The sequence below is a fragment of the Capricornis sumatraensis genome, chromosome 8 (assembly GCF_032405125.1).
Source record: "Capricornis sumatraensis isolate serow.1 chromosome 8, serow.2, whole genome shotgun sequence".
NCBI lineage: Eukaryota > Metazoa > Chordata > Mammalia > Artiodactyla > Bovidae > Capricornis > Capricornis sumatraensis.
This window is the reverse complement of record NC_091076.1, coordinates 8,082,708-8,223,894: the sequence shown is the minus strand read 5'-3', so window position 1 is coordinate 8,223,894 and position 141,187 is coordinate 8,082,708. Positions and strand designations below refer to the sequence as shown.

At 55.7% G+C, this 141,187-nt stretch overlaps 2 protein-coding genes across 18 annotated transcripts; one reads left to right on the top strand and one right to left on the bottom strand.

The window, feature by feature from the left end:
• Window positions 1–25,347: 25,347 nt before the first annotated feature.
• On the top strand, window positions 25,348–32,231 carry SLC22A12 (solute carrier family 22 member 12). Its single transcript, XM_068976503.1, is given in 12 exon segments — window positions 25,348–25,749; window positions 26,326–26,429; window positions 26,902–27,059; window positions 27,133–27,225; window positions 27,228–27,291; window positions 29,439–29,562; window positions 29,733–29,842; window positions 30,832–30,968; window positions 30,971–31,024; window positions 31,517–31,625; window positions 31,864–31,927; window positions 31,929–32,231. Coding segments are annotated over 12 exon segments (1,722 nt in total).
• A 6,432-nt stretch (window positions 32,232–38,663) lies between these two features.
• NRXN2 (neurexin 2) lies at window positions 38,664–137,781 on the bottom strand. Of its 17 annotated transcripts, none has more exons than XM_068977601.1 (22): window positions 137,055–137,781; window positions 124,594–124,611; window positions 119,649–119,678; window positions 117,421–117,492; window positions 112,816–113,117; window positions 104,867–104,911; window positions 97,494–97,655; window positions 96,381–96,819; window positions 91,398–91,784; window positions 91,037–91,240; window positions 85,181–85,207; window positions 83,469–83,588; window positions 82,754–83,135; window positions 81,932–82,122; window positions 79,878–80,051; window positions 79,414–79,533; window positions 66,485–66,666; window positions 61,793–61,964; window positions 57,628–57,717; window positions 53,938–54,263; window positions 51,501–51,579; window positions 38,664–39,550 (listed from the first exon to the last, which is right to left on the bottom strand). In XM_068977601.1, exons 1-22 carry the CDS (start codon window positions 137,779–137,781, stop codon window positions 38,664–38,666), a joined length of 5,136 nt encoding a protein of 1,711 aa, XP_068833702.1. The 17 variants fall into 17 exon arrangements, with proteins under 17 accessions (XP_068833702.1, XP_068833705.1, XP_068833706.1 ...); XM_068977604.1 differs by having other exon boundaries at window positions 38,664–38,968; XM_068977605.1 differs by having other exon boundaries at window positions 38,664–38,968; window positions 104,888–104,911.
• Window positions 137,782–141,187: the final 3,406 nt, after the last annotated feature.

Here is a 141,187-nt window from a genome sequence, read left to right as displayed (position 1 = left end):
GACCTCGCTACCTGCCCACACGCCGCCCTCCCCGCCTGGCGTTTCTAAGGAAAATGGAGAATGAAAAGCAGGCTCTCTGGGCAGGAGCAGCAAGAACTGACATCCTGAGCGATGGCAGCCCCCGTGTGGAGGAGACAGGCCTGCAGCAAGAGTGAAGCCGAGAGAGAGGGACAGAGGAGGGCACCCCTCCCACCGATCTCATGCAAGCTGGGGAAAGTGTCCGTCTCCACTCAAGGCCTGGTGATGCTGCACTGGGGTCCTGGGCCTGGCACAGAGGGCGGGAGCAGGGCACGCACAGGAGCCACGTGCGAGCCTTCAGGCTCAGCGGGTGGCAGGGGGCCTGGTGAGGCTTCCTGTCTGCCTGGGTCCCTGAGGAGCTGCTAGCGGAGCACAGTCCTCACCGCTGAGAACTGACTTGGGGCACGACTGTCTTGGCTTAGGAAACTCCCTTGGCGAGGTCACCTGGGCCAAAATGAGACCTGAACACACCACCAGTCTTTGCAAGAGAAACAGCAGCAAGGGAGAGGCCGGAATGATCCTGGGACAGGAGAAAGTCGAGGAGGGAGGGTAGGGCGGAGGCTGCCCGGTGAACCAGAGGCCAGAGGCATCCAGCAAGCAAGAATGTTCCATCTGGGCAGGATGTTCTCACGGCTGCCTTGTCTCCTTAAGCCTCTAGGACTTAGGCAAATGATGTATGTGTGTGTGTGTGTGTGTGTGTGTGCACGTGTGTGTGTGTTTGTGTGAATAAAGGCTAGGGGCTGACGTTCAGTTTCTAGGTGCAGATTCAGCCAGGACAGAACCACAGGAAATCACAAGTCTGTAGCTGAGATTCCAGCAGGATGGGAAGTAACCAGGAGCCTGGAAGCCACCCCCCTTTACCTTCCCCGCGAAACACTCCTATGCTTTGCTCAGATCACATGCATGGGGAGACAGCCCAAAGGCCCAATCCCCCTCATATCTGTATTACAGGTGCTCTTCCTCAAAAAATAAGAGTTCATCGTTAAAACTGCCAAGCACCATCAATCACCTGTGAAAAGATGAATCGCACTTTGGACCAGCCTCACTGAAGGCAATGGCACCCCACTCCAGTACTTTTGCCTGGAAAATCCCATGGACGGAGGAGCCTGGTAGGCTGCAGTCCATGGGGTTGCTAAGAGTCAGACGCGACTGAGCACCTTCGTTTTCACTTTTCACTTCATGCATTGGAGAAGGAAATGGCAACCCACTCCAGTGTTCTTGCCTGGAGAATCCCAGGGACAGGGGAGCCTGGTGGGCTGCTGTATATGGGGTCGCACAGAGTCGGGCACGACTGGGGCAACCTAGCAGCTTAGCAGCACTCTGGGGTGTACAGTTGGGTGCTTGTCCTTCAGACAACATCTATTCTTGCCTGACCTGACCCTGGACTTTCTCAAGTAGGTCTGGGGGCTCCTCTGTGTCTCCCACAATCAGTATGGTTAAAAAAAAATGATGATGATGATGGTATTAATGAAATTATTTAGTCCTCACAAGGGGCTTCCCAGGTGGTGCAGTGGTAAAGAATCTGCCTACCAATGCAGGAGACGCAGGTTCAATAACTGGGTCAAGAAGATCCCCTGGAGAAGGAAATGGCAACCCACTCCAGTGTTCTTACTTGGGAAATCCCATGGACAGGAGAGCCTGGAGGGCTACAGTCCATGGGGTTGCAAACAGTCAGACACGATTGAGCACACACACATACACAGTCCTCAGAAAAGCTTTATGAGATTAGAACTATTATTGTCCCCATTTTGCAGAGGAGGAAACTGAGGCTTAACGTCCTTCCTAAGGCCACATGGATAGGGCAGTGCAGGGATTCAAATCCAGACAGTCTCTCCTGAGTCTGTGAAGTAACCATCGAGCCACAGGGCCTCTCATTTGAGAAGAGTTTGTGGGTTTGTTAAACTGTGGCTGGCACTGGGTACTGTGAACCCAGGCCATGCGTGTCTCAACCACAGAAGCGGAAAGGAAAGCTTCTGATCACAGAGGCTGTTTGCACACTGCCGGCCAAATCCTGCTGCTGCGTTTTCCGGTGAAATGAGAGGGATTCTGCCAAAATCCACGTCATGCTTTCTCTTTACACTTCCCCCCAGCTTTTCCATGCATCCACCTAAAATTACTCCTCTTAACAATAGGCTGCAACTCACAAAAAGAGAGCAGCGCTCTGCCAGAGGACCAGGCAGCTAAACCAGCATGCAACTTAGTAAAGATGCTGAAATCCTAAAGGCTGAGAATCAGGGGGGCCAGCCACAGGGTCCAGGCCCCCAGAACAGGGGCTCCGTGGCATGGGTTCCAGGGAAAGGGAGCAGGGGCTGGGGGAAGGGGCAGCATTTGCATCCAGCCTTATTAAAATGTGCCAGGTGGTCGCTGCCAGCTGTGGGTGAGACCCTCTGCAGAGCGGGGCAAAGTTCAGCCTGTTTGAGCAGCTCGCATTCTGACGAGCCTTATTCTGACGGCTGGTTAACATCTCTCCGTTGAATTTTAACATGAAATATCTTTTTGACGCAGCAAGGAGAGTGCAGTCCCTTTGGTGCAGGCAGGCCAGGCTTGCAGGAGCCGCCAGGCACATGAAAGGGAAGGAACCGGAGCCGTGGCTGCCCAGCGCTCTCCTTGACCTACTTAGAGCCGATTTGTTCAATGGGCCAGAGGAACCTGGGCACGGGGGCCCCTGGGAGGCCGAAACAAAGGGGACTGTGGCCAGGGCTTTGGCAGCCTGCACGAGGAGGCCAATTAAAGCCACGATACGCTCACCCTCAAACCTCGGCCACCTGCCCGAGATGCCACTGAGCCCGCCACTCGTGACCACCCTCCTCGCCACTGCTCAGCCTCTGTGTGGGCGGTGGGTATACACAGGTGGCCTGGCCTTGCCTGCTCCCAGGGGTCAGCATCCTTGAAGTTAGAGGAAAATGTAACCAATGCCTGTGACTTCTCTGGAGGGGTGCCAGGGGCAGGAAGCAGGGGTTCTGTGGATGAGGGCCCACTGGGTACCAGGCAGGTGCCACACGCGGTGCCCCAGAGGTGGGAACAGGTGACTCCGGAAGTTAGCCTGGCAGGTAGGCTGCTTTTCTGTCTGATGAAACCTTTTATGGAGCCTTTTGGCTGCACACAGGAAAAGCTAGAATCTGGTCCAGAAGGAGAGAGGGTGAGCTGGCAGCATCAGGAAGTAAATGGATCTCTTTCCTGGGCGCTGAAGGGCTGTGAGAACGATTGACATGGGGCTCCTTCTACAGAGGTTCTGAGCTAGGGGAAGGGGTCCTTGGGCTCCATAAGAGGATGTGAGGGAAGGAGCTTCTGACCTGATGGAGCAGGAGCCCAGGGAGAGAGGCAAGGGTGTTGAGGCAGGGACGCTCCCTGGAGTCCTCCTTTGCAATCTGAAAGCCTTCAGCCTATTCCAGGAGTTGATAAACGTAAACACTGGAGCTGGGCCGACGTGGACTGGAGTCCTGCTTCTGCCACAGAGTAGCTGCATGACCTGGACTCACCTCCCTGAGCTTCAGTTTCCACATCTGCAAAAATAGGTATAAGAAGCGTGTATCTAATTAGAAGGGTTGTCAAAAGGATTAAAGGAATTATTACAGGAAGAGGACTCAAGATTTGGTCAGCATATATCAAGACTCAATAGAGGACTTCCCTGGCGGCCTAGTGATAAAGAATATGCCTGCCAATGCAGAAGAAAAGTGTTCGATCCCTGGTCCCGGAAGACCCCACACGCCACAGAGCAGCTAAGCCCAGGCACCACAGCTATTGAGACTATGCTTTTTTTAGAGCCTGGGAACTACAGCTCAGAGCTCCTGCACCACAGCTACTGAAACCCAAGCACCCTAGAGCCCACGCTCCGCAACAGGAGAAGCCGCCACGCTCAAAAACTCTCACACCGCAACTACAGAGGAGTCGCCGCTCACCACAACTCCAGGAAAGTCTGCACGGGGACCCAGCACAGGCGAAATAATAAATACAATTTTTTTTAAAAAAAAGACTCAGACTATCACTTACATGTGGTATCTAAAAAAGACAAACTTGGAGAAGCAGGGTAGAATGGTGGTTACCAGGGGCTGGGGGCATAGGAGAAATGGGAGAGGTTGGTTAAATGTGTACAGACTTCCAGTTATAAGATTAACAAGTTTGCAGATCTAAGGTACAGCATGGTGATATAGCTAAAAATACTGTATCATATACGCAAATATTGGTAAAAGAGTAGGTCTTAAACTTTCTCAACACAAAAAAGAAATGGTAATTATGTGATGGGATGGAGGTGGTAGCTAATATACTGTGGTCATCATTTTGCAGTTTACAGATGTATCAAATCAAACTGTACACCTTAAACTTATACAATGTAATTTGTCAGATACACTTGCATAAAGCTGGTGGGAGGGGAAGCATCAATGACCACTAGGTATCATCTTCATCACCATCATCCTCCTCACCATAACCAACAGCAACACCAGCCTCACCACCATCACCCTCATCATCTTCATTAAGCCTTGAGGCATCCCTCAGCTGTTCTCGGAGAATTCTGAGTTGAGCCTGTGGCCACATTTGGGGCACATTTGGCAGCAATGAAGAGTGTGTTTTTCCAGGAAGATGGTAGCTGAGACTTTCAGAACTACCTGGAAGAGCAATTTGGAAAAAGTAACACCCAGGAGACCAGCTCTTCAGAGGTTCTGGAGAAGGGGTTGGAACTCAGGCATCACGTGTGTTGGGAACAAGTAAGGAATTATCCTTACTTGGACTCTCTGGGTGACTGGGGAAGGTGAGAACCATGACTTCTTGTCCTGAAAAAAGAAAAAAAAAAACTTGCAAAGCAGGGGTTATGATGCTCTATTTACAGATGAGGGAAAAAAGCCCTGAGATCTCCAATTCAGACTGAGACCATGAAGACCACATGGCACTCCCATGTCCTGCCTGGGCCCTGGTCTGCATGCCGGGTGCAGCTCTGGGCACCGTGGGGAACATGAAGACACAGGCTCAGCCCTTGGGACGCCTGCAGCCCATCACCCACGGGGCTCCTCCCGCGGGCGGGGCTGTGGTGGAGATGGGCAGGGACAGGAGGCAGACGCGTAGCGGGAGGGGTGGGTTTGGACTGGTGGGATGGTGGCAATGGTTCTCAGAAGAAATGGCCCCCAAGGAAAGACGGGCCACGTGAAGTGTTAGGTAGTTAGAATAGGAAACAGGAGTCCAGAATGGCGGTGGCTAAAAGACAAGGAAGGGAAAAGCCCAGGAAAATAGAAGAAAGGAAGGTCCGAGGACCAGCAGGAGGACCTCAGGTGGGACAATCAGCACTCCTGCTGGCCCAGCGTCCAGGGCAGGCCCGGGGCACGAAAGCCACAGAAAGAGAAGCCGAAGGGCCGGGCTCTCTCTCCTCTTCACGTCTTTGGGTCAGCATGCCCTCACACCTCGAGGATGTATTTTCCTGCTATTTTCTAAATAAAATTGAGCTATAACACAGAGCTGTAACACTGATCTGTCTAAGAGCTATAACACAGTCTGTCCGAGACCCAAAAGCTATAACACGGTCTGAGAGCTGTGACACGCTGAAGGCTTTAACATCCGTCGCTTCAAATTTTTGTTGAGATGAGACAGAACAGAGGAGATTACACTCCCCTGAGAGAGGGAAGTAGCAAAGGGAAGGCCCCGAAGACGGGCTGGGACAGGAGGGCTCTGGCTGGCTTGGCCTTGTTCCTGAAGCTCTCGGAAGTCATCAGTGGCTTTGAGTAAGGGCGATGAGCCGGAGGCTGGCAGATACCTTCAGAGGGACCAACCCAGACTGCTCTCTCGGTCATCTCGTCTCAAAGCAGATGAGGGGGGAGGGAAGCACAGGGGAGCTCAGGTGCTACCTCATACTATGTTCCGAGTTCGGGGAACCCCAGAGGCACGAGCAAACCCGGCTGGCTGTGGCTGCCGCTGCCTCCGCCTCCAGCCACCTGCCTGGACGCAGCCAGCCCTGTGGGCCACCGGAGACTTTGCTGAGTCACTGACAGTAAGCGTTCCTACCGGCCTTTCTCCTGCCTGGCCTGGGACCAAAGGCAGCTGCTGTCGCCACAGGACATGGAGGGGCTGGGAAGAATCACAAAAGCCCTGCTGTGCCATCCGGCCAGAAAGGTCCACAGTGCCTCCCCAGGTCCACAAAACAGAACGTGTTGATGAACAGCTTGTCTGTGCCCATTTTTGGAAAGTACACAATCTCACTGGTCCTTTCCCCTGATATTCACCAGGACTTGGCTCTGGAGAGAAGACCCCAAGCCTTTCGGTAACAGGACCTTCCCTTGCCCCTTCACCCCAATTGCCTGACCTCTCTTCTCCTTGACCTTCTCTCCAGCTGCTGCTTAGCCCCACGGTCATGATCTAGACTCCCTTTCACGGGAGCCTCATCTTCCTGGCCTCTAAAAACTGGAGACCAAGGGCTCAGCCTCAGACCTCTTCTCCCTGCTGTGAAAGGTTGCTCCCTAGGTGAGCTCAGCCTGTCCTGGACTTGCAATGCCTTTCAGCCCTACTGATCCCCAAAGACCAACTCACTCCACATGCCTCCGCCAATAGACAGCTCAGTCTCACCACACCCAAAGCCAAAGGATTGACCGCCCCTCACATTTGTTGAAGCTCTAAGACTTCAGCCACCTGATGCAAAGAGCTGACTCACTGGGAAAGACGCTGATGCTGGGAAAGACTGAAGGCAAAAGGAGAAGTGGGTGGCAGAGGATGAGATGGTTAGATAGCATCACCAACTCAATGGACATGAGTTTCAGCAAACTCCGGGAGATAGTGGAGGACAGAGGATTTTGGTGTGCTGCAGTCCATGGGATCTCAAAGAGTCGGACATGACTTAGCAACTCAACAACAACAAACTCGCTCACCTCAGTGTTCTCCATCTCGGTAGATTGCCCCTCGTTCACCCACCAGACCACAGGGTCATCCTTGCCTCCCCTCTCAGCAACCACACCCAACCCCAACCAAACCTATATATTCCAAGGCTTCCCTGACTGCCGTGTCTAAAAGAGCCCCCTCAGTCTCACCCATTATGCCACCTTGTTTCTCACCGTGGCGTGATCACTACTCATCACTGGATTAACTCATCTATTTCTTGGTTTGCTTCCCCTCCCCCACCATCAGGGCCTCCATAGACCACAAGGGCAGGGACTTAGATTGCTTGTTCCCTGCTTTGTCTCCACGGCACTGCCAAAAGCAGTGGTTGGTACACAATTAGCAACTGGTAAAACCTGCCCAGTGAATGAATGAATCTCCACAATAGTAAGACTAAGGCACACATGCTCCAAGACAACAAGGAAATGATGCCACCCATGAAACAAGAAGAGGAAGTTAGGAAACAAGAACAGGCCATTGCAGGAAGGACCAACTAGTAATTTTGAAATGAGAGGTATAAATTCTGAAATGTAAATTCCCATGATTTGGAAAATCGGAGTCTCTGCTGAAGGGCTGAAGAGCAGAATGCATTCAATAAAAGAGAAAGTTAGTGAGATGGATGCTGGAGGGGAATACCTCCCACCAGGAGGAGGCTGATTCTGATGAATTCTGGAGTGTGCTTGTAGTGTGCACTCTAAGTATTTTCTGATTCATTCATTCAGTCAATCCATACTTAACGAATACCTCCCAAGTGCCAGGCACTGCTCTGGGTGATGTGAATAAGCAGTGAATGAAACTGACCAGGTCCCCACTGAACTTACATTCTAGTGGTGGGAAGACAGATAACAAGGAAATCTATGAGCGGAAGACGAAAGGGGTTGGATGATAGGGAGTGCAATGGAGAGAAGAGGAAGCAGGGACTTCTCTCTTTTCAGGAAAAGGAACTGGGGAGTGTAAAGGTGAAGGCAGTTAACATTGAAATAGCGGGGCCAGGGAGGGCCTCCGGGAGAATAAGACTTTGCTTGTTTTTGGTTGTGCTGGGTCTGCATTGCTGTGCACAGGTTTTCTCTAGTTGTGTCGAGCGGAGGCTACTCTTCATTGCAGTGCCTGCGCTTCTCATTGCAGGGGCTTCAGGAGCTGCACCATGTGAGCTCAGTAGTTGCAGCGTTGAGGGCCCTAGAGCGCTTGGGTTTCAGTAGTTGTCATGTAAGGGCTTAGTTGCTCTGCAGCATGTGGAATCTTCCCGGACCAGGGATCGAACTCAGGTCCCCTGCATTGGCAAGTGGCCTGTCATCCACCGTACCACCAGGGAAGTCGAAAGAGAATGAGGCTTCTTCACGAAGATTTGGATTAAGTGAGCCATGTGGGTCTCTGGGAGAAGAGGGCTCCTAGCAGAAGGAACAGCAAATGCAAAGGCCCTGAGCCAGAGCCGTGGAGCAACAAGGGGAGGCCGATGGTGCTGGTGCGGAAGCGGCAAGGATGGGAGAGGAGCCTACGGAGGCGGCAGAGGCCAGAAGGGACTTTGGCTTTCACTCTGTGAGCGCTGAGGAAGCACAGAAGTGACACAGTCTAATGGAAGTCGACAAAATAAAAATTGACATCTTAAGGCAAGACAGGAAAAATATCAATATAAAAGTTTGTCTCTGCCCTTTGGCTTCCTCCCTCCCCTCTGGTGTGCATCGTGCATCCACGTTACATGTTAACCAGACCTCCCCAACAGCAGACATAACTGCCCAACCATAGAGATCCATTTTTCTCCTCTGGCACCAGCCATGTAACTCTGCAGAAGACAACGTTCCCTTCTCAACTCTGTAAGAAGTCACGATGGCCCACCACTCACCTTGTATGGCCCAGAACAGACTGGTCAGATGTCCTGGGGAGGTCCACTGGGCTGCACCTAGGGAAAGTTCTTGGCTTAAATACTTACTTACAACCTTATTAAGGTTACTGGCTGTATTACTCATATTCTGCCTATATTATAAGATTACTTGCTATACCAAATGTATAACTGAGACTCTGATAAAATTAGTACTGATGGGCTCCCCACGTGGCGCTAATGGTAAAGAATTCTTCTGCCAGTGCAGCAGATGTGGGTTCGATTCCTGGCTCGGGAAGATCCCGTGGAGAAGGAAATGGCAACCGACTCCAGTATTCTTGTCGGGGTGCAGGGTCTAACAGTCAGCCGCCTGTTGCTCTGGCTAAGCCGTGAGAAAATCATCATGGGAAGAATAAAAGCAAACTATAGCAATACAGCATAACCCAAATGAAAGTACATCGAGTTGATTAGTTGGGGTGGTCATACGCTAAGTCAAGAAAAAAACGTAGTGTGGACCTTGGAACACTGGGTCAGTGCAAGTTCAGAACGCTGCTTGTGCACACATTAAGATGTTTTCCCAAGGCATATGCGGGTCTATGACCTCCAGCCAGGTGATAGCCCTTGTACAAGAAAATAACAAAGATAGTTTAAAGTAACCAATAAAATGGGAGACGTGACCAGGACACAGGAGGCTGACTTCATCGTAGCCCAGCAGATACTTTCTGCTTGCCAAGAAACTAAATTAAAGTGATGTGGCTCCGAGGAACAGGGCTCTTGATCCAAGAGGTCATGAATCCCCCAGTCCCATCTTTAAAACTTTCATTCTGTCTCTAGTTTCTTTTTCCCAAACTGTGCATCGACCACTTTCCATCCCTACCTGCTGTGCCAGCTGCAACATGTGGTGCCCAACGTGGGGCTCAAAAGAGAAGGATCACCGAGAGCAAAGCTGCAGCTGAAATAACAGCACACGGTCCTGGAGAAGAGTGGGGTGAGGCCTCTGAAAATCCCCCTTTGCGGTAAGTAATACTCTCAGGCGTTGAAACCGGGGTTAAATATGGGAAATTCAGAAAGCTCCGAACAATACCGGCCATATATATGCCTCTTAAGGCAGCTTTTGAAAGCAGGGGGAAAAAAAACAAATGAGGGCCGGCTATTGGAGCTTTTAAAACCGTTGAGAAACGTTGCTCATGGTTCCCTTCTCTAGGTACTTTAGATTCAGGAACATGGAAGAAGGTAGGTAGTGAATTAGAGAAACCTCTTTGCAAGGGAGTGCCCTTGCCTATATCTCTCTGGTCAGTTTAGACACTGATAAAGTCCATTTTGGAACCCCTTCAGACCCTGGAAAGCTCAGAAGGGAGTGAAGATGAATATGAAATGAGGACTCTCTGATGCAGAGCCCAAAGGGGTAAAACAAAAAAAACGCATGAGGCTCTTAAAGCTGCAGATCCTTCTGTACCTTTTTTTTCGGGAAAATGAATTTCCTTTACCTCCTCTTCCTCCCCCTTCTGTCTTTTTCTTTTTTTAATTAATTTACTTACTTTAATTGGAGGCTAATTACATATGGTTGTGGTTTTTGCCATACAGTGACATGAATCGCCATGGGTGTACGTGTCCCCCATCCTGAACCGCCGTCCCACATCCCTCCCGATCCCACCCCTCAGGGTCACCCCAGTGCACTGGCCCTGAGCGCCCTGTCTCATGCATCAAACCTGGACTGGTGATCTGTTTCACATATAATATACATGTTTCAATGCTATTCTCTCAAATCATCCCACATTCGTCTTCTCCCACAGAGTCCAAAAGTCTGTTCTTTACATCTGTGTCTCTTTTGCTATCTCATATATAGGGTCATCATTCCCCTCCTGTCTTAACTGCTGGAGAGGCTCAAGCTTTTCCTTCCTTACAACAGACAGCAGTTCTGTTGCCCCTCCAGAACGTTATTTGTCGGACTTGACAGGAGGGTGACTTGGAGGCTATGACTATGGCATTTCCAGTGACAATACATGAACGGAAAGCTCCTGGGATAGATCCTAATAATCCTAAAGGGGTGTATTGAGGCTGTACACAAACAGATTCCCTTCAAAATACTAAAAGAACTTAAGCAAGCTGTTCAGAATTATTGAGTAAGCTTCCCTAGTGTCTCAGACAGCAAAGATTCTGCCTGTAATGCAGAAAACCTGGGTTCAATCCCTGGGTTGGGAAATTCCCTTGGAGAAGGAAATGGTAATTCACTCCAGTATTCTTGCCTCGAAAATCCCACGGACAGAGGAGCCTGATGAGCTGCAGTCCATAGGGTTGCAAAGAGTCGGACACGACTGAGCAACTAACACTTTCTCCTTTTACCTTGGAAATAGTTCAGGGACTAGCTGAGGGTTCCCATTTGACTGCGGTGGCTCATGACCAAGCCAGGCAGATTCCCATCTCTTTACATCAATTGATAGGCAGTGGAGATTGGGGGATAACTCAAGATAAACAAGTGCTTATGGAAGACCAGGCGATAGAACAGGTGAGGCGATACTGCATAAGAGCCTGGGAGAAAACAGAGGTTAAAGGACAGGCTTTCTTTACTTTAAAAGAAGACCTCACCTCCCTAGAGAGACAATCCCTGCTGGGACAACATCTTATCAGTCAGGCTACCCTTGTCATCAGAACCAATTTGAACATTCCCTGCTTTAATTTTTAGCTGCAAAACTATGACTACAAAAAACAGAGATGACATTTTTGACATTTAATGGCCATGATATTCTTTAGGCTCCAGAGAAAACTGGTTAAAATAAAATCTTTTTTGGAGTTGCAAAACCAGTTCTTCTTGCATGTACAATTAAGAAAAAGTTGGCTTGTTACAATACTTTTTTGGAGCTCCAATTCTGCCTGAAAACCAAAAACATGCCAGGGAAAAAAACCTGAAGTTAACTCTTATCATGTCCTTGGGATACACAGCCCACTCTATCTGGGACTCCAGCCCTGAACAAATTGGTAGAACTCAAACCAAGAAAAAAAAAAGAAGGGGCAAAGAGACATTTTAAATTTCAAGCAGAAAACTATGAGATCTCTGTCTGTCTAAATTTATCTGTATCTCAGTGTGTGTCTTTGTTTATGGGTAATATGAGGTTAATTTATAAATGAGCTTTATTTAAATTCAGGTTCATGTGAACTGAAAAATATTTAATATTAAATATCTAACATTAATGGTTGTTTGCTAATCTAATTAAGACATGTCTTAAGTCATCAACTTTGTGTAATACTTTTATTGTGCCTAGGTTTAAGGTAAACTAAATTTGCCAACAAAGAAAGTAACTCTTTATATATATAAATATATATAAGTGAGATGAAAACTTTTAGATAAACTCTATTAAAAATAATTACATTTTAGAAATGTCTATTTAAAATAATCTCTGAGAATTGGGGTAACTTAAATTTCTAGAGTTGTACTAAACTAAATGGTAAAAGTTTATTAAATAGCTAGGTCATTTCCAAATAAAATAAGGTTTTGAAACATTAATTACTAAACACTAACTTCCTCTTGAATGAATGAATGTGAAGTCGCTCAGTCGTGTCTGACTCTTTCCGACCCCGTGGACTGTAGCCCACCAGGCTCCTCTGTCCATGGGATTCTCCAGGCAAGAATACTGGAGTGGGTTGCCATTTCCTTCTCCAGGGGATCTTCCCAACCCAGGGATTGAACCCAGGTCTCCTGCATTGCAGGCAGATGCTTTAACCTCTGAGCCACCAGGGTACAGAGAAACTAAAGAGATTTTAGACTATTAATAAATATGTTTGGTGCCATCCTGAGATATTCTCTATTAAAAAAGAAGAAGAAAAGCAAATGTTTTTTAAAAATTAAAACTGGTATTTACGTTCACAAACCTAAAAAATGCTAATAGACAAGACAGTTCATGATTTACGTTTTTAATAATAATAAAAAGATACGAAAAATAAAGTTACAGTCTATTAAAAAAGGAAAATAAATCTATACTTATAGGCAGCTATTCTCTAAATAGATAAATGAAGTGATGACTACAGAAAATGTAAGAAAGGGTTTATGACAAGTGAAAAGAGTTTTGTGCATGGTACAAGTTTCTTAAGACATTAAACTGCCTTTGAAGTCTTATTTTTACTTTGAATAAGTAAATAATTATTGTTTCACATTGAGTATAAGCTGGTATCAATCCGAAATTTGGTTTTCTCTTTCTATTAAAAAAAAGTTTTCTTGGAATACAGCTTTTGATAACAGACTATGTAAATTTCTTTGTCTTTAATGATTCATAGTTGCTTTTAAAATCTTTTGTTTGATAAAATAAATGAGTGTTATTTCACAATGATCTATGGAAACTATGGCACACATAGACAAAGCTCATTCTGCTTCTACAAAATTAACCCCTCATCAGGAAATTTAAAATGGATAAACAATGGCTATAAACCAAAGAGTCAAGGCTATGGGAAGTCCAAGATGGCCACTTGACTTTTCCTGGCTCCCTGACAAACCTCACTTTTATTTGATAGGATAAAGCCTTTCCTAGCTGCAGGGTTAATATCTCACAATGGAAAAAAATGGTTAAAATGCACTTTCTTCAATCTCCAGTGATCAGGGCACCCACTTTGCTGAACAGGTCATACAGACACTGGCAAAAACTTTATGAGCTTCTTGAAAACTCACATTCACTGATGTCCTTTGCTGTCAGACAAGGGCCACAAAACAAAGGGATTGGTTACATGAGATTGAACAGACTGCTAAATATGATTACAATTTTCATGACTTTTTGCCTGACATGTTACTGGCTTCTAATCTTTGTTTTCAGATATAAAAAAGATCTTCTCCTCAAGTCACTGATGGCTTAAAACAATTTAGTGATTTATGCCTGTGGGTAAAATTAACACATTTTTCTTTTCTCTCTGCCTCATCTCCCCTAAAATTGGAGACATTTGAGTTCTAAACAGCCTCACCAAGGTAAAAAAGAACTGTCTCCAGACATATACAAAAATCTCAGAGTATACTGGTAGCTCTAAAAAAAAAATACACCCAAATGATGTCAGGCCTATGATATCTAATATATTTCACTAAATATTAAGTTCTAGGTTTGTTAATTAAGGTCTGTATCTACTAAGACTCACTTAGATAGCTCCTTGTGGTTATGTTACATTGCTAAAAGGACATTCATGAAGTTAAGTTAAAAAGGTCCTTCATTAAAAAAGACACTCTAAGATTGTTTCTAAAGCTTTTATCAGTAACCGGTCGAAATAAAGATTAGATGCTCCAGGATCTACAGCCAGAAAATTAACAGCAAGCTATAGTCATTTAACAAACTAAGTCAGTGACTTAAAAATGTCACTGGGCTATACCTAATGAAAGTTCTTGACCTCAGTTCTTGCTTATAATTTTACTATTACTGTTAACTATACTGTTTTCTATATTGCCTATTTCAAAAAGTGTTGTCCCTTACATCATCAAGTGTGTGCCTGAGCCACTGATATAATGATGGTAATATAGTTCCACATGAAAGCCGTACTTATAATGGATGTAACTCATATATCTTCCTTCGGTAAACTCTCTTATGTACATGTGACTATTGATACATTCTCTCAATATATATAGACCACAACTCAATCCGGTGAGAATACAAAACACATACAAAGACATCTATATGCTTGTTTGTTGCTGGTATAAAACTACCAAAAACTATAAAAACTGGTAACAGCCCTGCTTATACCAGTAGAGCATTCCAACAATTTCTTAAAATTTGGTCTATAAAACATTCTACTGACATTCCCTATAATCCACAAGGACAGGCCCTAGTGGAGGGGGCTAATCAATCACTTAAACATATGATACAAAAACAAAAAGGGGGAGATGCCGTAGACAACAAACAATATTGAATAAAGCTTTATTTACTCTCAATGTTTTTTAATATTTCAGCACAAACTGTGGAAACTGCAGCTGGGCGGCATTTTCAGGCCACATCCACAAATACACCTAAGCCTGTGACCCGGTGGCAAGATCCACTAACTAATGCTTGGTCACCAGGGAAGTTAATTACATGGGGAAGAGGGTCTGCTTGTATCTCCCCAGAAGAAGGTCTAGAACCTGTGTGGATTCCAGCTTGTAGAGTAAAACCAAGCAGAAAAAACAAGTGACTCCAGGCAACCTGATCATGGTTGTTTGCCTTGAGAACCATCGCAGTGAGTATACCCCTGGCTTCAGCAGAAGCAAAGAATTATACCTATTGGACCTATGTACCTAATTCCCCATTGCTAAGGCCTGTTCATTAGGGTGAAGGATCTATCCCTGTTTATGTTAATGACTCCTCCTGGATCCCTGGTCCAGAAGACAAAGCATTTGCCCATTCATAAAAAAGAAGAGGGGACCCCCTTTAATAGTACTTTGGGTTTTGACACTTGGCCTGTTTGCCTAAGTGCTGATCAGGGCTGTCTTAATCTATCAATGCAGGCTTGGCTTTCGGTAAATTCTTTGAACAGAATCACACTAAGGCTCAACTGCATTTACTTTCTGGATTGAGCTCTGGATATCCAGAGACAGATCAAATTAATCTAACCAAGCCAGATAGACCCTTGTATGAGAGCAGACACATATAAGCCAACCAACAAGATCAAATACACTGGGATAACTGTCACGGGATTGAAGGGGTGATCTTACTTAATGGTTCCTACAGAATTGTCTGGAACTGGTCCCCTAAGGGGTATGCAGTCTCTAATTGCTCACACCATAACTCATCCTTATAAGAAGTTGCATTGGCATATGTCTGTATACAATTACATTAATATTACTACACATTCAGAATATCCCATTATCTGGCACGACAGTGGCATGTCTCCACCACAACCACAGCTCAAATTAGGTAGGGCTCAAACAGAAATATGCAAGTTGGCCAAAGCCTGAAAAAATATCAAATTTGAGATGGAAATTATTCTTACTCCATGAATTATACTTTGTCACTCAAAACATCAACAATTGGACACTACACTCAAGGTTGTGTTAGGGAGCCATATGTGATTATGATTGGCACTAAAACTGTTAATCAGACAGAAAGGAACCTGACCTGCCAGGATTGCAAACTGTATACCTGCTTGAACAGTTCATTATTTAACTCAAACCATTCCTATGTGATTTTGCATAAATGTTTAGGAGTTTGGCTGCCAATATCTCAAAATAGGCCTTGGGAACTCTCCCATGACATGCATACTTTGCTCACAGTACTAAATACTATTCTGAAAAGATCCAAACGTTTTATTGGGCTCCTTCAGTTCATGTCACTCAGTTCATGTCACTCATTCATGTCCGACTCTTTGCCACCCCATGGACTGCAGCACGCCAGGCCTCCCTGTCCATCACCAACCCCCGGAGCTTGCTCAAACTTATCTCCACTGAGTTGGTGGTGCCATCCAACCATCTCATCCTCTGTCGTCCCCTTCTCCTCTGGCCTTCAGTCTTTCCCAGCATCAGAGTCTTTTCAAATGAGTCAGTTTTTTGCATGTGGTGGCCAAAGTATTGAAGTTTCAGCTTCAGCATCAGTCCTTTCAATGAACACCCAGGACTGATTTCTTTTAGGATGGACTGATTGGATCTCCTTGCTGTCCAAGGGACTCTCAGAAGTCTTCTCCAGCACCACAGTTCAAAAGCATCAATTCTTCGTTTGCTCAGCTTTCTTTACGGTCCAACTCTCACATCCACACATGACCACTGGAAAAACCATAGCTTTGATTAGACTGACATTTGTTGGCAAAGTAATGTCTCTGCTTTTTAATATGCTGTCTATGTTGGTCATAACTTTTTTTCCAAGGAGCAAGTGTCTTTTAATTTCATGGCTACAGTCACTATCTGGACTGATTTTGGAGCCCCACAAAAATAAAGTTTTTCACAGTTCCCATTGTTTCCCCATCTATTTGCCATGAAGTGATGGGACTAGATGCCATGATCTTCGTTTTCTGAATGTTGAGTTTTAAGCCAACTTTTTCACTCTCCTCTTTCACTTTCATCAAGAGGCTCTTCAGTTCTTTTTCACTTTCTGCCATAAGGGTGGTGGTGTCATCTGCATATCTGAGGTTATTGATATTTCTCCCGGCAATCTTAATCCCAGCTTGTGTTCATCCAGCCCAGCACTTCGCATGATGTACACTGCATATAAGTTAAATAAGCAGGGTGACAATATACAGCCTTGATGTACTCCTTTCCCGATTTGGAACCAGTTGGTTGTTCCATGTCCAGTTCTAACTCTTGCTTCTTGACCTGCATACAGATTGCTCAGGAGGCAGGTCAGGTGGTCTGGTATTCCATTCTGGTATTTCTTTGAGAATTTTGCACAGTTTGTTGAAAATCACACATGGACATCACCAGATGGTCAACACAGAAATCAGATTGATTATATTCTTTGCAGCCAAAGATGGAGAAGCTCTATACAGTCAGCAAAAACAAGACCAGGAGCTGACTGTGGCTCAGATCATGAACTCCTTATGGCCAAATTCAGACTTAAATTGAAGAAAGTAGGGAAAACCACTAGACCATTCAGGTATGACCTAAATCAAATCCCTTACCATTATACAGTGGAAGTGACAAATAGATTCAAGGGATTAGATCTGATAGACAGAGTGCCTGAAGAACAATGGACAGAGGTTCATGACATTGTACAGGAGGCAGTGATTCAGACCATCCCCAAGAAAAAGAAATGCAGAAAGGCAAAATGGTTGTCTGAGGAGGCCTTACAAATAGCCATGAAAAGAAGAGAAGCTAAAGGCTAAGGAGAAAAGGAAAGATATACCCATTTGAATGCAGAATTCCAAAGACTAGCCAAGAGAGATAAGAAAGACTTCCTCAGTGATCAATGCAAAGAAATAGAGGAAAACAATAGAATGGGAAAGACTAGAGATCTCTTCAAGAAAATTAGAGATACCAAGGGAACATTTCATGCAAGGATGGGCTCGATAAAGGACAGAAATGTATGGACCTAACAGAAGCAGAAGATATTCAGAAGAGGTGGCAAGAATATACAGAAGAACTATACAAAAAGATCGTAATGACCCAGATAATCAAGGTGGTGTGATCACTCACCTAAAACCAGACATCCTGGAATGCGAAGTCGAGTAGGCTTTAGGAAGCATCCCTACGGACAAAGCTAGTGGAGGTGATGGAAGTCTAGTTGAGCTGTTTCAAATTCTAAAAGATGATGCTGTGAAGGGCTGCACTCAATATGCCAGCAAATTTGGAAAACTCAGCAGTGGCCACAGTTTTCATTCCAATCCCTAAGAAAGGCAATGCCAAAGAATGCTCAAACTACTGCACAATTGCACTCATCTCACACTCTAGCAAAGTAATGCTCAAAATTTTCCAAGCCAGGCTTCAACAGTACGTGAACTGTGAACTTCCAGATGTTCAAGCTGGATTGAGAAAAGGCAGAGGCACCAGAGATCAAATTGCCAATATCTGTTGGATCATCAAAAAAGAGAGAGTTCCAGAAAAACATCTACTTCTGCTTTATTAACTCTGCCAAGGCCTTTGACTATGTGGATCACAACAAACTGTGGGAAATTGGGCTCCTTATTGCCACCATAATGGGCATTATTGGCATCACCACCTCAGCAGCAGTGGCAGAAACAGCTCTCTATCAGATGGTACAAACCACCTCTTTCGTGCAGGAATGGCATAAAAATGCCAGTTCCGCTTGGGGAACCTAATCTCACATAGATGAGCAGATTAACAACAGGTTGGTGGATTTAGAAAAGGCAGTGCTACTCTTAGAAGAAGTACAAAATCTTAAATTACAAATACATTAAAGTGTGACTGGAACATTGCTACTTTCTGTGTAAGCCCCCAGAAATAAAACCAATCTGAACACTCCTGGCACTGAGTCCTCTCGAATGGATCAAAGGTATCAGAGGTGGTCTCACTGGAACACTAGCTATGTTTTGCTGTTTCACTATAGTTTCTCTTTAGTCCTCAGATGCATGCAAAGAACCCTCTGAGAACTATTGAAGAAAGATGTTGCGAGATCAACATATCTTCTGCTACAAAAAGGGAGCTATGCAGGGGTTAAGAGTCAGCCGCCCGTTGCTCTGGCTAAGCCGTGAGAAAATCACCATGGGAAAAGAATAAAAGGAAAATATGGCAGTAGAGCATAACCCAGATAAAAGTACATCAGGTTGATCAGGTGGGGTTGTCATGCCCTGCTAAGGAAAAACGTAGTGTGGACCTTGGAACGCTGGGTCAGCGCAAGTTCAAAACGCTGCTGTGCACACACTAAGATGTTTTCCCAAGGCATATGCGGGTCTATGACCTCCAGCCAGGTGATAGCCCTTGTACAAGAAAATAACAAAGATAGTTTAAAGTAATCAATAAAACGGGAGACGTGACCGGGGACACAGGAGGCTGACTTCATCGTAGCCCAGCAGATACTTTTTGCTTGCCAAGAAACTAAATTAAAGTGATGTGGCTCCGAGGAACAGGGGCTCTTGATCCAAGAGGTCTTGAGTCCCCCGGTCCCATCTTTAAAACTTTCATTCTGTCTCTAGCTTCTTTTTTCCCAAACTGTACATCGACCACTTTCCATTCCTACCTGCTGTGCTGGCCGCAGCACCTGGGAAATCCCATGGACAGAGGAGCCTAGTGGGCTACCGTCCATGGGGTCACAAAGAGTCAGACACGACGGAACACACACAGCACACAGTGCAGAGGCCTTGAAACGATATATAAGATATCCAGCTCTGTGAGATCAATGGTAGTGCGACTGAACATGGGAAGAAGCAACGAGGCAGGACCATTTCCTGAACCATAAGCAACTATAAGACAGAGGCTTTGGCTACTGTTAACAGGGCCCACGGCTTCCCAGGTGGCTCAGTGGTACACAACCCACCTGCCAGTGCAGGAGATAAAGGAGACGGGGCTTCAGTCCTGGGTCCGGAAGATCCTCTGGAGAAGAGAATGGCAACCCACTCTAGTGTTCTTGGCTGGAGAATTCCATGGACAGAGGAGCCTGGCGGGTCCACGGGGTTGTAAAGAGTCAGGCACGACTGGGCATGCACTCACCAGCAGGGCCTAATCCAGGAACAGCACACTGAGAGGCCAATCAGCAAAATCCTTGCCTGATCCTGAGATGAGCATTCCTAGCGTGGCTGGACAAACTGGACACAGAACGCCTCCTAAACCTTGGTTGGAATTAAGATCGAAAGGGAAGGGACTGTAAAATAAAGAATGTTGCCTACCATCCAGTTCTACAGGAATCAAGTCATTAGCCACTACAGTCTCGGACCTACAATATCCAAAAACAAACTGAGGCCAAAGATCAGCATGAGGTTACTTTATGCCCTGGAAAGCTTGCAGAAAAGGCATTCTGATAATTAGCTACTTTCAGGAGAAATTTTTTATGAACTCGAATTCACGCACCTTCTCACGTTTAGAAAAGCACTAAAGGGGACCTCCCTCTGGCTAAGACGCCACACTCCCAATGCAAGGGGCCCAGGTTCCATCCCTGATCAAGGACCTGGAGCCCACGGCCGCAATGAAGACCGAAGATCCTGTGTGCCACAACCATGACCCATCACAGAAAAAGAAATATTTTCTAAAAGAGCTAAGCTGGGACTGTCCAGTAGTCAGGACTTTGGTTTCCAGTGCAGTGTGGGTTTGATCCCTGGTCAGGGAGCCAAGATCCCACAAGCCCTGGGGCCAAAAGCCAAATCATAAAACAGAAGCTTTTCTGGTGGCTCAGACAGTAAAGAACCCTCCTGCAGTGCAGGAGAACGCTCAGCCTCCGAGAGGCTGTCTCCTAGGTTATAACCCTCAGTTTAATCCTCGAGTAAAAAGTTCCATTTCTTGGAATGGCGGTGGCTTGGGACGCGGAGGGAGCAGTGGAGGAGGTGAGGAGGGGCATGGCCCGGGCATGGCTTGAAGGTCAAGACAACAGGCCACCTTGGCAAATGGCACACGCAGTGTGACACGGACGACTCCAGGGTTTTGTCCCGAGCTACAGGCAAAGTGGAGTCTCTGACAGCTGAGACGGGAAAGCCACAGAGAAGTATGCTGAGAGGGAACTCAACTTTGGCCTCGGTAAGTGTAAGACGCTGATTAGGTCTGCTAGAAAATGATTAAAGAAAATAACTGAGGCAACACAAAATTTAACACTTTATGGATGGACCTAGAGATTATCACACTAAATGAAGCATCAGACAGAGAAAGACAAATAACATATGATATCACTCATACGTGGAATCTAATTTTTTTTAATTATATAAATGAACTTATGTACAATGGATAAGACATAGATTTCGAAAACAGACTTAGGGTGACCTAAGAAGAAATGTGGGAGGGACCAAGGATAAATTAGAAGCTTGGGGTTAACACACACACTAATACATATAAAATAGAGAGCCAGGAAGGACCTACTACACAGCACAGAGAACTCTGCTCAATATTCTGTAAGGGAAAATAACCTGTAAAAAAATAAGTGTATATATATATATATATATATATATATATATATATATATATATATATATATATATATATACATGAAGCTGAATCACTACGCTGTACCCTGAAACTAACACAACGTTGTAAATCAGTTATACTCCAATAATTTTTTTTTAATTGTGAATAAGATGAAAAAAAAAAAAACCTTCGTAACACTGATCATCTCCATTCAGAGAACTGCAAAATAGGGGAGGGGGAAGGGAAGAAGCCTAATAAGATAAAGAACAAAAAATAGGATGAGAAAAGGAGAACACATTGGATTGGCTGAGAACATCGAGTCAGCCTTGTTTGGAATGAGAAGCAGCAGGGCAACAGTACAGAGCCCAGGGCTGGCTTGCGTCCGGGGACCAACGGACCGCACACACGGCGTTTCTGGTCAAGCAGAGCATTTACGGGGACACAAATGTTATCTAAGCTTTCATTTGTCGGCATGGCCCCCCAGGCAGGAGTGGCTCCAACTGGGGCCTAGGATATTTCAACAGGTCCCCATGTTTGAAAATGTGAAAGTATGAGTTGCTCAGTCGTGTCACTCCTTGCGACCCCATGGACTGTAGCCCACCAGGCTCCTCTCTCCATGGAATTCTCCAGGCCAGAATACTGGAGTGGGTTGCCGTTCTCTTTTCCAGGGGATCTCCCCGACCCAGGGATTGAACACAGGTCTCCTGCATTGCTGGCAGATTCTTCACCGTCTGAGCCACATGGGAAGCCCTACAGTCTAGCATTCCAAGAAGAGGTCTTTGAAGAGGTGAACTGTCCTGATGATAGAGGAGCGAGACAGAGGAGAGGAAAGGACTAGCCCTGCAGCCCCAGGGGGAAGAGTGTGGGGAGAAGAGAAGGAATCAGCCACAGAGACAGAGAAGCGGGGCGGGGGAAGAGGCGCCGGGGCCCCGGGGGAAGGGTCGTGGGGAAGGAGGAGGCTCAGGAGCTGCGATGCTCAAAGTACGATGAAGGCCGAAAACGCCACTGAACTTGCTGCAGGGACATCGCTGGAGACCATGGGGTGTCCAGGAAACAAAGGGACCAGATCCATGAAAGAACGGGAAGAGAGAAACGGGAACTGCATGTGTACAAGCCTTTCGTGGAACTGTACCGTGGACAGACGCAGGAAAAGAGGGTGGCAATTGAAGAGAGATGAGAGGCTGAAAGGAAGGGGGTCTTTCTGAGGTCTGGAGAAAAGGAACATATTCGTACGTTGATGGGAATTGTCCAGTTGGGAGGGAAAGACAGGTGCCAAGGAGGAAGGGCAACAGGTGGGGAGGTGGGCAAGAGGGCTCACAGGGAGGGGCTGGCCGTGGTGAAAGGGCGCTTGGGGCATTTATGGTGGCAGGAGGGAAGGCAGACTGTGGGGGCACTGAGGCAGGTGGGCTGGTGAGAGAATCAGCTTGTTGGCTCCTGATGGCTTCTACTTTCTTTGTGAAATAAGGAGAGAAGACATCTATTGAGAGGACAGAGAGAGGGTGGGAGGTTTGAAGAGAGGAGATGATTTATAGTAGCTCCTAGTTCATGTGCTCAAACAGAAAGCTAACGGAAGTAAAACGAGCTCCTGCCAAACCCAACCGAAGAAATACAGAACAAGAAAAGGCATGGATTCCATGGAGAACAGAAGCAAGGAAACAGATTTAAAGGGAAAACACAGTAAAAAAGAAAAGGCCCTAAAAGGGCAAACACGATCATAAGCACAGTAAGTGTGGCTAAGCTAGAATCACCAGGTAAAAGGCAGCGGCTCTTCGCTTGGATTTTACAAAAGACATTAAGCTTCATTTCCATCCCAAGCTTCCGAGGCAGAATGTGCTGTGCTCAGCTGCTCAGTCCTGTCTGACTCTTTGTGACCCCATGGACTGTAGCCCGTCAGGCTCCTCTGTCCATGGAATTTTCCAGGCAAGAATACTGGAGTGGATTGCCATTTCCTGCTCCAGGGGATCTTCCCAACTCAGGGATCAAACTCACATTGACTGAAATAGCGTGTGCAAGTATTTACACCAAAGTGTTACCAGCGGTGATCGTGGTTGGTGACTTTAGGAGTGACCTTCATTTTCTTATTACCTTTCAGTATTTTCTGAATTTTTTGGAAGGAGCCTACATTAATTTTATTATGGGGGGTGGGGGAAGAAGTTATTTTTAAAACCAGCTGGAGCATGTCTTCATGGAATCTTTGCTGTCCAAACCTGGGTTCCAAGAATGCTCTAAAGAAGGGTTTCTGCCCAACATGAACCAGATGGAAATGAGGCCAGCTGGACAATAACAGAAAGTGCAGGACGGTGTGAAGGTGGGGGTCCACTGCCCACTCTGAGCTCCAGGGGGAGGCAGGAGTAAGCAAGGAGAGCTCCCTGGAGAAGGAGGGTCTTACGGTACATGCGGGATGTGGCCCAGCGTGAGCTAGGAGACAGCATTTCAGGCCAGGGGCACTGTCTGAGCAATGGCTGGAGCCCATTGAGCCAATACAGGGTGCTCGTGGGAGTCGGTTAGGGTGCTCGTGGGAGTCGGTTGGTTGGGGCACAGAGGCCAGGGAGTGAAGAGGTTGTGCCTGCAAGCTACGTGAATGAGCAGAGGGGCGAGAGAGCAAGACAGAAAGTAGTGGGCGGGGGAGGGGCAGCCTCACACCCAAAGCACGTGAGAACAAGCTGGGTCACCACCGCCGCTCCACTGCCCACCACCTACCTGCCAGACGTCACACATGCACTTGAATACACTCGTACATAGATGTGAACACGCATCCATGGGCTCGTGTACACACACAGGCACGTGCATCTGTGTACTCACGTATACATGCAAGCATGCTAAGTCGCTTCAGTCGTGTCCGACTCTTTGTGACACTGTGGGCCCGCCAGGCTCCTCGGTCCCTGGGATTCTCCAGGCAGGAGTACTGGAGTAGGTTGCAGTGCCCTCCTCCAGGGGATCTTCCCGACCCAGGGATCGAACCCGCATCTCATATCTCCTGCATTGGCAGGCAGGTTCTTTATCACTAACACCACCTTGGAATGTGGCCTCTGGCTTAACCTGGACAATCAACCCCCTGTGCAACCAAGGAGGTCTCTCCTGGCTCGGGTCCAGTCTTTCTTGAGTCCCCCACCCAGCGTGCACTGCTCCGCCCCCTCACCTCGGCCGCGGGAGGTTGGCCAGCTCCTGCTGCGCTGCTGAGGGGGACGCCCCTGGCTTTTAAGCAGGATTCGACAGGAGGCCTTTGTAGTGTGGGGATGGGCAGAAGGGACAGGAACAGGGGCAGGGAGCCCTGGGAGGGGACAGCTGCAGAGACACAGAGGTAGGGGAGGAGAAGTCAGCAGGGCTCAGCCCCTGGAGGGCTTGACAGGCGGGGTGCGGGAGATGTGAAACCAGACTAGGGATCCAGGAGTGGATCTGGGGAGGGGCAGGGATCTCGGGGTGACACTGAACTTGAGGAACCCATGGGGTGTCTGGAGACACTGAAAGACTCAAGAGAGCAAAGCGGTGGGGAGGAGGGCATTAATGACGGCAGACACGTGGGAGGGAGGGGCTGCGGGCGGGGGGCTGGGCCACGCTGGCTGGGACACATGGGGTTTGGACACCTGCTGGTGACTCGGGCTACACACACACACACACACACACACACACAGTCCTCACAGAGCACGGATGTTGCTCCAGCCTCACGCCAGCCCCTAGGTTGAGAGGACCCGGGGCAGCGCCTCTCCTGGGTCAGCCCTCAGTGCCCCTGGCACAGGCAGGCACGAGGCGGCAGGGGTGCAGAGGGGCAGAGACAAGGCCGCCCAGCCCACGCAGGGTGGGAGCTGCGGGACCTCTGAATCTGTCCCTCCCTCAGAGCTGGGTTAAACTTTACCCGAGGAAGTGACTACGAAGCCCTCTTCGTCACCTGGTCACAGTGCCCCAGCCTGGGTGACTTCAGCCTCCTTTCCCCACTTCCCAACTCAGCTTCTCCCAGAGGTCCAGGGGCAGCTGTGTCTCTGGGGAGGTGCTGGTGGCTTCAGGGTCACAGCTCGTAGACTCAGGTCCCAGCCGGAGCCACCCTGAGTGACAGCGCCCAGAGACCCCCGGGCTGAATCTGCATGGCGGGCATCGCTGCCATGCCCTGGGCAGCCCGGCCAGTGCAGCAGGAGGTGCTGCGGGGGGCGGGGGGCAGGCCCCCCGCATCAGCCCCTCTGCCCTGAGCCAGCCTCTGTGAGGTGGGCACCTCCACTGGCGCCTCCAGGCAGGCTCCATGGCTTTTTCTGAACTCCTGGACCGAGTGGGCAGCCGGGGCCGGTTCCAGGTTCTCCAGATGGGGGACCTGGTCGTCCCCATCACGTGGCTCGGCCCTCAGAACGTACTGGAGAACTTCTCAGCCGCCGTGCCCAGCCACCGCTGCTGGGTGCCCCTCCTGGACAACAGCACAGCCCAAGCCAGTGTCCCCGGGGCCCCAGACCCCCAGGCTCTCCTGGCCGTCTCCATCCCACTGGGCCCCAACCGTGGGCCCCTCCAGTGTCGCTGCTTCCGCCACCCACAGTGGCAGCTCCTGGACCCCAACGCCACGGCCACCAACTGGAGTGAGGCCAACACGGAGCTATGCGTGGACGGCTGGGTCTGCGACCGCAGCACCTTCACCTCCCCCATCGTGACCGAGGTAGGGGCCTCCCCTCAGACCGTCCCCAAGTCCTGACACCCTAGAGGCCAAAGTCACAGATCACAGCCGGCTGGATTCAAAATGGCCCAGTCCGAGGGGCAGCGAGGGGACTCCCACCACCGTTGGCCTCCGCATTCACAGGCAGCTTCCAGGTCCTTCTTGGGTTGGTGGCAGGAATGAGCTTGCAGAAGCCTCAGGGGCACTCCGCAGAGTCACTGGGTTCCCAGAGGCAGCCTCCAGCAGATGAGGGAGACAGGAGAGGCAGCCCACCCAGCAAGCAGGAAGGGGACTCTCTATGGAAAGGAGGGAAGTGGCCTCTGAAAGACAGAAGAAGGCGCCAGCGTGGGTGGATGCTGTAGAGGGGCCTGGTGAGGAGGCGGATGAGCCCAGAGAGGGCCTGACCCCGGACCTGGGACAACAGGGAGCCAAGGAGGGGCTTAGGCAAGGGGTGACGACCCCCAAGGTCATGGGGCCGGACACCCAGCCCCAGCTCCCTGGGCTTTCCCATCTAGCCCCCCTGCCGCCCCCCCCCCCAGCCTCCTGAGCTCAGATCCCTGGCCCCTCCTCTCCCACCAGTGGGACCTGGTGTGTGATGCTCGGGCCCTGAAGCCCATGGAGCCGTCCATCTACCTGGCCGGGAACCTGGTGGGAGCGGCTGTGTGCGGCCACGTACGTGACAGGTGAGGTGCCCCGTCCCCTCACTGCCCCTGCGCCCCAAGACCCTGGGCCCTGACTGGCCCTGAACTGGCGGGATCTGGGGAGAAAACTCCATCTGATGTGGGTACCTCTCATGAGACCCTCCAGCTGTGCTGCTAAGCAAGCTGAGTCCCTCTCTGGGCCTCAGCTTCACGGACTCCTCTCTGGGGCCGTGAAGGGTCCTTGTTCTCATCAAACATTCACTGCTAAAGCCTGCTCAGCCACAGGTTGCTGCTTGGCTGACCAGCTACTGCTTGGCTGCCCCTGCTGACAGGGAGCTCACCCTCTGCCCAGTGCCTCAGGGGGCTCTCCCTGTGCTCACAAGCCCTCCCTCCGTGGATGCAGAATGGGGGTCTGGACCCGGGAGTCGCTCAGTGGGCAAGCAGAGGGGCCCAGACCCCCATGGCCAGCGCCGCGGCACCCCATGGACCCGGCTGCCCCACGTGTTTGCCGCAGGTTTGGGCACTGGCGGGTGCTGACCTGGAACCACCTTCAGGGGGCCGTGGCAGGCACGGTGGCTGCCTTTGCCCCCACCTTCTTCATGTACTGCCTCTTCCACTTCCTGGTGGCCTTCGCTGTGGCGGGCACCATGCTAACACCATCATTCTCCGTAGGTCCCCGACCCTGGCCAGGCAGGGGAGGCTTGTGCGGGCTCCCAGGCCGATCCACTTGGTCTCCACTTGGCAGAGTGGATGTCAGCACAAGCCCGCGTCCTGGTGATGACCCTGAACTCCCTGGGCTACACCTTCGGCCACGTCCTCCTGGCTGCGGTGGCCTACGGCACGACAGGACGCTGCTGCAGCCGGCTGTCTCTGTTCCCTACTTCCTCTGCTTTGTGTTCTCCTGGTGGGTGCCGCCCAGCTCCCTCCCTGCAGGAGACCCACTCTCCACCCTGGGCACAGAGGCCTGGGATGCAGAAAGCCAGACGGGAGCCACAGGAGCCTGGCACGGCCCCAGCTCCCAACACCCCGCACCCCTGACCCAGGGCCTCTCCTTCCCCTGCTCCTCCCAGGCGTCTCCTCCCCCTTCCTTCCCATCGCTTCTCAGCCCATCCCCGTCTCCTGTCCTTGCCTGCCTTGGCATGTGCACCTCCGGGCACGTGTTCTGAGCCCTTCCTTTGTGCCAGGCCTGGCAGCACTAGGCCAGGTCGGGGCGGATGGGATGCAAAGCTACCACACACACACACACACACACACACACACACACACACACACCACTCCGAGAACACACTCACTCCTCAGAGCAGGAGGCAATCACGTCTCACGCAGCAGCCCTGAGCAGAGGCACCTGCACCCGGCCGGTGGCCTTCGGGGTTGGCAGACTGGCCCCCACATCACGAGAGTAAAGGGCAGAGGTCAGTGAGGCAGACTCCAGGGCCCGGCGCTGATGCTGGCCCGCGCGGCCGAGCCCCGCTTGCCCTGGCAGACAGGCCCGCGCGGGGGCTATGGGCACACGTGCGCTTGTGACTCCACTACCTCCTCACTCCCACAAGTGGCCACTGAGCACCAGCCCGGGCGGGGCCCTGGCTGTGCCCGGGGAGACAGTGATGAGCAGGAGAGAAATCCCACACACCAGAGCATCACAGACCACTCAGTTTAGGGGGCCCATCTGAGGAGGGGACCCCATGGCCCCTCAGCTCCCTCCAGCTTCTCTGCTTCTCTTCCAACCCAATTTCTCATTGTGAGACGCATCTGCATGTGCCACCCCACGCCAGTGACCCCGCCGCCCTCGCCCGGCCACCTGTCGCTCTGGCCCTGCAGCCCACGAAAGGGCACCACTGTCCTCTCCCGGGACCTCCCCTGTGCCCATGGCTCTCCTTCTCCAAACGCTGCAGGCCCCCACCCCCTCCTCGGCCTGCCTCTCTGCGGCCTCCAGCCACCTGGGTGACGTCCCCTTCCCTACTGTCTCAGCATCACAAACGTAGCATCTACACCCGCTCCTCCCCGGGGCCTCCCCTACACCTCCTCCTCCCCTGTGGGGCCACCCACAGGTACTGGAGTCGGAGTCGCCCTGACACCTCCCTCTCCTTCACGGCTCCCGCACACCTAGTCCGGCAGGTCACGGGGTCTTGTCAACTCTACCTCTGATGTGCACTGGAGTCCCCCTCTCTGGCTCTGCAAACCCCCAAGGACCTCAGGGCCCCACCTGCTGCGGGGGGAGCGTGTCTGGCTGGGGCACCTGTGTCCAGCAGCAGGAGCCAGTGTGGGGCGGTGGGCACAGAAAGGGGTCCGAGGTCTGGATGGTGCAGGGGGTCTGGGCTTGATGTTGAGGGGCTGGGAGACAGATTAGTGTTAGGGGTTGGGTCCTGCCACAGGGAGGGGGCGCTGGGAGGTGTGGGGCTGACTGGCACCCAGGAGGTGGTGACTGTTGCCTGGCATGGGCGAATGGGCCAAAAGTGAGGCAAGGGCCGTGGGCTGGTCGCCTGCAGGGGGCGCTGGAGGTGACGGGCGCTGGTGACTAATGGGTGCAGGTTGAGAGGGCCTGAGCCCCACCATGGGTGTGAGGATGTTTGCAGCAAGGGGCTCCAGGGGAGGGGCCAGCTCAGGCAGGAAGGTGTGGCCATGGGGGTGAAAGGCAGGCAGGAGGGCCCTGTGACACTCGGGAGGGCTGGACAGCGGGGGACCCTGGTGGGCCTGCAGGACAGAGGTCCTGGAGCCATCAGGGGCGTGTTCACTGCACACAGGCCCTCCCAGCCCTGGCTCCCAGGTGAGGCTGGGAGAAGGGGCTTGGGGTCAGGAGGGAGGCAGGAAGGAAGGACAGGGACCCCCAACCCCAGCCCAAGAGAGGGAGGAGGCAGACCTGGCCCCCACAGCCAGCGCCCTTTGCTCCTTGCCACACACCCCCGGCCCCCAAACTTCAGCCACCCTGAGCCTGGGGCAGCCAGTGAGGCCACCCCTTTGGCAGGAGACAGAGGGGCAGAGAGGCTCGTGCAGGCCAGGCCCTGGGGGGCGCAGGCAGAGACCTCCTGCTCTCCTCCCTCTCCCCAACCCCAGGTGGCTGGCAGAATCGGCACGATGGCTCCTCATTATGGGCAGGCCGGAGCGGGGCCTGTGGGAGCTACAGACGGTGGCCACCGTCAACCGGAAGAGGGCAGTGGGGGATGGGCTGACCGTCAAGGTGAGCCGAGGCTGGGCCTTCCCCCAGGGCTAGACCCTCAGACCCTCTCCTGTCCCTGAACAGGGTCCCTGGGAGATGGACGGAGGGCCCCAGGCCCCCACGATGGGGGTCATAGGGAGGAGGGCCGGGCAGTGACCGAATGCTGACAACCCTCCCCACCCTCCCTCCAGGTCTTGCGCTCAGCCACGCAGGAAGAGCTGAGTGTGAGCCAGACTCCTGGAAGCCTGGTCGCTCTGCTCTGCACTCCTGGCCTGGGCCTCCGGACCTGTGTTTTCACCCTGTGCAGATAGACGCCCCTCTAGTGTGCGCTTGACGACCCCCACCCCACCCGGCCCCAGCCTCCGCCTCGGGCCACCAGCAGCCGGGGAGCCTGGAGTCAGGGCTCTGCTGGCATCCACTGGCTCTGCCGACTCTTCTACTGGCCCCACTAGCTGAGAGGGCCTCTAAGACCAGGCCTGAGGCACTGACTCTCTCCATTAGGCTCCCACAGGAAACTGCCCGGGGCCAGGAGGACTCAGGCGGGGACGGGTCAACAGGAGAGATTAGCAAGGAGGATACACAGCAAAGTTGCTGGGAGAACTGCAGAGCCCAACAGGCAGAGGAGGCAGCTGGAGAATTCAGCGGCAGAAAGGCACATCTACCCTGGGGCTTCCCAGGGGGCGCTGGTGGTAAAGAACCCACCTGCCAGTGCAGGAGACGTAAGAGACCCAGGTTCTATCCCTGGGTCGGGAAGATCCCCCAGAGGAGGGCATGGAAACCCACTCCAGTATTCTTGCCTGGAGAATCCCATGGGCAGAGGATCCTGGTGGGCTACAGTCCACAGGATCACAAGAGTCAGACACGACTGACGAAGCTTAGCATGCACGCGCGCACCTAGTTTGGAAGAACCAGAGAGAAGGGAGAGGGGTTATCAGAGCTCAGGAGCCAGGACCACCTGGCAAAGACTGAACCCACCAGGACCACAGAGAAAGGGGCTGGTCAGCGGAAGCTGGAGCCGTGGAGGGGACGCCTCCACTGCCAACAAGGTGCCCAGAGAGCGGGGGAGCAATACTTCCTCTTTGCCCTAGTCCCGCCTCCAGTCTCTCCCCAGTGCCTCCCATTGGCCGAAGCTCAGGAGACGTGGCACTGGCAAGGGAACCTGGGAAATGTAGTCCATAGCGACCGCCCAACCAATGGGTACAGAGCCAGCAGGGAAGGGTGGAGGCAGGTCGGAGAACAAACCAGCTGCCCATCCCCAGCCAGAATTCACCTACGTACCCCCACCCTCAGGTTTGCCCTTGGTTTCACCTTCTACGTCCTGATCCTGGACCTGCAGGCCCTAGGCAGCAACATCTTCCTGCTCCAAGCCTTTACTGTGGTCACGGACATCCCAGCCAAGGTCGGCACCCTGCTGCTGCCGGGCCGCCTGTGATTTTGGTGCTGGCGGGCCTCTGCCTCCTAGCCAACACGCTGGTGCCCCACGGTGAGCAGGCGGGCCTGGATGCACGTGGCTGCGGCCAGAGGCTCCCTACCTAGGAGAGCTTAAGCCACGAAAAGAGTCCTCTTTTTCCCCCCATCAAAAGGGCACTGGACTAGAGTAGGGCCCACTTAGGAAGGAGTCTGCTGGGCCGTCTGGATGAGATGGTGGCGGCCTGCACTGGACAGCATTATGAGAAATCGTGGAGACAGAATAACTGTGATGGATTGCTGGGATGGGGTGGGGGCTGGGGGTGCTGTTGAGAAGGGCAGAGAAATGGAGGGGGTGGAGGAGGACTCCCAGGGTCTGGATCTGGGAGTCTGGGTGGGAGCAGACTGGGCGGGGGGTCGGGGGGCAGGGAATGTGGTCACTTAGGGCACAGTGCATGTGTGGGGTCTGGGGACACCCAGGTGGAGGTGACGAGCAGACATTTGGAAGGTCCTGGGGAGAGCCCGGGACCCCCGCCAACAAGCCTGCCAAACCCATCTCTATCCACAGAGATGGAGGCCCTGTGCTCAGCCCTCGCCGTGTTGGGGCTCAGGGGAGTGGGGGCTGCCTTCACCTGCTTCCCCATCTATACCGCCTAGCTCTTCCCCACTGTGCTCAGGTGAGCCCCATGGAGGCGGGACTTCCGGGTTGGGAGGGTGCCGTGGGCGTGGCCTCCCCAGACCAGATGTTCGCGCCTCGAACTTCTCTTTCACGTGACCTCGGGGCTGCCCAGGTGCATCCCAGCCTAGCCTGACCCATGGTGCCTCTTGGGACTGAGAGGGCCAGGCCAGAGTGAGAGGTCAAAGCCGTAGGCAGGCAGGCAGTACGACCCCTCACAGGTGCATCTATGCCGGCAGGATGACCGCAGGGGACCTGTGCCAGATGGCCACCCAAGCAGGAGCCATCCTGGGGCCTCTGGTCCCGGCTGCTGCGCGTCTGTGGAGCCTCCCTGCCGCTGCTGGCATGCGGGGTGATACCCGTGCTGAGCGGCCTGGCTGCGCTGCTGGTGCTGCCCAAGCCCCAGAGCCTGCCGCTGCCCAACACCATCCAAGACCTGCAGAGGCAGTCAGTGGACGAAGCTCCGGCCATCCCCTCCGCCCTCCCTGGAGCCCCAGAACAGGGCGGGCCTGGCCACCCACCCTCATCGCCAGACAAAGGGAGAAGCAGAGGCCCAGAGAGGGATAGGATTGGCCTGGAGTCACACAGCACCTGTTTGGGAGACTAGAGACCCAGGGCTCAGTCTCCCAGCTGACAGTGTGGACTTGGTCCCCTGCCCTTCATTCCACCATTTGAGACCTGAGTGGCCCACCTACCCCCAGCTCCACCTAGAGAGAGGTCGAGGGGGCAGCATTTTGTGAGGTGGATAGAGAGAGGTCAAGGGGGCAGCATTTTGTGAGGTGGATAGAGAGAGGTCGAGGGGGCAGCATTTTGTGAGGTGGAGAGCTGAGGGTGTGGCAGCGGTACTGGACATTCTCATGGGCCCCAGACTCTACTCCTAAAGCCCCTGGATGTCTATCAGGGAAGTCACTCCCCATCCACCCCCATCACGTGCCCAAGAGCAGGGCAGCCGTGTCTCCTGAGTCCTCAGGATAGACACAGACCAGGAGTAACTTGCACCCATGAGACACAACCCCTCCATGTCTTTCCTGAACAGAGTAGTATGGAAGGCAACACGCTTCCAGGGACGTCCTGTCCTGAAATCCACAGGGTTTTAGGCCTCCTGGGAAGCCTGTGATGGGATGACTTCTCGGCAGAAGGAGAGCAAAGGCCTTCCTTTCCGGAGGGCCTGGGGACTGCCCCTCCAGCTGAGCCTGGCCTCACACTGTCTAAGGAGCTGCCTCCAACACAGAAAGGGCAAAGGATGGTGTAACTGGCAGGAGTCTGCCCGGTACACCGTCACCCGCCCCTCCCTCAAGGCTGCAGAGAGGAGCAGGGCCCGCAGTCAACCGCGTGCTTCCTTACCACTCACTGCCCCTGAGCTTGGAGGCTGACCGCCAGCCCCTCACGGCCTCCCCAGCTTTTCACTGCACCCCAGGGGCTCTGCAAGAGCAACAGTGAAGTCTCATATCCTCAGCTTCATCAGAAAGATGGCTCCAGCCCCTCCCACACCCTCCCCAGTCCAGCCGCCCGGCCATGTCTTCTGTCTGCCACCTTCTCTCCCTGACAACAACCTCCACCTCCTCCCAGACCCAGGGCCCAACGCAGGGCTTTAGTGAAATTCTCACCATGGCTGTGGCCACACGCCTGTCCCCCAGCCTACCAGCCTGTGAGTTCCCAGAGGGTGGGGTGTCCCCATGTCCCCAGCTCCCCTAGAGCAGAGGGGCGGTGGTGCGAGGGGGATGAGAGTGAATAAAAGAGCAAACAACTGCGCCTCTCCGGCTCTGTGATGTGCCCCAGAGTCTGCCTGGAAGGGGCGGTGGGGACTCCTTGCTGGGGCCGCCCTTTCCCAGGCCAGCTGTCCCGCCCTGAGTGTCAGCCCAGGGGCTGCGTTTTCCAGTCTCTGTTGTGGGCCAGGCACCGACCAGGCTGGACGCCTCAAGGCATTATCTCATTGCATCTTTTCCTGAAGCCTCTGAGGTAGATGCGGCCCCATTTTACGTGGGGGAAAACCAAGGCTCACAGAAACTGACTGCTGTGACACCGAGCTAATGGGGGCAGCGTCAGCAGTCGAGCCCAGGTCCAAAGGTCTCTGGAGCCAGCTCTGGCCACTACCCTCCAGCCTGCACTCAGGCCTCAATCTGGGTGCTCAGTGAAGCTTCTGGAGGGCACAGACACCATCTGAGAACCATCCAGAACCCCTGCACTGGCACCACTTACAGGGAAACCAGGCACAAGTGCTCAGATGGAAAGGGATGACCCCTGAGCTCTCATGGCCCAGCTCACACACACATGGGGGCCCAGCGGGTCTCCAGCAGCCGTGCCGTCTGCTGAGCCACCCCCGACTTGTGCTCAGGTGCTCTCTGGTCCGCCTGTGTGTCTGCTTCCAGGTGCCTCAGCAGAGCGCCACACACCTCTACACACACACATCAGTGATGTGTACACATGCACAAGTGGGCACACACATGAGAAGGCTATTGGGAGATCAGGAAGCAGCTCCCTGGCCCCCAGGGAGATGGGCTCACTCCCTGGCTTGGTCTTCTCTGCCTGGGCCTCTGGGAGGTCATGACCTTTAGCTATGTGCCTCCAGTGAAGACCCCAGGACAAAGGGGATGGGGCGGGGATCGCATTGGTAAAGATACCCAAAGATGAGGCTGTGCCACCTGCCCTGGACTTTCTGTCTTGTCCACCTGCTGCCCAACTGAGCCCCCGCTGCCTTACTTCCCCTTGCTTAGCATTCCTAGGGCCTCAGGGTGGCCAGAAGCTTCCAGAAGGCAGACCCCTTCACTAAAGCCCTGTGTTGGCAGGGGAGAGATGACTCCTCCCCTCCCCAAGGGTGTCCTCCAGCTTACCAAGTGCTCAGAGTCATCTGTCTGCCCATATTCAGAATGGCCTTGCTCCTGGTCCTTCCAGGTGGTCTCAGCCTGCCAGGACCCAGGGGGGCCCACCTAGTTCCCACATGGCACTCCTCACTTAACTCGTGTGTGTGTGCTCAGCTGCTTCAGTTGTGTCCAACTCTTTACGATCCCATGACCTGTAGTCTGCCAGGCTCCTCTGTCTATGGGATTCTCCAGGCAAGAATACTGGAGTGAGTTGCCATTTCCTCCTCCAGGGGAGCTTCCTGACCCAGGGATCAAACCCGCGTCTCTTACATCTCCTGCATTGGCAGGCAGGGTCTTTACCACTAGCGCCACTTGGGAAGCCTCACTTAGCAGGACCTGGACGCTGGGAGGCCCAGGGCCCTGGCCCTCTGGGGCAACGAGGGAGAAAGTGTCATCACCATGGCGGAGTGAGTGCCCTGCCAAGGGCAAAGGGGCCTCCCTCAGCAGCAACCACAGGTCTGCAATCAGCTGGGCACTGCCCCTCGAGTGGCAGGCCTTCACCTGGGATGCACCCTCTCTCTTGATATCCATCACAGGGAGCTCCTGGCCCAGCAGCTGCTAGGCACCCTGCAGGGCACCCCTGCCAGGCACCCCTTCAGTCACCTTCCTCCACTCCCCCCATCATTAGCAGTAGAAGCCTCAGGCAGCGGGGACAGGAAAATGCCTCAAGACCCACTTTGACAATTCTCCTGCCTCCAGCCAGGCCTGCAGCTCACCCGGGAGGGTGTGTGAGGAGGGGCAGCGCCGGCCACACAGGCTCCACATCCACTGCCAGGAGGAGGGCCTCTTGCCCAAAGAGCCCCCGCGCTAGCTGCGATTGTGTTCCCGCACTTGGGGGCCTGCCTGGCCAGTGCAGGTCTCACAGTCAAAGGTGTCAGCCAGGCTTCACTGCAAGCTTCTTCCCCAACCCCGTCCTTCGTTCTCCCCTCCCACCCCCTAGAATCTCCTGACACATCCCCACAAGTACCAGTGTCCAGGAGCAGGGTACCCAGAGTTTCACCCATCCCCATGCTGTTCAGACTCTCCTGGGGGTCACTGCCAGCCCAGCCAGACACCAGGAGCCCAGGTCAGGCCCAGGCGGTAAGTTCAACATGAGATGCACAGGATGAAGGGGTTAAGACCAAGGGGACTGTCTCTTACAGACAAGCACACTGAGTGGCAGAGGCCAGGAGTCTTTCCTCACTACTGAGTCGTTGGGCGGCAGGGCTCTTAGCTTCCTCACAGAAAGCAAAACACAATCGCACAGCCACACAGCAATGAGTCAGACGGGAGTCCATCTTCCAAGTCCTGCACTGTCCTTCTTTCTGACCCCCTACCCCGATAGACTGTTCGAGGCCACTCTGGAAACTTCTGGAGTAAGGATGTTCCTTTCTTGACACCAAGGAGCTCCTGCCTCCTGTCTTTGTTTTCTTTGGCTAGTGGTGATGGGGGCAGGAGAACCCGAGATAAGTCTCCACTCCTTGGACAGGGAGAGCAGCAGCAGAAGACCCTGGGGCGAGGCCATGACCAGCACAGGGACAAGACATCCTGACAAGCTTGCCCCCATCAGGCCTTGCACAGGCTCCCGCAGAGGGTGACAGCTGACCTCAGTGAGGCTGCCCTCCAAGACTGTGAGTGGTAGGAGACAAGCGAGGCCCAACCCTCCCTCCTGGTGACTGGTTCAGGAAAGAGAGGAGAGGTCAAGTCCATGGAAATCCACCCCCTGGGGCGGCTGGGGGAGGACTCGCTCTCCCACCCCCGTTAGGACTCGGGGTGGAGGGAGGACTCTCAAGGGCCACTGGGACACACCCCATGAGGGGAAGGGTCCCACCACAAAAGCTTCATCCCAGAATGGAGGGATGCAGGGGGAGATGAGGTGGATCTGGATGGGGTTCCCTGGGCATTGAGCCCAAGGACCCTGGGAGGTGTCCAGGCCCAAACAATGACCAATCTTATGAAACTGTTGCAAGAACACGCTGGCCAGGGGTGGAAGTTCAGGAAGCACAATAGGGCGATGAAGGCGGGCGATGAAGGGTGACGACGAGCCAAGAGCTCGAGAAGGCAGAGCCTGGAGCAGCGGGATGGGGGGCAAGACCTACCAAGCAGAAGGCAGAGGAGACCTGAGTGATGGAGTGTGGCTGAGTCCTGTCTCCAAAAGCCTGGTGCTCCGGCGCAGCCCCCTGGGAGATGCAGACTCACCCACACTCCCGAGGATGCGCGAGTACAACCGAGGATGCGTGGGCCCTCATGTACAACCTCCACCTTGAGAGTCTCGGCTTCTTTAGACCAAGAGGATGAACAAATACAGACCCATCTGCGCATGTCTGGGACCTTGGGCCCATTTCGTGTCCCCATGAAGAAGCAAACAGCTGGTCTGAGGTGTATGGACCCTTCTCCCACCTGCAGCCCCAGGTGCTGCCCACTGTCAGCCAGTGGGGTGCAAGGGCCAAACTCTAGAGATGTAAAAGGGGCAGAGATCCCGGAGTTAGGTGGAACTGGGGGAAAATTTGGACTCAGATACTGACCCACCTTGAGACCTTGGACTAGCAGCTGAAGCTCTTCCCACCCACGAATAACATTACCTCCCCCGGGGGCTATGTCAAGGCTGTCCCCCCCACCTCCCCACGCACACGCAGCCACTACCAGAATGCAGGCCCTTTCTAGCCACTAGAGGGCAAAAGGATGCTCCCACTTCGGGATCTGTCCACCCCCAGAGTCCGCCTGCCAATGTAGGAGACACAATAGACTCGGGTTGGATCCCTGGCTTGGGAAGATCCCCTGGAGTAGGAAATGGCAACCCACTCCAGTATTCTTGCCTGGAAAATCCCATGGATAGAGGAGCCTGGTGGGCTACAGTCCATGGGGTCTCAGAGTTAGACACGACTAAGCACACACACAGGCACCGAGAGAAGCTAAGGTCCATGGCCAGTGGGGCCAGAGACCAGTCATCGCTCTCGGGCCTGGGGGCTGTCTGGGACGTGAGGGTGAGACAAAGACAAGCTGCCTCAAGGAGCTCAAAGTCATGCTCAACCCAAACCTTTGGGCACTACTTACCAGCTCTCATGGGCTCATCTGGGCCCAGATCCCAGCCCAGAGCTGGGACCAGTGTCCCAACAGCACCCGACCCGAACAAACTGCACAGGACCTTTGGATTTGGAAAGTTTTTGTTTTCTTTTCCCACACATTTCCGGGGTTGGGGTGTTTTCCAAGACTCAGACACATTTGTTAACAAAGAGAGAAAAAAAACTGGGGGAGCAGGGAGCCTGTGGGCAGAGAAGTGATCCCAGCAGTCCGCGGGCTATGCCTGGCTCCCCCTCTTCCCTGCTGCCCGCGCCCAACGGGTGCCACAGGCTGCTGCTCGCGATATCTAGATTATTTGTCTTCAATATATATCTGCATTTGCCTTTCCCCTCCCACCCGCCCCCCACCCTGCTCCTCCAGCAGCTTCCCCATCAATGCACGTCGCCCGGCGGCACACAGCAGGGCAGGCCTTCCCAGGCCCGAGCCCCTTCCCTGGGTGGGGCACCAGGCAGGCCCCTCCTCCTGGTGGGCGGAGCCAGGGCTCTCGAGGCCGCCCAGGCCCCGCCCCGCCCCGCCCCTCTCTGGCCCGCTCCGCCCACCCTCCCGCCCTTCTCCCACCGACTCTGGAAACCCAAAGGGAGGAAAGGAAGGGAGAAACCTGACACACACAAAGGAGAAGTGGGGAAGGAGGGTGGGGACTGAGAGACACAGCAAGCCTGGGGTGGGGACTGAAGGGCTTGGGGAGAGAAGGAAGGCAGGAGGAACAGAGGGAGCAAGAAGAAAAATGGAGGGAAATGAACAGGACGAGTAGCGGACACTGTACAAAACCCCCAGCCTTCCTTCCCGCCCAACCCCACCAAAATAAAACTACCCCACTTAAAAAAATAAATCAACCCAGGGCTGTAAGCATGTGCCCTGTCCGGCGGGCGCAGAGCTGAGGGACAGACAGCCCCAGGACGGACGATAACTCCGCGCCGGACAGCCGGCAGGAGGAAGGGGACGAGCACGGGGTTTTCCTTTCCTTCTTTTTCTTTTTTTTTTTTTGCGTTTCCTCTTCGTGAGAGAAGTCTGAGGCAGCCAGGGAGTGGGTCCCCAGGGCCCCGGCAGGGAGAGGGCCGCACCCTCCTCCCGGTCTCTCCCGGGAGGGGCAGCTGGCAGTGGGGCGCGGTGCCGGGGGCTCAGACGTAATACTCCTTGTCTTTGTTCTTCTTGGCCTTGCTGGGCGTCTTGGGGGCGGCCGGGGCCTTCTCTTTCACCACCGCCCCGTTGCTCTGGGCCGAGTTACTGATGTAGTTCCGGCTCTGGTCCACCTGGTAGGAGCCCTCGTCGCGGTTGCGGTACTTGTACATGGCATAGAGGAGGATGAGGATGCAGAGCGCCGCGGCCGCCACGATGCCCACCACCATGCCCGTGGTGCTGCTGGACTCCCGGATCACCTCCACCGCGCCCGGCGGGCCCCGCTCCCCAGGCCCGGTGGGGTTGGCTGTGGGCAGATGGGGGAAGCCGGGAGCGGAGGTCACGCCGGGGCGCAGGGGAGGGGGCCTCCGCGGCTCGAAGGACGTGGGGGCCCCAGGCCCCAGGGGTGGGTTTTCCAGCAGGGGCTGCAGCGGGTCTCGGTGGTTCATTTTGCCCGCTGGCAGGTTGGGGGCCGGGGCGGAGGGGGCGAGCAGCACCCCGGGGGCTCCCGTCGCCCCATCTGTCCTGAGGTTGGGCCGGGGAGCGGGCTTGCGCGGGGACAGGAGGGTAGTGCGGTCCGTGACCAGGGGAAAGGTGGTGTAAAAGTCCTCGTCGTCCGTGGGGGGGAGGCTGGAGTCAAAGACCTCCCCGGAGGCAAAGCCCGAGGCCTCGATAGGCTCCTCGCAGTCGCTGTCGTCCTGCTCTGCCTGACAGGGGCCCCCGGCGGGCGGGCGGCGGGCCGCGGGCGGGGGCAGGGTGTCTTGGGTGGCACCCACGCCGGTGAGGAAGGGGTAGAAGGTGGGGGGTGGGGGCACGAAGGGGGATCGAGTGGCCACGGGAGGGGGGTCTAAGGAGTCCTCCGTGATTATGGGCAATATTAACTCTCCTCCTAGAACAAGAGAGAGAAGAGAAAAGACAGGGCGTCAGCGAGGGCCGGGGCGCAGGCGGCCGGCACAGAGAGAGAAATAACAGCCTCACACACCCAAATCGGTTCCAATTGGCTTTGGCGGAGACTAGAGCGGGCTGGGCCCTACCGCCAGCCGGCCGGAGCCCTGCGCTTTAAGCGGGCAGCGGCTCGGATGCTCTGGGCACCCCACGCACGGGCTCTGTGGCTCTCTCGGTTTTGTTTTTTTGTTTGTCTTAAGAAACCAAAAGGAACAGAAAGGAAAGGAAATAGAAAAGAAATGGAAAAAAACAAAACAAAAAAACTCTACTGGTTTAAGGTTTTAAAAACAGATACAAGAGCAGCATATAAACAAACCTAACAACGATATCTTTTAGGGTTTTTTCTAGGTTTTTCTCTTTTTTTGCTTTTTTTTTTTTTTTTGCTTTTGTTTTTAAAAAAGAAGATAGCATACCACGGAATTCAGGCAACTTACATCAACAAATAGGCCGTGTGATTTTAGCATGAAGAAAAAAATTACAAACAGAGCTGTGTAAGCGGGTTCTCCCGGAAAAAATAAGAAAAAACAACTTTTCCGTACAACGTTTCCTGTCTATCTGTTTGGTATCTCCCTCCCTCACTCTTCTCTCCCTGAACAACTTGCTTCCTCCAGAGTACTCTCCTCCCTCGCTTGTGCCCTCTCCCCCTCATTAAACACAAAACGGAAATGTGCAGAGTGAAGGCTGGCATGGAGGAACTGGTACCATAACTCGGTGTTGGCGTGGGGAGGAGGGAGGGAGCAGACAGAAGGGGGGCTTGGGAGGAGGTACATGACAGGCAGCCGTGTAGGAATCACCTGAGGTTAGAGGACTTGGGAGGGGATGGTTGTGGGAAGGGGCTTTGAAGGCTAATTGCAAGTTGGCCACAGGGAGAGGAGAAATTGAACATGGGAAGGGATGAGGAGTGGCAGGAGGTCACAGACACACTGGAGGAGGTCCTATCGGACTTTGGGAGTGGTAGTGAGAAGCCATGTGAAGTTAGGGAGGTGAGGAGAGACAGGGAGTGAGTGAAGGAACTAGGCAGGAACACATGATTCTCGAGCTAACCTAAATCCCCAACTTTCTCTTTCTTCACCCTCCACCTCTGACCCCCACTGACTTCCCCCCCTCCCCCTCCCCAGAACCCCCATGGGCCGCCAGGACCTGGCCAGGGCTTGACTGCCTCTGGCCTTCTTATTATTGTTAAAACAATAATAAAACAACGGAAAGAAGAAGAAAGCAAAAAAAGAAAAGAAAATACATACACAGCCATCTGGGAAGGATGTACTTGCTAATATAGGGCCCAGGAGAACTACGGGGGAGGGCCTCTGGGGGTGGGAGCCTAGGTCTGATAGCTGGAGTCCCCTGGATAGAAACTGCAATTCCCATCAGCCCCAAAGAGTGAGAACTACAAATCTCATTAGCCCTTACAGGAGTGTGGACCACAATTCCCATCAGCCCCTGGGTCAACAGCTACAACACCCATCAGCCCCCTGGACAACCCCTCTCAAACCAAAACACTGCAACCCACTGGTCTGGGGCCGAAGGGAGCTGAGCCGTGGGTCCTAGGGGGCTGGTGGAAGCACTCCCTCCTCTTGGAGAGGCAGCTCTGGGTCTGGTGTGAGTGGTAGCTTTCTCTTCTAGTACTCCTTCCAGCTCAGCTCAAGCCATGCCCCCTATCTGAGTGCTCATCTCTGATATCTCTGCAGCATTTGATCTGTACAGATCACACCACAAGCCTCCCACCCCATCTAAGGGGAGCTTCTCAGGACTCCACTGGCAGATCCCTCTGTCCCATGCAGCCCGGCCGGCCATGTGCCACCACCACGTCTTGGCACCTCTTCTCCTCCTCCCCCCACCCAAAGTGCTCTGGTCTCTGCCCTGCTGTTCAAACACCTCTGCTGATCCTCTGGCAGAGCCATCCTTGGTCACAGTAGCCAGCTCAGCCAAGATCTTGCTATTGAACTCAGAGCCTCGCCAAGCTCCTCAGGCTGCTCTCCCCACCAGGATCTAACCTCCCCCGGGCAGGAGCTCACCTGCACCCCAAACTGTGAAGCCTCTGAGCACCTGGCCTTCCACAGGCTCAGCCACCCTGGAAAACTGAGCCAAGAACAGAGAAGCATGCCCTGTGGGGCTGGGACTGCCCAATACCAGCTTATCATGGAGGAGAGTGCTGAGGCCTGCAGTGGGCAGGACTTCCAGGTGTCAGTGTTGGGCTACTTGAATGGACTATCCCGTCTCTTCTGTGGCTCTCGGAGGCCAGGGAAGGGTCATGTCTCACAAGGAGCCCCAGAAGGCCTGACTCGTCCTTCCCGTGCCTGCAGGAATCTGCTAGGCTGCTTACCTCTCGGTTTCGATTTTAACCTGGGAGGCCAAGACCTGTTCTATCATGAATTCCTATGTGACTGTAGGTAAGTTTCTTTCATTTTCTGGGCTTCAATTTCCTCATTTATAACATTAGGGTACTGGGCTCCAGGCCCAGAGTGAGGCCAAGGCCTGGCTCCCAACCTAGGGAGGAACATAGTTGGTCCTCCATCCCTACCTGAACCCTACACCCACCAAGATTAGCCCAGCAACCTGGTCCCTGGGTCAGGGGCAAACTCAGCTGTTAGATCTGAGGAGGCTGGTAGCCCATCAAATGGTGACATCTGGGCCCGATTATGACAAGGCTCCCTTCCCTGCATGAACCATGAACACATCTGGGGTACTCACTGCAGGCCCACACCACTTGCCCTCTTCCTGACCTTTTGCATTCTGTTCAGAGCACCTTCCCCCTGCTGATATCTCACTCATCCTTGAATCCAACCAAGCACCTCCTCTTCCAGGCAGACCTCCAGATGCTCCTCTCTGCCCTGGATGCCTCTGACACCATGTCCCTATTCTGTCCTGGAGGCACAGGTTTGGACTCCCTGCCAGGAAGGCCCAAGGCCCATCTGTCTCTCCTGAGTATCCAGCACTGGGCCTGGCACAGAGCAGGGGCTCGCTGTGTTTCAATCAGGGAAGGGAGGAAATTTCATCAGACATTTGCTCTGAGCCAGGCCAAGCTAGGTATCTGAGCAAAAGGGCTGGGAGCCCCTCTCACAGGCCAGAGCAGCTGGCTTCTGAATATCTTTCCTCCCTAGCCCCCGCAGGCAGCAGGCACTTCTGAGAGTTCAGCCTGGTAGGAGCGGCTCCATGGGCCCAGTTCTCACCCACAGTCTCCTCTACCTTCTGTCTTAGACTGGGCCACCAGTTGTTCTTGAAGACTTTAAGATCAAGGCTTGTCCTAGACAGGCTTCTCCTTGACAAGCTACCTATAGCTGGGGCTCCAGCAGAATGCCAGGCCCACGACATGGACCAGGAGACCCATGCTGGGGACACATCACAGCCCAGAGGGGGCTGATCAGGCCAATCAGGGCACAGAGCTGGCTGTCTACCCTCTTGCTCACCCCTACCCCACTAGATGAGGGTATTCAGGGGCCTCAGGCCTTGGATCACAGACAAGTCCTGCCCATCCTGAGTCCCCCACTCCACAACCATTTGCTGTAATTCACTGGTTCTTTAAGTCCTTGGGGCACACAGGCTCCCAGGATCCTCCTGTGAAGCACCCCGCTTCCCTGATCCCTGCCTCCAACACCTCCCAGGCCTGGTCACATTGACCTCTTGCCCCTGCCCTTCAACCCCAGCCACTTCTTGCCTCCATCTCCGGGGTGTGGTCCTGCCTCCTCAGCTCCTCTGGGGCTTTCCCCTGGGTCCAAGGCCTTGAGGGCATCTCCTGAGGGTGTCCTGCCCTCACCCACAGCCCCCACACTGCCACACCTGCCCCTTGATGCCCCCTTCTCATGGCCCTGAACACAAGCCTCCATCCCCGACACCATGTTCCCCCTGGGTCCCACAACCCCTACCCTCTCCACAAGACAACACACTATTGCAACCCCACACTGCCTTCCTTCTCCAGCACCCACTTAAGCCAGCCTGGGCTCTGTGGTAGTCAAGTCACACTCAAAATACGGTACTGCGTTTTTCTGAGGTCATTCATCAGTCCAGAAAGGGTCAGGCAAGCTTGCCCCAGTGAGGAATTAGTGGGGCCTGGAGAAGGGGAGGAGCCCTCAGAGATTCCTCACTGCAGAAGTCCAGCTGGGGGCTCCCCAGGTCACCCTTCCCACTGGACATCTGGCGTGCGGACTCAGGAAGACCCATGGTGCCTGGAATCCTGGGTCCAGTTCTACTCCAAGGGTGCACACTGGGATGGGGTGCCCCTGGGGGTCTAAGGGCCCTAGACAGCCTTTCTTCCCTCCTCCATTTCAGGCAAATGCAGCATTGGGGGAGTATTCACAGGGGCATTTATCATAGATACCACTCACCCTCTGCTCCTCAACTGAATTTCAGTGCATGGCAGTCCCCTTACTAAAGGGAATTCCATTCTGGCCAAGGAGATCACAAGCCACTCCCAAGCACCCTCCCCGCCCAGCAAAGCCTGGCTCTGGGGGCGGCTGGCCTGGCAAGCCGGACCCTTTCTGCTTTTAGGGCACAGAAGACCTTTAACTGGAAATCTAGCCAGGAGCCCCATTCCCACCCAAGCAAGATCTGCCAACCCCCAAAGAAGCATCTAGAACTGAAGCTGAGAGAGACAAAGCAATCAGGTGACTGAGGCCTCATCCACCAACCCTGGGTGCCCTGTCCAGACTGTGACTGTAAGAAGGCCACTAGTCCAGCATTTAATGGGGATTAGAAAAACAGCAGACCATCAATGTGGCCACAGCCCTGCAGGCGTACAGTTTGGCAGATTGTATCTTTGTGCAAAATTGGAAAAAGGCATCCTGTCTTGCTGGTGGACACAGCCCCACTCCAGGGTCCAGGACACGGCTTGGCAAGCAGAGCATTGGCGAGATTTCAGGCCTTACTCACCTGTTCCAGCAGAGAACAATCTGTGCAACTGTGTGCAGTGGCCTGAAGGGTGCAGCCCCTCCCCAACCGAAATCCCCGCACAGCAAGGGCACACAAGGGCCAAGGTGGAGTCAAGGCCTGAGACAGTGAGACGCATCCTGTGTGCACACACGTGCACACACATGCACCCACCCCTTTGAGGGGTCTGTTTCTGTGCACCTGGGCATGTGTCTCTAAGCATGTGTGTGCATGTGCGTGCAAACATGAACCTTGATGGATCTGGGCACATGAGCCCACATGGCAGCAAGTCTTAGCGGACGTTCGAGCATGTGAGTGAGTCTGGCCTCTGTACCTGGTTTTTACGTGGTGGTCTGAACTCATGTGTGCCCGTGTGAATGCATGAAAGTGTTCCTGAGGAGATGCGAGCCTACCACTGAGGGTCTGAGCACATGCAGTATGCCTCTGACCACCTCCTTCCCTTGGGCAGTGAGACTACATTTCCCAGCAGCCCTTGCAAGTAGGTGTGGCCATAGGAGGGAGCAGTGGGCAATGCTAGTACTGGCCCATAAACGCTCCAGGGTGCCAGGCTCTGCACTCTTTTTCCTCCTTCCAGTGACCTTGCCAACCTCGTGTTGAAATGGAGGAGCCACAGGTTGGAGGACCCTGGGTTCCCCGAGCACTCCTGCTAGTCACCCAGGTAGGGCTTCCCCTGAGTGAGAAACTTCCCTTGAAGGACCCACTCAGAATCAGGGGTTATCTGTTACAAAAACACACATTACCTTCACTAGTACAGACACAGCCCCAAGTGGGTGTCACATTAACAAAAACCTGTGGCCCTCAGGTAACAATCCAAGGAGATGGATTTGGAGGCTGGAAAGATGCAGGACCACATAACGCAGCCGCAGGACAGCTGGCATCTTGGATTAGGACCCGCCTGCACCTGCTGAGGCTGAGGCACTAAGGGAAAGTGCTCAGAAAGTCAGGATGGCAGGGCCGGCTTTCACCTCCTGCATTTAGTAACGTGTTACAAAAAAGAGACAATGTTAGACAAGAACTGGTGGGTTCACAACAGAGATGAAGGGACCAGAGAGAGCCCAGAATATGAGGCCTGCAAATGTCAGAAGAGCCGCTGCCCCTCAACCCCAAATCTTAAGAGAGAAGACTGGAGACGGCTTTCAGGGACAGTGGCCCAGTGACACTTTCGCCTGAATAACAGGGGTTCAGCCTGGCTTCTAGGATCAGACTAAGGATGTGGTTCCCCACCAATTGTTCCCAAAGCCCTCAAGATAGTCACCGCTAAATTAAGAGAGAAGACAGAGAAACAAGGAAATAAACAGGCTTGAGAATGATGCCTAGGAGAGAAGTCTGAGTGTGGGTCCATTGACTGTTTGAGCCTCAGAACCACCTTTGGGCCCCCAAATATGCACAGGAAGTGGACTGTCAAGGCTGTGGGGCCTCCAAGGAGGATGCTTTCGCAACACCCACCCAGAGATGGCCATGAAGGATAAAGGACTGGGAGGGACCTGCCAGAGGACAGCACCAGGGCTCCAGACCAAGGAGCCGAAAGTTCCTCCAGACAGCAGAGCAGGTTTCAGGGGGAAACGTCCCCACGACTGAGGGCAGAGCCCCGAGCTGCCTGCTGGCTGGATCTCCCGGTACCAGGAACTACAAGCTGCTGTGCCCTCCATCCTTCCCTTTGGATGCAGGGTTTTATGGTGGTGGTTGTCCCTGGTGTTCTGGGTGTGTGGGCAATGAGATCAATTATCCTTTTAGTTAATGGGTATCCAGACCACATATGGGTACCCAGGAGCTAAGTCTGGACCCTACGGAGAGAGTCCATCTTGCAGACATCCTCCCCTCTCAGAAGACTGTTCTAATCAGGTTGCGGGGAGGGGGGCTTTGGGTGTCTCCCTTGGGGAGGGGTGGGTGTGTTCAGTAGGTGGGAGAGAGTGGAATGCATCGTTTGTGACCCAAAGCCCAGACTGTGGCAGATAAATGGCTAGCTGGTCACCAAATCTGCTTTTGCTTCCTCCTGTGAGCACAGCAGGGCCATGCCTCCCAACCTGCCTGGAAGCTAGGCTGTGCCATGGGGACAGTGCTCTGGAGGGCAGCAGCAGCAGGGCCCAAGTGCCCCTCTCCCTCCCAGGCCTGGCCCATAAACCCTCCCCTTGTGCCCCTCCCCATTCATCCCCTTCCACCACAACTAGGGAAGTCACGGTGCAACTTCAAGGTGGACAGAGACTGACTCTGAATTAGCACTTGGAAAAGAGCTGCTCACCCATCAGGAACAGTGTTTACGTGAAGGAGAAGTCAATTTCTATGTGTTAAACCATGGTGTTGAGAGCTTGTTTTTTGTAACTAGCGTTATCTTAAGACAGGCTAGAATCTGAACACATCTGTGCCTCTGATTCTGAGCTAGATGTGTGGGTCTGAGCAAAAGGGTCAATGCCTGTGGAATTAGGCATGTGTACGCCTCTGAGGCCCCCATGTATGTGTGTTTGCCTCTGAGGCCCCGTGTGTGTGTGCACGCCTCTGAGGCCCCATGTGTGTGTGCACGCCTCTGAGGCCCTGTGTACGTGTGCACGGGAGCAGAGCCTTGGAAGGGCTGCACACATGTGGGCTACGTGCATGAGGTGGCTTCTCTGGGTCTGAACATGGGGGTTTATGCGAGGCTGAGTACACATGTATGTGCGGGCCCCTGTGGTCTGTGTGCTCACATGGTGAACAGGGAGGCAGGCACTGTACTGCATCTGAAGATGTGTGATTGGCCAGAGGGTCCACGGATATGTAGGTGTCCTTCTATGTGTAGCTGCGTGTGTATCTCTGAGTGTATGAGTAAGTGTATGAGCAGCTGTGAGCTCCCACGTGGGTCAGCGTTGACCTGACTCTGTGTGTGTGTGCACGTGTGTGTACACCACTGTGGGACTGAGTACGTGTATGAATGTCTTGAGGGGTCTGAGCACATGTGTGTGTCCGAGCTCAAGGGCCCACAAGTGAGAATGAGCTGAGATGGGCCTTGAGGAGCTCCTCTCCCGGTTGGTGGGGGAGGGGTACAGGTCTGTGGGGCTGAAGAAATGTGTGTCTGTGCGTGGACCCCTGGGTCTGTGCACACACAGCCTGCCTGAGGATGTGCACACACACGTCCAGGGGTCTCATATGAGCACACACTCGGTACACAAGGACATGCCTTTGAGGATGTGTGCATCTTAGTGATCATGAACAGATGTGTGACAGGTCTGAGCCCAAGTGTGTGCGTGTGTGGAGCTGTGACACTCGTGCACCTCTGTGAGCCGGAGGCAGACATGGACATCCCTGAATTCACATGTCTGTGTGTACACACATGCGCCTACACCTCAGAAAGCTTGCTCACGTGGTCTGTGTGCCTACTCAGAACATGCACACACACATCTGTGAACATCTGCAAGTCAGAGCTCACACAGAGGATTCTGTGACCTGAGCACGTGTGAGCGTGTCTGTGACACAGGTGGATTTGTATACGTGTGTGTGCCTCTCTGAGCCGAGTGTGGATGTGGAATTCTGAGAGTCTCAGATTCGCATACGCATGGGCCTTAAGGGTCTGAGCACACGGGCATATGTGTCTCTTGAACATCTAAAATATGCAAGTGCTTCTGAGCACGTGCATGTGATTCTGAACATCTGGTCTATCCCTCAATAGATATGCACATGCACGCCTCGGTGAGGCTGTGAGTGCATGGATGTGCAGCTCTGAGCACCCACGGCTGCCTTGGTGGGTTAAAGACATGCCGCATGGCACCCTCGTGCAGTTGGGCTCATGTGTGAGTGTGAAAGCTGTGAGTCTGAGCAGGCAGACACCTGTGAGCCCGCATCTAGGTGTGGAGCCTAAGCACACACATGCAGGACTGGGGCTCTGAACACGTGTGTGCTTCTGTGAAACTGTGTACATCTGTGGGGGGTGGTCTGTGTGTGCCAGACTTCTGGGGCTCTGCATACAAGCATGCCTCTTTAGATCTAAGCACATGCATGCCTCTTTTAGCCTGGGCACAAATGGCATGTGCCCTTTAGGTCTGAACATATGTAGACCTGTGGAAGTGGACAAGAATGAGCTTGCCAGTAGGTCTATAAACGTGTGTGCCAGGATGTGAGCGTGCCTCTGGTCAGACACGTGTGTGCGTGTAGCTGGGTCCCTCTGTGGGTCTGAGCCTGTGCATGCACTTCTGTGTGTCTCAGGGGCAAGATCCCTACGGCCAGGCCTGTAACACAGGGTGTGGGTCAGGCTGGCTAAGACAGTGGGGGTGGTGGGTCACAGTGCCTGCTAGGCCGGACGTGGCTTCCTAAAGGCACTCCCACTAGAAAGAATCTGAACACTGCGCCCATCAACACCACGCCCTTCTTTGGCTGGGCGGCACCTTCACTAAAGTAACTGTCAGATGATGGGTTCTCCAAGCTGGGGTGCCTGGAGAGGGAGAGTGGGGTCTGGGCTCTGTGGAGGGGCCCAAGTCAATAAAAGGTGAGGAACACATCAGGGATGACCTGAGGCTTCACACCTGGAGCCCAGGGAGGAGGATCTGGCAGGTGAGAGAGGTGCAAAGAGCCTGGGGCCAGCCCCTGAGTAGCTGCTGTCTCTAGCCAGGCTGCTTCCATCTCTGACAATGACCTTGGAGACCAAGGAGGCCTGGTGTCTGCTGAAGAAAAAGCCTCCGCACTGGGGGCACAAGAGGGGTTCTGGCCCGAGCCCCTCCCCCTCCAGGTGGGAGGTGTCATGGTCTAGGGACCCTAGAGTCATCTTGGCCCTTGTCTGGCCTCGCATCAAGATAAAAATCCAATTTAAACATTTCAGAGCAGTGTGAATGTAGAGGTGCAAACATGTGCGATGCACATCTCAAGGTGGGTTCCGTGGGTTTTTTCTGGACACTCAGCATGCCCTCTGCCCACCCACCCTCTTATTTTTAAATGCTGGCCCACCAGCCTCTCCCCATCCCCCAGCCTCCACTCCTCCTCCGCCCTCCATAGTCCCCTCACAGACTTGACGCTTTGATGGAGGGAAGGCAACTGGCCTGCCCACTTCAGCTCTGCCTCAGTCTCTGGTCCCAACACAGCCTAAAACTGCCTGGCCACCTGCACACACACTCAGCGTCACAGCCAGGCCCCTGACGAGATCCTGGGTGGGGTTGGGAGGCCCGAGCCCTAGTGGACAGTGCATGGCCCCGGGATGGCCCTGTCTGTCGCTGTAGGACGGCCATCTGCAGGGCCCGGGGAAAGCAGAGACTTCTCCACCCACCCCGGCAGTTCACATCCCCAAGTGTGCAAATATGTGCGGTGGGGCCAAGCAGTGCCTTTTTCTCGTGACCACACAGCCTTTTCCCCAGAGTCCCATCCTGGGGCTCCCATGGGACCCTGCAGCACAGCCCCTCCTGCAGGCCTGAGCTAGAAGTTCTGTGTCCACCTACAGGAAACCCCTTCAGTGACTAGTCTGGGGAAAAGCGGGGTGCGAGGAGGGTGCTATGTCAAAGGTGCCAGAGTCCCAGAGCCTCCCAAAGCAACAGTGGGTGTGAGGGTGCATCCCTGAGCCAAGATCACCAGGGAGACGGGGGAGCCCCCCAAAGAAGAGCTTCCCATATGGAGGGCATCTGTCCAGAAAGCACTGTTCTGGCTGTGGGTGTGAAGGCTTTCCAGCCCAGTAACCAGAGGCTTCCCAAAGTCCCTCAGGGCCCAAGACTGCCAGAACAACCCCCTCACTCTAGCCTACTGAGGGACACAGGGGGATCAGGCATCAGCCTCTGGACCTGGTGGCCTGCACCCCAGAAATCCCTCACCCTTGGTCCCTCACCCCAAGGCTCCAGGGTCTCCTGGCTCTGCCTCCACTCCTTCCACTGAATGGCCACATTCAGTCTCCTTCCATGCCCACTGCAGCCCACCCTTAGCTTGAGTGGCTCTCCTGTGGCTGGCAGACCCCCAGGCTATCCCTCAGGCCAGATTCACAGGCTCTGCCAGGTCACACTGCCCACCCCTCAGCTGACCCCTTCACCCCGTCCCCTGACCCTGTAGGCACCTGCCCCAACCTCCAGCTTCCAGTACCAACAGCCCAGCCGTCAAGCATTGCAAAGTAATGGGGAGAAGTCTCTGCAAAATCCAAGCAAGAGATGAGGCCCCCGGGGGCTCATCCAGGCCACCACCAAAGCCCATGTGCTCCCAGGGGAAACGTGGCCACGTTCAGTCTCCTTCCATTCCCGCTGCTGGCCTCAGTTCCTCCCAGCTGCCACCCACCTGCGCACATGCACCCACTGTGCCGCTCCACACCCCATACTTCTCAGCTGGCACCCAAGGCCCACCCCTGCTTTGCCAATCTTGTCTCTCTCTGTGGGGCTGCACCCTTCTCTCCAGCTAGAAGCATAAAGCAGAGGCCTGGAATGCCTCCTCCAGGAAGCCTTCCCTCCCAGCTCTGCTCTCCTCCCAGAGCAGCTCCCCAGGCCCAATCTCCCTGGGGACCTAATGCCTGGCTGGGGCACCTCCCACCTAACTGCCCCAGCTTGGCCAGGGAGCCCCAGGATCGTCTGGCCACCTCCCTGAGACTGGGAGTGAGGAAGGTGCAGGAGCCAGCAGAGACCTCCTCTTTTAGTGACCAAGAGAACCCTAGACCTCAAGGACTGATGGGAATTGCAGTTCTGAACCCAAGAGCTGATGGGAATTGTAGTTCCTAGGCCTGCATTCCCCATCCCCATACTCCATCCCCCAACACACCATAAGGGCTCATGGGACCTGAAGTTACTCATCTTTCTAGGGTAAATTCTCCCTCTTTCCCTCCTGGCATCCCTTGGCCCTCAATCTTAGGACCCCAAGCTAAGGACCTCACTACCTCTGAGGGCTGAGGCACCAAAAGGCCAAAAACTGCCTAACCAGGGAGTACTCATGGGGCCTGGTGGCAATGGCAGGAAGGGAGAGGAAGCTATCAGGAAAAGTTAAGGCCTGGCAGAGGCCTCTGGGGGGCGCTTGGGCTGGGGGCAGGGACAGTCGCCCCCCTCCCCTCAGCGTCGCAGTGGGCCCGGGGCAGGGGAGGGGGGAAAGGCACTCACCAGTACTGGGCTCACACTCCTCCAGGTCCTCGTCATCGCTCGGGCACTCGGCCGAGGCCACCAGGAGGTCATCTGTGTTCTGGGGGGTGAGAGGAGGGTTGGGGGAAAGAGGAGGATTCCAGGGCGGGTCAGCAGGCCCCACGGCCACCTCCTGAGTTGTGGGACAGGATGGAGGATGGGCCCTGGGCAGAGACACACACCCTGGTCCACACCCCAGCTCTCTCATAGTTTGCTGGGTGACCCAGGTGCCTCCACATCCCCATGCAAAGCGAGACTGAACAGCCCTTCCCTGCAGCAGCTTCCGCGCTCCTGGGGATCAATGAAACAGCACATGTTGTGCCTTTTATTTCTAGGAAGCTGAGGGGACTCAAGCCAGACCTGTGACTGCAAGACCAGAGCAAGGGGGTCCAGGGGCAGCAGGGAGGTGAGGCATGGGGGCCTCTGGAGGGTGGCATGGGCAGAGCAGGACCTGGGGGGTTTCTCGGTTCCAGCCTCACCACCCCACCATTCTCATCTCTCTTCCAACCCCCTTCCTGGAGCCCGGGAACCAGGCTGCACACAATAATAATTAGGGCTGTGGTTGCCATGACAACAGGAGTCGACTTTGTCAGCATTTTCTCTCCTCCTGATTGCAAAGAAAGAGAATCCCCAAGATGAGTGAGTGTAAGGGGAGGGGGGGATACACAGGGGGTGACAGGGAAGAAACCCAAGGAGGGAAACCCAGACTCCAAGCAGGAAGGGAATTAAAGACTTCGGGTGGAGGGAGAAGGCCAGGTCAAAGGCCAAATATGGAAGGAGTCTGGGCTGGGTAAGGGGTGAACCATCACATCCTGCTTCTTCCCCACCCCCTGATCTCAGGACTCTGCAGCCCTCACCAAAGGGCAAGGTGGGGACTGGAAGACTACTTCTGCTTCTCTGCCAGCCTGCAGGCTCCACCACACAGCTGTGACCCCCAGAGCCCCACCCCTCTCTCCTGCCTAGACGGTCTGCCCCTCACCTCACACTGAGATGGGATGCCCTTCTTGCCATCAGGCACTGGGCATAGCCAGTGCCCAACCTTGGGTAGAGCCACACCTTTTTCCCAGGGCTCCCCGCTCCCTGGGGTAAGGCCTGGCATTCGGGTCCCCTCAATTTTCTTGGCAGAAGGGAAGGGGGTTCAGGCTTGACTCTCTTCCCTGGACAAAGCTGTCAACCAGATCCAGGCCCCTCCTGCACAGACTGGCAGGGATGAGGGGAAGGGAGCTAAGAGAGGCCAGCCCTCATTTACAGAATCGGAAGGCAGGCTGGTGGTGGAGGTAGGACCTGCCCCCGTGACTGACCCAGCCCCTCCCTCACCCGGGACAACAGAGGTCCCGCCAGGCCCAGAGGCCTGCAGCCATGGGCGATGGGGAACAGGAGTGGCTTGGGCAGGGAGCAGGGTCCCTAAGCAAGATCCAGTGTGCCAGGTGCAAGCCCCCACCCTCAGGCCACAGCAACAGCTAGAAAACTCAGCTGCACCCGGGCTACCTTAGTGAGTCACATATGCTCAATCAGCTTTGGCCACCAGGAAAGTCAGGCCTCTCCTGTCCCAGCAGAGCCTCATTCTCAGATACAGCCCCCTCGGGTGCTCCCCTGGGTGCAAGAGGTGATAAACTCAAACCGGACCCGGGAGAGTATAGCAGGCGGGGCAGGCCGGGGGAGGGAGGTGGAGCACCGGGGGACTGTCCGCACCTGCCGGGCTCTGACCCACAGGCACAGAGGGACACTGAGGCCTGCTACACGGCGGTGCCTACTCAAGGCCACACAGACAGGGCTTGTGACTGGAGCGGGCCAGCAATCCCACTACAAGGACACCGGCAATCAGGAGAGGCTGCTCCGGCCTCCACCAGCCTCTGGAGAAGGGCTGCCACTGCTGGGTGAGCCGCTGACCCCTCCAGCACTGTCGCCTCTGTGCCCTGCCCAGAACGGTGCCACCCTGGCTCCCTCTGTCTCCCCCTCAATGCCCACACAACACCGAGATGACCTTCATTACTAGGCAGGTAGCAGGGGTCATTCCATCCCACAGCCCAATTTGGTCTCTCTGGGGCTTCACCTGTCTCTCCAGGTAGAAGCATCAAGCAGAGGCCTGGGATGCCTCCTCCAGGAAGCCTTCCTTCCCAGCTCTGCTCTCCCCCTATAGCAGCGCCTCTCTCATAGGTGGGGGGTGGTCTTCCCCGGTCTAGCTAGGGTCCCCAACTTCCCCCCCACTCTGGGAATGGTCCCCCTAGAAAGAGTGGTCACCTCTACATCTACGACATCCCTGGTTCCCAGGGTGACAAGCGCTTCAAGAAAGGAGACCTTGAAGGGTCCACCTAGACCGCTGTCCCCTCAGAGCTCCAGGGCGCCGGGGCTGCTAGGCGGACGTCAGCCCTTCCTCCGCGAGAACCCGCAGCCCTCGCCCACCCGTGGGGGCCCTCACCTGGGCGGTGCTGTCCCTCAGCGTGGGGGAGCGGCCCCGGCGCGTGGTGGTGGTCGCCATGGTGGTGGTGGTCTCCATGATGGTGGTGGCCATGTCGGCCAGCAGGGTGGTGGCCGTGGTCTCCGCGCTGAGCAGCACGGACGGCCCCTCCCCCACCAGGCGCAGGTGGCCCTCAGTCCGCACGTTGGGGTCGCTCTCGGCGGCCAGCGCCAGCACCTTGAGCCCGTTGTAGTAAAGGCCGGACACCTGGCCCTGGAAGGGGCGGCCCTGATCCCGGCCCCCGATCTTGATGGCAGCCTGGCTGTTGAAGATGGTCAGCTGGCGGCCTGGGGGGTGGGGAGGGGCAGGGGTGACAGACAGAGAGGGGACAGGCAGCAGGGGGAGACCAGAAAGGGAGAGGGAGAGGGGGGTGTCCAAGGCGGGGAAAGGGGTGGAGGTGGAAACCAGCAAGTAGGGGTTGGGTGGGGAGGGAGAAACGAGGAAGGGGCAGACACCAAAGGGAAAGTCCTCGTCAGCCACTAGCCCGGTCCAGCCAGCAGGGACCCTGGAGGGGAAGGAGCCCCAGGGCACACACGGGCCAGGAAAGGGGGCCCAGCTCCCCCCTCTCCCCGCCATGCTCATGCCTCTGGCCTTCCCATCCCCCCTCCTCTCTTGCTCTGGGGGCATCGCCCCCTTCTTTCCCTTCAGTTGGATCCCCATCTTCCCTCTCTGCTTCCCCCCCAACTTCCCACACCCCGTGTCCAGCCCCAAGCCACGGAGCCCTCGGAAGCAGCAGACAGCGGAGACAAAAAGGCAGAAACGGAGAAGGCGACTGCCAAGCCACGTGGTCAGTGCGTGTCAGGGCAGGGATGGAGGTGAGGCCTGGGTGGACAGTGCGTGGGAGGAGGGCCAGCATGCGTGAGCCTAGGCGCAGCCACGTGGACCGCACTCCATCCTCCCAGCCACCACCAGGCCCTTGGAACTCTGGCCAGGCCCCCCTCTCCCCTCCTGCCCTCGAGGCTCAGCCACAGCCTGGGGATCAAGCCCTGGAGAGCAGAGTCCTTCCTCCCCACCAGGGTGTGCAAGCACAGAGATGGAAAATGTTAAAGGGACCTTGCTTCGCTCGCTGACAGCCAAAAAAACCACTCCAGCTCCAACCTCGCTCCTCACTCAGCAGTTACACCTCAGGATTCCCACCTGGGTGGGCTTTGTCGTTCTGTTTGGTTTTAGTGGATCTGGGGGTCAGTTTAACCCTCTGAGTTTGTTGCTTTGGTTTGGTTTTTAGAAAAGATATTTATTATGTTTAAGTTTAGATTTAACTTTGGTTTTGATGTTGCTTATTTTGTGGGGGGAGGAGGGCAGAGGAAGTACTAGGTTGCCCCCTGCTCCCCTGGACCTTCAGCTGCTGGCGCTGGGGGTTTAAGGCCTGACTTAGCCCTTGTTAGCCTCTGGTTAGTGCCTCGTTAAAGATCTGGTTTAGAGTTAGGTGCCTATAAGCCCTGGCCTGAAACCTGGGCTGAGGACAGTCCAACTTGTGAAACCCACACTATTGCTGGAAACATAGGTTCCCCAGAACACCCAGACCTCTGGGGCCCCCAGCCATCTGTCTGGCCTCTGGCCAATGATCAGCCACGGGTGTGTCTGCTCAGGCCCTCTGCTCAGCCTCTCCTCCTCCTCCAGCCCTCCCTCTGCGCAGCACCTCCCTCAGCCCTGGAGCAGGGCCATCATCAGCCGGAGCCCACAGAAGCTGAGAGCTAGTGAGTGGCAGCTAGACATGGGACCCAGAGAGGCCTTGAGGATCAGTGTCCAGTTTACACCCACACGTGAGAATTAGGAGAAAAACAAAGGGGAGAAGGTTCACAGTGGTCAAGTGAGTTTGGAAAACAAACATTTCATAATTAAACGAGGTTTCTGTCTTGCAGGACTTCTCAGAGCATTTATTTAAAATGTTCATACGCCTCTCCAAAAGGGAGAAACGGGATTCCGATTTCTCAAGCTCATCTTACCACATCTCTGTCTCTTTCTTCTTTTTTTTTTAACCACAAATCTCTTTATCGTGAAGCATCTCATGGGACTTATGCTTCACAGGATACATTTTGGAACTGGAAAAATGGAGTCACTCAATAAATATTTGTTGAGCACCTACCACATGCTAGGTGCTGACAGTAAAGTAATCTCTCCGAGAATGCCCAGCTTTGGTTCTCCAACACTTTCCTGTTCCTCATTTCATCTCATCCTCACAGCGCCCCGTGTGAGGCAGGCTGAGCAGGGATCACTGTCCTTGTCTCCCTGAGGAGGGAGCTGATGCCTGCCACGCTCTGGGAAATACTAGAGAATGTGGCCCAATCCTGCACTTTTTAGAAGAGGAACCAGAGGCCTAAAGAGAAGGTGCAACCCTGTAGGAGCAAAGCAGGACTGGGATTCCAAACCACCGGCAAGAGTTCTTCCTTCAGCTAGACCACAAGTCCCGCCCCCCCAGACCCCTCTCCCTGGCCTGTCCAGCTCTCCCTACCCTTGGGGTCACAAGTTGTCCCAGCCTCAGCCCAAGCTGCTCCCTTGGCCTCTCTGATTCCGGAAGAGGGAGGTGGGTAACGGGGAGGAAGCTACATAGGTGAGCCAACTAGGCCCCTGGGGCCCCACCCACCATGAACTCCTCAAAGGGTTAAAGTTCACCCCGCTGGAGAGAGCAGCCCAGTGCGGCTGGGGGCTGTAGGTTTTAGCGATGTCTGTTACAGTCCCTTTAACTTTTTGTCCTGCTACGGATTTATCACATCTGGTTATCAGCATGTTTAGTCCCCGCTGGCCGTGTGGGGGGCTGGAAGTGGCATTGGGGGTTTTAGTTGGGGCAGGCCCCAGTGGACATTTAAAAGCACAGTTATCAGCTGGTTAGGTGGAGGTTTAACAGTGCTACTTCCCCCCTAGAGTTTAGCCTTAGAGGTACAGAGCTCGCCCCCTCTCCAAAGGGAATGGGATGGCTTTGCCCTTGGCCCCAATTTCCCTTGGTGACAAGTGGCCTTCTCCCTCCTCCCTCACACCCAGCAGCACCTCTTAGCCAGCTGTTCTGTCTTCCTCATCAGCTCAGCGGGCACAGAAATCCTCCTGGGATGCCACCTCTCCCCCACTTCCTAGTCTCCCCACAACCTCCACTGCGTCTGAGACCTTCTAGACCCAGGTGGGCCCCTTCCAGAGACAGCGGCCTCACAGACGCTCTTCATCTTTCCAGTAGGATCTGAAGCCCCCCACTCCTCCCTTTTCTCCTCAGATGAGCCCTGCGAGGTCTTCCTATCCCTCCTTGGGATCCTAGGACCACCACCCTCCACTTCCAAAGCCGTGTGCTGCCCAGCATGCTGTGGTCCTCAGCTGGCCCTCGACTAAACCTCTGAGCCAACACAGCAGCCCCCTCCCCACCTACACTTCACCCAGCCTTCCTGGAGGGATTCAGCATCTCCTCAATGACCCTAGTTCCATCACAGGTTTAGGAAGAGACCGAGCTCTCCCACGTCTAGAAAAGCCCCACCCCTGCCCCAACCATCCCTCTAGAAGCCACAGACCCTTGACCCCAGAGAGGAAGGGAGCACCCTGGCTGGACAATCGTCCTCTCACTAGGGGGTGGGTGATGGGGAAGGCTCAGATGGGGAAAGAGAGAGCTCTGCACCTTTAAGATAGTGTTTTTAAAGTTAATTAATTAATTAATTAATTCTGGTTAATTACCTTTGTCGAGCAGCCACTCATCAACTACTCGACCAAGCCGGTAGGGGATTCTCTGTCTAGCAATCGCCAGGCGCTCGTTATCAAAGTTTCCTTGGAAAAGTTTAGAAAGACAGTAGGTTTCTCAGGCGGCGAAGTCCAAAGGAGTTAGAAAAGTAATTCTGCATTTCTCAGGAGACTCAGAGTAAGCGGCCACATCCCACGGAGAGAGGGCAGGTCCACCCAAGGCGGGAGAAGAAATGCCGGTCCCTCGTCCGCCCTCCGGTCCCCCTCCCCAGGCTCCCAGGCAGAGCCAGCCCCATCCTGGGGGCAGGAGCCACCCGAAGAAAAAGAGGGGACAAGGAAGAAAGGGAAAGGGGAATGGAAGAAGAGGCAGCTGGAAGGTCAAAGGTCAGAGGTTAAACAGGTTTATCTGTCTGCCCACTTCCTTCCCCATCCCAGAATGGGGTAGAGGGGTGGGGAGGGGCATTTAGCAGGTTTAAGTTAGGGGTGGAAGGCCTTAGTGACCCAGCTGGTTACTGCGTTTAGAGGGCGGTTTAGAAGTGGGAGGGACGGGTTAAGCGGGGGTTTATGCGGCATTTAGGGGGTGGTCCGGCACACGCATTTAACAGTGAGATTTAAAACTCTTCTCGAAGTCCCCTCGGTTCCCTTTATGTTCTGTGATCAACTCCCAGCTTCCCCTCACCTCCCACCCCACACCACACCCCACCCCACCACTGGTTTCCACCTGCACTTCCCCCTTCAAGCCCCCACCGCTCTCACTGAAGACACTTCTGGGCTTCTCATCCTGGTCACAGTGCCGAGTGTGGCCGCTGGATGTCCCCCAACTGCACCGCCCAACCCTTGCATCTAGCCTCCTCTGTCACTCTGGCCCATCCCCGGGCTCCCCGCAGGCACCCACGGCCCTCCTCCGCCTGGTGGCACCTGGCTCTCATCCCTCTCTCTCATTTTCACTCCAAGACCCTCGGACTCCTCTCTGCTCAGGTTCCCTCTCCGTTCCAGCCCTGGGGACCCATCCCAGCCCCAACCTGACCTTCCTCCTCTCAATCCTGACTGCCCATCCATACACAACTGTTTTCTCTGCTCACAGGGAGGAAGGAGGATGTGTGTGTGCGTGTTTGTGTGTGTGTGTCTGTCTGTCTGTGTCTGTGTGTTCTGTGAGCTCTCCCCCAAAGCTGTGGGTGACCCCAAACTGTAGCTGTGGAAATGGAAGTTATTTCCTTTGGGCACCTGGCCACTCTACCCATTGAAACCACTGACACGATCTTCAGTAACATGCACTCTGGGGGCGTTTTCCTTCTCATGTCTCACTGCACAACCGTGCTACCTGCCCAGTGAGACCTGGGCCTGGGCCTGCCTGTGTTCACCTCCCATGAAGCTCCCATGATGTGTTCACTCCAGCAGGGATGGGGCCTCCCTGGATGCTTACGAGGCAGTAAGACCCTGCCCTCACGAAGATTCCACAGACTCTGAACCCACAGAGTCGGGTCACTTGTGTTTTACACAAAAATGGATCATCCACTCGTTGAGTCACTCAACAAACATCTCCTGAGTGTCTTCTCTATTCCTGGTGCTGGGTACTGGAGATGCAAAGACAAAGGTCCAGCCCTTGCCCAGGGGGAGCCCCCCGAGCTGCAGCTGGCAAGGGCTCTGTCAGAGGCAGCACAGCACTGGGGCTGGGCTGGGAGGGCCCTCAGAAGAGTCTGCAGGAGGAGAGTAGCAGCCAGACGGGAGACAAGCGGGGGAAGGGAGGGAGAGGGAGCGCTCGGGCAGAGGCAGGAGGGCAGGAGGCATCCAGGCACCTACTCCTACCGGCGAGTTGTGTATGTGTGTGTCTGTGTCTGTGTGGTCATGTACTTGTCTGTATGTGTGTCCTGGGGGAGGGAAGATGCATGTCTGCCTCACTGGCACACACAACAATTCTAACAAGAGTTCAACAGCACCTCTGCTGTGCCATGCCATTCTAGCACTTTACTTAGGTCATCTCACAGAACTCTCACAGTATGGCTATGCTACAGATATTATCCCCAACTTTCAGAGGTCGAAACTGAGACGCAGAGGCGCTAGATGACTTGTCCAAGGTCACCCAGCTTGTCAGCGGCAGATGCAGGATGAAAAGCCAGGTCCTGCTGGCTCAGGGGCCCTGGGCCACGTGGCTGTGTTTCCTGAGAGTCTGGGCCATGCATACTCTACTCTGGCCTGCTGGTGTTGCTCAGGGGGACGCTCGCTTTCATAGGTGACCTGCTCTTACAAGGCACCAGGCCCTCAGGTTAACTCTGCCTGGCAGTCAAGGAGGCACCCAACAGTCTCTCCAACCCCAGCCAGGGATCCCAAGCAGAGGAAGGCGGGTGTGACTCTTCTAATCCTGCATCTGCCCCGCTGGGATCCACGGGAAGGCGCTCTGGCTTGGCATAACGCTTCATGCTCCCCGAGTCCAGCCCTGTCCCACCAGGGAGGGCTGGTGTCTTCACTGGTGCAAGGGTCGCCCTGGTGTGTGCATCTGGGAAAGAGAGAAGTCTGAGGCCTACAGCCAGGCCTGTGGGTGTTGGTGTGTCTGTGGCACTTGGAGTGGGAATGTTTATGTGCCTGAGTAGCCCCACGCATGCCCAGGCCTCGGTGTAAGCTGGCACCCTCTGTAGGGCTTTTTCCCCCTGTGTCTATCTGACCACATGAATATCTGCCAGTGTCTGTGTGCCTGAGGCTGGCCTGTATGTGTATCAGTCTCTGTGTTTATTAGGGGGCTTTAGGGTTCTGTCTTCAGAGGCTGCCTGAGAGTGTCTGGGTACAAGCCCACGTGTCGGGGAGCCGTAAGCCCACCTAAGCCTTTTTATCCCAGAGTAAGTGGGCCTGTGAGGGTTTGCACACGTGAGCCTCTCGTGTCCTTCCGCCCCCTCGGCCAGCACAGGCGGCTTCTCCGGGCATCACGTTGGCCGAGGAGTGGGGCTGAGCCTGCAGGTGCTCTCTCTGCTCCTCAGTGGCCCCCGTGCACGCGACTCTGCAGGGTCACTCAGCCTGCATCTCCGCGTCTCGGGCTGTCTGCGGTTCTCCTGCAGGACCTCCACTTCCCCTCCCTGTCGTCTCCCGCACCAGGACTCTCTTGGCCTCCCTCCCCAGGCTCTGGCCACCTCTTCTCTTGCTAGCTGCATCTGCGAGACAGCGGCTCCATATATCTCCCTGCATCACGCCGGTGCTGCCTCCGTTTCTGCTTCTGTCTCGGTGACTGTTCCCGCATCTCTCCATCGCTCCTCCCTTGCTTCCTCTCACTCTGAGGCTCTTTCTCTGCCTCCCTCAGATTCGCGTAGAGTCTCTGCCTCCTCATGTCTTCCAGGTCCTCATTTCTGTCCTTGCCCTGTGCTCCTCAGATCTTGGAGGGTCCTCGGCCACCGCAGCTGTCACACTGTTGAATCAAGTCTGTTTGCACCCCTGCGCTTCCCCACCCTCCCGACTGTGAGCTCCCTGCAAGCAGGGGCTGTGCCCTGTGTCCTCGGGGCTTAGCACAGGACCTAAGACCAGCAGACTGTTGGTGAAGCCTTGTTGAAGGCACTTGACCTATTTTTCGCTCTTGTTGTCACTTGTCGCTCTCTCCCTTTCACGATGTCCCTTACTCTTTGAGACACTGGGGTTCCTTTTCTCCAGGTCTCCATGGTTACTTCTCTTTATCTAGTTCACCTAATATGAACCTTCGACTTGCTCTCTGTAAAGACCTTGGTTCTTGCCTTGGTTCTATCCTTGGGAACAGCCCTGCTTCCTTGCCAAGATCCGTTTTGGGTTACTTCTGGATCTTCTCTCTCTGGTTTCTGCATCTGCCGCCCCATTTCCACCTGTCCCTCTTTTCTCAGCTCATCCTTCCCTCAGTTCCTTACCTCTACCTTCCTTCGCTTCTCTCCTCCCCCACGCCCAAATGGGAGCCTGCCCTTGCATCCTTCCTTGCTCAGCTGTTCCAACCCTCTGCGAGCTGACCTCCCACAGTCCCGCCCCTGCCCTTCAAATCCGTTTTCTCCTTTTAGCCCCGCCCCACCTCGGTCCCGCCCCTACAAGCCACACCTTTCCCGCAGCGGGAAGCCTCGCCACTTAGCCCCGCCCCTGGTGCAGGCATTTCTCCTATTGGAGGCAGCCCTGGCCGCCCTGCCCCACCCCTCCCGCCACACCTCTGCGCCCCGCCGCCTACCTGCCGGGTATCGCTCGTTGACCGGCCAGCTGTCCACCTGCAAGGTGGCGTTGCCGCCACTTCGAGTGAAGCGCACCACGTGGTATTTGCCGTCGCTCACGATAGCGTTGGGCTCGTCGATGGTAATGTCGTCCGTGCCCACGTTAAAGATCACCCCGACGGTGCCCTGGTCCTGGGGACAGGGAGGCAGAGATCAGGGGTTGGGAGGGAACGACCATTCACTCCCGCTAGAACTCCTCCTGTGACCACCACCGGTCCACCTCTGCTGCATTTAACAGCTTTACAACACACCTCTCCCAGCCATGTCTTCACTGGACCCTTTCACCTGCCCGAGGAGGTTGGCTTGCCCCCTCCCCCATATGCGAGTGAGGGAGCAACTGACGTTCAGAGAGGTTGGCGAAGCCGCTGTGAGGTGCAGAGCATGGACCTGGAGCACTTCAACTGACCACACTCACCTCTTGCTTTTGGGTTCAGTCAAAATGTTCACAGATGTTTACGGGGCACCTACTCCATGCAAGGGCCACTGGGCCTGCAGGCCCCAAAGAGGGATGATCAAGAGCAAGCAAGGACCAGTGGGAACACCAAGGGTAGAGGCTTCCCTAAGGCATGACCAACAGGGGGGTCCACAGAAGCCAGCCCCTCCAAGCTCCAGCCTCCCCTCCCCTGAATGCTCAGCACTGGGCAAATCCCTGGGGGCTTTGTCTCCAGGGCATCAGCCCATGTAGGTCAGGCCTGAGTGTGGGGGCAGCCCCTCTACAGTCAAGAGGGCAGAGGTAGGGGGTCTGGACTGCGTGTTTTGGAGGGTGTTGGATATAGAAAGAGATCCAGGAAACAAACCATGTTGGGGTTATTAAGGAAAGGTGAGACGGGGGTGTAAGGGTAGACGATGCTGCAGGCCGGTGGGAACGGACAGGAAGAGGAAAGACGGGGACTGAGCCTGAGCAGGGGAGCAGAGAGTCGGTCTGAGCAATTCGCCCAGCCCCAGGCCTCAGAGAGGGCCTCGTGGGAAACCCGTACAGGCTGCCCAGGAGCCAGTCCAGGAAGAGCTCTGCCCATGGTGCCAGAGCCTCACGGAAGCCATCAGTGGTGCCAGGCCCTGTGTGGGCACTGTACACACGTGCTCTCTTCACCCCCACAGCAACCCTCAGGAATGTACAGCGTCCATGTTCCACTGAGGAGGAAACTGAGACCCCGGGAGAGTAAACAATATCCCCAGGTTCCATGGCTCATAAGAAAGGAACCCCAGGTTTGAACCCCAGTTGGCCTGACTCCAAAGCCAGTGCCCTCTCCTGCTTTGCCCCACCAGTCTGGGGAGACACCAACTCAGAGTGCTGAAGCTGGGGGTGATCTGAGAGGCTACTGAGACCAACCTTCCTTCAAGACCAAAGACAGCTAAAGAAGCCAGCACAAGGCCCTCTGGGCCCTAAACCTGAGCCCCTATTCCACTCCCCTGCACTTCCTAGCAGTACCCCAAGTTCAGCCTCCTGAGTTCCCACACCCTCCTCTGCACGGGACAGACACTCGCACAGATTCCCTCGCAGTCAGGGGGACCCAGATCCTCCCAGAACATGCTACACTCCTGGAGTCTTCCTGACAGACTGTTCCAGTCCAGCCTGGGCATGAGGAGCCATTCAGTGGCCACCTCCTGCATCCAACAGGGTCAAGAGGCTTGGCGGCACTGAAAGAGGGGTCAGGTGGCTCAGACGAGGCAGGTATGGAGTCTGCAGGGAGAGCTGGGGAGCAGGGTGTCACCTGTGGTCCACTTGAAGAAGGCCCTATCCCTTCCCCACTGTGGGTCCATTTCTCCCCTCCTAGAACCTGGGAAAGCCACACACACACACACACACACACACACACACACACAGAGCCATACACACAGGCAGCACCTCTTCAAAGATGCAGCAAAGCAGGGAAACTGAGGCTGGGCTTGCCTAACAAAGAGTACTAGCAAGCTGCACCCACCCACCACCTGCAGACTGATGACATCCAAGGAGAAGGGGTGATGGTCGGCTCCTCACCCGAGGGGAACAGACCTCAGTACTACTGTGCGCAATGCAACAGCGCCAGCCCCTTGGGTGCCTCTGAGGGTTTGTCCCCACGAGGCTCAGCCGGGTGGTGATGGCAGTCAACAGGCGGAAGTGGTCTGAGAGCCGGGCAGAGGCTGTCCAGGGCGGCTGGAAGGCAGGACACCCCCGTTTCCTAGGAGGCAGCCAAGCTCAGAGCCGTGCACTCCGGGGGGGAGAGGCAGCTCCCAGAGCTGCTCCCGACGTGAAGTCAGTTGTCACTTCTGTTAAAGTCATTAATTCCTAATTCCCCAATTACCTCATTAGGCGGCGGCGGGAAGAACGAGGCCGCTCCTACAGCAAATAATTATGGGAGTCAAAATTAATTTGGCAAAGTGGAGCGACGCTTTATTAGAAACGTCAAATTGCTTTTCTCTTATTTTGCTGCCGCCTCCCCACTCTCTGAGAGCTGCTAATGACGCGGCGGTGGGAGCTGATGTGTCACCGGGGGAGGAGGGGGTTTGGGGGCCGCCCCAGGGGGCTCGAGCCCATTGAGTGCCCCGCTCAGCCCTCATGCGGCTCCCACACTTCCTCCAGGGCCCCCCACCCTTTCCAGGCTCCCCATCCCAGGGCCAGCCCGCCCTGCCCTGCCCCACCCTCTACAGCACCAGGCCAGTAACCCAGCAGAAGCCGGGTGTGCTTCACCACAGCACCCTGAGAAGGCGGTGGGTAACTGCTGAGAGGGGGAGAAGGAGACTCCTCCCCACTCCCTGTCCCCCTGCCCCTTCTCCTCAGCACTGGGGGGACCCTGTCCCCTAAACCCACAGGCACAGAGACAGAAGTCGTCAATGAGGCAGACACAGACCACCTGTAGATCAACTCATCGGGGGGACACTCACGGCGATCGGGCTACTACCAGACACGGTGCTTCCCTAGGGGCTGGGGAATGTCCTAAGAGCTTTATGTGCATCATCTTGAACCTCCCCAGCAGCTCCCTGACAGCGCCCATGCCACTACGCAGAGGACACTGAGGCACGGGAGATGAGGGGACCCCCAAAGACAGGGCAAGGATGTGGTGGAGCGGGGACTCGAACCCAAACATCTGCTCCGAATGGCACACAGCCTCTCACGACTACGTGATGAGAGGGCGACTGCCCTCACTCACAGCGAAGGGCCCAGAAGCACAGTCACGCCTGCCACGCAGGGTCAGGAGACTGAACCAGCAGCAAACACCACGTGGTCAAGGAGTACAAATACAGAGCGACACGCCCAGTCAGAGGCCACGAGACTGTCCCCCACGGCCCCCCAAGCACTCCTGGCATGATCAGCACGCACCAGCCCCACGCTGTCACACTCAGTCATCACACCATCGCACTGCCTCTCACGCGGGCGGAGACACCTGCTCACGGAGCTTCCCGCCTTCTCTGCCACACCTCCCTCTGCACCCCTTTCCTGCTCGCTTCGCTGCCTGGCCTCCCCCGCCCGGTGCCCATCAGCTGCCACTTCTCCTTCGGCTCCACTCTGCCCACAGGCCATCTCTCCTCAGGCCTCATTCCTTCACTCCTTCCAGTCAGTGTCGGGGGAGGGTATGCATCCCGGGGAGCCTAGAAAGCTGTTCTGTAAGGAAGGGCCAGAGCCCAGAGAAGCCTCTCCCCTTGCCCTCTCGCTCCCCTGAAGCTCAGGGTCCCCCACGCGGATCCCTCCAGCACACAGAGCCTGGCCAGCCTGTTCAGCCCTCCCAGCTCAGGGTACCGGCCAGGGTCAGCGCATGGGGTGCGGGCAGGGAAGGGAGGTGGCTGTAAGGGGCTGCACAGGTGGAAATGGAGGCAGGTCAGAGGCCCAGGGGTGAAGACAGGGGAGAGGCAGTGGAGAGAGGCTTAGAGCAGAAGCGGAGCAGAGCCACCTGGAGCTTTTAGGGAAGGGTGTGGGGCAGGACCAGAGATGGAGAGGAAAGGGGGCAGCTTCTAGACTAGGGTTAGCATGGAAGCCATGAGGAGAGGCAGCCTGAGGGAGGCAGTGGGAGGGAGCAGAGGGCAAGGAGGGGAGCTGCACGGAGGAGAGCAGAAAAGCGGGGCGGGAGGGCAGGGCGGAGGTGTGGGGTTGGGCCAAGAGGTCAGGGAGGAATGTGCAGGGCTGTGGCCAGAAAGGCTGTAGCTATGGCCATGAGGCCAGGCAAGGTGGCTGCTGTGAGGGCAAAGGTCATGGGAACAATATTCAAGGGCAGGGCAGAGGCGGGACGGGATCAAAAGGCAAGGTAAAGAAGCAAGGGTGGGCCGTCCCCAGGTGGGGAGGCCAAAGGAGGAGCAAGACAAAGCACGGGACGCAGTGGGTGGCTGAGTTGGTGTCGGAGTGAGTGGGCAGCAGACCAGGGCAGTCATGAGGTGAAGGCGTCCCCGAAGGCTGCGGGAGAATGGCCTGGAAGCCCGGAGGGGGGCCCTGACTACATTCAGGAAGGTCAGAGACACAGATGGTCTCAGAGCTCGGAGCTGGGGAGCCTCAGTGAATAACCGGTAGGAGGGGGGGTCCCAGGAGCAGAACTGCCAGAAGGAAACTCCAAGGGTCAGGGAACAGAGATTCTGGGGGCTCCGCAGAAGGGAAAGATTTAAGGTGCTGGTCCCATGGCAGGAGGGACCGAGTGGACCTGGGGCAGGAAGGCTGGGGGGTCGGGGGTGGTGGCCCCGCTTCTTACGATGTGCAGCTGCAGGTAGTCCCCGAGGCCTGAGGCGCTGTCGACCCGCACCAGCACGGCGCTCCGCTGGTGCGTGCTGAAGCCCACGGCCAGGCGGTCCATCCTCGTGCTCGGCCGGTCATTGGGGGGCCAAGTGTAGGTGATGAGCGCTCCCCCCTTCCCAAAGATGTACGTGGTTCCAGCTGCAGAGAGAAGGAAAGGGAGAAGAGATAAGACCTCAAGAGGGCATGGTCAGCAGGTCCTTGGGGCTGTGGCCAGCACCCTGAGACAATGGGTTTAGGGTACAGGGCTTCAGGTGTGAGACCCACAGAGGCCACCAGGCCCTGCCATCCTAGGGAACAGTTGGCGGGCGGGTGCCCAGCTGGGAGCCTGTGCACGCGCACAGACACATGTAGCTGCCTCATCAAGAATTCCGGTTTTAATTACAGCAAAACAGAGAGGTAATAGAGAGACTGACACAGAGAGAGAGGGCCTGGGGAGATGCTGCGAGGGGACAGAGATGATCACCAGGGGCAGGCAGGACCCAGAGGGCCCCGCTCAACTGCTCCCAGGCCCGGCCCAGGTGACAAGTGTGAGATGTGTGCTTCTGCAGGCTGAGCTGAGCAGCCACCAAGGCAAAGGAGCCCCAGGCGATGGCGGGAGAAGCAGGGGCTGTGTTCAGCTCTGACTCATAGCCTGCAGGCTGGCGCCCCTCCAACACCTGCCCCCCACCCCCTCCCAAGCCCCTGCAAAGCCTGGTCCCAGTGTGCCTGGGCTCCCTGCTTCCACTCCCAACTAGGGGGCTGCCTGGGTGCCAAAACAAGGGGTCCTGGAGCCCTGCCCAGAAAAGAAGAGACAGACAAGGGGGTGGGGGGAGGGAGAGATTGACAGCCAGAGGAGGAAGGAGGCAGAGAGACAGATGGACAGAGAGGGACAGAAAGGGGTGTAGGTGAGAGAAAGCAGGAGGGTGGGAGCCAGAGATGGTGAAGGGAACCCTCTCCCACCCCTCCCCCACCCCACCCTCTCTCCCCCTCTGTCTCCTCTTTGCCATCCTGCCGGGGGCGGGGTGTGAGGTCCCTAACGATCTCAGCCCCAAAATAAACCCCATTAGTCGGCCCGCTCCCTCTTGCGGCTGCCTGGGCTCCCTGGAGGTGGGGGTGGGGGGGTGGGGGCAGACTGCTGGCCGTGGTGGGGGTGGGGGACCGGTCACCCAGCTGCTGGGAAGGGAGCTCTGTCTGGGAGGCCTAGAGGACTAGTGCTCTGGGGCCTTCAGAGAAGGGAAGACAACAATCTTGCATTCTTTAGAACAGAAATGGAGCAGATGAGATTCATAAAATGCTTAATTAAATAATTAGCCACTAACGACTCCTCTCAAAACACTTCTTGGGGGAGAGGGGTTCAGGGGAGGACTTACCCAGAGAGAAAAGAGAGACAGATGGGCCTGAGGGGAAAAGCCTGGAGTAGACCGGGAGAAAAGTGTGGCTGTGGGGTGGGAGAGCCCTGGATGGGCTAGGAAGTCCCAGGTCAGGGAGGGTCTGGGCTATTTCCGAAGCAAACCTGCTCCGCCAAAATGGCAGCTGAGTGAGTAACACTAAGGCCACCCCTCTCACACACCTTGGGGTCTCTCACCTCAGGGACTAGGAGCCCTGTTTGGGCAATATGGGACCAGGGGTCTCTATCCTAGGAAGCTCCTAGGCCTTCAAAAGGAGAGGGGACCCCTGAGTGCCTTGGAGGGAGGCACCTTCTGCAGGCCCAGGAGAAGCCAAGAAGACAAGGGAAGGCTGTGTGTGGTCTGGGGCCCAGAGAGGCAGTGAGGCCAGCAGGGGGCCAGCGCGGGGGGGGGGGGGGGTGCAGGGCGGCGGGGGTGCAGGAGCTGTCATCCCAGCTCTCCATCTCCCCCAGGCAGGGCCAGAGGGGAAGATGACTCCCAGGGGGCAAGGCCAGGGGAAGGAACCACCAGGGTGTCAGTTAACTGAAGTCTGCCACACCAAAGTTGCGGGAAAGCCCCCCCAGCAAACAGAGGGAGCTGGGCCCTGCCCCTCCCGACTCAGGTATCCTTCCCCTCTGAGGGCCTCCCTGGTGAGATCTGAAATCTCAAGATGGGGCCCCAAGATCAGGGCAGAGAATCCGATCAGGGCATGAGCCACACCCCCGCCTTCTGGCAGTCACTGCCTGGACAAGACAGGGCAGGGCGTGAGGACTAGGAGCAGGGTAGGCCTCAGCCGGCAACCTTCTCTCCACTCCCAACACTGCAGCACTCTGGAAAATCGGCTGTTTCCATGGTAACCGTAATACCGAGGGTCCTCCCTTCCTTCTCTGCTCACTCACAAGCCGCATGTCCAAATTTGGGGGGTGAAGAGGGCCAGGGGAGCTGAGATGCTGAGCCTCCTGCACACACACCACTCCCTGCCTCCTGGCCTAGGGCCTCTTCACCCCTGGTTCCAGAGCCTCCCAGTCAGATGCAGAAGTGGCTTACTGGGTCTCTTGGTCCCTCCACCAACAAAGGAAACTCCATCTACCTGGAGCCTCCCAAACCCCTCAGGTCTCCGGAAAATGAGAGCCTTTCTCCTCACTTTCCCATCCCAGGAACCCAGACAGCACATCACCCTGAGCCCGGAGAGGAGGTGAGAAGCGAGCCGCCCTCCACCTCCATGCCCCATAGAGCAGTGAGGCAGGAGGGATCAGAGGCCGGGCGGGTGCCCGCAGCCCCGGGCCCGGTTGCCGACGCGTCCCCAGTGACGCACCCACAGACCCCACACCCACGCACAGGCCACGCCGCAGCCAGCTGCACACAAAGACCCAGTGTGGAGAGACAGGAGACAGCCGGGAAACATGGCGGAGAGCGCACAAAGACTGGCAGGCGGCGAGGGCAGCGGCTGGCACCGCGCAGGACGGGACGGGCGCACGCCTCCCCAACCCTCGAGGCCGCGGCGCACGGGCCGCCCGCCGTCCCCCGCCAACCCCAGTCCCCAGCCCGCGCCCCCGCTCGGCCGGGCCTCCCCCGGATTCACTACCCCGCGGCTCTCCCACTGCCGCCAGTTTATTATGCGGGGCGGGACTGTAAAAGCCTAAGGGCATTTATTACACGGTGTGGGATCAGATGGAGAGACACTTCTTGGGCCGAAGAGGTGAAGGATGAATGCTTTATTGGGCGGGGACGGCAGTGATTACCCTGGGGAGGCATTTCTCTCCCAGGACCCCTGACTCCCGCCCTCCGGGCAGCGGGCTGGGGTTGGGGCGGACGCGGGCGGGGGGCGGGGCTCCGCCCGGTCCCTCCCCTTCCCTCCCCGCTGCGCTCCGGAGGCGCCTCCCGCCTCTCGCCCCGCCAGCCGTCCTCGGCCCGGCCACCCGACACCCCGGGTCGCGGGGGAAGGCACATTGGAGCCCGGGACACCGAACCACAGCTAGAACCTCTGACGGGTTCCCGAAAGGGCTCCGGAGAAGAAGGGGGCCTAAGCCAAGGCCCATTATGTTGCCCTGAGGTGGTCCAGACCCACTGTTCTTGACCTCCCCAGGAAAATGCTACTGAGCTACACGACAGATAACATTGTGGGTAGATAACATTGTGGGGTGGCAGGGTGGGGAACACCCCTGAAGCCCAAGGCAAGACTGCCTCTGGCCAGACACAAAATGCACAGGCCTAAGTGGCCACCACCCAAAGGCCCAGGCCTAGAACCTTCTGCCCACACCCAACATGGTCCCCTCTGTGCCTCCTGGACCCAGAAATTCACTGGTCCAGTAAAACACTAAATGATCAAGAATCTTCTGTACAATTCCCACACACCTGCATTCTAGAGGGAGAAATAAACAACCAACCATTAATAATGGTTAGCTAACCCAGACCCAAACAAAATAATCATCCCATGTGAGAAGCCACCTATGCAGTGCTGCCCCGCAGGTAAAACCACATGTGCAGACCCTCTGCCGCACGTAGAAGCCATGGCAGAAAGCTTCTGGTAGCTCTACAATCACGAGAGGATAAAACATCCTCCACAATCCAGAAAGGTTGCAGTCCTGCGTGCCCTCAGCCCGCACACACTAGCTCTTTGTAGACAGACCTTCACTACCCCCTAGGCGGGGTACCTCCCCAGATCCAGAGCCCTGGGCTCAGCTCTCTCTAGATCCCAGAACAATATCTCCTCGATTCTTAAGCTCATTCCTTGCCATAAAACATTCAGTGCAATCAGACATCCAAGTGAACACACCCATAACAAGAATCGAAATAAATGCCAGGTCCCTTTATAAGCTAGAGTGATGAATACAGAGCCCCTGGAGGCTCCTGACTCAGAAACGAACTGGGATTGACCCCTCTATCCCTGGCCTCAGAGGGTACAGGAAATGAAGGTCAGGGGTGGCGAGGCTCGTCAAGGGCTCTGAAAGCAGAATCAGGGTCAAGGATCAGAAGTGTCTCCCCTGCCCCGGGCCATTTTTAGGACCCAGGTGTTCTGATCCTCCCAAGCCCAGACCGACAACCAGGTGCAGGTGTGTCTGGCAGGTCGGTAAGGGGTATTATATAACAGGAGGGGTTGGGGGTGGGAAGGGAAAGGGAGGAAAGAGTGAAGGGAAGGAGGGAAGGAAGCAAGGAGAAAGGCAAGAAGAGCCCATGAGAAGGGAAGTGGAGATGCAGGTGCAGAAAGAGCAGCTCCTCACCCTGGGGAAGCCCAGCAAGGAAAGGTGTCCTCTGGCCTGGATGGGTCTCCCAAGCTGGCTCTGCCTCTTGCCAAGCATGGGTTCCAGCAGAAGCCGGCCCCAGGACCTCGCCCAACAGTGGAGGTGTGCAGAGGTGGGGCTCGGCCATGGCCGCTGGCCTCTTCCTCCTCTTCTCTCTGTCCTTGGGCCCTCCTCCTTCCTCTCACTTGCCTGACCCTTCATGGGCTCCTCCACTCAGTCTCCCCATCCCCTCCCCTCACTGCCCTGCAGTGCCCTCCAGCTCCTCTGCTTCCAGGGGGGCCTGGGCAGCCTGTGGCCCTCTTGGGGCTGTTTCTCTCCTCCACACAAGGGGGTGGCTGCCTCTGAGGCATCCCAATGCCAGCATTCCACAGAATCCCACCCCCAACATCCCCCAAGTTCTTTCCTCCATTGTCTCTCCCTTCCCTCCCCAGCTCTTTGCACCCTGACACCAGCTCCTTAACTGAACCTTCTTCTGGCTCTTCAGTTCCAATTCTGCTCAGCTCCCCTGGGCCAGCCCCCCTCCATCCCCTGCCTCTTTGACCTCCTCTCCTCTTCACCCCACAGAGATCTTCCCTGATGGCCTTTCTTCTCTCACCCTTTTCTGCCTCTCCTCATTGCTCAGAAAGACCATGTCCTATCTGGGTCTCTCTGGGGACTGAGCCTCAGTGGACCTGGAGGGGACAATAAAGAGGATGGAGAAAGGAAAGAAGGGCCAGATTGCTCACGGTGAGAACAGGGGAGTTAAAATCAGGAGCAGGGGTGTGGGGGGGCAGTGAGTGCAGAAGGCGAAGAGCCTGGAGAGCATGGCGTGGAGATGACCCCAGCTGGGACAGAGGTTAGCCAGGAACACTCTGCTGGGCAAGAAGAAGAAAGGAATGAGAAAGGATGTTGGATGAGGCTGCTCCTGGGAACTGGATGAAGAGAAAGCAGAGGCGTGAAAAAGATAAAGATAACCTAAGAAAAAAAGAGGAAGGGGGAGAGAAAAGAGGTGGAAAGCTTGAAAGTGGTATGGGGGAACAAAGATTGGGAAGCAAGAAAGGACAGGTGAAGAACAGTGATGAGGAGGCAGCGATGCGTGCAGAAATGGGGACCATGAGGGCACAGACGGGAAGTGAAGATACGGGCATGAAAGATGAGGAAGGGACAGAAAGGGAGTCAAAAAAATGAGAGGGGATGGATGGGCAGAAATGGAAGTGATGGACATACAGAAATTAGAGACAACAAGGTACAGAGTGGGAACTGGCGAAGGCACAGGGACGGAAGCATGGAGCTGTCAGAGTGCCAGGACGGAAGGCAACAGAGGCAGAGAGGGGAAGCGACGGGAAGACAGAGGAGGTGATGAGAGCATAGGATGAGGAGCACAGAACGGCAGTGTTGGAGGGCTGAGATGGGGACCAAAGCGGGGAGGTGATGAAGTATATGGATGGGAAGCAATGGAGGTACGGAGGTGGGAGGTGGGAGCTGTACCATATGGGAGGTGAGAGAGGTATAGAAATGGAGGTGATGGTGGTACCCTGTGGGAACTGATGGCAAGGCACAGAGATGGGAGGTAATGTGGAGAACAGAGAAGGAATGGACTAAAATGGGAAGTGATGGGATCTCTGGGACAGCAGGTAACAGGAGCTTTGAGATGAAATGTGAAGGAGAGACTGAGATGGGAAATGATGGGACCTGACATGGGGATGAAATCAAATGTGAAGAGGGAGACACCCAGGAGGCCTGGGATTGGAAGTCATGGGGACGCAGTAATGGGAAGTGAGGGGGGCACAGAGAATACGGAAGAGATAGAAGGCAGCAGGTGCAGAGATGGGAAGAGGGGCTTGCGGTGAATCTTAGGGGTCTAAGGCAAGCAGTGATGAAGGGACTGGGCTGGGAGGTTAAAAAAAAAAGGCAGAAACTAGAAGTGCTAGAGGTCAGAAACGAAAGGTGATGGGGTCTGAGAGGGAAGGAGAAGTCAGTGCTGACACAGAAGGTTATGGCAGGGGGAAGGCACTGAGCTAAGAGGTGACAGTGTCAAGCGGGAGAGGACTGACTGGAGAGGCGAGGGGAAGACGGGTGGGGGCAGAAACTCAAACAGTGGGGCTGGGAGATGCTGAGGGTCAGAGGTGGAGCTACGGCAGAGATGAAGAGATGTGGAGAGGAAAAGCCAGAGATGAAGGGATGAGGCTGGGAAAGGAGGGGACAGCGGAGCAAGCTGACTGCTTGGGAGGCAGTGGAAGCACAGGAATGGGGGAAAGACAGGACGGGGGCTGCAGGCGCAGGGGTGAAATCGCCAGGTGCAAGGGGGCGAAAGAGGCAGTGATGGGACACTTCTGAGGAGAGGTGGTGGATGGGACAGAGGCGGGAGGTTGGTGGGGGACCGATAAGGAGATAATGGGCACGGAGACGCTGGGCCAGGAAGGTGACAGTGGCCGAGGAGGAGGGAAGCCAGATGGAGGAATGATAAGGGGCAGGGATGGAGGAGGTGAAGAGGAAGAGAAACGGGGAAGGGAGAGCAGGGCAGAGCGGATGAACGGCCAGATAGAGAGGGGGTGAGGGGTCTACACAGAAGGGTGATCACGCCCCGGAGACAGGGATTCCGAGGTGAAGGTGAGGCAAGCAATGAAAGTGAAGAGAGATGAGGGTGATAAACGGACGGGGTGAGGGGATGCTGCTGGAGAGGGGAGGGTGGGGCTGAGGTGCTGGTGGAGCCCAAGATGGGAGGTGAGGGGGCGCGGGCCCGCAGAGCGGAGGGGCCGGGCCTCGGCGCGCACGGGCTGGGGTGCGGCCCGCGGGGGCCAGGGCCGCGCGCAAGGGAGGCCCCGGGGGCCGGCCGGCCGGCTGGTATCGGCAGCGCCACTTACCGTGCCCGCCGCGCGTGAGGAAGGGCATGCGGTTGATGGCGATGGGCACGGTGCCGTGCTTGCTGTGGAAGTGGTGGACGTGGTGGGTGGTGCTGAGGCTGGAGGAGACCCGGGCCCCCTCGGCCGCCCCCAACAGCAGCAGCAGCAGCAGCAGCAGTAGCGGCAGCAGAGGTGGCGGCGGCGGCAGCGGCAGGGGCCCGGCCAGGGAGGGGGGGCGGCGCGGGCACCCCCCCAGCCCGCTCCCCCCGGGGGGCATTTCGGCCCGGGGGCGGGCCCCTCACAGCCCCATGGCCGGGGGCGGGGACGCGGGACCGAGTAGCCCCGCGAAGCCCCCCTCCGGCTCCGAGCCCCGGGAGGGGGGTAGGGGGGTGAAGAGAAGGAAAATCAGAGCCCAAGCCTCGGTCCGGAGCCAATGAAATCAAGTGGATCCCGCCGGGGAATCCGGGGTCCGCGGAGCGGCAACGCCAAGGTCCAGGACGCCTGGGTCCATCGCGAGGAGCTAAGGGTCCCCCCGCATCCCGGCGGGGTCGGAGCGGCGCAGAGGGCCGTCAGAAACCCGGGGGAGCGCCCGGGGGAGGGGGCATGGTGCCGGGTGGAGAGATAGGGGAGGCGCGGGGGCCAAGCAGGGAGGGGAGAGCGGGGAAATCCTGCGGAAAAACCGAGCCGGGGAGGGGGGACTGGAGGAGAGAAGCAGGAGACCGATGGAGACTAGGGCCCGCCGCGCCGCGGCTGCCGCTGCCGCCCGACAGAGGCCGGGGGGAAAGGAGGGAGCGGCCGGGGTGGCGGGGCGGGAGAAGGGGGAAGGAAAGCAAATCCGGGTGAGGGGGAATGAGGGGAGAGGAGAGGAGAGGAGGGGAGAGGAGGGGAGCGGGGCTGAGCGGAGGGAAGGCGCGAGCCTGCGAGATTCCGGCGGAGAGATGGAGGCAGCGGAGTGTTGCTGCAGAGGCTGAGAGGGCTGGAAGCGAGAGGGAGGGAGAGAGGAGGGGTGGAGAGGGGACGGGAGGGGGAGCGCGGGCGGAGGAGGGGGCAGGGCGGAGGGACCCGAGCGGCTCCCGATCTGCGGGCGGCGCTGGGCAGCTCCGCCGCGCGGCACCTGGCTAGCCGGCTCGGCGCTCGCCTCTCCTCTGCGCGCGCCCCACCCCTCCCCCACGCCCGGGTGCGCGCACCCCTCCCGCGCCCTCCGGAGAAGGGGCCCTGCTGAATAATTGAACAGAACTGAGGCTAGCCGGAGAGGCCGCTCTCTTCCACCTCCTCCCCCCACCCCCACCCCCAGCCCGGACGAACCCCAATAGTGCTCGCTGGCCCAGTGCGCGGAGATGTGGCTACCACCACCTCCTGCATGCACCCCTCGGAACACACGTGCACGCCAGGATGTGGACGGGCTCGGGTATGGAGACACCCACGTGCCCATACAGGCACCAGTGCGCGCGCACGCACACAGGCTCAGACACAGACATTGCATACATGTGCTCACAGACACCCGACACACGAACTCACACTCAACCGAGTGTGTACACATGCTCACACACACGTGTTTGGTCACAGGCAATGAACGAACAGCCAGCGTACACACGGACACCCCCCTCCAGGTCACCCTCCAAGAACAGGGTCACCCATATGCAAACAAACAATGTACCCAGACCCTCAAAGGTGCTCAAGAGTTAAGACACCACACACACAGTCCCCCCACCTCCTCGGAAGGGTGCTTCCCTCCCCGCGGCAACCCTCCTGGACACCTCCTATCCTTCCAGTCCACTTCCTCTGCCCCTCCCCCCATATGCCAACCTCCCCTTCTTGGGTGGGGAGGGGGCGGTTCCGGGATACCTATCCACCGAGTGTTCCACTTGGGACAAAACCCTTTCTGAGCCACTTATGTCCTGCTGAGGAAGCCATTTCTCCTTCTAGGGGGCCCCTCCACTGAGACCTGCCCCTCAGACTTTGGGGCACTTCTGGGAAGTAAGAGCAAAGAGGCGTTCATCCCTTCATCTGGATGCCACCTCTGCACTGACATCAACCTGAGTTCTGCTTGGACAAGGTCTTGCTGGGGGCGGCGGTGGGGGCGTGGGGAGGCAGAGCATAGGTAAGGAGGAACAGAGGGAGGGAGGGAGGGATGGACCTGGAAGGAGGTAGACAAGGAGAGGTGGCGAAGAAAGGGCAAAAGGAAGGGGCTGCGAAAGGGGAGGAGGGGCAGGGCAGGGGTGGCTCCTGCTTATTATCCAGCATTCCATTTTGGAGCAAAACCTGTCACCAGGAGCCCCAAAAGAGCTGCGCCCAGCTCCTGGATGCAGTCAGGACCCGAGACAGCTCCTCTGCCCCAGCTGCCACCTTCCCCAACGTATTAGATGCCAATGCCCCATTTGGTCCCCAGCCTTTCAGAGAGAAGAAAAGGGTCCTTAGAGGCACCCAGAAAGAAGTGTCCAGGTGGTGTGTGGCCCCATGAGGGAGGAGAGTTTGCAAGCTGGGGAGCACGGCTTCCTGTCCTCTCTTCCTGTGCCCGCTCTTGGCCCTGGCTCTGGGATAGAGACCGACAGAGCTCTGAGCAGGCAGAAAATGTATGGTCCCGGAGGGAGGGAGGGAGGAGCCGGCGGCGAGAGGAGAGGAAGGGAAACCGCCTAGAGGCCAATCAATACTAGTGAGTGGGAAGTGGAGAGAGCCGGAGGGGGTGACACTGGTGAGCAAGGTGGGGAGAGGGTAAAAAAGAAGGGAGAGACAGGTGTGCAGGAGATCAATAGAGGCTGCGGAGACCAGCAGAGCAGCTAGGGAGATGAGAAACAGACAGGGGCAGAGATGGGGAAGAGCCCACTGCCTGGGAGAGCCCGGGGACAGGCTCCGGGAGGTGGAGCTGGAGCTGCCCAGGGAAGCGCTGTCCAGACCTCAGCCCTGGGGCTTCAGGCCCTGCCAGGAAGCAGGCCTCCGTCCAGCTTCCTTCCTCTCTCATTTCATATTCTCTTTTTTATTTTCTCTCTGCTTTCCTCTCTCTCACCCTGACAATGACTTCTCTCCCTCTGATCTCCTGCCTTCCCAGGGCAGACTCCTGAGCCTCACAATGGTGCCTTCACCCCCAGGGGGAATCCCCATGTCCCAAACGGAGAAACTGAGGCCACACATAGGGAAAGGCTGTCCTGAAGGTCGGACTCCTCCTCATCCCAGTCTCTTCATCACCAGACAGCTCCACACCCCAGGCTCAACCCTCTGAGGATGCCTGGGCCATCCCCGTCCCCTCCATCTCCTCAGGCACAAGGGCCCTTGATGCCCAGGGCGCCTCCAGGGCCATCACACTTGGGGTGAAGCAGACGTGCATCTGGGCCAGGTTCCTACTTGACCTTGTGTATCAGTGGAGCCCCAAGAAGACCCGTCATAGAGACAGCACGAGCATCAAACAGCCACGCCTGGAGAATCAGGAGGCACACCTTCAAGAGAAAGGGGGCTGAGATCTCAAAGGCACCCCCAGGGCCAGTGTCCAGAGGCTCCCAGATGGCACCCACCTTGTCTTTACCTCCAAGGCTCTGCTCGGGCTCTGTCACCAGACACACAGACCAGTCTTGGGGACAGTCACACTTCCCAAGAGGCCCCTGTTCCCCAGCCCCAATTCTCCCTGCATCCCACCTGCCTGGAACCCAGGGAAGTTGTTCCAATCTCTCTTCCCACCCCTGCTGAAAGATGGCTTGACTCCCTAAACCCACATCCATCTCTCCGCTCCCTCCCAAAAGGCTCCATCATGTGGGAGTCCAGTAGTGAAGATGGGCAGCGCTCTTCTCCATCCTGACCCCCTGCGGCCATGGCAAGAAATGCCCACCATCCGTGGGCCCCACATCCACCTCCACCACCACCACCACCCCGGGACTAAACCTTAAGAACTCCTAGGTTCCAGCCGCACCCTGCCCCCAGCGCCCTGTGATTAAGGACAAGGATGTTCCTGTTACTGGGGCCTCAGTGTCCTCAGCAACTAAATCAGACGGCTGGTCTCCATCCTACTGTCTTCTCTGAGGACAAATTAAAAGGACTTTGTAAGCCGTGAAACACGAAACAGTCAGTAGGGATAGTTACTATTAAACAGCAAAGTTACCACCATCCCCAGATCGCCTGCGCAAAGCAGGAATGAGCTGGAAAGGAAGAGACCCACCCCCAGCCCCGTCCTTATTCCCCGATAGCCAGGACTGGAGCGGCCCTGAGCTGGCCGGCGTCTGTGGGCTTTGGCAGGTACAGCGAGTGGCAGGCTGGACAGGAAGAATCGTGTAGGATCAGACAGGATGTGGAGGTACCCAGGGATGGGCCCGCCTCAGAACACCAGGAAAGCACTCATGGAGATGGAGAGGGCATTCTTACAAAGAAGGAAAAATCAAGAGTGCAATCCCAGAAACCAGTTGGTTATGCACCCCTTAAGAAACTCAGGACTCTGCCCGATGACTAAGGCTCCACAGTGTGGCATGGAGGCAAAGGCACTGACCCCTGTTCTCAGCCCAGATCTGCTATTCACTCTGGAAATCCACCGACTCCTCCAGGCCTCAGTGTCCATGTTTGCAAAGTGAAGAAGCCATATATAGTGTGTGTGCGTGTGTGTCTTTTTTCAGGCAGCTGGCGCGTCGTGTCCCTGGTCTTTCAGCCCAGCTACCCCCAAGGAAGACCATTCAAGTGACACCTAAAGAGGCCACATGCTGCCCAGCCCGCCCCTCAAGCAGGAAGTTGTCTCTCCCTCATGCCTGCCCCACCGCCCTCCCTCATCCAAGTGCTAACCAGCTGCCGGCCACCAACCACGAGGGACTGGAAACCGCTGCTGAAGCCCACCCTCTGGGAAGGGGCCTCAAACACTATGCAAGTTGGCAGCAGATACCCAGCCAGGGAGGAGAAGAACCAGGCGAGGACACGAGGGAGTGTCCTTGTGGGTCCAAGGGACACCCTGCAGCTGGATGGGAAACGTCAGTACACGGTGGCTGGCCTCCAGGGGAGCTAGCTGTCTGGAGGCCTGGCCTCCTGGGAGTCTCCTGAGCCTGTCTCCTGGGGGTGTAGGCCTATTCTGGGCAGGAAGTAATGGGTTTCCACTGCACATTTCAAGGACACCAGGGGCAAGGGGGTACAGGTCAGCAACTGCCCCACCAGCCCTGTGCGACAGAGCTACGACATATGAGACCATGGCCAGCGTCAGGACAGTGACAGAGGCTGACACGTCTTTGGCGAGGGGTGAGGGAAGCAGTGTCCCACCAGCTCAGAAGGAAGAGGAGAGGCTGTCTAGCAACCATCACCCCCGACATGCAGGCGTCAGGAGTCCTGCAAAGGCCCGAGAGGGGGTTCCAGGAGGCGACAGCAGCCAGTAGCTCCCCTCCGTCTCACTCATGACAAGAAGGGACGGGAAGGAAGCAAGCAGCATAGCTCTGAGAGACCCTCCCTCCTCCCGGGGCCTCCCCTCAGCACCCTCAGCCCTCCCGGTCCTGCACTCACGGTCATTGCAGATGGGGCCTCCGTAGGAGGTCATGGTGCAGTCGCAGGTGAAACCGTCCCACTGCTGCAAGCAGACGCCCTGGTTGGCACAAGACTCTTCGGTGCAGGTGGTGCTGGGGCCTGGAAGAGGCAGGAAGAGGGAACACCCCCCGCTCAGCCAAGCCCCCTCCCGCCCCAGGAGTTACGGAAGCTTCGGGACCGGGCCAGAAGCCCTCCCTCAGTTCTGCCGGGCAGGTAGGGCCAAGAACTCATGGGGGTGGGAGTAGGGGAGCTCAATGACAGCTGGTCTTGGCCTGGAACTGTGATAAGGGGTCGGGGCGGGAGGCAGCAGGGAGGGCAAGTGACCTCTGACTCTCCCCATACTCTGTCCCAGAGCGGCGGCAGCAGGCTCCATCGAGACCACCCGGCCCCCCAGTCTGCCTGCACCCCGCAGGGTCACACCTAACTCCTGCACCCACACTCACCGTCACAGCCCCTCTCCACCTGCCCGATGCGGTGCAGGGCGTCAGCGATGAGGTCAGGGAGGCGCCCATTGAGGTCCACCGAGGCCAGGCAGCCCTGAAAGCCATCCCGAGAGGCCACTAGCTTGGGCAGGTTGTTGAACATGTTCTTGCTCAGACCGCCAATGTACAGCTCCCCTGTAAAGGGAGTGGGGTCAGAGCTCGGATCCCGGTCCCCAGATAGGTCCCTCCCAGGACATCAGCCTCCAGTGTCGGGTCCCGCAGACCCACACGGTCTCATCCGGACTCCAGCTTCCTCTCTAAGGGGCAGATGCCCACCCCCACCCTTCCTTCTTCCTTCTCCACTTCGCCATCTGTCTGCTCCCCTCCCAGGGACACCCAGATGCCCAGGGAGGGAAGAGGGAAGCAGCTGGAGGAACCTGCTCCATGCTCTCTCCCACACATCTGATGCCAGTTCCGGCCCGTAATCAGGGCCTTTCATAGCTGTGCAGCCCGGTCCCTTCCACCCTCGCTCCCTCCCTTCTGAAGTCTCCCATCCCCAGAACTCCTCCAAGCCTCTGCCAGCCTCTCCCAACTCTGGGTTCTCTGCTGGGGGTTCTAAGCCCGGCACTTTCCAACAGCTAGGGTTTAGACTGGGGATTCTGGGTGACACTGGCAAGAAGTCCTCCTCAGGGACACTGGTCCTCCACATCACTGCCTGGCCGAAGGGACCTCAACTCCCTGGAAGTCCTGGCTGGCCCATGGCAGAGCTCTAGCAAGACATGATGGGTCAACCCTGCTGCCCCTGCTGGGAACTCTGTGCAAACCAAGACCAGCCCAGACCACCCCTTGGTTTGCTGCCACTGCGAATTACTTGAGACACATCGCCCCCTTCTGGCAGCATGGAGAACTGGCAGCACTATGCCATCCGTTCTAGGGGCTTCCTCCATGGCTCAGAGGTAAAGAATCTGCCTGCCACACAGGAGACCCACAAGATGCAGGTTTCGATCCCTGGATGGGGAAGATCCCCTGGAGGAGGAAATGGCAACCCACTCAAGTATTCTTGTCTGGAAAACCCCATAGACAGAGGAGCCTGGAGGGCTACAGTCCAAAGGGTCGCCAAGAGTTGTACCCAACTGAATGTCTGAGCACCGGAGCAGGATCTGACCAAGCTTCTGGTCCCAACTCCATGGCCCGCCCACTCTGTGACCTCAGGCAATCACATAGCTTCTTGGAGCTTCCATTGCTGCCTCCTCAAGAGGAGGGTGGATTCCAGAGTCTTCAGGAACCCTCCCCACGCTCGGACAGTCTGAGTCACAGTGACACCAGGGATCCCTAAGGGAAACTGGGGGCTGCTCTGGGCATGTGAGGGTGGCTCGCATTACCCCAGTGGGCTCTGGAGAAGCCACAGGCCTCATCCTCATTCCTGTTGTTCCACCTCCCTGGATCTCTAAACTCCTCCTCCTCTTCTCTCCTCTCTGACGCACCACTGTTCTAGGGGTAGGCAGTGATGGCCCCACTAACTACTAAAGAAGCCCTGGGGAATGGAGGGCCCTCGTATGATGCTGAGCCCACCAGGGAGGCCTGGGTCCAAACCAGTGCCCAGACTAGTCCCACCAGTGCCCAAGGAACACAACCAGGGCAGCACGAGGGGACCTGGAGACTGTTCCTCCTTCCTCCCCTCATCACAGCCCCCCTCCCAGCCCAGCAGAGACACTGCTCTCCCTCCGGCCCCCAGCATGGCAGACTTCTCAACCCTGGAGGGCCAAGAGGTCTTCAGAAGGCCCGGCTGCCTTCTCCTAGCTCTAGGGTGAGGCCGCCAAACTCCCCATGAGATACACCCTGCAGGCAGGCTTTCAGTGTTGAGAGGGCAGCCTCGCAGGGGAGCTGAGCAGAAGTTTGACAGGAAGATGTCAGGCTAGACACACTGGAAAATGGGGAAGAGCGAGGGAAACTGTGGGCAGGGCCGGGACAGAGTCACGCAAGGGGAAGAGCATCCCAGGCCGGAGGCGGTCTTGCCGGGGCCAAGGGGGCGTCTGGGCTAGGGCCAGGCCTCCTCCAGAGGCCCCAGGCCCCACCTTTGAGATCGAGGTTTCGGGCGCCATTGGAGTGCTGTGTGACAGTGCGGGAGTCAATCTTGAGCGTGTGCACGTTGCCCGGGTCCCTGGACACCACCACGTTGTGCCACTGGTTGTCATTGACTGGTTTGTCTGAGTTCCCCTTCATCAAGGACGGGCCATTCCCCAGGTCAAACACGTAGTGGATGTACCTGCCCCACAGTAGGGAGGAGACACTGGGTCAAGGTGGGGGCTGGGAAGGCGGGTAAGGAGGAGCTACAGCTGCGGGGTGGGGGTGGGGCTGGAAGCTGCAGGAGGGAGGGGTGGAGAGGGAGACCTCACAGTGGAAGAACCCAAACCAACAACAAGAGGACTCAGGTGTGAGGGCCCATCGTGGGGGATGTGGGGAGAGAGGCTGCTGAGGACCTGGCTCCTGGGACAGGCTCCGAAGAGAAGCTCGTGGAGGGACAGCTTTGTGGGGGCAGTAGGGTCCTCTGAGCAGGGACAGAGCTGCTCTAGGGTGGGGGCCTCTTAGGCCAGAGAGGTCACAGGGACCCCGCCCTGCCTTCTGTCTGTAGTAGGGCCGGATGGCCAGGGCCAGGACAGTGAATGGAGCACAGGTATGACTGAGAAACCCCTGGCAAGGAAGTAACTGGGGGGTGACCAGGGTGGAGGCGAGGGTGCTGCTTCCCCATCTTGGCTGGTGGTGGGGGAACCTGAATCTTGACCTGTGGTCTGTGGGGACTGGACATCTCAGCCAGTGGCTGAGGGAGCTGCCTCTTGGTCATGGCGGGGACAGGGGGGACCACGTCCTTGACAGCGGAGCGGAGCCCAGCACCTCACCCCTTGACCAGCTCGATGACGATGAAGTCATTGCCATTGCCTGAGTTGAACAGGAGGAGCCCGTCGGGGGCTGTGGTCTTAAACTGGAAGAAGAGGTGCATGGAGGCGTAAGCTTGGAGTGTGGCGAGCGCCAGGTAGCTGCTGCGACTCTTGAAGGTGACGGGATCAGCCACAATGGCACGCAGGCCAAAGCGAGCATTGAGCTCACAGTAGGTGATGTCCCCGTCCTTGCACTGGTCCATGTATGGCTGGCCGTTGAACACCAGCCCGCTCAGGTGCCCGATGAAGTTGGAGGGCACCACGGAGATGAAGCGCCGCTCCGTCATGATGCCCGTCTCAATGTTGTGGAACTCCAGCCGCGTGTGGGCCCCTGCCATCTGTCCTGCTCAGCACAGGAGACAGAGATGGGGTCATGGCTTTGGGGCCCAGACTGTAGGATCACTTCTGGGGCTGGGTCTTGGGTCCCCAGAAGCCTCCCCTCCACTCAAGGGCCACATGGGAAGGACATCAGCAAAGCCCCCACAGGTGCTGGCAGCACACCCAGCTCCTGGGTCTGGGGGAGCTGTGGGACTCTGGGCCAATAGCCTGGCAGGGCAATGCTGCCTCTGGGGAGTCGAAATGGCCCCTGGGGTCCAGGAGCCCATGACATGCCACCCCTAAGGGAGAAATGGCACCCAGGCAGGGGTCACCAAGAACAGGGCTGCAGACTACCTACCCTCCACGGTCACGTTGTCCACTGACAGCTGCAGGCTCTTGCCCCGTCGCACCACCCTCACTGTGTGCCACTCATTGTCATTGAGCTTGTGCCCCGCAAAGAGCGTCTCAGGGCCTTTACCTGCGGCACCGAGGGGGGAGTCAGCCTGGCACCTCCTCCTGCCCTCATGTGGCTGCTTCAAGTACCACCCTGGGCACACAGCCTCACCCCTGTACACACCCACGCATGCAGGTACACCACACACACACACACACACACACACAGAGCCTTCGCACACACCCAGTCATAAATACAGACACACTTGGTATCACCACACTTGGTGCAACTTCCCATTGGAAAAGAACACAGAGTGAGTGAATAGTGGGTGCCTTCGGAGTTGTGCCCTAAGGCCCTGCATCTGGAGACTCACACCAACAACCAGCATACTCAGCCCGCCTCGCCTCACGACCTTCCGTGTCAGTGTGTGTAGCCAGCAGCTGAATCCCCAGCCTATAGACATAGGCCTCAAACTTTCACGAGTCTCACCACGCACCCAAATGTGCACGCGCACCCACAGCCTCACTGCTGTCCATGAGCACTTCACACACACACACACACACACACACACACACACCTCCCCCATCTAGAGCAGCAGTCCTCAACATTTGGGCACCAGGGACCAGCTTCGTGGAAGACAATTTCTCCCCGGACCAGGACGGGTGGAGGATGAGTTGGGGATGATTCAAGTGCACTACATTAATTGGGCACTTCATTTCTAATCTAATGCCACCATGGATCTGACAGGAGGCACCGGCCCATGGCAAAGAGGTTGGGGATCCCTGATCTGGAGGGACCCAGTGTGAATTACGGCCATTTATTCAAGACCTGGATGAACCGCTTCCAAGACTAAAAACGTTTAGCTTTAGAACGGTGCTGCAGGCCATTTGCGGCACCCCTCAAGATTCCTCCTGGGCCCCCCACCCCAGTGCTCTCACCAGCGGGGCAGGGCTCACCACGCATGCGCACACCTGTCCAAATACACACAGAGCCGAACTAAGTACATTCTTTCTGCCTGTGGCTGCCGCGTCCCTGGGTTCTCTTACGTGACCTCAGGGCACACCAGGCAGAAACACACTCAGAGATGAGGGTTGAATCCAGGCACACTGGGAGCTCAGAAATGTCCACACCCGCTCTCACCCCTGCTGAGAGCCTCACTGTCACCTCCGAGAGCGCCCCCGTTTGGCAGAATCTCACCCCCGACCCCCGTACCCCAAACAAGGGCTGTGGAGGGCTGAACTTCCGGGCTCACCGCCCACTCACCTCCAGCCCTCGTCTTCTCTCCCGCGTGCCTCGACCTCCCCCTTGTGGCCGCCTCGAGATACAGCGGGATAGCCCAGCCCCTCTTCGGCTCCTTCCTGCCCTCCTGCGGTAAGTGCCATCCCAAGCCTTTCCCCTACCCTCCAGAGCGTTTGAGGAGACGAAGTTTCTGGCCCTTCCTATCCTAGTCTCAGTGAGCATACGGACCCCAGACCTCCACCGACTCCCCCTGCTTCAGCTTCGTTTGGCTCGTTCTGCCCTCCACAAGCACATCCCACACACGCACCCACTGCCCAAGCCGCGCACAAGCAGGCTATGACACCGTCTCCTCGCTTTCCCCTGCACCCCTCCCCAACCCCAATGTCCAGAATCCCAGGCCCCCAGGGGCTCTGCAGAAGAAGAGGGAAGCCACTTACTGGGTGCGCAGCCGACGCGCAGGCAGTCTGGGGGGGCCATGGGGCGGGCAGGGAGGGGAGACAAAAAGGCAGAACAAGTTGTTTTTTTTTTTTTTTTTTACATCCTTCACAGGGACGGGTGTCTGCAGGCAGGGGTTTCCCCCAGGGCCACTTTCCGGGGACCACGCGTGCTCAGGTGCCTTCTCCCCTTCCTCAGTCGGCCCCCTCCCCCTCCTTCCCCAAAATGGGAGGCAGGGCAGCCGGGTGATGGGAAGAAGGCTGACATCTCCCTTCTTGGAGAAGCCCGGGCCTCTCACGTCTGAGGGAGATGGGCACCTTGGGAATCCCAGTCGCACAGGGGATCACTGGGGGGCTGAGGGCTTGACCAACCCCACATCTCCCCATCTCTGAGAGGGAGACAGGCGAGGAGGGCCAGAGCCCCTGCTCCCCTGCTCTGGGACAACTCCCCACTCAGAGCCCAGGCTGTCACACATCATCTCCGTGTCCCCTGGGCTCTGAGCTAAATGGAGGGGTCTGCCCCAGGGCCCCCTTCCCGCAGCCATACACTTCCCAAAGCCCCAGGGGGCTAGCACCACCCCTACAGGAACCTTCTTGCTACCCTTCCTAACCTGGAGGGTACCAGGCTGTCCCTGGGAACCAGGGTGCTCTTCACCCTGAACAGGAACTAGCATTATTCCCTTTTTCTAGGCAAGGGCCAGAGGTTCACACATGAGGACACTGAGGCCCCGTATGACTTCTGAGGTCTTCGGGGACAAGCAGGCACCCTCGGCAAAGCCTCCCGCCCCTCCCCAGCCCCAGCACTGTTGGCCTCCAAGTCCAGCCTGAAGGCTCCGGGTACTCAGAAAGCACACTTGTCTACACTGACCTGCAGCCCGGAGCCCTGGGGCCTCTGGTCATGCCCCTGGTGGGACCATTACCCACAAGACGGGAGTCCACCAGCCTCACAAGGACACAGAGCACTAGAGTCCTGTGACGGGGTCTTTGGACGCCTGTCCTGCTCCATCAGACCCAGACAGTAGAGGGCAGAAGCAGGCAGAAATGCTGCGTCCTATCCCGTCAAGTGACTGTGGGCAATTCTCTTCTCTCCCAGCCCCACCTTCCCTCCCTGTGAGCTGAGGGGCTTGAACAAACCACCCTGACCTAGAAACAAGAACGAAGTGTCCAATGGGCCAGCCCTACCTCTCAGGGAGGGTCACTTTCCAGGCCTCTCTTAGCAGCAGTGTATCCTGCCATCCTCTGTCTCCCCTGGAATAGGCTCTGCCCACAACCCCAAGGCCCAGGAGGCAAAGTGGGGTGGGGTCATCTGGCATCCCCCTAAGCCCCTGAAGGTTCCTGCAGTGGAGGTAGCTTCCCCCGTGGCTCGGGGGCATGGGCTCCGCGGGCAGTACGGCTGAGCCCCACACGCGTCGTCAACCGCAGCAGAAGAGTGGGGGGAGCAGCCGGGACCTGAAGCCACAGCCGGGCACCAAGGGAGGGGCAGAAGGAGGTCAAGGGGCAGATCTGGGGCAAGTCACAGGGAGAGGAAGGAGGTGGAGAGGGTACAGAGAGAAAAGAGGAAGAAAGGGGGAGCTGGACAGAGGGGGGAGGGGAGGATGTCGGGGTGAGGGCAGGGTGCCAGCCCTGGACTCAGGTCACGGGGGCTCTCTCAGGGCCAGCAGAGTCTTCACCAATGAAGGGTCCAAAAAAGAAAAAAGGGAGCTGGAAGGGCAGGCCGATCCCCTTTTGGAGAAAAGGCCTAGAGAGGAGCATAGTTCTGCCCCTCCCAAGCATGGGGGCTCCAGGAAGGAGGTTCCGTCTGTCCAGAGAAGAGGTGTTAGCTCCAGGCCCATCCTTGAAGTGACCCCACCCCCAGGAGCGCCCCTCCAGTGGGATTGGAGGGGAGCAAACTCCCCTTGAAGTTGAGCACCCAGGAGGCAGCCAGCACTGTCCCAGAGGAAAGGCAGCAACTGCGGGTAAGTGGGAGAGACCGCCCTCTGGTGGCCGCACCTCCCAGAGCACGGCTCAGGGAGATTTAACTGCTACCCTGATAACTAGAAACCTGCGCCTCAAGTTCAGCAAACGGACTGAAGTGATTGCTGTGCACAGACCCACCAAGGCCCTGGTTGGGCCTAAAGACCAGGATGATGGTATGAATGTGTGATAAGACAGGTGGGAAAAAGTCATCTGTATGGAAAGGAACTCCGGAAAAGAAGCCAGGCTCCGCTTTCTGCATCTCACCTGCTCCCCCATCCACACCCTGCGAATTGGGGTTGGGGAGAGGGGGCCGGAGCTCCTTGCAAGGAGCCTCAGAAGCCCATTGGCTGGAATCTTGGAGGCGACACTGGAGAGTGGCAGAGTGCACTGGGCACAGCCGTCTGCCCAGCAGCTCAGCCTCAAAAGAGCTCAAGAGCCTCTTAAAAGAGCCCCATGGAAACAAACTACCACCCTGTGGGAACAAGGCACCGCCCCATGGTCTCAGAGATTAAAGGGCTTTGGAGTGTAATGTGCATTAAGCCTGGCTTAAATCACGAGCGACAGCCAGACTTGCTGTGTACAGCTTGAGACAGCAGAACTAAGTTCACAAGTGGGGATTTCAGAAGAGGATATTACTACCAGGGAAGAATGACCCAGTGATGAGAATGGCCATCTCAGAGGTGGGGTGCTCTTGACACAGAGTCATCTGAACAGAGGTGGAGAGCCTCCCGTTGGCAGGGGGAGGCACGGCGGATGCACACACGGGGGCGGGCTGAAGGAGGTGACTTCTAAGGGCCCCACCAGCTTGGAGATTCTTCAGTTACAATTCACCCTTCGTGTCAGCCTCACTGGCAACTGGGACGGCCGATAGACACATAGTAGAGAAAGGCAACCCCAGGGGGTGACAAGAGGCAGGCCATGCCCCAGGTAGAAGGAACCCAGGAACCCAGATCACACTGGAATGGGTGACGAATCAGGGACTCCGGGAACAGAGACCAACCACTCTGTTCAGGGCCCGTAGACAGCAGAGCTCCAGGAACTGGCTCAGGGTCGGCGGACACGGTGGAGGCCAGGGCAGGAGGCATGATCCGCTCCTGGGGCTCTCTGCCTGGACAGGGGCAGCAGCCCCAGGCCCTCCTGGCCCTCTCCGGCCCAGCAAACACCCAGGCACCTGAGACTGGCTCCAAGCACCTTCTCCCACCACGTGGTCACCAGCTCCACTCTCTTCCGGACCGAGTCTGCGTAAATCCAGTGAGCACCTGACGAGCTGCCTGCGGGAGCCTGGCTTCCCTGCCAATGAGATGAGACTATGCGGCCACAGACCAAGCCTGCCAGGCCCTCAGGGTAGCAAGCAGGCTGGGGATCGGGATGGGGCTCCTGAGGTGGGGTCAGACGGAGGTCAAGGGATGTGGAGGCGAGTCCCAGGCCTTGCTCTAAGCTTTGGTCCCTATCCCAGTATGACTTCCCTTCCCTTGGCTGAGTCAGTCTCTATGTGTGTGCCTTGCATCATATAATGTTGTCATTTCCACGCTTCTACTTAAGCCTCAAAACCACCACAGAAAGGAGGGAGAGTGAGGATTCTTATCCTCATTTTACAGACAAAGAAACAGAGGCTTAGAAAGGGGAATATGACTTACCCAGCAGTCTAGGAGACCAGGACTAGAACCCAGATCTTCTGGTCCCCAGCCCAGGATTCTTCCCATCACAGCCGGAGGCTTGGTGGCAGGGTGGGGACCACTTGTGTGTCTGTGTGGTTCACACACAACAGCCACACACCTCCCTGTATACACATCACTTGGTATTTGTGGACAGATGTGACTGTACCAAGCATTTGGTCACAGCACGTCATGAGCTGCTAGAGACAGCATCTCTGTGGATGGGTGGGAGGACTGTCCTGCTGGCCACCTTGTCCCTTAACTTCTAAGAACGTATGTGGCACAGATCAAAAAGCATGTCCATGAGAAGGAGTGAGGGCCTGAGGGTGAAATGTCCCCAGGGCCCACCAGAGTGCACTGCCCTGGCCAAGGCTGCTGTCTCCTGTCTCATCTCAAGGGATCCATGGTTCTTCGCAGGGAAACTAAGACAGTCCAAGTGGAGGAAGAAGCATCTGCCTTCCCTGCAAATGGAAGCCTCAGATGTCCCCTGCAGTGTCCCCGCCAAGTACAGAGCCGCGTGTTCACCACACAGGGGACACACGTTCCAGGGCAAAGGGTACCTGACCCTGGATACACAGACCTGGGTACACAGACCCTGGGTACACAGACCTGAGCAGTCTGAGAAGCACAGGGCCACTCACGGTGTCCTGGGCTGGTGTCTTCCTCCTATGACCCTCTCAGGGGTGCCAGGGGACTCTGTACAGGCCCGTGGGACGCTGGCAAAGGGTGTCTCCCATCCTGCTTTCCCCTGCCACCCACCACCCACTCTGTAGGCTGTGATTGTGGTTAGAAACAGAGCTTCAGGGAACCCTAAAGTTCCACACCTCCAAGGCCCCCTGCCTCACTCTTTGTCCTAGGAGCACAAAGGCCAGGTGGCCCAAAGGGGAAAGGACACAGTGTAAATTTGTTAGCAAGGGAATGGGTTCCCAAAAGGCCACAGTCTGTCCCCCAAACGCCCTGGAGACCAATGTTAGGATGAGACTCCAGGTGAATATTTTAAGCTCAGAGCTCTGTGTTCTCCTCAGCTGAGGATTGTAATCTGCTCAGAGGAGCCTAACTTCTCCTCCAGATTCAGGACACAACAAGCCACCCCAGAGGCCTGAATCTTCCCATGTGACAGGCCCTTGGGTGTTCCACCTCCATATGCCCAAAGGCTAGCCTGAAAGGGACAAATGTGACCCAGCCTGGGCAGCTTAGGACCTCTAGCTGCCAAGGTTGCCCTGACTGACAGCTCCATGACCCTGGGACCTCGCCTTGGGGTCCTGGGGTCACTACTGTCACCCCAGGTTCAGAACACTCTGGCACTAAGACATGGACCATAAGTGACAGCCGAACGAGTGGCCTTGCTGTTCCCCTTTTGACTTTGCTGAAGCCACAGAGAGTCCGACAGGCCTCGTGGTACTGCCCACGTGGATGCTCCAGGGACTGCCAGGTGAAGTGGAGCCGTGCCTGCTCTGGGTGGGGCAGAGGCATCAAGCCATCAGGTGACAAGGGTTTTGATACTCCTCCACCTCCCAGCTCTGTCAGAAACCAAGAGGAAGCACTGAACCTCAGCAAATGGCCTGGGTTTGAGTCCGGGCTCCTCGCTGACCGTCACTAGCTTTGTGATGCTGGTAGGTCAGTATATGGCATTCCCAGTCTATAAAATCCGGGCAGCTATGGGGACTCACGTGAAAGCGGACACGGGGAAGATGACATGTCCCGATGGGGACCCTTGTCCACCCACATGCACACATGCTTGCACATGCACACACACAGACACACAGACATGGCTCTTTAAATTCAGAGCAGACGAGAGCGGCTGTGTGGGGGGCTGGGTCCTTCTGTCTCTGGATCTGCTGAGGCAGGGAGCTGGGCTGAACACCAGTAGGCGTCTGCAAGCGCTTCGCGAATGAATGAACCAAGGTATGAGCAAGCGGATGAGCTGACAGCGAGGCATGAACTACCCTTACGTGTGTGCACTGAACAGACGACTCCAAGCCCCAGGAGTGCCCTGGGAGGGTGACTATCACACGCCAGACACAGTCGGGTCCCCTCCCCACGGTTTTGCCGAGCGCGAGGCATCTACCTACACTATGCGTCCTCTCTGGGAGGAAGTTCTTGCAGGGGGGGCCGGGGCTCAGGCCCGGGCTGGCACCTCCCACCGCCCATCTCTCACTGGCGCAACCACCAAGCTTCTCCAGACAGAGGGGTTGTGGGTAAGAGGCAGGGTCAGGGAAGGGGCCCAGGGCACGGACAGAGCAGTTACCGAGGTTGACAGTGAGCTTCATCTGCCCCCCGTCCAGCTCCAGGCGCAGAGTGTCCGCGGACTCCCTGGAGGTGGTGGCCATCATGAGCCCGTAAGCCCGCTGGGACATGAAGCGCAGGGACACGTCCTCCGCCTCTGTGTGCATGGCGTTCGGCAGCATGATCTTCATGTACATAGAGCCGTCGTAGCTCAGGACCGTAGCCTCTGCCCCAGGAGTCAGGGGAGGGGGAAGAGGGGGACAGGCAGGGGCCAGAGAAGGGAGAGAAGACCAAGCCAATCAATACAGGGCTGGCAGGCCCAGGGATGGTCCTTGATGGGGCACAGGGATGGACAGGGGCACAGGCGTACAGACCAGCCTCACCTCTCTCACAGACCCGCCCCAGGAAGCCGGTCCCGATGCAGTCGCAGACGAATCGGTTCCAGCCTTCCCGGCAGGCGCCCCCGTTGCGGCAGGGAGCAGAGGCACACTGCTTCAGCGTCTCCCGAGAGCAGAAGGGGGCCACGCCCACAGCCCCCTGCGCCTCGGCCAGGCCCCGGAGGTCTCGGCTCCGCCCGTCTATGAAGAGGTCCCGCACGCAGCCCACGTAGCCAGCCCGCAGCGCTGCGGTCCACACCTCCGGTGGCAGGGGCAGGTCCACCCGCCCGCCTTCAGGGAGACCGCCCAGGTACAGCTCGCTCTCCAGGTCCAGGATCTCGCTCTCTCCGGTGGCCAAGAACGGCGTACTGCGGCTGTTCACCGAGATGGAGCCTGCGGATCGGATGGAGGGAGAGTGTGGGCCTCAGTGGAGAAGGCAGGACCAAGAGACGTCCCAGGAGAAAAAAGGATGCTCTGCCCTCGCACCCCGACAGCCCTGGGCTGCAAACATTGCTTAACGAAGCCCCCAAGTTCAGAAACCCGTGTGAGCCGCCAAAGCCCAGCTGCAGTGTGCGATGGGCCTCAGTCTAGACGCCTTTTTCCCACCTGAGCAAGTCCTCAGAGGATGTACCAGAAGTGGACATGCACCCAGAGGGCTGGATCATTGACATGTCCTCCCCCCAGCCAGCTCCTCAGACCAGGAGTCAGAGGCAGAGACCCCCAAGGAGGCTGAAAGACTTGAATCCAGAGTTTCCCCCACTAACATTTATTGGGCTTTTATGACTGTATACCAGGCACTTGGGCTTCCCAGGTGGTGCTAGTGGTAAAGAACCCACCTACCAATGCAGGAGTCACAGGTTTGATACCAGGATCAGGAAGATCTCCTGGAGGAAGGCATGGCAACCCACTGCAGTATTCTTGCCTGGAGAATCCCCATGGATAGAGGAGTCTGGGCTATAGGTCGCAAAGAGTCAGACACAACTGAAGCGACTCTGCATGCATAGCATACCAGGCACTTGGACACGTGCGTGCTAAGTCGCTTCAGTCGTGTCCGACTCCTGAGACCCTATGGTAGCATTTCACATATATCATTTAAATCTCACGGTAACCCTGAGGAATTGATCCTTTACAATCCCACGTGGAAATGGCAGATGAGGATTAGAGAGACTAGGAAAGCTGCCTAAAGTGCCACCACAGTTAAGGACCAGAGCCGAAGTACCACCCAAGTGGCAAGATTCCAGAGCCTGCATCCCCTACCCCTGGACCAGGAGCCCCTGTGTGGTTGGTGGAGCAGACGGGCAGGCCGATCAGCTCCTGGAGCCTCTGAGACAGGAGGGCAGCCGGGAAAGGGAAGCCAGGCACGGAGCTCCTGGGCTGTAAGAGTTGTTTGGAAGAAGGGGCTGGTTATCTCAGAAAAAAAGATTTGGGATCGGGTAGGAGAAGGCAATGGCACCCCACTCCAGTACTCTTGCCTGGAAAATCCCATGGATGGAGGAGCCTGGTAGGCTGCAGTCCATGGGGTCGCTAAGAGTCGGATACGACTGAGCGACTTCACTTTCACTTTTCACTTTCCTGCATTGGAGAAGGAAACGGCAACCCACTCCAGTGTTCTTGCCTGGAGAATCCCAGGGACGGGGGAGCCTGATGGGCTGCCGTCTATGGGGTCACACAGAGTCGGACACGACTGAAGCGACTTAGCAGCAGCAGCAGCAGGAGCTTCAAAGCCTTTCCTAAGATCTTAAGAAGCCAAAACGTATAAATTAGAAGCTTTATTCTGTTTGTAATTTTTATTCTAACGTTCTCCTTCCTTTCTCTTTTCTCCAGTTTTGAAGTATTCTTTAAAAAATAAAAGTAAAAAGGCCACCTATCTCAATAGGGTTAAAGAGAGGTAAGGATGGTTTGACCATGCGAGCCCAAATAGGCAGAGATTGGGGGTGGGGGCACCAAGCATGGGTCTGCAGGAACAGGAGCAGGGCCTCCTCCACACACTGGCTCCTTACCTGGAGCTCATTCTCCTCGGCGCAAACCCTCCCTTGCACCAGAGGCCCTCCCCTTGTGTCCCATTTTAACACTGGGGTCCCTGGCTTGTCCTCCCTGACAAGGCATCAGATCCCCACTCCCCCTCCCAGCCCCCCAAACATGGCCCCCAATCACCTACACTTCTGTCTGCAGCAAGATCCCCAAATGCTTGCTCCACCCACCCACTATGGGGTCTCCTGGACAAGGACACCACCGGAGTGGACTCCACAAATGAACAGAAGGTGAAAGAAGGCAGGCCATGGTGGGGAAAGAGTATATGGTGGCGAGTCAGCAGGAGGAAGCCACAGTGCGCCACATCTCCTTTATCCATTCCACCACTGATGGACGTCTAGGTTGCTTCCACATCCTGGTTATTGTATTAACAAACAGTGCTGCAGTGAAGATTAGGGAACGTGTATCTTTTGGAAAATATGGTTTCCTCCAGGTATACGCCCAGTAGTGGACACAAGGGAGGGGAAGGGGAGGGATGAACTGGGCAACCAGGGTTGACATGTACACACTGCTCTGTATAAAATAGCCACCTAATGGGAGCGTGCTGCAGAGCACAGGGAAGCTCTAACCTGTGCTCTGTGGCGACCTAAATGAGAAGGAAACCCAAACAAGAGGGGAGGCATGCACACGTATGGCTGATTCTCATTGCTGTGCAGAAGAAACAAACACAATGCCCTGCAGCAACTAGACTTCAACGAAAATGTTTAAAGAGGAAACTAAAGTGAATACACATCTTGTTTCAAGGTCATTCTAAAACATGGAAAGGGAACAACAATCCAAGTGTTCAATGGCAGATGGACGGACAACAAAAGGTGGTCTACTCATACAATGGCATATTATTCAGTCATGAAAAATGAAGCCTGACACGCGCAGCTAACACATACTACAATGTGGATGAAACTAGAGGACACTATACTAAATGACATACGCCAGACATAAAAGGACAAATATTGTGTGATCCAGGTGTGGGAGGTCCCTAGAGTAGGCAATCCATAGGAAGTAGGGTAGTGGTTTACAGGGCCTGGGAGTTAGTATTTATGGGGACAGATTTTCAGTTTGGAAAGATGAAAATGTTCTCTATATTGATGGTGGTGCTGGCTGCACAACAGTGAATGCCTTTAACACCACTGAACTGTGCACTTATGTATGATTAAAATGGTAAATTTTATGTTGTATATAAATTAACACAAGAAAATTTTAAAACATGGGAAAGGTCAAAGAGAGTTTTGTTGGAGTGACAGCCCCAAGTCTGTGCTGGGCCATGAGAAATGGCCAAAGTGACGACTCACGGGCCAGCCAGGTCTGGTGTATGGGGTCTGGCAATCGAGTGACTCTAAGGAAACCACTGCCTGAAGACAGAGCAAAGCGGGGGGCCCTGGGGTTCTCTACAAGGCCTGAGCAGATTTCCAACCTAGAGAGTCACAGACCCCCTGCGTAGAAACCCTGGGAGGCAATTTGTGTTCTGTGAAGACTCCCTGGTACCATCATGACACGACACCAGGGGATGAACCCATTTACCGCAAAGCCTGGGGAAGGCGACATTTCTCTGAGAAGCAGCAGCAGACCCATGAGAGGCAGATACCTCCAGGAGCCGTGGCAGCCCCCTTCCTCCCTGTGTGTGTGGGGACAGTCATTCTACCCCGAGATGAAGGCCCAGTAAAGTGACAGCCGGGGGAGCGTGAAAATTTAGCTGACGTTGATAAGGGCTTAAATTGGATAACGTGTCAGTTCTCATTTGTATCAGTTCTTTCTCTCCTGTCCAACAAGATGGAGAAGAGTAAAGAAGAGAACTAGAAAGAAAACAAGAGGATGGGAAAGGAAGGCTGAAAAGGAAGAGTGGAGGAGGGGTGGCTAGAAGCAGCAGAAGACTCAAGAACAGCGCCTGCCTGGCCCCAGCACCCTCCACCCTGCTTCTTTATTGTGTAAGACCCCTCCCCAGGCAGAGTGTGGCGTTTACTGGGCCTCCTCACCGGAACATGTGCTCCAGGACAGCCAAGGCTCTCGCTCACCGCTGCCTCGTTACAGCACCCTGGACAGCACCTGGCGTCCATAGCCACTCACTAACTATTTGAGTGAGTTAATAAAGAAAGGTGAAAGGATCTCGCTAGAAGGGAGGCAAGGTTGGGAAGGTTTTTGTTGTTGTTGTTTAAGGAAAATGGATAACCACTGTGTTAGGCACTGAGTGAATGCTTTTATAGATTTTTCCTTGATTTCCCCTCTTGATGAATCCAGGTTAATGATCCCTTTTATCAAAAAGGAAACTGAAGCTGCAAGGCATTGAGTGCTGGCCTGACGTCACACATGCAGGAAGTGGGAGTGTGAGGTGTGCACCCACCCACACCTGATCTGACTGGTCTGACTGACTCCTGGCCTGATGTGTCCCTGTGACCCTTCTAATCCCAGTGCCATCCAGGGGACACATCACCATCATTGGCCACACAGCTCTCACTACCTGTGTCCTGTGTATAAACCCAGTGCTTTGGGAGCATTTGATGGACAGAACCTCAGCCGTCAGAGACTGCTGGAATGGGATGACCCTGCTCCTGTCTGGGGGGAGGGCCCTCCCGGCCCCAAAGTTTCCCAGGAAGAGGCTCTTCCTCATTCTTTCCACCAAGGCACCATGGCAACAAGGACAAGGGAGGGGCTGGGAGGGCAAGGGGAAGGGGAGGGGAGGAGAACAGCAGATTGGACTGTCAGCGTGGGTGGAGAGGGGTGAAGTGAAGGTAAAATCTCTCAGTCATGTCTGACTCTTTGCAACCCCATGGACTATATAGTCCATGGAAATCTCCAGGCCATAATACTGGAGTGGGTAGCCTATTACTTCTCCAGCAGATCTTCCTGACCCAGGAATCGAACCAGAGTCTCCTGCATTGCAGGCGGATTCTTTACCAACTGAGCTATCAGGGAAGCCCAGAGAGGGGCGGCCAGGAGAAAGGGGAAGATCCAGAGGCCTCTGACCTTTGCGCCCATCTCTCTGGAAGTCCACATGGCACCACTCGCCATCGTTGACCTTGCGGCTGGACGCCCGCAGCTTGATGCCCCCTGAGCCCATGTCCAGCAGAAGATAGAGGTAGCCATCCAACAGCTCCATGGCAAAGTAGTCAGCCCGCTGGGCAGTGCTGGGGCTGCCGGGCCCCACCCCGGCCCGCCGGCCCTGGCTGAAGAGCAGTAGCCCGTTGGGCTCCGTGGTGCGAAAGTCGAGGGAGATGGAGCCGGTGCGCTTGGCGCTCCAGCGGGGCAGTGCCACAAAGGCCTCGGGGCTCTCAAAGGTCACGGGGTCCAGGGCAGCCACATCCTCACAGCGGAATGACAGGTCCCCCTGCAGCTTCATCTTGGGGTCTCCTTCCTTTGCCAGGCGAGACAGTTCCAGCTTGAAATCATTGTTCTTATAGACCACCTGCAGAGGGCCGTAGTGGGGGGTGGGTGGGTCCCAGGATGAAGAACAGGAAGCAGTTTAGGACCTGGCCTGCCTGACAGCTCGGGGCCCTGCCACCCAGGCCTGCGGCCCCTGCTCAGCACCCCAGACCGCTGTTTGAGAACTGCACACTCAGAGGCTGTGGGTAGCACTTCCCTTGCAGCACTTATTTCTCTGTCCTGTCTCCCTGCCCAGCATGAGCACGGCAGCCCTTGGCGCTGCTGAACTGTAGCTCATAATAACTGGAACCACCAGGAACACTTGGTTGACATTGACATTCTCAGCTACCCCTCACAGCTGCCTCGAGAAGTAGGCACCAAATACCCGTTTTACAGATGAGAAAAGTAAGAGTCAGACAGGTCAAGGGACCCAGCCAAGGTCACAGAGCTGGTGAGTGGGCCTGAAACACTGGTCTTTAGTTTTCATGCCCACCACTCTCTATTCTATACACAGCTGCCTTGAGGGTCCTCTGAGAAGAATGAAGCCTCCAGCCCTCAAGGAAGCGAGAGAGAAGCCTCTTGCCAGGGCCAGTGGGCCTCAGGTTTTGAAGAGAGGCGGTCTCCTGCCACAGAGTGGAAGGTACAGAGGCCCCGGGCAGCTGGCTGGCCAGGCTGGGGTTTCCAGGGTGCCCCCCCGCCTCTCCTGGCTCTACTCACGTCCTTGAGGCAGCCCATGAAGTTGTTGCTGACAGGCGAGCCCGGCAGGTCGGCCGTGTTGGGGCTGCCCCCGATGTAGAAGAAGTCGTCAGAGCCCAGCATAGTGTAATCCTCCTGCGTGTAGCCTGTGGTGGTCAGGATCCCGTCCACCGAGATGGTCACCTGCCCAGCCCAGGGAGGGAGGGGGAGAGACAAGGAGACAACTGGCATCAACTCCCTGGGAAGAGCCACGGGCAGGGCAAGGGAGGGGCCGGGGGGCAGTGGGGAGAGGGACTCTCCATTTTTATGTCTGCTTGTCTCAGAGGAGGAACAGTGGGGGTGGGGAGGGGGAGAAAGGAGGCAGCACAAGATCTGATGGCTTCAGGGTGGGCTGAGGCCGGCCCCACGGCCCTCGGCACAGAGGCCTGAAGGGCTGTTCACTGTGCACAGCAGGAAGTGGCTCCTGGAAGTGGCGCCGGATGGACAGATGGATGGGAGTGGGGGCCCCCGGGATACAAATGGCACCGTTCTCCTCTTGAAGGGTCTCTGGACGCACATGTGATTTCAGAGCATCTCTCGTTAAAGAGGCAGAGAGCACCAGTTCTCCTGGCGTCCTGGTGGCTTCAACACCCCTGCAGCTCTCCCTCCAGGGCATGGTGGAGTCCTTTCAGTCTTAGCCCACGGGAAGGTTGGACAATAGCCAGGGCGTGAGGAACAGGAACCCAGGTACTTCTGGGGAGCCTTGGCACTTCTCAGGAGACACACAGCACCTTTGAGGGCTGATTCCCATCACTACCTCCTAACTGGTCCCAACCCCCTTGCTGGGTCTGTCTTGCTAGCCAGGTCCCTCTGTTTTGGGGTCACTCTCTTGTCCCCCAAGGAGGGGGCAGCCGCTGGCCTATTCATCACCCTGCCTGATTCATTCGCCACCACAATTACTCTATGGAGTCAAGGCCAGGCTAGGGAACAGAGGGAGACAGGCTAACCTTCTGCTACCTTGTCCCTGGGCTGAAAACTCAGGAAACAAAGCAAGACAGGTAGGGGTGAGGGCATACCTGGTGTTCCAAGAAGGTGAAAAGGGCCCAGTAGTGGCCTGGGGAAGGCAAAAGTGACCTTAGTGCGGGGACAGTGACAAGCGCAGGGAACTCCATGAGTCCCTGCTCCATGGGCAAATGTCCACCCGAGCCCCGAAAAGTCTAGCCAGAGGAGCACCCACACCCAACCAGGTTGTGGCGCAAAGTGAAGGGCAGGGGGACCCCAAGCCCCCACTCTCAGAAGGCGGTAGATTAGGACAGTCAGGCTCCTACAGGGGTGCTCAGGAAGCCAGCTCACAGTGAACTCAACACCATGCTTCTGCAGGCTACAACTCCTCCCGCTTCCCATTCCCCAAATATGCCTCAGCACCCACTTTCTGGGCAAAGTCTGGAGACTGGGGCCTTCCGATCACAGCCCACAGTGTCCTTCCCACACCAGTCCATACGCACAGGCCACCAGCCATCTTCCAGTGACCGGTCTCCAAGATTCCACTGTTGCAGGGATGGGGAGTGGGTGTTAGGAACACCTGAGGGACATGAGTGAACAGGGCCAAGGGGCCCATCCCTCACAGGACCCTCAAGTCCCCCTCATGCTGGGCTGTAGCCTCACAGTGTGTGGGGGTGGGGCTGAAGAGGCCCCCTCCTGGGAACCATCAAACCTTGTGCTGGGGGGACTGGGTTCAAGGACAGAGGTGAGGGCGTGTCTTTGTAGAAGTGGGCACTTTGAAGATTTTGAGTCTTGTTTTGAGGTGAGGGTTGGTCATTATTGTTTATTGCTTCTTCCCTCCATCCCACCCGACGCTAGGAAGTGGAGATCTGGGTGGAAAGGGAAAGGGTCAAAGTATTAGTCACAAAAACATGCAGACGAGATTACAACGGGCAGGAGGGGCTGGAGAAAGGGCAGGAGGGGGCTGTGATGCAGGGCTGGGAGTAAGACAGGGAGCGGTGGAGGGGGAAAGGGGCCTCCAGCCCGCCCTCCACTCCCAGGGCCGCGCTGAGAGACCAGGAACCGGGCCACTGGTAGTTCCTGAGTCTACGTCTAGAAACCCAACTGAGAGTCAGCTCCTGAAGGCCGGGCCCCTGGCCTGATGTGTCCCTGTGACCCTACTAATCCCAGTACAGTTCAGGGGACACATAGCCACCATTCAGGTGGCCATCAAGTGGCCTGACGACCAGGGCCACACGGGTCTCACTGCCTGTGCACCACGTGTGAGCCTGGTGCCTGGGGAGAGAACGCGGACAGTCCTCTGAGGCTGCTGCCTTCAGCCTAGAGTTAGAAGGACATGCCTTGGGGGCCCTCCCTGACACCCCTCCCGACCAGGTGCAAATCCGACCTTGTCCACCTTGCTTTATACGAATCTCTGCCACGCGGTGCTCCCTATAGGAAAAGGGCTGCCTTAACCCCTGTGTATCTGTCCTGGTGTTTTCAAGCCTCCCTGGCCCAGGGGGTGGGGAGAGGGCAGTAGGAGGCTGGGTAACATAGGAGGTGCATGGAGGAAGGGGGGGGTGAGGTAAGAAGAGAGAGAAAGGGGGAGACGGGCACCAGGGAGAAAGGAAGCCGAGGATCGGAGGGGAGGGAGGAAGGTCTCTGGGGAAGGGAAGGAGGTAGATGAGTGAGATTAGTAAAACCCGACTGTTTCCTCAGACAAATCAAAGTCCAGACACAAAAATGGCAGGTTCGTTAGTAAAAGCAGGAAACAGGGGGATAATTCCCCCAGTCCCCCTCCACCCCAGGGGTTCATGATGCCCCTGCCCCCCAACCCCCCACACAGCTTCTAGAAGGGGTGGGGCCGGCAGGGGAAGAGGGCAGAGGGGGCACGTGCAACACAGAACAGCCATGGCAGCTTGGACGCGTGCGGGTTAGAGGGCCTGGGTGGGGGTCCCGGCCCAGCAGGACAAGCGAGAGAAAGACAGCCGGGGTGGGGGAAGGCATGCAGGGCCGGGGGGTGTAGGGAGGAGCCCAGATGGAGGCAAAAGAGCTGCAGGGGTGCAGAAGGAGAAGCTTCCTTCCAACAGAGGAGGGGAGAGGAGCCGCCACTACGACAGACATGTACAGGTGAGAAAGAAAGGGAAGGGATGTTAGACTCAGACCTGCCTCCCCAGAGGGCAACCATACACTCACTCCCACCACCCATTCGCCACTGATCACTGACCCCAGGCACACCTGCTCACACACATCTTACTGAAGGCAGTGGGAGGGAGACCCCGACAACCTCATTTCCAAGCAGCATCCTCTGTCATCAGGACCACGGCTAGCACCCCAAGACACAGCAGAGACTGCACACAACCCACATTAATCCACACAACACACAGACTGGGCCCTGAGTGGGGCTGAGTAGAACATGACGAATGAGCCACAGCTCTGCCCCGGAAGAGCCATGACCAGTCAAAGAAGAGGGGAAGAAGTCCCATGCCCAGCCTCTGCTCCAAGCCCCAGGGACGGGGAGGGTGGCCAGAGGTGGCTGCAAGGGGCAGCCTAGGACCTTGATGGGTTCTCAGCCCTTCCTGCTGGCCCCACCTCCCTTCTGCTCTGCTCTGCTCTGCTGGTCTCCCCGCTTAGGCAAGCTGTTAGCATGAGACCAGGTCCTGGCCACAAGTGTCCTGCCTCAGGCACTCCATGCCCATCTCGGCCCCAGAGGAAAGGCTGGAAAGAGGGGAATGGCCCTCTGACATCAACCAGAGCCTGTCCCAGCTCCCTGCTATGATTATAGGGTCACTGACCTTCCTGGGAGGAGGATTATTAAGGGGAGAATAAGACCGAGGGCAGAATTTTTTTAACTTGGAAGCAGGTTAGATGGGCTCTGGGGAGTCATGACATCCCTTGACATTGTATGCAAACCACTTCAGTGGGTTTTTTCCTCCAGTGAGAGTCCACTGCTGTCAGCAAACTCTCACAAGGCTCCTGATCCAAAGATGAGTAAGGCCAATTCGTCTAGGAAGACGGTCCTGGCCTGCCCTTAGGACTGCAGAGGGTGGGAACAGAGCATGAGGAGAGGAGGACAGCCAAAGGGGGGGGTGCAGCCGCACAGTCAATCCTGATGACTGCACTCGGTGGTGCTGGAACATACACTTCAGGTCAGAAATCCTGAGTTCTTATTTGGTCTTTACCATCTTCCAGAACAATCCTCATTTCACCTCCCTGACTCTCATCTGTAAAAGGGGTTTAACAACTTCCATGACTCCTGCCTCTCCCAGGCTTACTGTGAGGATCAAATGAGATCAACAAAGTGAAAGCACTGACCTCTTCCACTACTTGTTACATTGCCCCAGGGCCTCTCAGGCCTCAATTTCCCCCACACGTTAACCGGGAATAATCTCTGCCTGCTGTATGCACATTTGTCCATTTTAAATGATATTTAAAAAGTGAGAGCTACTTAGAAGAAGCAAAGTCTCCAGTGTCAGGGGCAGAGAACACTCCCTTCAGCCTGACCACACCTAACCCAAACCTCTCCACTGGTTGGCTTTTTTGACCTAGATCCACTCTCTCCCCCAAGGAGAAATGCTCAAGTAACAAAGAGAGTCCATACGAAGGAGTTAGTAAAAATAAATGCAAAACCAACCAGAGCCCAGCTGAGGAATGCCTAGGAAATCAGAGCAGGTTGAACGCTGTCTCTTTGGGTGCCAGGTTCTCTGACTCCTCTCCTGGCTCAAAGAGCTGATCCCTGGGACAGGTGTCTGAGGATTTATGAGGTGACTCAGGACACCAAGAGGCACCAGCTTTGGTTGTCAAGCATGGACACTCAACACTAGGAGGTGTGGGCTTCAGAGACTTAGAATTTCACAGGGACTTCCCCTGCCAGGACTGAAATCAGACAAGGTTGTTTGCCTTTTGATCAGCTTAACCAAGTCATCCCATCTTTCCTCCTCCTCCTCAGGCCCAGTTCCTGGTGCATTCTGGGGTTTCATGTAGTTATTTTAGGACTGAATCCCAAGAAAGGATGGTAATAGGATCTCCAGTGGGGCCAGAGATGCTATATTCCCCAGGGTTTGCTATAGGAAGGGAATCGCTTCTGTACAAAATATCTCTGCCCTGGAAACACAGACGTAATCAGTCAACATTTTATAAAGCTTAATAAAATTATAATTTCCTTTACAGAGTACAGACACTTTCACTTCCGCTACCCTTCTTGACCCTCACACTGACTCCCTGAAAGGCAAGCAAGGAATGTCAGCCGTTTGGCAGATGAGAAACAGCTTTAGCCCCAGTTCACAGTTTTTAACTGAACTGAGACTGGAAGGAAGGGGAAGTCTTCTGGGCCCTAATTCTCAGATAGTATGAGGTTGCCTTTATCTTGCCTCCCTTCTGTCCTCAAAGTCACAGGTTGGCTGTCCAGTGAAGCTCTGTAAAGAGAGTTCTGGGGACTTCCCTGGTGGTCTAGTGGTTAAGACTCCACGCTTCCACTAGAGGGGGCACAGGTTTGATTCCTGGTCAGGGAACTAAGTAAGATCTTGAATGCTGCACATAGTGTAGCCAAAAAATTAATAAGAAAGAAAGAATTTCAAACACCCAGTTCAGGTACTCAGTGGCCTGGTCTGAGAGGTAAGCAATGGCAAACTTCTAAAAGCAGCAGCTGAAGAAAAGGGCCTGTGGAAGAGCAGTCCTGGGACCACCACACAGCTCCATCTGAACACCAGGATGACAGAATGGCCAAATGAGGCCTCAGATTGGAGAGGGCAGGGATGGCCGTGGCCTGGGCACTATCTCGGGGACAGGACAAAGGACAGGCCCACCACAGGTCTGTGGGTGCAGGGAAGCACAGAGCTGCCAGAGTATCAGGACAGGCCAGACGTGTTCTCAGGGCTACATCCTCCTGGGAAAGATGCGGAACCTCTCAGACAAGGAGCCCTAGCTCCCAAGCTGCTTCCTCTCCAGCCAGGCAGCTCTGTGGGCCTGGGAGGCTGGGCAGGCCAGGCAGCTGCCCCAAGCAGCATGGGCCCCGTGGGAGCAGACACGTCCATCTGCAGGGTCCCTAGCCTGGCGCTCAATCATTCTGCATTATTAATAGACGATGACTAACTGCCTGCTGCTGCCGCAGAGCCAGGACGCAGGAGGGAATCCCAGGGGAGGGAGGGCACACACGGGTGAGGCGAGGAGCAAACGGCCAGCCTCAGCTCCTTCCCTGCTCCCACTCGTCCCAGCCCCACAACCCGCCTCCTAAGAGCCCTCACAGGCTCAAAAACACACCGTCACACAGCTCCAGCTCATACCAGCGTTTACACTTGTAGAATCACCAGCAGAGTCTCAAACATACAGTATGGTCTCCCACCAACACCCCCTAAATGTCACACCAACATTTACACACAGTCACACCCACACACCAACACACACCAGCTGCATTTACACAGACACCCACACCGACGCTCACCAGGCCTGAGCCCAACCCAAACAGAGGAGCTCAGCAACAAGTACCCCGACTTCACCCCGCTGGGCCTCCTCCTCTCACCCCCTCAACAGGGAAGGGAACCAACCCCGGTCAGAGGCCATGCGGGACAGGCAGCGGGGGGGCAGAGAGGGGACAGGAGATGGAGGGGAAGAAAGACAGTGTGAGACACAGTGTTAGTCAGAGCAGCAGAGCAGTGGGGAAACTGGACACTGTCCCTGGTGGGGAAAAGACCATTCATGCCATGCAAGATGTGGGGGAGTCAGAACCAAGACCCCTCGAGGCTGGGAAGTGAGGCAGGGGATGCTGTCCCTTCTTGGGCAACCAGCCTGGGGCAGCCCCTAAATTGGCGTGAATGGTGATGTGAAGGAGCTCTGCATACCCCAAGGCCCCCTCCCAACCTGTGACCGGCAGAGCCCATGGCCCCCAGAAGCCTCACCCCCAGCCCCCTCCCCCAGCTCGAGGGGCCTGTCCAGGAGCTGACAGTGAGCAGAGCGTAGCATGTCATGAGATGGTGTTTTCCATGGATTTTCAGGAGACCAAGAAAGAAACTAAATCAGAAAAAAGAAACAAGGGGTGGGACAGGGGAGAAAAGGTACAAAAGAAAGCAAGAGAAATAAGCAGCCTGGCATCGGGGCTGGTCTAACCAGAGCCGATGAACATGGGGTCTGCCCCAGGTCTCTCTGGCCAGGAATCTGAATTCAGAAATTAGGGGAGGAGGTTAGGGCAGGGACAGGCCAAATTCCTTGATTTCCATTTGTCTTTTGGATTTGCGTTTGGACCAAAAAAGGCAAGAAAAGGGAAAGAGGAAAACTCAAAAAGAGAGAAGCAAAATCTAGAGATTGTCCAGGACGCAGAAAACAACTGGAAGAGCAAAACAACCAAAACCAAATGGGGAAAGGAAACAAAAGAGGGAGAATCGAACAGTTAAAAAAACCCACGGCAAACCAAACGGTAAGACAATTAGAGTGATATCTACCAGATAATGCAGTTTGTTTACCATAGCGTGTCCAATGCCTGCGTGCTTCACCGGAGATATGGGGGAGGGGTGGGGGGTCAAAAAAAAAACAACAACAAAGACAACAACAAAAGAACAGAACGAAAGAAAAGAAAAAGAAAATGACCAACTGTGAAACTCAAGGAAGGAGGAAACATACGTATCCATATATATTTGGTTGTCTGTTCAGACCCTCCCACCTTAAGTTCAGCTGAAGTGTTTTGTTTAAAGAAAATTAAATTATAATGGGAGGGAGAAATAAAACACACACAGAAATTAAAGCCCTTCTCCCGATCCCCACCCGTCCCAGCCCTGGAGCCCTCTCCCCCCACCCATGCCCTCCCAGAAGAGCCGGCTGCAGAGGAGGGGAACAGTTAAAGACCTTGGTTAGTAGAGAAGGAAGCGACAAAAGAACTGGACCGGGAGAGCAAAGACTTAAAGATGGTGACATTCCGCGGATGAGACAGGAAGGTTAGTTCGGTTTTTCACTCACACCTTGCCCCACCTGTCCCTGCCCATCCCTTGGTCCCCCCGGGGTTATAAGCGTGTTAGTAACACACACAGAGTTGGCAACGGGGTTTTCCAACAGAGGGTGAGAGAGGGAAGGCAGGGGGTTAAGAAGCAGACCCAATTATGCAGTATTAGTAAGTCCTATGGGCTAAAATGTTAGGGAGTTGAGGGGAAGGCAGGAAGGGGAATAGGGGTGTAAGAAAGGCATGGGCTATTGACTCAGGTAATGAACACAGGGGTTTGTTGGCTAACTGGTCGACCAGATGGCTTTCCAGAGAACTGGCTAAAGAGCAAGTTGGTGCTGGCCAACTGGCTGACCAGTGACCATGTCGAGTTAATGGGTTAACTGGTTGGTGATGGGCCAATTGGCTGTCAGACTGGGAGAATGGTCAAGGCCCCCAGAGAATCCCAGGACTGGCTTGAATGAGAGGCAGTTTCACTTGGAGCAAAAGGGAAGGGGTTCCCAAGGAGTATAGGAGGGAATATGGGTGTCTGCTTTTCCTGGGGATAGAAGATAGCAAATAGACCCAGGGAGTCATGGTACAGGGAAGGGCAGCTCTTTATATTTTTTCCTGTTTCTCTTCCTTCAGAAAGGAAGAGAGAGCAAGTCACCACCAGAACAGGGAAAAGGAAATTTTGCCCTCCATGGGCTGGCAGAGGGCTCACCCTCACATCATACCTCATCCCAAACCCTCCTCCCCTCACCCACTCTCCCACCCAGAGCTCCTAAATTAATCCTAATTTGACTTTTCAGAGCCCACACTGCCCCCAAATTTCCCTTGGTTCTTCAATCATCCCATCCTATTTTCTTATGCCCCTTTGGGGAGCTGTTTCTCCCAGAATGAAGTATCCCACCCCCGCCCCACCACCACCTCCACCATCACTCGTGCAAGTCTGTGCAATCAGTCAGGCTTTCCCAGCAGCCCACCCTCCTTCCCCACACCCATGGACCCCCAAGCCTCCACTCCCCACAGCCAGCACCAGAAATCCACTCCCCCCACATACCACAACATAAAAAGGAACACAAAGACCCACCTCCCTCTAAAATCCCTCGTTCTTCTCTAAACTAGAAGCCAATTTCTTTTACCCAAGACTCTAGAAGCCCCACCCCCATGCAGCTCTATGTTCATTTCCTCTCCTCATGGTCAAAGACAGCAGCAAGAACCACCTTCAAAATTTCCCTTTGAGGAGGAGATGTCATCAGGGCTGAGGCAGCTTCACCCTGTGTGACAGAGGTATTGAGACACTACTGCTTGATGTCCATCAAATGCTAAACTGCAAGCCCAAGAGTGTGACTGTGAGAAGGAAAGGTCTTCTGGGGACAGACCCACTAGTTAGAGAGCTGTTATAACCAGTGGGCACAGGACTAACTCAGGAAGACAATTAATAAGGGCCTTGTATAGTTAAAAATAACAGAATTCAATATTTAGCAGCTAGGAGTGCTGAATGGCCAGTATTAATTATTAGTGATGCAGAAGCAGCTTACCTAGCAGGAAGACAAGAGTCTAATTGCAGGTACAGACTGGACCCTGGGATAACACGTGGTACAAAGACTGGTCCTATCGGCCAGTAGGACTGTTGGGAAATGAACAGGCCAACTACTCAGGGCAAGGAAACACTAGCTTCATGACAGCTACACCCAAGGCACCAAAACAGGTGCAAGTTCGCTGACAGCACTGCACCAGCCAAACAGGACAGGGGAGAAAGAGGCCCTGCAGGTAAAAGTCCAGCTGCCGCTCTTTAGAAGTTAGAACTGGCTGTAAAAACTAAAACAAGGAAAATCCCATTTTCAACCTTCGTGGACAACTTCACTTTTAACGAATAGAAGAGTGAACTAAGAAACAAGACTGAGAGGGAAGAGCTGTGCGTCCAAAGCCCAGGCCTCCCACTGATGCGTCAAGAGATCCAGGCTCCCTCTGACAAACAGCGACACTGCAGTGGCTGAGACAGGCAGCTGGGACAGTGCAGACCCAGGACGCGGTGGCCATGCCCGAGCGGGCAATGTGGCCAGACACTAAGTGGAGGCTCCACCAGAAGCCAGCTTGCACCCATGATGCGGCAGCCCACACCTTCCCAGATGCTGGGATCTGGAGAGCTGGGGCTTCAGACTAACCACTGGGCAAGGAAGGCTTTGCCCCAGCCACAGAAGCAGCTGGAGGGCCCCTGGGGGACAGGAGCACATGGAGGACCATGCATGATGAGGGAGGAGGACATCAATCACAGAGGGAAGAGGTCAGTGACGACAGCAAGCTTAACTTACCACAACCAAGGGCTTTGGACAAAACCTTGCCCCATCTCGACCTTGAAGTCTCGACGTAGCTCCAGCCCCTCAAGAAAGTCAAGAAGGGGTTAATACACACAAATCACAACAATCTGGACGAAGGCAGTCTCTATGGAGCAAGGGAAACTCAGGACAAAGGAAAGAGGACTTGGATAAGATGGGCCCACTTTTTCAAGAGACAGCAGAACATTTAGATGGTTCAAGACATGGGGACGTCCGAGAATGGCAGGACCACAAGGCAAGTGACAGGCCCTTTAGCACTGCACACCAAGGTCGGCAGCCAGGCCCTCCCGGGAGGCAGAGGAATGGAGTCAGACAGACTCTCACCCTCCCACTCCCACAGGAGAGCCTTGGGCCAGCTCTTCAACTTGCTTTTCCCTCATTGGTGAATGCAAGTATCTCCCACTTCACAGGATTGTTAGAAAAGTTAGGTGAGATACAAAAAAGAAATGAGACCCTTGAACTTGGGGGCCCCATGAATGAGAGATATGAGGGTGCGATCTGAACAGTGCTGTAAGAAAGGGACAGGTCCTGATGAAACTCCAAAGAGAGGGCGGGAGCGTAAAGGAAGGAGTTTTTCCCAGAAGACAACAGTAGTTCCGGACTCATGTGAAATAACTAGATCTGCTAATCTGTCCAAAACCTCACCAACTGGCTTCAAGGCAGAACCCAAAGGAACCAGCAAAACCACTAGAAACACAAATAAAAACACTCAGTTTCTGGTATTAAGCCCTCAAGGGGAACTTCCCTGGTGGTCCAGTGGTTAAGAATCGGCCTTCCGGTACAGGGGACACAGGTTGGATCACTGGTCGGGGAACTGGGATCCCACCTGCGAGCAACTAAGCCCGCGCGGCAACTACTGGGACCACACGCCACAACTAGAGAGTCCATGCGCCGCGGCTAAGGCACAACACAGACCAAAAAAAGCACTCAAGGAGCTCGCCACCTAGAAACAGAGAAGAGACGAGCACAAATTGACCACACAGATAGAGCGTGGTGACAGGGCCAGAACACAGCAAAAAGGGAGACTTACTGGGCAGGGGCGGGGATGGTGGCGGGGGTGGCTCAAGAAAGCCTTACAGAGGTGGTGAGACGCACTGGAAAACCCCACAACTAACGGTAAAGGCAGCAGCGAGCCCACGATGCTCACATGGTGCCAAGCCCGGGGCGTCACCTCAGTCACTCCTCAAAGGCCCCTCTCACCTCACACTGTTTACATAACTTGCCTCAAGTCACTCAGTGACTTGAACCCAGTCAGTCCAACTCAAACCCCAGCTCTAGGGTTTCACCCGATGGAAAGGAGGGTGAATGGTGGTGTCTTCAGGGAGCACTATGGAAACGAAGCAGGCAACTCAGGAAGCCGGTGTAGACGGGGCATGCCCAGCAGTACAGTTAGGCCCTGAGGCAGGGTGTGTGACAGGCTGAGAGACCCGGAGGCCGAGCCATAAGGCGGGCGAGGGAGTCCCAAGTGCCTGCCGGACACCATCCTTGAAGGACTCCCTCCTTGGGGTCCAGGGGGCCTCCATAAGAGGCGCAGCCTCATAGGAGCTGGGTGGGAGGAGGCTCCACGTGATACGCCAAGGGCCAGCTTGTCTCCAGAGCTGGTGCTGGTTAGCTGGTCAGAGAGGAAATGGATTGGCACTTGGCATGTGTGGTGGGGAAGACACACAGGTGTGGGAGGAGAGTGTGCCCAAGATTAAAAATAGGCCTCAGGGATGGACCTGGTGGTCCAGTGGATAACACGCCACGCTTCCAATGCAAGGGGCCCAGGTTTGACCCTTAGTTGGGGAACTAGATCCCACATGCTGCAGCTAAGCCCGAGCACCACGCGCTCTAGAACTTGCTCTACACAGCTAGAGAAGCTGGCAAAGACCCAGCGTAACCAAAAAAAAGAGGCCTCAGGGAATCCTCAGATGGAATCATTCTTGCCAAGATCACCCAGGAGACACCACTGGGCAGAGAGTCCTCAAGCCTGGATTCAGGGGGAAAGCAGAGCAAAAGAAGGGTGTGGTCTCAGCCAGGCTCCCTCTGGCCCTGAATGCACTGTTCCAAAAGGTTCTGGATGATTCAGGGGAGGTGGGGAGAAATTCTGCCTCCTTCCAGTCTTAGGAGCTGGCCTCATGACCAACACCCAAAGCTGATAAACCAAGAGGAGGAAGGGAGACCCCCTCCATGTAAGTTCTGGGCCAGGCTCTCCCCGGGTGGCGGTCCCCCCATCGTTCTAATCACTTGGGGAAAACTACGTGAACTCCAGTGCCCTCCCAGAGGCTGGGGCAGATGTTATTTCTCACATCACCCCTGTCCTTGCTCCTGGCCACTCCTGACCCTACGTTACCCCTCAAATCACAAAAGGATCTTTCCAATCCCAGAATGCCACGAGGCCCTTGTCTGCACCTTTTCTTCTCCTCGGCACTACCAACACTTGGGGCCAGATCGTTCTTTGCTGTAGGGCTGTCCTGTGCATTGGGAGATGTTTAGCAGTATCTTGGCCTCTACCCAGTAAATGCCAGTAGCACCCTCCCCAAGCTCTGACACCCAAAATGCTTCCAGACATTTTCAGAATCTCTTGGGGGCACCCCTCCCTCAGTTGAGAACCAGACACTCAAAAGGCCTGAGGAGGATGGACTTGGCAATGAATCCAGAGCACAGCCATCTCCCTGATGGTCACAATGACACAAAAAGGGCTGCAGCTCACACTTAAGGATGTGAACCTGAGTCAAATACAGCTCTCCAGAAACTCTTTCTAAAAAGACCTCTCAATCAAAGTCTTGAAGCAGATACCCCCTGAGCCCCGAAGGCTTGTGTTTGGGTCAATATGACCTGACCCTGCTCTAACCGTCTGGCAGAGCCAGCCAGGGGAAGTGGTCTGCATCCGTCACCGGCTCAGACCCAGAACTCTGCGAGTGCCGGAGGAGGCTGCTGTGAGTCACTGTCCATCCTGGAGCTGCGAGGCCAGGCCTCACCACTTCTAGGTGGCTTTCCCACCTTCCCTGGTCACAACCTCTCCCACTTGCCTGTGTCTCTCGAGTTCCTAGAACATTTGAGATTCTTGCCACTTAGCTGGCGCTTGTGTGGACTGGCTCTGATCACTTTTAGCAGACTCATCCTGTCTCAAGAGCCAAAGGGCTGGAAGGGTGGGACCATGTCTTTTTCCCCTCAGTACCCTGTGTAGGACTTCCCAGGTGGTGCAGTGCTAAAGAACCCGCCTGCCAGTGCAGGGGACACAGGAGACTGGGGTTCAATCCCTGGGTCAGGAAGATCTCCTGGAGAAGGAAATGGCAACCCACTCCAGTGTTCTTGCCTGGAAAACCCCATGGACAGAAGAGTCAGGTGGGCTGCAGTCCAGGGGGCCACAGCAGAGTCATGTTGACTGCACGACTGAGCGCACATCCTGTGTAGATGGACAGTGCATTGGCCAGAGGACACACGGATAAGGACCCTGGGCTTGCAGTGTGTTGCCAAAGGCAGCCCCAGGTGACAGCACCTGTCCTGGGCAGGGAACAGCAGCAAGAAGGCAACTCTGCCTAGCCCTGCAGTGAACAGGGTGGCGCCACAGGGCAGCCCTCCAGCCAGCTCAGGGGACGATGCGGCTCTTCCAAGATTGGGGAGCACTGAGGACAGGTGCCTGGGTGGGAGCCCGACTACAGCAGGGAGCAGCGGCTTGGAAAGAGCAGGTGGATTAGTCACGGTGTCCCGAGAGCAAGGGGAAGTCACCGTTGAGGGGGATGCCCCATTAGATCGGGACTCAGGGGGTTGAAGAGGAGCAAGTAAGAGCAATGTGAGGTCTGACGGCCCCTGCCCCCCAGGAGCCTTCGGCGGGAGGAAGGAGAGGAGGAGAAGGAAGTTGCCAGTGATGGTGAAGAGGAGAGACGACAGAAGTTCATGCACCAAGAAGTTCAGCCAGAACCAGGAAATAAGAGAAGGTTCCGAGTGAGAGAAGAGCTCCAAACCAGCCCAGACGGTGCCTCCCAGGGCTCAGGGGTTCCACGGTCCTGGCTGCACTTAGCCTGCTGGAGTGGAGCTGGGAAAGCATCCCTGCCACCAGCCACGAGAGAAAGCGGTGGACCCAGAGAAAGGGACCAGCAGGCGCCTGGCACCCAGGCCCCAGGCACCAACTGAGCAGGGCAAGGAGTCTGGAGGTGGAGATGGAAGCCACCAAGGATGCACAGCGGCCTCATCTGCTTTCAAACAAGGCTCTGGTTTGGAGCACGCTTGAGGCAGGAACTTCTCAGGGCTGGAAACAAGCTGTGGGGGCTGCTGTCGAGCAGGAGCCTGGCCAGAGAGAGTCCTTCGCCTGCCGCAGCCTCCCTGCACCTTGTGAGAGGCAAGAGCTACTGAGGACAGAGTCGATGCCCAGAAGCATCGGCACTCCTCCAGGGTGGGGGGTGTCTGGGGATGCTGAGAAGAGCTCTGTCCTGACTGCAGGGGCCGCCTCAAGAGTCTCCTGAGCTCCTGCAAGGGCAGGCCTAGAAGCCACAGCAAGACAATCAAGAGCCCCTGGGAGAGCCTGCGCCCCTTTGGAGGAACAGGACAGGACAGGAGAGAATTGGGGTGCTGCCAGAGGCGAGGCAGGACCAAGCACCTCTCCACCTGGTTCCCTGCTCATATCTGCTGCCCCGACCCTGCTCTGAGCCCAGCCCCAAAGGCCCTGCCTAAGGGCAGGCCACATCCCACCCCATGTGTCCTAGACTTTCTGCCCTAACTGGACACCTGCCCCTCCAGGGTCTGGCCAGTGTCTCCCCATCCCAGAGCACCCCCAGGGCCCATCATTCAGGTTCTGTCTCACCCCTCCATGTCCTGAATTGCCCTGCTGCCAGTTCCCCTGATTTTTCAACCCCAGACCTTGAAACCTCAGCACCAAGTCACCAGCATCAATCCTAGCCCAGTCCTTCCTCTTCCCCCAGGCTCTGGCCCTGGACGTCTCCGCAGCCTCCTCCCTAGCGTGGATCCTGGTCCTTGCAGCCTGCCCACAGCAGCCACACTCCTGGCCCCTACTAGCCCACCCAAAGCCTAAACATTCTTCAGAACCACACCCTGCCACCGGGCCTGATGCCTGGCCCCGCATCCTGGTGGCCTCGCTCCCCACTCCCATTCTGCCTCAGACGCCGCTGGCCCCTGGCCTTCTTCCTGCTCCCCCTACCTGGCGCAGGTTTCGAGTGACCCGGACATCGTGCCAGGCGTTGTCGTTGAACTTGCCGTTGACGGGTTCCACCAGGGCTTCAAAGGCTCCCGAGCCCAGGTTGATGACGAGCCAGACTGCCCCGGATTTGAGGGACAGGTTGACGTAGTCGGCCGACTTGCCCGTGTGCAGCATCAGCCCATTGCGCTGCAGGGTGCGGAAGGCCAGCGTAATCTCGTCCGTGCTGCTCTGGATCGGGTTGTGTGACAGGTCGTAGCAGAAGAACTCATTGCCCTTGAAGGTCGCCACAAACTCTTCCTTGCCTGGATGCCGCCATAGGGAAACGGAAGAGGGCTGAGCTGCGTGGGCACTCCAGACCTCCCTCTTCCCCTCCAGCCACCGGGCGTAGGTCCAGGGCACCCAGAGCCTCTCCATCCCAATTGCAAGCTGTAGGCTCTCTCCCCTCCCTCCACTGGCCCCCTCCTCTCTGGACCCCGACGTCTTTGCTGTCAGAAGCAGCTTCCTCCACGCCTAGCTCCAAGGCAGGAGGCTGCTAAGTGGCTCTCACACTGACAGCTGACAATTAAGCTGCCACAGGGCCAGGCGAAGCAGACAGAAGCGGGCAGTCTCACCGTCTCCTCCCCAACCAGCCCTCCCCCAGCCACTCCCCTTAACAGAAAGATGCGGAAGAGAAACAAGAGGCTGCACCTGAAGTCTTCCTAGAGTGTCCCCCTATGGCGGGGCACCAAGGGTCTCCTGAGTGCAGCCCACTTCCCCCTCCTGCCTCTTTTCTGGTGATGGCCATTCTCACTGCCTGGGAACAGTCTCAAGCCTGACCACCTGGGATGGGACTCGTAGGCCTGCTTCATAGCACTGAGCAAATGGAGAGAATGGGGTGGGGGGCAAGGAGAAGACACATGGGAGGGTGATGTGGGTGACAGATGTGCCAGGGAGCAGGGGGCGGGGCTTACACAGGAGGCCACCGCGATGGCTGTCACCATCCCCGCCAACTTCCTAGTCCAACCTGAGAGGACAGTGCTGACAGGTCCTAGGCTGAGTGCCTCCGAGGGTGGCCAGAGGGCAGGTGTAGGACCCCTGTGTGCCAGGAGATGACTGGAGGCAAGATACACAGGCAGGCCTGGCTTGTGTGTGTGTGTGTGTGTGTGTGTGTGTACACCCAGCATAGGGCTCCTTTCACTGGCACTCTTTAAACAGAAGTGAAAACAATTGGAAGGGCCTTAGGGGCATTTAGCTTTCTACAAATGGATGACAATGGCTTAGCGGCGGGAAGGTGGGGTCCTAACCCTACACGTTCACAAGCCAGAGCCCACATCCGTCAAGGAAAGAAAACAGGCTCTGGAGTCCAGGGAGCACAGAGGACCTGGACTTTGACAGGACTCTCCCAGCTGGGCCCACCCATCTCGCAGGTGAGGCTGGGAGTGAACGAGATAGCCGGCTGAGGGCCTTCGTGAAAGGCGGAGTTTCTCAACACAGGCCCCCAGGCCCAGGAAGAGGCAGGGCATTCGGCCCTCAGAAGCCACCTGCCCACAATGTGCCAAGCCCCACCATCAGCATGGCGTGTGGAAGCCGGGGCTCTCTGGTGCGCCTCCTGCAGATGCCCCTCCCCTGCACAACAGCCCTGCTCTCCCTCCGGGCAGGCTGCCCACAGACTCAGTCCTCACTGCCTCCGGATGCCAAGGCACCAGCTGCTGCCCCAGAGCCTGGCATAGCACTCGCTGCAGCTGGCGAGGCCTGGTTTCCTGAGGCTGTGGGGCAGCAATGGCTGGTGGGGCACGGGCCACATGGGGACAGCTGGAAGCCCCACTCTGCCCACCTGAGGGCTCCAGCAGAGAGGGCCAGAAAACAAAGAGGAGTCAAGGAGAGACAAGGAGGGAAAAGTAGGGAAGAACGGTGACGTGGAGGCAGGCCATGTGGAGAAGGAGAGAGATGGACCATGGGGGACAGAAGGGGTCTGGAGACAGCACAGAGTTGGGAATGAGCAAGAGATGATGGGGAAGCAATCTGGATAAAGACAAGCACTAACCGGGAGGGGACAGGTAAGGGTGATGGAAGAGGGCCAGCAAGGAAAGGGGGACAGAGACCTCTAGGGAAAGAAAGCCAAGGCCTTGCTGTTTCCATAGCAACCAGGCCTGCTGCCCAGGCACTGGCAGAGCCGGGGGGGCTCAAGGACCAGAAAAGGGAACGTGTTTGACCTTGAGTTTGCTCCACGTCCTAGTCTCTCCCGAAAGCCCGGCCTCCTCTCCCACTCCCTCACCTTCACGGCAGTCAAAGAAAATATTAAAAGGAGAGTCAAACAGAAAGAAAGGAAAGAATAAGGCAACCACGTGGAAAAGTGATTGGAACAGAACAAAAGAGCCCTGTGAAAAGGAGAGAGGCGGGCCTAGAGCCGGACCCCGGCTGCCAAGGCAAAGTGGAGAGACGAGGCCATTCCTCGACTCTTCCGGGCTCCGCTCCGGTCTCCTGGGAGAGGAGCCAGAGTAAATGTGTCCTCCATTGCCTGCCGCCGCCAGAGACCCAGCAGGCCAGGGGTGGGAAGAGGCTTGGAGGAGCCAGAGGGAACCTGGAAGAACTGGAGGAGAGCGACGGAGAAGAGATGAGTAAATGTGAACCAGAAAACCCAAGAACAGTGGGAAGGACAGACAGAGACCGCCCTGGGGTGGGGAGGAAGCAGAAGGACCTCTTGGGATTGGTGGGGATGGGGGGGCCGTCTGTCAGGTAAGGATGTGGGGGTCGCCAGGCCCACTGAACTCCCAAGAGTGTGAAGCAGATCTGAAAGGAGCGGGACATGGAACAGCAGGGGGCGCTCGCTCCCATCCCGCCGCCGTGTAGACGCCCCAGAACTACAACTCCCAGCATCACTTGAACATTACCACTCCTAACCGTCCCTGGCACAGGCAAGGGGTCTCTGCTGACACTCGTTTGTCTCCCAGGGTCAGGGAAGTGGAGCCCTACCAGTGTCCCCAGTCAAGCTGGATGTAGCTGGAGACCAGCTGTTATGGTCCTGAACCTTTAAAGGCCGTGAGGGGCAGAGCAGCCGCCTCCTTTTCAGGCCCTGCTCAAAGCCCTCCTCTGGGAAGGTCTCCAGCCCCCTTAGCCCCTCCCTGCTCTCAAGCACTACAGCTGTCTGTTCTGCTCATTTGGCACTTACTGCCTAGTAACATCTTGTACTGCTCCCTTGAGAGGAAGTATGATGTGAAAAAGAAGACCTGGGCACTAATGCTGGCTCTTGCACCAGCTTTGTGACCTTGGCCAAGAGGCAGCATCTCTAAGGCCCAGCTTCCTCCTCAGGACAAAGAAGCTGATCAGCTGCCTACCTCCCAGGTTGCTGTGGGCATCTAGAAAGAGACTGGATGGGGTGAGGCTTCCTAAACTGTAAACCATTCCACAAATAAACAACTTGTGTTACTGGGATGTAACGTTCTGTGTGTGTATGCGCTGCCTCTCTCTCTCTCCATCAATGAATAAATTAACTCCTCTGCACAAAGTCTGCACTTTGCCTATACTTTGCATGTACCAACACTGTATTGTAGTTATTTGTTAGAACGTCAATGAGCCCCTTGAGGACAGAGCCCATTCACCCATTTAAAATAAATCTGCTGAGTACACGCCTACATATATGCCAGGAGCTGTGGAAAGCACCGGGGGTATATGAACGAAAATACCCAATCACTGTCCTCAGGGAGCTCGGTTGAGAGGGGGAGGCAACCAGGTAAAGTGACAGTTACGATGCCGTGTGGCGAGTGATACAATGAATGTGCAGACAAAGGGAACGCCGTGCAGAGTCTGGGGTTTGCCGAGCGAACTTGGGGGAGACTTCCAGCGCGGGTGGCCTAGCTGTTTTTCGAGAGTCAGCTGAAAGAGATACCAAACGGCTGGGGAAGAGGGCAGAGATGGCAGAAATCGAGGCCAACAGAACAGCACGTCCTAAAGAACAGGACTTGATGGCCCTAGGGCTTGGCACCCACTGGAGCTCCTTGAGGGGTTGCTTCCCTGCCCTGCAAACTTCTTAGGAAGAGATTCTCTTAAGAGATAGCCTTAGTGCAGGAAAAATAGGGAGCTTGAAACCTACAGCCCTGAGACAGGCCTCAGGGGCATTGGTGAGGTCAGTCTCCTCATCTGTAAACCAAGGACCACAAGCCCTTCCACCGGTGGCGGGGGGGGGGTGGTGGCGGGGGGCGTGAAGGCTCACTAAAGTGACGCCTGTGTTACATACCTATTAAAAATGCCAGTGTCTTCACCAGAATCCCCCTGGGCTGACACCAAGCATGCCTTCAGAATGTGACGGTTAAACAGGGTGTCGAACCTGCTGCCCAGCCACTCTCCCAGGGAAACAGGTACTCTCAAGGCATCCCTGTTCTTTGGCCTAAACAACTGCCACAAGAAGACATCTGTGTTCTAGAAATAGGTTATCAGGACAACAGGGCTTTGGGAAAGAGATGGAGCTCTGTGACCCTTCACACCAGGGCAGGTACTACGAGTGTGGGGTAGACCTCAGAGCCAGGAGAAGGCTCGAGGCCTCTGTTGACTCTGCTGCCCTCCAGGAAGTGAAGTTGGCCTGCGGGGGTGGTAAGGGCTGGGCTCTCTGAGGACCGTGGGGTCACTGACCTTTTGACGACTGGTGCACATCGCCGGCTCCTCCTCTCCCGGCCCCCCCCTCGGAGAACAGTAAGGACCCTACTGGAGAAGCAGAATTGGGGAGTCAGGCACAGGGGGCTAGCCAGGCAGTCCCACCCCAGCCTTGAGGTGATAGAGGGCCCTTTCCAGGGCAGAGCGCCTGCCTGGAGGTACAGTGGGGGTGGGAGTGTGCTCTGGATACTCATTTGCTTCAGGGCCTCTGGAGAAGGAGCTGGTTGACAAACCAAGAACACCAGCCCCACGAACCCCATCAGACTCAGCCACTGATTCCACCCCTTGCCCAGGGCTGGGGAGATTAGGATGGAGGAGCAGAGGCCTCATTGCTGGTTGAGGAGCCCCTTCTGCCCGACAGCCTGCCAATGGGACAGCCCTCTGGTCCTGGGGGCCCTGAACATTCACGGCCACTCTCAACCCCGACCTGCTAGGCCAGGTTCCTGCTCTTCCGCTCATGCAATAGCTTGACACAGCAACCCCTCTTCCAAAACCGCCCCCGTCCCCACACCAAACCCTCTTCTGTTCTCTGCCATATTCAAGGCAAGCCTGCTTCTCCCTCTACAGCTGTTCATTTACTGCAGTGTGTGCTCTCAAGGTTGCCTTCGTCCACTTCTTGGCCAGTCAGACTGAGGGGCTTTCCAGGGGCGGGGTCACGCTCCCTTGGCTCCTGGTCCTTTCATGGTGCCCGCAGCAGGGCCGTGCACACCAGCAGGTCCTGCCAGGCTGAGCTCACCGTGGGAGCAGGAAGGCCTTTCTCAGGGAGGACATCTCGCTCCCCGGTGCCCAGTCCCCTGACCCTGGGCCTCCTCTCCAAAGTCCCCGCAAGCACATGTCACCACATCTGGGCCCCAGGCTGCCTTGAGCTCTCTGCCCACCCCGATCAGTGACTCCCGGGCACCACAGCTACCACCAGCCCCTAGGAGATGGTTCTTGAGGGGAACTCAAGGATGGAGTTTAAAAGTCCCTTTCTGGGCCCTGACTCCAACCCCAACCCCCAGAACTAAAGCTAGAATAATGCCTGAGCTGTGGCCTTTCGGGGGTGGGGTGGGGATGGGGGTGGGGGCTTTAGGGAATCCTTCAGGCCTTCATCTATGACAATGGTAAGCCATAGCTGGCATCTCCAGAACCAGGCACTGAGAGGCAAGAAGGATGGGCATCAACCAGCCAGGCCCTGACTACCCACTTGGGACTTCCTCCTTTCACACATTTCTTGCCATAATTTCACATCCCTGCACGAATTCCAGGTCTCTACCGCCCCAGGCCTAAATCCATCACATTCCAGATCTCAGTCTCTCCCCACAGCCCAGCCTGCATCCTGTAGGCTAAGACCGTCACCCCATCTCTCTGGAAGGTGAGCCCCGACAGAGAGCCACCCTGGGCAGGGGAGCAGTGCCTGAGGGTCTGGGAGGGAGTCAGTGACAGGAAGGTCAGAGCTGGGGGATCGTGGTCAGGACTCCTGGGCTCTGTCTCCAGGTTTGCTGAACACCAGGGCTTTTAAAGACGGTAAGGACTTGGTCGAAGGGAGGCTAAAAATAGCTGAGCAGTCCCAACGGTACCACCAATTAAAGGCTGTGTAATCACTAGCAAGTCACTTCATCTCTCTGGGCTTAAATGCCCTCATCTGTCAAACAGGGTCAGGAGACATCCTCAAGTCACCGGCGAGGGTGTATGGGCCGGGGTGGGGCGGCACGGGGGGCTGTGGAAAGGGGGCATCCCACAGCAGCAGGGTGAGGGGAATGAGGCTGCCTAAAATCCTCTTCCTCCAGCCCATGCTTTTCTCTTTGTATTTGGGTTCACAGAAGAGAAAGAATGATCAGAATGAGTGGAAGGAAATAAAACACCACCATGAGAAAGAAAAAAAGAAAAAAAGCAAGATACACTATCAGGAAAACGCAAAAAAGGTGACTGGAGACAACGGCAGGAGTTCAAACATCTCTTGATGTCAGAAACCAAGGTGGGATGAGGGCGGATGGAGTGAGTCCGGGGAGTTAGGGGAGGGGAGAGCACACACCGGGACCAGCCCCCCCGCCCCCCTGCCCCAGCACCCAATAAAATAAAGATATGGCAGAGGAAGAGGGTAGGAAGGCAGGAAGGAGACGGGGCAGGTGGGGGAGGGGAGGGGTGGGGAGGGGGCGGGGCCAGAAAAATCCAGGCGCAGGTTGGGGGCCATCCAATCCAAACCAAACCAGAGCTTCAAACCATACCTTCGCTGTTTAACGTCAGGTGAGCCGGACCTTGGAAAGGGGAAGGAGAGAAAGAAAGAGAGGAGAAAAAAAAGAAGAAAAAAAGAAAGAAAAGGGGAAAGAAACAAAGAAAACACGAGTCATCAAAATCAGCCAGAGAGAGGGGAGAAAAAAGCTTTTGCTGCCACAATTTAAAAACCCTTTTAACTTGTGACAGACATCGGGGGAAAGCCCCCAGCCCAGAGCTGAGGGGAGGGGCCCCGATGCCGAAATAGAAGGTGGAGGGCACGAGAGGGGGAGAGAGAGAGAGAGAGAAGGGGGCGCCGGAAAGGGGGACCGGGTACAGGCAGAACCAGAGGAAGGAGGGGGCAGGGAGTTACTGCAGGGGAGAGGAGAGTTTGGTTTCTTTTTTTTTCTTCTTGCCGAAAAAAAAAAGGAAAAGGAGGAGAAGCATGAGGCTGGGAGGGCTGCTTTTTCCTTTTTCTTTTTTTCTTTTTTTTTTCTTCCGGGAGGCGGAGAGAAAAAAAAAACAGTCAACGAGAAAAACGATTCGGATGAAGGAGAAAATAAAACACGACACAAAAATCAAAGCCACCTGGAGAGAGAGAGAGTGTCCTGTTAGCATGGGATTGAGCTAGCAAGCGGGATCTCCACCCTCCACCCCATCCCACGAGCCTGGCAGAGACAGAAGGACTGGGGCACGAGGAGCCTGGGCCAGGACAGCCTCTCCCACCAAAGGAGGCTGTGGAAAAGCCTCTATCCAGGCCCTGTCGCCCAAGCTGCACCCCCCACAGCCTTGGAACGGGTAGCAGGGACCTTGCACACCCGGGTTCTGCGAGAAAATGGGGGCTCAGGAGGACAAAGAGCAGCAGCAGTTAGGAGGAAGCAGAATCTAGGGGCATGCTGGGTCAAGGAGGGGGTCTTGGGACGTCTCTGGTGGTCCAGTGGCTGAAATGCCACACTTCTGCTGCAGGGGGCCCCAGGGAGTCCGGAAACTAAAATCCCACATGCCCTGGGGCGTGGCCAAAAAATTAAATAAAGAAAGAATGGGGGTCTGGGACCTTCCATGGGGAGGCCTGGGAGGCTAGGCCAGGACCCTCTGACAGCAAAGACAAAAGAGGTCAGCCAGGACCCCCAGGAGGGAGCTCCCTGAGAGGCCAACACACCTCACTCAAAACTATTTTATGAAAAAAACAAAACCTATTCTACGGATCCTCTTTCTCCAGCCAGGTCCCCACCGAGGTGCCCCAAGAGCTGAATTTTAGAAATGGGAAACACCAGCCCTACATCCAAGACTGAGAGCAAGAATAGTTGGGATTTTTTTCAGAGTTGCCTTGGTCCCTTGAGAGAGCCTTGTCAGCTCTGATTTGGGGGCCCCCTCGGCCTTGGGGGGAGAGACTCTGATCCACTCGACCAGTACCCAAGTCCCTGAAAGGCACCAGTCAAGAAAAACTCCCCTTCAGAGAGGCTAGCAGCACCAGGCCCACAGCTGAGCTGAGAGCCCGGGGCTCCCCTAGGCAACTAGTCAGTCCCACCAACCTCCGCCCTCACCTCCCCACCCCTGCACCCGTGGGGTCTGGCCAAGCGACTGAGGAGAAGGAACGGCCTTGCAGCACCGCATCACCCTTGGAAACCACCCCAGGGGCTGTGATCATGAGATGTGGGCCCTGGAGGCAGAAAGGCAGGATCAGGACAGAAGATAGGGGAAAGTGCCCCAGCTGTCTCTGAGGCAAGGCTGAGGGTCAGGATGCCTGGGTTCCAGAAAGAAAGACAGCAAAAAGGCCAGAAGGGCATGGCGGAGGGCCAAGGGCCTGGGCCCTGAGCAAGATGGGTGAATGGTTCCTGCTGCCCCCTTCTAGTCTCTCCCCACCTCTGGGTCCGAGGCCAGCTGGGGGAGGGGAGCACAGCTGCTGAGGGCTGCCTCTGGACAGAAGAGCTCTTGGGTAGACACAGGTTTCAACCACAAAACTGGAGGGAACCCAAGTATTTGGACGAGTCTCATTCCTTGCTCCGAATGCCCCCACCAACTGTTTCCCCCAAAACTACCATCTTCTTCCAAACCCCCTACTTGCAGGACCCAGACCCGGGGCCCTAGCCCCTCATCCAGGTCTTCCAGGCCCAAGAGCCGAGTGCCCTGTGAACCCCGCTTCTGTCCCCACAGGCCCGCACCAGCAGCACTGCTGGGGGCAGCGGCTTCTCCGCCTTGCAGACCCTTGCACTGCCCAGCTCCCCGCCAGCCTCATTAGCATGCGGCACTCTCCTCTGTCACCACGGCAACCAGCTGCTCGGTTCCCTCAGGCGTGACAGCACCAGCCATCTTGGGGAAGGGGAGGCCGGTTCCCTGCCCCGTCGTCTACCCATCAACCCGCAGCTCAGGCCAGCCTGGCCCGAGGGTGCCCTCCCTAAAGCCTGCCTCACCACCCGGCCTGAATTCTCTGCTCTCCCCAGGCCCTGGCCCTCCTCCTTACACCCCTCCCTGCTTCCACCTGTGGCATCAGCCCCTCCGCCGGCCCCTGAAGAAGAGCCGGCAGTGACGGATGGCATTACTAAGGGTCCTTTCCTAGGGCACTTTGTCTGGCTGCTTCTGGGTCTCCTCTCCCTGCTACAAAAGGCTAGAGGGAAAGGAGCCAGGGTTACCAGGATCCTCAAAAGGAGATACTTGACAAGAGCCTGGGGAGCAGGATGGCTGGGTTCCTGGGAGAAAGCTAGGCCTGAGCCACAGTGTCCAAGGACCAGAAAAGGGGGCAAAGGCACGGAGGACTCAGAAATCTGAAGGGGGACCCGCAGAGTCCAGAGCATAGTGCCGCTGAAGAGTCCCCCAGTCCACCCCCATGAAACCACCACCTGGCAGACCTACTGCCCCACTCTCAGCCGTACCCCCTCACTCTCCTACCAAAACCCCAGGGAGGACCAGCATTGAAAGAAGAAAGAGGCCTACGGGGGACAAGACTGGAAGACATAAGCAGCCACGCCACAGAGACACACAGATGAATCACATGCCTGCGTGTGTATACACACACATACATACACACACACACAGAGCCACAGACACACACGACTGCCCAACCACTGACAGCCAAGGCCTCATCCAGACCAGCAGGCCACCATGGTGTCCCCAAGAGATGGCTCAGGGGGCTCAGTCCCCACTGTCCCTGCAACCCAGCTCCTCTCTTGGCCCTCTAGTCTACTTGTTTGGAGAGCTGTTCCCTGTTTTCTCCCCTTCAGCTCCAGGCCACTGCGCCTCCCCTACCAGCCCTCCGGCTTCTTCTCGTGGCCTGGCTGTTCCCCAGCAGGCTTCTCCCCTTTCTGCCCCTCCCTGCGCTGCCTGCTTCCTCTTCCCGTCTCTGCTTGCCCCCCTCCTCCCTCTGGTCTGTCTGCCCCCTCCCCACAGGCTTTCTCCTCCACCCTTTCCCCCTCTTCCTCTTGCATCTCTCCCTTTGTTCCGGAGGAGACATGACATCAAGAGCAAGTAAAAGTCACATCAGCACTAAATCTTATCTCCAGCCCTCAGAAGGCTGCGTCCACGCAGACGCGCATACTCTCTCTCTCTCTCACACACACACACATACACACACACACACACACACAGGTAAACACTGACACACGGAGAGACAGACCCAGACAGGACAGATGCAGACACAGATGCAGACGCTTCTACAGAGGCTCCCGAGACGTGGGCCACAAAAGGCAGGACGCTGGAGAGGCACACAGCTCCGCACACACTCAGACGTGTACACAAGTGTACGTGTACAGACGTGCACACAGATACAACAGAGCCGCATGAACATGTGTGCACGCAGGCTCACACACACACACGCACGCGCATGTGGGTGCCTGCCTACAGGATCAGGGCACCTGAGGACACACCAGGAGAAGGGACAGCGGGGAGAGAGATGAGCCAAACGTGGACACCACGAGGGAAAGGGGATTCCAGCCCCACACTCGGCCAAGCCCCCTTGCCTTTCTGCCCCAGACTTCTGCATCCAGGGCACGGTGGGCTGCCCACATGCTTCCCAGTCCCGCTGCTCCAGGAAGAAAGTATGGGACAGGTTTGGTGACCGGGACCCTCTCTCCCTCCCAGCCCCCTGCCTGCCCTCCTGTGGGAGCCACACGAGCTCCACTGCAGCCCTGCCTTCAAGCCTGGACCATCCAACCCAGTTTTTTCTCCCTGATCTGGTCCACCTCGAAGAAGGAAAAGAAACATGGAAAAGCACAGTGAGAAGAGAAGGTTCAGAGAATGACAGGAACCCAGAGGGAGCCTGGGGAAGGACAGAAACAGAGAAAGAAGTCCAGGGACAGAGCCCTGGAGAAAAAGAGGCAGAGACAAAAACCAGAGAGAGAAAAGGCAAATGAAGCAGAAGACAGGGAAAGAATGGACAGAGGGACCCTGAAGCGAGGCACGCTCGGCGCCCTTTCCTGGGCCTGGGCTGAAGGAAGAAGCAGACCACCCTACCTACTCATGCCAGCCCAGGGGACAGGGGACTGCAAGTGTGTCAAAGAGGAGAAATGGCCACCCAGTGCACACACCCTGACCCAGGGACCCGACCCGCTACCCCTGGCCTGCACTCTTCAGACCCCGGAGCGAATTCTACCCAAGCCCCCAGGCCCTGGCAGTATGGCCCTTCTATGCTTCCTCCCCTGGGCTGAGCAAAAACATATCTTCTCAGTCATTTCTGGACACTTGTGAATCTTCAGCCCCACCCCTCCAGCTCCACTCCCAGTCTGGTCTCCTCCCAGGGAGGAAGACAGGCTGGTGGGCAGAAGGGCTGAGGACATGCAGTGGAAGGACTGGCCCTGCCGGGCCGTTCTCCCCAGCAGACCAGAAAGAGGGGACAGGTTGGGGGGTGGGCCAAGGCAGCCAAGAGGACATGGTTCCCTGGGCCCCCCCACATGGGCAGGGGAGGGGGCCGCCAGGACCCCCAGCAAGTGATCCACCACCTCCCAGCGACCGAGAGGCATCACTCACCTTCCATGGGGTGCTCCTCTATAGGCCAGCGAGGTTCAGGAAGGGGGAGGCAAAGAGAGAGAGAAAAAGAGGGCCGTTAACGTGGGTACCAAGGACAGGCTCCACGCAGAGTGATGGGAGGTGGATTTAAGGTCTTCTAGCCCGCCCAGGCCTGGACACAAGTCACTCAACCTGGAAGGGCCCTGGGGGATGAGAGACCAAGCTGTTCCCTGAGTCGGCACCTCACACATAGGGTCACACAGCCCAAGGGGACCTGAGCCTAAGTCACATTTCAGGAAACTGAAGCCCAGGACAGAGATGCAACCGTTCAAGGTCACGTGGAGAATCAGAGGCCAGGCCAGGAGCGGCAGTCAGGCGCCCAGCCTCCCCCAGCACGCTCCTCCCTGCACGCCACCGCGTCTCAGAGACAGATGGGGACACGCTCACACAGGGCTCACCCTCACTGACACACTGACACACATAGGCACTTTGTGATGCAGAGACCTGTATAATCTCTCACACAACTCACACCTGAGACCTTTGCACACTCAGACCCAACCGTGCTTCCCATCACCACCCTTGGGGTTGGGGGGTTAGTACACAGCTTCTGTCGCAAACTGCTGCGCGACTCCCATCCCAGTCACTCAGCCTCTCTGAGCCTCCAGTGCCTCTCCAGGGTGGAGATGGGTGGACTAGGGCCCCTCTGAGGCCCCTTCTGGCTCTGGTTCTGCGATTCTGGGATAAATGACTTTTCAACAGCTGGCTGAGACAAAATGCCCTCAGGCTGGATGGGCTACTTCAGTGGGAGAAAGGGGTCAAATTTGGGGGGGCCAGACTGAACCCACCCTTCTGTCATTTCACAGCCTTTGGGCAGTCAGCCCTCACCGCTTAGGGGCCTGCCTTGAGCCTGTCCCTCGGGCTCACCATGTAGGTCAAGAGGGAAGGAAGGAACGGAGGGAGCCGAGAGGCGATTCCTTCAACTAAGCTCAAGAAGGCTGGGCTCACACACACGCACACATGTGTAAGTGGACACCAGGATACACACATGCACAGGCAAACAGCTGTTCAGGACACACTCATGCCCGCATGCACACACTTTGTGTTATTGTCTCATCCGCTCTCAGGGTTAGGTAAACTCCAGAAGCACACACTGTCATTTGTCACATCTTATACCCGCCCCCACAGTACACACAGGCTCCATGCAGAATCAATACCCACGCTGCGATCTAATACATAAATGAGCTGCACACCACCCCCCACTCCCTCCAGGGGCTGGAGACCCACCCAACTCCACCCCCTGTGAGGAACACAGCTCCCTTTTTTGTCTATGATCTATCATCCCCCATTTTCAAACCCACACACACAAGCCTGTACGTATCTACATGTGTTACACACACACTTCTCTACAACCCAGGGCTTCTTTTACCTGGCAGCCGCATCCCCCAATAGCCATGTATACAATGATTGCTTAAATAAACTGAATCACAGGACATTTATGGTGGGGAGGGGAGCTGGCTAGGAAGGGGCCCCCAGGAAAACCCTTGGGCTCTCGTGAGCAGCCCTGTGTCTGGGATCACTTTGGCCCCCGTGTGCTGGGGCCTTGGCCGGTCAGCACACTCATCTCTTCAGCTCCTGCACAAACAAGCAGGCTCAGGGTTTCTGGGATAATCCAACATGGCGGGGATTGCAAACTCTATTCCCACCTGCCACAAAGGTGGGTCGTGCTACACTCAGGAAGGTCGAACGACCAAGTATAGCTTGCTGCCTGTGCGATTCCCGTCTCCTGGCTTCCTAGCGAGGCACCAGGCCTCTTCTTCCTGGCTGCACTTTGCTTTCTGCTGATTCACCTGTGCCCCTCACCTGCCATCATGGGCCCCTTCAGGCTCAGCCCCATGCCCTCCACTCCTCTCTCTTCTCCCACCCTCCTCCGTGAGAGCTCACTTTTATGGCGGAGGGACCCCCAAACCTGTATTTGTAGCCCTGGCCTTTTCCCTGCAGGCCAGTTCTGCACCCACGGCCGTGCGCTCAGCAATCACTCAATTCCTGACATCCAGCCCCTGCTCAAGCCATGCTCGACATCTCCACCCTCTGCAACTAAGTGCCCATTTTCCTGCCTTCAGCAAAGGCACTGCTTTCAACAAATGCTTCTTTTTTTTTAATTTTATTTTTCAGCTGCACTGAGTGGCATGTGAGATCCTAGTTCCCAGACCAGGGATTGAACCCATGTCCCCTGCACTGGAAGCCAGGGTCTTAATCACTGGACTGCCAGGGAAGTACCTCAACCAACACTTCTTATGGAGTATATGCCCCACACGCTGCCACACTCCAGAGATGCCATGAGTCAGTCACACATTGTGTGCCATTACACACCAGCTTCCGGGCAACCCTCACAAGCTTGGTATGTTATCTCCCTCCTTTGCACAGAAAAGGACACTTGCCCAGGAGCACAAAACCACCTCTGCCTCTGCCCACTGCACTCCTTGGTCATCAGAGCCCCCACACTCACCCCTAACCCGGGTTCCTGCCTTAGTCTCCTTCCAGTTGGTCCCCCCACCCAAACCCCGCCTGGCTCTCTTGGTACATGTACCAGACACACCTTACTAAGTACCACTGTGATCAATACATAGGCACACACACACGCATGTGGGCAGAACTTCTCAGTGGCTCAGGTACAAACCTCTTCTGTGCTCCTGACCTGCCTACAGAGAAGCGTGACCCGAGCGGCTCACAGGCTGAGTGTCCTCCTGTCCACGATGGCCCCCTCCTCCTGCTGGCCTTCCCTGATCAGATCAGGCACCCAGAAAGCAGCCTTGATATTTTTTTTTTTTTCCGTATACCAATCACCAGGTCCTATCAATTCCAGCTTCTAAAACTCTAAAAGCTCAGCTTGACTCCCTGAAATCCTTTCCATCCCTCGATCACCATCAGCACAGCCCAAGGCCAGACCCTCCTCAGACCCTCTTCTCAGAACACTCTTAAAGGATCTCCTCCTACGGCAGTCTTTTTACCCTGTAATTCACAGTCCAAGCACCACCAAAGTGGTCCAACCAAGTCATGACTCTGCTTAGAACTCTTCAAGGCTTCCCAGGACCTACAAAATCAAGTCCAATCTTTTTTTATTTTTATTTTTAGCTGCACTGGGTCTTTGTTGCTGCGCCCAGACTTTCTCCAGTCGTGGCAGGGGCTACTCTTCATCACAGGAAGGGCTACTCTGTCACAGTGAGCAGGCTTCTCACTGCAGTGGTTTCTCTTGTTGTGGGGCACGGGCTCCAGGCGCTCAGGCTCAGTAGTCATGGCAGATGGTCTTAGTTGCTCCACGGCATGTGGGATCTTCCCAGACCACGAATTGAATCTGCACCCCCTGCATTGCAAGACGGATTCTTAACCTCTGGACCACCAGGGAAGTCCAAGTCCAGTCTTTTTTTGTTTTTCTTTGGGTTGTTTTTGGGGGGTTGTGCCGGATCTCAGTTGCAGCATGCAAGAATTTTGTTGCAGTGTGCAGAATCTTTGTGGCAGCATGCAGGATCTTAAGTTGCGTCACACAAGCTCTTAGTTGTGGCATGCGGGATCTAGCTCCCTGACCAGGGATCAAACACCAGCTACCCACGTTGGGAGGGCAGAGTCTTAGCTACTGGACCACCGTGGAAGTCCCAGTCCAATTTTCTTGAGAAAGTCCATTTGAGGTTTTACCACGCCGGCCTCCAACCTCCCCTCCTTGCAACAATCCAGGCTCCAGCCACTCCACGTTTCCCTAATATGCCATGTGTCTATACATACTATTCCCTCGGCTGCCTGAGAAGTCGACTCCTGCTTCCAGACTAGGTCAGTCTATGTAGGTCTGTGTTCTGAGCTGATCTCCTAGCCATCCATCCTGCTTTTGTGCCAGTTCTCAAGATGTACCTTGGGTTGTTATTTCACTTCGGATCTCTATCGCGATTGTGTTTCCATGTCTGCTTCCTGGCTGGACTGTGAGATCCCCAAGAGCAAGGACAATGTCTCATTCATCTCTGTGTATCCAGCTGCTCACACAGTTCCTGGCTCAGAAAAAGGCAGGCCTGTGTTTGTTGAATGAATAAAAAGTTAAAAGTGAACACTCCTCACTTACCCAGCACTTTGGGTGAGCCTGACTCTTTCTGTGCACCATTTCCCTACTGTTAATACTTCATCAATAGATACTATTACTCCCTCAGAGAGATGGGGAGACCAAGGCTCAGAAAATGGAAGAAATTTTCCCAAGGCCACACTGCTGGGCAGAGGGACAGAATCAAAATCTGAACCAAATTTGTCTGGCTTTAAAAGTTCTGATCGGCTGAATTCTGGGCCTGCAAGTCAAGATTTCTAGAAGCTGGTTTTAATCTGCAGTTCCGATCTTATTTCCCATAAAGCACAACTAGGGACTTTCGTGGTGGCCCAGCCAGCAGCTAAGATGCGGCACTTCCAATGCCTGGATTCCATTCCTAGTGAGGGAACTAGATCCCGCATGCTGCAACTAAGACCCAGCACAGCCAAACAAATAGGTAGTTTAAAAATAATAATAAACCACAACCATCTTGGTCTGATACACTCAACTCACATCCTCTAGACTCTGCACTTAGGCCGTTTTCCTGGCGACAAAGCCCTAGCCTTTCCTTTACCTCCACAAATCTCACTCAGCCATCCTTCAAGATCTAGCCAAGTTCTACCTCCTCCTTGAAGCCTTCTCTTAGACCACAAGGGTTAATAATCATAGTAGCATCTATTGATCACTTAGAATAGTGCCTGGCACATCATAAAGTGAAAGTGTTAATCGATTAGTCATGTTCACGTCTTTGCGACTCCACGGACTGTAGCCCGCCAGGCTCCTCTGTCGATGGAATTTTCCAGGCATTCAAGAATACCAGAATGGGTAGCCATTCCCTTCTCCAGGGGATCTTCCAGGGTCAGGGACTGAACCTCAGTCTCCTGCATTACAGGCAAATTTTTTACCATCTGAGCCACCAGGGAAGACCTAAGGGTTTCCATTTGTTGTTGTTCAGACGCTAAGTTGTGTCTGACTCTTTGCGACCCCAGGGACTGCAGCATGTCAAGCTTCCCTGTCCTTCCCCATCTCCTGGAGTTTGCTCAAACTCATGTCCATTGAGTCAGTGACATCATATTTCCATGTATTCACTTATTTAGTCCTCACAACAACACACGACCTCCATTTCACAGAGTAGAACATTGAAAAACAATGCGATTCAGCAACTTGTCCAGGTTCACACAGCCAACAGTTTGCAAACCCGAGATTAAGCCCAGCAGCCCATGCTCTTAACCATTCCACCCTAGGAGGCTCTCCTTGGGAACACCTACCTCATCTCTGGGATCTTACAGCAGTCGCTCCCCAGCCAGCTCTCTCAGCTGTCCATCGCTTTCTGCCTGGAGCTGTCTCCAACAGCAGAAGCTGTCAGGACCACAGGTATTAGATGCTAGAGCTGACAGAGTGATTCCACATATGTGACCTCATTTACTCAACTTTCATACACGCAGGTCTTGACTGCCTCCCCAGAGGGCATAAATGGTATTGTCTTGGCTAACATGAATTCAGGATTCCGGCAGATTCATTATCAAGGACAGTGATGAAGACCAGAACCAAAGAAAAGAAACAGTGCTGAGCAGCCACAACCGACATGATAACAGTTATACATTAAAAACTGTTATTTTCTCATAGGGGAGCCTCTCACACCCAACCCAGAATCTGCTCTCTGTTAGTGACACACAATTCTAACATGCTGGGAATGCTGATTTCCAAATTCACAGAGAGCGGGGGTGGGGGTGGAGGGTTGCCACCTGACAACTCCTCCAAAGGGCGGAGGTGGAAAAACTAGAAAAAGCAAACAGAAGAACACAAAAGTACAGCAGTCTGGCATCATTTCAGGCAGGGACATACCTCAACAAAGGAAGAACTGAGTGACAGTCCGGGGCAATACCTGAGGGGAATCACGACAGCCTGAGTCTTCCGGAAAAGGCTAAATCACCTTCCAAATGTGCTTAGGCAGGCAGGGAGGTGTGCAACATATTTTTTAAAGATTTCCATCTGAAATGTTGTAAATGGTGGTGAGTTGCGTATTTTAATGGGATAATGCCCCCCTTTTCAGGAGGAGTTCCTCCCTGAGGGCTCCGGAAGGCTGAGAGTTTACCGATCGATTTCCACTGCCCTCTCTCAGTGGTAGAACAGCCGGCCGACAAAGATGGGAACACACTCATCACACACTGGCTGCAAGAAGTAGCTGTATCCCACGGAATCCAGGGTGGTGACTGGTTTCGGATGAAACACTGTCCCAAAGCACCTCCAATACACCAAGCGCAGGCCATCCACGACACAGCTGACTGACCGCATCTCCTTTTCAAAGGCAGTGTGGAGAAGGTGGGAGCCCCCAAAGTCAGTTCAGGTTCAGATCCCAGCTCTTAATCTCACGGGGCGGTCATGCCTTCAACACACACAGCAGACGCCCACTAGCTGTGAGGCCCTGCTCTCTCCTCCCTTGACTGTGATCTGATTCCCATTCTATTCTAACTGCTCCCTCCCAGTGTCTGCGGCTGCTGCTTTCCCTCCTCCTCCTAAATGAGCCCCCTGACGTCTCTTCACCTCCTCCTTGGCCACTTCATCTGACCCTAAAGTTTCCAATACACTCTCCACACACGCGGCTCCCAGGTCTCCACTTGCAGCCCCACCCTCAACTCAAAACTCTGGTCTCACATTTCCGACTGCCAGGACACCTCTGTTTAGGAACAGCAAGACAGGGCTGTGATCTGTGGCTCAAACCTGCTCCCTCTCCCAACTTTCCCCTCCCCTGTCACCCCCACCACCATCCTTCTAACCAAGCAAACCTGAAACCTCACCACCTCTGCCTGTCCACGTGGGAAAGGCAGAGTGCCATGCTTCAGTCGCCGCCACGGCTCTCAGCCGCACTGCTGCTGCCGCCACAGCTGCCACCACCCTTCCTCGCTGCTCCTCAAGACAGCCGAAGTTCAGGGCGTCAGTGTCTCTTTCCTGAACTTTCTCCCACTGATTCCTCCACCGCATGACTCTGCCCTCCATACTGCATTTTACCCTTCACTCCCAGCTTCCAAAACACCATTCTTATTCACACACCTGCTCAAAAGTATTTTGTGGCTCCATTTACCAATACTCTACACACAGCATCCAATACACATTAGTTGAATGATTTAAATCAAAACCTGGGGAATTTCCTGGTGGTTCAGTGGTTAGGACTCGGTCCTTTCACTGCTCAGGGGGCCTGGGTTTGACTCCTGGTCAGAGACCTAAGATCCTGCAAGCTGTGAGGTGGGGGAAAACAGACAAACAAAAATCAACCCCAAGACCTGGCCTCGAGCTGCTTCTCCCACTTTAGATCTCAGTCTTCCCTTCACTCCTTGGTGCCCCTGTATGGCCATGATGTGCGCCTCCCCCTTCTACACCGTTGTTCTTGCTAGCTCCTTTGCTTGGCGGGGCCTCCTTGCAGCCAAGGAGGTCAGTAAACCAAGTTTACTGATCAACATTCAAGACCAGTCTTAAATAGTATGTCTTTTATTACTAATCCCCCAACTTGGCTTCCCAGGTGGTGCAAATGGTAAAGAATCCGACTGCCAATGTAGGAGACCCAAGAGATGTGGGTTCTGTCTCTGGGTCAGGAAGATTCCCTGGAGAAGGAAATGAAAACCCACTCCAGTATTTCTTGCCTAGAAAGTTCCATGGACAGAGAAGCCTGGTGGGCTATACCACATGGGGTTGCAAAGAGTCAGACTAAGCACGTATGCACACACAATTTGTAAACTCTCCCCTTCTTCAAAATCCCAAGAGTACTCTGTTTATAATAATACTATAATTTATACCACTAGGCTTCCCTGGTGGCTCAGTTGGTAAACAATCTGCCTGCAATGCAGGAGATCCAGGTTCAATCCCTGGGTTGAGAAGATCCCTGGAGAAGGAAATGGCAACCTACTCCAGTACTCTTGCCTGGAGAATCCCATGGACAGAGGGGCCGGGCAGGCTACAGTCCATGGAATCGTGAAAAGTCGGACAAAACTGTGTGACTTTCGCTTCATTTTACACCACTTGTTTAATTCCCACAAGAAACTTGTGAGATAACCATGCTTGTTCCCATTTTGCAGGTCAGGAAAAACCAGTCTGAAGGTTAGGTATTCATGTGACTCACAGGCCTAGTGAACAGAGAGGTCAGATTTAAACCCAGATCTGACCCTCAGGAGACAGAGCTTCACTGTCACTAAGCTACACTGCCTCACTGCATCTTGCTGCATATAGCATGCTGTTTGCTTGCTGTTATTTCTCGACACTTTCTATGTGCTGGGCACTATTCTAAGCATTTTATATGAATTAGCTTATTTAATTCCCATAACAACTCTTTAAGGTAGGCAGTATTGCTGTCCCATTTTACAGACAAGGAAACCGGGCAGAGACAGCTTAAGTCCAAGGTCACTGCCCAGACAGCCTGACTACAGAATCTGTGCTCTTAACCACACACTGCCTGCTTTTCATCTGCTTCCTCAGTTAAGCAGGCAACTCCCAGAGCAGTGTCTTCTCCACATCTGACTCACCTATAGCCCCCAACACAAAGTTTGTCACAAAGGAGGCCTTGACAATAACCTGCTGAATTAAACTGCCAACAAACCTACCAAATACACATGAGACCCATCCATCTATCTTCCTGTTAACACACGCATCACCGCTGGTTTCATTTCTCTCTCAAGTGAGGTATACACCACACCCCTGACACGCCATCGTATGCCTCTGTGCCCCCACTCCACTCAAGGTATTCCACACATACTGGCACACTCTTCTTCCTTGATCACTTTTCAGCTCTTTCTCCCCACACATGAATGACATGAGGAGGAATTCCCATGAAAATCAATGCAAAATCCCAGTCTACTTGATCCCTACTTTGGCAGACAGTCAGCAGGAATACACACACTCAGTGACTCATACTTAGCCCTGTCTTCAATCACCTGTGGCCAGAACCTGAGAAAAGAAGCAGACTTCCTAGCATGGAAGTTCTCAGTCAATGGGCAGGCCCAGACCCAGGAAGCCAGGAGAGGTGGGAGTGGGGAGTGTCCAAAGGATCCACCAACTAGCTGAAGGCAGATTGGTATGTCTTACATATAAAGCTAAAACTATTTTTCCTAATGTATATTTGATTAACCACAATGGCAAATATAACATCAAAGCCATGTGAAAGCTTTCCTGAATTCATAGTAGCTTTGAGTCATCTATTTTCACAATAAACAGATATAAAAATAACTACTGTTTGGAAGGGGTACTGTGAATTACTGACTTTTGAAAATGTCTTCAATCTCAGAAAAAGTTGGGGATCACTCAAAGCAGATAAGAATGACGTAACTGTAATTTCCAGAGAGGCTTGAAGACTCTGGCCCTGATCAGGAGCCAGACCTGTTCCCCTTAAAATCTTCCAACCCCAAACCCAATACCCAAGGGGAAGCAGCTCATTCCTTTCCTCCTTGGCTGGATAAGAATGTACTAGAAGAAGTGTAACGAGCACAGGATATTACAAAACCTACCCAGGAAATAAGGAACAAATGTAAAGGGAGGGAATGAGGTCATGGGTGGGAGGAGAAGCAGTGGAGCTGTCACTGAGCCTGTCATCGCTAGCTGTAAGCAGAGTCTATCAGCGTTGGCAACCACCGTGCCCACAACACATAGCTGAAAACATACACATACATAGTTCCACACATACATGCAGCCCTCCCCAAGCCTTTATTCTATCAAATACTTGTTAACATCTATTTAGTCATTGAAGAGATGCTTACCAAACACCCACTAAGTGCCAAATACCATTCTAGGTGCAGGGAATTCAGAGATGAACATCTCTACCTTTTTATTTCAGACAAAGCACAACTCCCTCAGTGGATATCTCACAAACACACACACACACACACACACAAAATGGGTTAGATACACAGCTGCCTCTCCCAGCTCCAACAGAGCTGACACAAACATTTAACTGATCAACAATATATATACACACATGATACAACCACCGCATCACACACAGGTACCCAAACACATCTCAGACACACAACCACACAACACACATTCCAAAGCACACATCTTGTATGGCTCACTGGGAGCCTCTGGCTGATGAATCCTTTCAGGGAATGAATACAAGGACTCTGGCTGCATTTTTCATACACCCAGGCCAATTCTGCCACAGTGAGATCATGGACCAGTGGCTTCTCTGTAGCTCAAATTACCCTTCCATCTAGTCAGAAGGGTGTGGTTCAGGGACTTCCCTGGCAGTACAGTGGCTAAGACTCTGAGTGTCCACTGCAGCAGGCTCAGGTTCAATCCCTGGTTGGGGAATGAAGATCCCACACACTGCTGCATGGTGCAGCCAAAAAAAATAATCTCTAAAAAATAATTTTTTAAAAAGTAGCATAGTTCATGCTATTTTCTTAAGAAGGCTTGCAGGGGAGAGATCATAGGGACCAGAGAATCAAGTTACAGGTCATGAAAGATTCCTCATAAAGTCCAGTGTCTTACTGAGGTCTCCCGTGAAAACACACGCACATGGATAACTACACACACAGCCACGCCCTTACACTCACATACTACTCACTCTACTAGGCACGGGAATTTATTTGCCAACAGACCGTTCGCACATGATACACCGCCAGACTCCCGCACCTCTGCATGCAAGCAAACACACAGACACACAATTTCACAGTTTAGGGAGCACCTGCACTCCTTGGAGAAAAGGCGAGAAGGTGCCAGATTGACTTAATACACACAGTTCCTGAAGATACATCCCACCACTTTGTACAAATAACTCCCAAGAGCCACTGAAAACCTCCCTTATGTATTCCTCTACCACAACTGCAGATATACAGTCAAAATACTGGGCAAAGTACAGGACTTCACTTGCAAACGTGGCTACTCCTGTCCCCGGGGCCTGGCCAAGAGGACACTACCCCCAAAGCAGTCCCAGGGCCACACTAGTCTGTGGGCACACACACTCCTCAAAGACCCTACCTCTTGAGGGTAGACACACCCACAACTGCTAAGCAGCCCACAGCTTCTAGGGGGGACTGAAGGAAAGGACTGCACACCTCTGCTTCAAACGGCTGCCACACACCAGGGAGAAAGGAGGTGCCTATGCCCAGGCTCGAAACTGATGGGGAACCTCTCCCCCACTCCCCAGCCAGACCAAAGTACAACAGGGGCCTCAAAATCCCTCCCTCGCCCACTCCCCTAAACCTCACATCACCCCAGGCCTGGCTCAGCCATCCTCGACCTTGTCCCCCCACCTTGCTCATCAAGGCCTCTTGCATCCCGGGTACTGGTAGAACCATCCCTTCAAGTCCTGATTTCATACCCAGTTCCAGAGTCCTCACCAGTCCTCTCCAGCCCCCCAATCTCCCTTCCAAACCCCAAGCTTGCGAGGGCTCCGCTGTTCAAAACCAGCCTCCGCTTGCAGTCTCCCACCCGGAAGAGACGACCAGCCGTTTTTTTCCCCCTCATCAAAACCGGTGACTCTAGTCGCCAACCCTGAGAGGCCTCAGCCACCCTCTCCCTCGAGCTTCATTCACTCTGGAAACACTCGCTTCCCACCCTCCTGGCGCGTGCAGTCACAGCCTCACAATCACCACCCACCCTCGCACCCGCCGTGGGCTCTTCTCCCGGCGCCCAGCGGTCTCCCGTCCCGGCCCTCAGGCGCGGGTCCAGTCGGGGCCTCTCCGGCAGGGCTGCCCGCCCGCGCCCGTCCCCGCCCGCGCCCGTCCCCGCCCGCGCCCGTCCCCGCCCGCGCGCCGACCCTCAGGCTGTGGCCCCGCCCACTCGGGCCAACCACGCCCCCGCCTCCTAGGCCCCGCCCTCCCCGGCGTCCCCACAGCCCTCGAAGGCCCCGGCTCCCTCACTCTCACTCTCACAGCCCTACCCACCGCCAAGAGGTTACAAGCCCCACACAGCCTTCAGGGCTCTCTCACAGGGCCGCCCCCCAATCCCCGTCCCTGCCCACAAGGCCCCGCCCACACAGAGCTCTTCCACCGGCCCCCGCGGTCGCCTCACAGTCGATCACCCACCCGACCCACACGCCCTCAAGGGCCTGACCTTCATCTTCTGGCTAGTTGGCTCTCACTACACAGTCCTACCCACAGGTCGCCACGGAACCCTCCCTGGGGATCGGGAGAGGCGCCCCGGATGGGCTCACGAGGCCGCGCCCACACAGGCCACGCCCACACCAGACCTGCCGGCAGGTCACGCCCACCTGGGGCACCCCGCCGCCTGTCCTGCTCCCTGGCTGACCACGTGCGCCCTCTCCTTGAGACAGGGGTCCTCACACGCCTCTCACAACTCGCGTGCTGGTACACACACCCGCCCTTGTGCAGGAGCCCGCGGACCGCAGGTGCCCCCCACAGGCCTGGATCCCGGGCAACCCTCCCGCCCCTCACTCCCGCGTCCAGGCGCCCAGCGGCGGCTCCCCCGGGCTCACCTTCGCTGCAGAACTTGCCGCCGAAGCCCGTGTGGCTGCAGTCGCAGCCCACCTCGCCGGGGGCCAGCACGGTGCAGAGGCCGCCGTTGGCACAGGGGTTGCGCGCGGGGGCGCACAGGGGGTCCGCGGCGGCGCCGCGCAGGCCCTGGCTGCCCAGCAGCGCGGGGGGCCGCTCGCCCAGCTTCAGGTTGGCCAGGAGGCCGCGGAAGGGCGGCTCGTACTTGACGGTGCTGAGCGTGAGCGCCGAGAGTCGCACGTCGGGGGGTATGCCTCCCACGAACAGGTCGCTGGCCACCTGCATCTCGCGCCGCTTCGAGCGCACCTCGGCGGCGCGGGCCTCGCCGTCCACCGCCAGGGCGGTGCGGCGCGCGTCGCGGGTCAGCAGCACCATGTGCCAGCGGTCGTCGGCCACCGGCGTGTCCAGCTGCAGCGTGGCGGGCTCGGCGCACGAGAGCGTGAAGCGCAACCGCAGGCGCCCGTCCACCAGCAGTAGCTCCAGGAAGTCGCAGTCGCCGCCGTCGTCCAGGTAGAGCAGCAGAGCCCGCGTGGCGTTGGTGCGCAGGCTGAAGCTGAGCTCGCCGCTGCTCGCCGCGCCGGCCCAGCGCGCGTAGCGCGCCCACTGCCCGGGGCCGCCGCCGAACTCCAGGCCGCCCGCACCTGCCGCGAGCGTCAGCAGCAGCAGCAGCAGCGGCAGCGATGGCGGCCGCCACCGGTTCCTGGGCGCCATGCCTCCGGCGGCCCCGGCCCCGCCCGGCCCCCGGCCCCGCTCAGGCTTCAGAGCCGCGGGTGCATGGGGCAGGGAGGGGGCCGGGCGACCCCCGCGCCGAGCGGGGCTCCCTCGCCGGCTCACAGTGCCATGGACCCGGCCGCAGGACGAGGTGCGCAGAGGCCCAGATGCCGGCTTCCCCCGGGCGGCGGCAGAGGCGCCCCTCCCCCGTTGCGGACTCCGACGGAAGATGGGGGAGGGAGGCCTGCGGGGAAATGGAGAGGAAAGGGTTACTGAAGAGCTCGGAGGAGGGGAGGCTTCCTTGGTGTCTGGCTACCCTTTCACACTAGCAAGAGACCAACTGTTTCCCTTTAGAACTGGAGGAGCCACCTTGACCTGAAGAGGGTCTCGCCACCAGCATGGGAACACTCGGGACCCAGCACTTGGGGGTGGGGTGGGGGGAGAAGGAACGGAGATAACACCCTCTAGGGGCATCATCAAGGGTTTAAGATGCAGACAGGTAGGGAGGTAACACCTTAGAGTCCAGGAAGAGCCCCGTCCAGATGCCCTCACCCTCGCCTCCTATCAGGACCAGGGCCAGCTCCTGTGGATGAGGCCTAGAGACTCCTCCAGCTGCTGACCACAGCCCCTTCCTCTTTGAGCTACCCAACCTCTGTGTATGGTCCCACCACCTGCCATGGGCTCTCTCTCATCAGTTCCTGATGCTGGATAATGAAGTTGCTAAATAATTCATTGGGATTAATTAAATGCCAATTCGTCGATGGTATCCCTGGGTAACCTGGCTGGGAAGGAGGCAAGGGAGAGAAGCCATCCAGGACCCAGACTTCCAGGCCCCAAGCCCTCTCCTTCCATACAAGGACTCAGGCACCTGATTCTGTGTCTACAATTCCCCCAAAACCACAATCACCCCCTTTCTGGGCCCCAACACCCTGCTCACCAGCCCAGGTCCTTCCTGAACCTAAATGTCTGTCACCCTCAAGCTCCAGCTCCCAGGCTTCAGCCTGGAACATAGGCTGATACTTGGGCCTTCATTTCACCCCTGGGTTCCAGGCTCCTACCCATCCAGGGCTGGGGGAGCCACCAGGAGGCAGACAGCCTCATTTGCATAAAATTGCCTTTCTGAAATGATTACCCTTGTAACTGGCTGTCAGAGAGCAATTTATACCCCACAACGGGGAGGGGAATTTGCATCTCGTTAAACTCCGAGTCGTAATTATTTATATCCAACAACCCTCCTGAATATTGCATTGATTTTATTTTGGGGAGGGAGGAAGGGAAAGAGGTGGGGTGAAGCCTGAGAAAGAAACAGAGAAGGGCCAGAGTTTAGGAAGAGACAGGGAAAGATTGAAGGGGAGGGGGGAGAGGAAGCAAAGAAATCACATGAAAGAGAAGAATAATGGATGAGAGAGAAGGCCTGATGGGGAGAAAAAAAGAGCGAGAAGAGAAAATTAAATTCCAAATTCCGACAGCATTTATCAATGCCCTGGATGCTGAGCAGTTTTACAAATGTCATTTTACTTAATCAGTCTGGGAGGTCCCATTATTCCCATTAACCACTGGGGAATCCCACATATTACAGTCTGGGGACTTGCCCAAGGTCACACAGCAAGTCAGTGGGGAACTGGGACTTAGATCCATGTGTCTCTAACTCCAGCATGACAAAGGGCAGGGCAGCCACAGGTGTAGTTCAGAGAGGTGTGAGCCAAAGGAAGAGAAGAAGGATCCTTGGAGAAAGAGAAGGTTGGATGGATGTGCTTCCTCCCTCCATGGGAGGAAGCTAGGAGTATGAAGGGAGAGAGAAAGCTAAGGCCCCCCTAAAAAGCCAGGTGAAGGGTGAGCAGAGAGTTGGGGGACAGGATGGTTAGGATGATATGTATGCAGAAAGAAGATGAGGCAGAGATGGCTTCAAGTGGCTGGCAGTAGAGTTTGAGGAGCCACCTCCAAGAGACCCTCAAATCCAGCTCTCAGGTCCTTCCATCTGGCTCCTTCTGACTCCCTCCTCCCCAACCCTACAGACTCCAAGAGGGTCTCAAGAGTCCTGCCCCAGCCCACCTCCAAGGGCTGCCCCTTCCCAGGCAAGAAGGGAGGCAGTCCAGGCAGGCAACACCCTCTCTCTCCAAACACTGTCGCTGGTTATATATAGCTTTGCCACTGCCTCTCCTCATTGGGTAATAGAGATAATTAACATGCGCGGGCTAATTAGCCAATCAAATTAAATGCAGCACCTGCTCCCAGCCTGATTGACGCCCTTACCCCCCCCCCAACACACACACACACACATGCACCCTCACCCCAACCCAGGGCAGGGGAAAGGGACCCTCAGGCTTGGGGAAGGGAAAGACCAAACCCCCTCTTCTTCAGAAGGAGCAGCCAGAGACCCCTCAGCAGAGGCGCAGCTCCAGACTCCAGAGAGTGGCATCCTCCCGCCCTCCCCAACCTCCCCCACCCAGGGTCTCAGTCCGGCCTGGCCTCTCTCCCAGCCCCCACCCCCACTTCCGGACACTATTTTGGGGAAGGAATTAATTAGCTATCGATTTCTGCTGGCAGAAGGAATAGGATTTCGTGCTGCTGTCCAATCTGCCTCGGCCGCGGGGATAAGGGAGGGGATTCGTTCCCCGGGCCCGCCCCCCAACCCAGTGCCTGTCTGCTCACATCCCCCACGCTCTGCAGAGCGGCAGAGGGGTCCCTGCTGACAGAGGCTAAGGACAGGGTCTCCCTATTTCAGGAAGTTAGCGGAGGACAGGAAGTGAAGGATGGCGGAGGAGGCCTCCAGAGGCTGGAAGGCAGCCGCCTGGGTCCTAAAAATCAGAGGAATGTTACCTGTTTGGGGGATGGAAGTGGCAATGGCCGGAGAAGGCAATGGCAACCCACTCCAGTACTCTTGCCTGGAAAATCCCATGGGCAGAGGAGCCTGGTAGGCTGCAGTCCATGGGGTCGCTAAGAGTCGGACACGACTGAGTGACTTCACTTTCACTTTTCACTTTCTTGCATTGGAGAAGGAAATGGCAGACCACTCCAGTGTTCTTGCCTGGAGAATCCCAGGGACGGGGGAGCCTGGCAGGCTGCCGCCTGTGGGGTCACACAGAGTCGGACACGACTGAAGCGACTTAGCAGCTGCAGCAGCAGCAGCAGTGGCGGTGGCAAAGTGGGTAAGAGTCCAGGGGATGACTCTAAAGGTCTTTGTGTGCCCAGATGTGGAGGGAGAGTGTGGCAACGGAGCCGGTGCTGTGGGCAGGCAGGTGCCTGGCAGCAGCTGTGGGGGCAGATCCCGGGCTTCTGCGGTGCCCCAGGGAGGAGCCGGGGCAGGGGCCGGGCCTGCGGCCCCTCAAGGCTCATTACTCATTCTTCCCACAGCCCGCAGCTCTGCAGCACAGGCCAGCCTGGCTCAGTGCCGGGGCACAGGGGC

What these genes read in the sequence shown, in the direction of transcription:
- NRXN2 (XM_068977601.1), bottom strand. Translation starts at nt 137,781, where the DNA reads ATGGCGCCCAGGAACCGGTGGCGGCCGCCATCGCTGCCGCTGCTGCTG. An exon ending in TAAACAAACTGCATTATCTG is followed by an intron (nt 97,656 to 104,866) that starts GTAGATATCACT and finishes TGGGCTGGGCAG; the next exon opens with GTGACCATCTCGGTGGACGG. An exon ending in GGGGCGGGTCTGTGAGAGAG is followed by an intron (nt 91,241 to 91,397) that starts GTGAGGCTGGTC and finishes CTCCTGGGGCAG; the next exon opens with AGGCTACGGTCCTGAGCTAC.